At 42.6% G+C, this 144179-nt stretch overlaps 3 protein-coding genes across 4 annotated transcripts; 1 reads left to right on the top strand and 2 right to left on the bottom strand.

Moving 5' to 3' along the window:
• Window positions 1–25235: 25235 nt before the first annotated feature.
• On the bottom strand, window positions 25236–64595 carry ABCB7 (ATP binding cassette subfamily B member 7). Its single transcript, XM_065643300.1, has 16 exons — window positions 64428–64595; window positions 57815–57892; window positions 56093–56179; window positions 48934–49053; window positions 41127–41259; window positions 40418–40686; window positions 39113–39201; window positions 38942–39029; window positions 37798–37972; window positions 36207–36364; window positions 35502–35665; window positions 35201–35330; window positions 34533–34704; window positions 30882–30985; window positions 29206–29313; window positions 25236–26285 (listed from the first exon to the last, which is right to left on the bottom strand). Exons 1-16 carry the CDS (start codon window positions 64593–64595, stop codon window positions 26067–26069), a joined length of 2262 nt encoding a protein of 753 aa, XP_065499372.1. The 3' UTR covers window positions 25236–26066.
• Window positions 64596–69486: 4891 nt separating this feature from the next.
• Window positions 69487–83348, top strand: UPRT (uracil phosphoribosyltransferase homolog). The gene is made up of 7 exons (XM_065643418.1): window positions 69487–69785; window positions 74919–74961; window positions 77961–78030; window positions 80235–80297; window positions 81044–81205; window positions 81971–82069; window positions 82935–83348. Exons 1-7 carry the CDS (start codon window positions 69508–69510, stop codon window positions 83039–83041), a joined length of 822 nt encoding a protein of 273 aa, XP_065499490.1. The 5' UTR covers window positions 69487–69507; the 3' UTR covers window positions 83042–83348.
• Window positions 83349–88322: 4974 nt separating this feature from the next.
• On the bottom strand, window positions 88323–113429 carry ZDHHC15 (zinc finger DHHC-type palmitoyltransferase 15). Of its 2 annotated transcripts, none has more exons than XM_065643119.1 (12): window positions 113301–113429; window positions 109632–109658; window positions 107200–107216; window positions 105567–105687; window positions 104697–104766; window positions 104057–104089; window positions 102875–102995; window positions 101426–101558; window positions 100148–100274; window positions 98561–98670; window positions 92556–92638; window positions 88323–91430 (listed from the first exon to the last, which is right to left on the bottom strand). In XM_065643119.1, the coding sequence occupies exons 1-11, from the start codon at window positions 113416–113418 to the stop codon at window positions 92595–92597; spliced, it is 921 nt and encodes a 306-aa protein (XP_065499191.1). In that variant the 5' UTR covers window positions 113419–113429; the 3' UTR covers window positions 88323–91430; window positions 92556–92594. The 2 variants fall into 2 exon arrangements, with proteins under 2 accessions (XP_065499191.1, XP_065499190.1); XM_065643118.1 differs by having other exon boundaries at window positions 107200–107294.
• Window positions 113430–144179: the final 30750 nt, after the last annotated feature.

Genomic DNA, 144179 nt, shown 5'->3' on the forward strand with positions numbered 1-144179 from the left:
GTGCGAGGAAAGGAATTTGATTTTTTCCTAAGTATAGAGCTCCAAAGGCAACTCCCGAGCACGGCATAGACCTTACCTAGAATGGGACTGAGGAAGAGCTGGGAGTTTGTGCACTAGCCCTCCAGATCTCATGTCGGCAATGAAACCATCAGGCAGCTTCTCAGCAGTGCTCCATGCCGAGCCGGACCCTACAGTCCACCGAGCCATGTCCTGCCACTCCTGAAAGCCTGACCACGTCCTGCAAGATTCGCAAGAGCTGATTTTTCCTCACAACCTCCACCTGGGAATCTGAACGCCCTCAAAAACGCAACAGTTTCATAGCACCTTCCCACCCGTTCGGAATGCCAGGAAAAGCACAGTGACGACGGTTGGGTTTTAGTGCATGGGAAGCTCCTTACCCCAGGAATGGGGGGCTGTAGAAATTGCCTCAACTATTATGCTTTTTTTTTAGAAATCCTAACACTCGCCATTCAAACTGACACGGTGGAGAAGCACGTAATGGCTTCAGCCAACAGCAGAGAGCACCACGAAGCCGTAACGATGACCTTCGCAACATGAGCCGGCACCTGTGCACGAGGAGCCATTCTGCGTAACAGAGGCTCTGCATAAGCAAGGCGAGAAAGCTGATAGACTGGCAAAAGAACCTGATCAGCGTCCAGAGCAAGCACGCAGCCGCTGCTGTTCCTGCCGGCGTCAGCGACACACTGAAGACTGACATTGCAACGCCACGCGAGGTGACATCCAGAAGTCTGAGCTCAGCTCTCCCAGACTCTTAAGACAGAGACACTCTAGGTCTCGCGCCTAGAGTTTAACAGCAGCTATTTGCAGAGACAATGATCACAGCGATGATAACGGCAATTCAGAAAGGTGTTAAAACTGATTTGGTAAATGAATCGTGGGGGGGTCTAAGCAGAAGCAATGCCAGCCCTTTTGGTCCAGCATCCCATGGTCCTACCCTCCCAAGGGGTAACAGCGGTAAATCTGGACAAGAAGATCCATCAGAAACTTCTAGTGGCACTTCCACCCATATTCCAAAGGTACAGCACAAACAAATCAAAACAAAGCAAAAGAAACATGGGACTGGCAAAAGGAAACAACTAGGCAGCAGAATTTTCTATCACAGGAAACTATCGAGACGAGAGCTTGGATAAATGAAGCAAATCAGGCATTTTGTAGTAAACCATTAATGTTTATCAATATGGAAAGGGTGAGCGTCAGGAGGATGGAGCCAGGCTCTTCTCGGTGACAACCAATGATAGGACAAGGGGAAATGGGTGCAAACTGGAACACAGGAGGTTCCACTGAAATATGAGAAGAAACTTCTTTATGGTGAGGGTGCCAGAGCCTGGCCCAGGCTGCCCAGGGAGGCTGTGGAGTCTCCTTCTCTGCAGACATTCCAACCCGCCTGGACACCTTCCTGTGTAACCTCATCTGGGGGTTCCTGCTCCGGCGGGGGGATTGCACTGGGTGAGCTTTCGAGGTCCCTTCCAATCCCTGACATTCTGGGATTCTGTGAAAGTGTTTCCAGAGCTTTGTTTTAAAACCAAACAAGGCTGCAAATATGAGCTCGCATCACTGGGCATAAATCACCTTCTGAATACTTCGGGGTCAGAAGGAAACTTTGCCCAGGGACAACGCCCCCTCGCCACCCGCTGCCAGCTCTCCCCACCGCCACCACCCTGCGACACAGGGCTCCGGGTCATTCGCAGGGCTGACGTGGCAATGCAGACACAGATCCAGCTCATACACATCACTGGGGGGAGACGACATAATCATTCAGTTCAGCCCATGCAAAAGCAATAGGAGAACACCTTCTGCACACAAGAAATTCTTGAGATTTAAAGTTTTAACACAAGCTAACAAACGCCAAGGATGAAAGAAATCCCGGGATGAAAGATCTCCATGACACCTGCTTTGAATAAAAAGACATTGCTACAAAAATATCAGAGACCTGCTGGTCTAGAGCCTTTGCTACATGTCATTCCCCAGACATCAATTTGCAATAGAAGCACACAAAAGCAGTATTACACAGATTACATGCTACTCCCCTGCACTGCAAACAAAATCCACCCAGCACCACCGCCTCACCGTCCCAAGCCCTACTGAACTAAAGCCACCTTCTCTTCATGTTCCTAAGATGACTTTGCTGAGGATAAGGCACACAGCCGGGTTCAACGCTGATTTGCAGAACTGACAGCTCCTCCCGCAAACTTTGCTCCCGCTCAGCTTTACCAAACGCTCCCAATTTTTTCTCATGTCCACGGGTACCCGGTGGTACCAACACTCTAGCAGACAGCAGGACAGTTTATCCTGAATTCCTGTGTCCTTCAAGCAAAATCCACACCCAGACGCTTCAACACAACCACCCACCTCCAGCACTTACGACTTCACCCCTTTCTACGCAACAACATAACACGTGGGAGTTATTTAATATTTCCTTGTAATGGCATCCAGGAGCCCTCAAATTAAAGGGCTGAGATCCCCCCCAAGCTTCTCACACCACATACAGGTTAGAAATCAGGCAGGTCCCTGTGCTAGAGCAGCCCGGAGCCCTGCACGGGTGACACCACGGGCACGTACGACCAACTCGAAGGAAGGAGAGAAGAAATAGGAACCAACAAAACATGGTTCACTCGGTTTTATGCCACATGGCTCATTTACTCACTGCTGGCAGCTTCCACAAAATCAGGCTCGTCAAGCACCTGACTGTATACCAAGGTAATGATTATAAAGCCAACTCAAGCAAGGCGAAAAGTACACAAAAATCTAGCATAAAAATAAAAAAGTGCAATCCTCTCCCAGGTGAAAATACAGGACTTTGAATGTAACAGGTGGACTATATAAAAATTATTTTGTGCCCAATTATCAAAATATTGATTTTTAAATTCCCTCACAGGCCAAAAATTGTCATTACGGAGAAGCAGCAGCAATGTTACTGTGTTTAACACGCAAGGCTACCCACCTCTCTCAGGGCCCCACACAAACCCAACCATGGCAGCATCTGCACAGCCCCTGTGCAAGGACCAGGGCGAGCTCTGGAGCACCCAGAACTCTCCTCCCCGCATTCTGTCCAAGGAAAAGATTATTTCCTAACGTTGCTTTTTGTTTGCGACAGGACATAAACTTTAAGGGCACGGTTCGCTCTTGTGCTCGGGGAAATCAGCACAGTTGGTTTGTTATTACTCTATGATGGAAAAGCTGCGTTATGTAAGAAGTGCTGCTGCACCTTGTATCAATGGTTGCATCCTACACCCGGGACGCCAACCGGTGTTGGGCCCGTTTGTTTGGGAACACCTTCGCCCCAAGCCTCACCTGCGTCCTTCTCGGCCCTGCAAGCACAATTAAGTCTTTTTGTATGCTTCTTTTCCATAGACAGGAAAAAGATACACACCTCATCAATCATAAAAACATCCACGAGGCATCACCATCTCAAAAGAGAAGGACACCAAAGCACTGCCCTACACAGATATGCTCCCTGTACCAGCCACGGAAGTTAAAACCCACTGGCCACAATTTTTTTTTTTTTTTTTTTTTTTTTTTTAATGCAAAAGAGATTCCTCATCGTTCAGAACTCAATGTTTAAGCAGGCTGCTGGAGCCTCGCCTCCAAAAGGTGACAGTAAACACAAAAAAGGAAAAACAAAGCCACAAAAATGCCCCCTCCCCGCTCCCCAAAGCAAAGCGCCAGGCAAGGTGCAGAGGGAAAGGGGGACGAGGCGCATGGCGAAGCCGGCCAGTTGCTCCCCCTCTCCTGCCTCCCTTTTATTTCTGCTGAGCGTAGTAACACTTGAACTGGCTCTCTTTATTTGCAGCCGGATACGCGCTTTCAAAGATACTGTACTACTGTGTAGGCCAAGCAGGGACTCTCTTTCTTCCCTCAGTTAGGGCTTTTGGGAAAATAATTATTCACCAGAACTGCCATCATGAACAGAGAGAGCTAAATCAATGTAGCTTTGTATGGGCCATTGCCACTGCAAAGCAAATACTCCATCAAGACATGGATCAGTGAGAATTTTATCACTCGGAATCCTTATGCACATCTTTGCGTATTTTTAATATCCATCTCATGATTTGGCGTGCCCCCTCCCTCCCCGTGCTCCTGCACCCCGTCCTCCCCACGGATTTCTCTGTGTCTCTGGCAGCTACGGGGCTCGGCGGTAAGATTCACATGCTCAGTAGAAACAGCTGAAATATCCAGCCAGGTTCATTCTCTCTAAAAAAAAAATAAATAAAGCATTGGTGCATGGCAGACTTATTCACTGAACAGGTTGATTTATTTAACAGACTTGACATACATCAAAAGCTACTATGGGCTTACATAATTGTTATCCATTTAGTAGGTCTGGCTCTTTTGTCAAGTATTTGTTTTCTAAAAGTGATTCACTAAAGACTGCTGCCTTATGGGCAGTTCACATACCTTAAAAAAATGTAGCCTTGCATGGGGTATTAGCTGAAGTGACTTTAAATTGCATCCTACCTGCCTGAGCAGTGCCATTATTATTTTAGTTCCTGTATTCTTCCCTTACCTAAACTGAAAAAAACCCAAACCGACAAGCAGGAGCGTGTGTACAGGCTCACAGACGATGCACTTTCCCGCAGACTCTTTGCTGTGGGCACAGCGGTTACCGCATTACCATGCTGCTCCAGCGATAACAGCAGGTACCTCCAACCCCGAGAACACATGTCGCAAGACCAGGATGTTGACGGTTGCACGGAGGTGTCGGAGGGGCTGGCGCGGGGCAGAGGGGAACGAGCAAACTGCCCAGCAGAACCAAGGGGGAAACCTCAGGGAAGGCTTAAGAAACAAAACCTGTTTTGTTTTCACGCAAGAGGCTCATTCAGGCCCTGGCTCGCACAGGCGCATCGCTCCCCTCCGGCCACACGCATCCACCCACAACACCCGGCCATGAATTCCCCAAATATGCACCCATCCTGCCCTCGCTCCGAGTGGGAGGCGAAACGCCGGAGAGCATCGCCCAGAGAAAACGCACAACCTCTGCCTTCATGGCCGGTCCCGTTACAGCTTGTTTGGGTTAATACATCATAAACCGTATCGCTTGCGAGCAGCACAGTTCATTTCGGAGATGAAGATTTCATTATCCCCCCCCCCAATTTGAGCATCATCCACGCACACACACAGGTCACATCTTACACTTAGTAAGCAAAACACATTAGCGCTGCCACCGCCGCACGGACGCACAAGCGGCTCAGAAATTAAAGAGACCGGAATAAAAACCGCACGAACCCAATTCTCCGCCGCTCGCTAGACAGATGGTTAATTATATTCACAGCCGCATTTTTCGCCGGGATAGAGTTTCAGACAATGAGCCAGTTTTATTTGATTAGCCAGTTTTCTAGTTTAATATGCGGAATGACAGTTACTTCCAGGGTTCGGGCTTTTTTTTTTTTTTTAAATAAAAAAATCCCATCCCCCTCTCCTTTATTATTTTTTTTGTTCTGGCCGAGGCTGAACTAAGTGCAGCCCCCCCCCCGGCCGCCGCCGCTGTAAATAACCCCCGGCGGGGCGTGGGGGGCGGCGGGACCGGCCGGGGGGGACACGCTCCCCCCGGGGCCCTGCGGGGCGGCGCCCCCGCCCAGCGCGGCACCTGCCCGGGGGGGCGCGGATCCCCCCGCCCCGCGCACACACACACACACACACACCGGCCGCCCCGCTCCTTCCGCCGCCACCGCGCAACTTCCCCGCAGGCCTCCGCGCTCCGCACCGCCGCGCAGGCCGGCGCTGCCATCAGCATCAGCATCCCCCCCCCACCCGCTCCGCCCCGGCCTCCTCCGCTCGCCTCACGCCGCCTCCCCTGCGGGGTGTGTGTGGGGGGGGGGGGCCGGGGTGGGGGAAGCGCCGCGGCGGCGGGACTCACCTCAGCGGCGGGACTCACCTCAGCGCCGGGCCCGCGGAGGAGGCGGCGGCGCGGGGCCAGCGGGTCCCCCCGCCCGCCAGGCGGTGTCGGTGTCTGCGGCGCTCAGCGCTGCTCCATGCGCCCGGGGCCCCGGCGCGCGCAGGTGGACGCGCCCGCCCCGCGCGCGCCGGCCCCCGCCCCTCCTCCTGCGCGCCGGCCCCCGCCCCTCCCCCGCCGCCGCCGCAGGGCCCGCGGCGGGTCCAGCGGCCCCGGACCCCGCGCCCGCCGCCGCCCGGCCGGGCCCCCCGCCGCGCGCAGCCCGCCCGCGCCGGGCCCGCTGAGGGAGGCAGGGGGGGCGGCTCCCGCCTCGCCCCGCCGCCGCCGCCGCCGCCGCCTCCTCCGCCGCGGCCGCTCCCTCCTCGCCGCCTCCCCCGCCCCGGCCGCCCGTGCCCATTCAGGAGGTGCCGGGGAGCGCCGCCGCTGCCATTGTTCCCTCAGCCGCGGGACCGGCGCCCGTTTCCACACACACCCCCCCCCCCCAACCCGCCCCGGCGCTCGGCGGGAGCGCGCGCCGCCACCGGGCATAAAGGGCGCGCGGCCGCGGCCCCCGAGCCCGCGAGGCGGAGCGGGGCGGGGCGGGGCGGCCTCACCTGCCGCTGGGCCCGGGGCAGGTGCCGCCCGGCGCGGCCCGGCCCGGCGAGCGCAGCCCCCGGCCGCGGGATGCCGGCAGCGCGGCCCGGCCCGCAGGGGCAGCATCCCCGGGGTGCGGGCAGCGCGCCGGCCGTGCGGGGATCGCGGCGCTTCTGGGCAGGGCTGCGGCGGGAGGATGGGCGGCAAGGAAGGCAAGGCCGCGGGGTCCCCGCGCCCCGCTCGGGGCCGGGAGGGAAGGGACGGCCAGGCCGTAGCGGCGGGGCTCCAATGCAGCGGACGGCAGGGCCGGGGCCGCGCTGCTGCCGGGCTGTCAGCGCTCCCTGCCCGAAACCCGGCCCAGAAGGGACACCCGCTCCCGAGCCAAGTCTCAGTGCAACAGAGGCCGCAAGTGAAAACATTTCTTCCCCAAAGGGCTGTGGGGCATTGGAACAGGCTGCCCAGGGCAGTGCTGGAGGCACCATCCATGAGGGGTTGGACAGACGGAGATGAGGCTCTTAGGGACATGGGGCAGTGCCAGAGTTCGGGTATGGTTGGACTCGATGGTGCTGAGGGTCTCTTCCAACCAAAATGATTCTGGGGGAAATCAGATCAGAGGTTGCAACAGCGCTTCCGATTTATTTTCATTATCACATTATTAATAAGTAACAGCTTCAAAAACTATGCTTTACATTCAGATATTCGTTCAACAGGAAGAGCGCGCCTGCTGTCAAGAGCGCTCAGGACTTGCTGCGATGCCAGGCACCTGGCAGCGACACACCAGACGCTGCCTCTGCAGAACGGGAGGGCGAGAGAAGGCAGCAAGACAGGGGCCTGCATCTACAGAGCCTGCGAGCTTACAAAATACATCCGTTCTCACAGGACCCCCACAATAGCTTTTAGTATTACAGCCCTATTTCTCCATGACAGCTGCAGCACTGCAAGCCCCACACATGCACCATGTCCAGAGTGATTACACAGGGGACTGGAGGGAAGTTTTGTTATTGTGTCTTCTGAATCAACAGAAGTGCTTCGAAAATAGAAAGCAAACCAGACACAAGTATTTTAACTGCAATTGAAGAAATGCAAGAGGAGTATTAGCTTTTTGGTTTAATTAAATGCAGTGTGATATTTAACAGAGGTTCCTATGCTTAAGTTACCACTTGGTTGTACATGAAATTCTGCTCCCTTTTCATCCTAGACAACACATACAGTCTAAAAAGTTGATAACACTGTGACTAAAATTTTAAAATACCAAGCACTTCAGTCCTTGTTCTCACAGCATCAGAGAGCCTCATGTGTATATGCAGTAATAAACCAGGATAGCATACAGCAACATATGCAATGCTCTCTGAATTTGGAACACTTTACTCATCAACTTTCAGTACTGCAACATAAGCAACTAATCTCATTTGTTCTTCGTTAGCTGTGGTACCCAGGATATGCTATACACCACACGCAAATAAATGATTCATTCCCACTGCGGCAGGGCACATACTTGAAGTGTTACACCCTGATGTAGACACCAAGGCAAGGAATAAGTGATTTGACTGAGGCCATAGAGCGAGTCATCGGCATCGCGGTAGCACCTCCCAGTTCTATCCTCAGTTATGATTTTCCTCTCCAGCATCAACATGTTGCTGTGGAAATCGCACCGTTCCCTCCCTATAGCTTTGCACACAAAGCTACCACAAGGCTGCATTTTATTTCACCCTCCCCATTATTTTCTTGACAGGAAGAATCAAGTAATATAAATGAGTAATTAAGCAGGGTCAGGTTAGACAGCAACAGTGCACCTGGCAGCGCTCAGTAAAATAAACATACATTTGGATGGCATTCATTAACTGCTCTCAAAATTTCGGAAGTGTGTGAGTAGGAGCACCGGGACACCAAGTTTGTCAGACCTGCCCAGCTCCGCTGACGCGTGCGGGGAGATGGGCACCTGCAGCATCAGCAGAATGGAATCGGGGACTTGAGATGTAAGCGTGGGGAGAGCCGTCGTGGAGATGCAAAGATCATTCAATTAAATAAGCACGGCACCTGGGCCTAGTTTAGAAGACAACAACCCAGGTATTTATTTAAATGCTGTCTTTTAGAGAGAACGCAAACATAAAGCTCAAAGATTATCCTTGTAGCTGTGATACAATATAATGCCTTTACTTTCACTTACCCACACTCTACTCATTTAAGGTACTTCAGTTACAGAACTACCACAATACTAATCGATCAGCAGCATAAAATTCTGCACAGCATCTCGGGCAATCTTAAAAACTAACAGCCTGTGCACTGTGATCTTTTTATGTACTGCCACAAACAGATGTAAAAAGTGCGCTGACACGATGGAAGTGCACTATGCACCTTGGCTGGGTATTAATTTTCCACACTGTCAAATAAAGAGACTCACAGGTGCGAGAACGAGGTGCTAAGAAAACTCCCTTTGGCAGGAAGAGATCAACAAAGCCCCGCACGAGGAGCGAAAGCCACGGCAGCTCTGCCCTGCCGCACGCCCTCGCTGCTCTCCCGACCTCCCCAACACCGTGCAGCTGCAACGCACATCCTCATCATTCGCTACAACCTGTAAGACGGAGCAGATCAGACATTTACATGTGTCCCATCCTCCCAGCTATCTTCACACCGCATCCGTGTGCCCAGATACAAATCTATGCTGGGAGCCTACGCTTGTTTGTCTGTCTAGGAAGCAGGAGTCAAGAGTCTAAAACAGCAGAACCTGGAGGATGGCAATGCCATGGTGGTTTCCAGTTCTCCAGCCGCCTGTTTTCTAATTACTCCTTTTCCTGATGCCTCGGAACCTCACTGAGGCAGACCCAGCAAGGGTTAAATCCTTCGTTCAGCATGTCCCTATTCATTTCTGCCATACACAGCCCCTCCACTGAGCAATACTGGAGAGAAAGGTTCACAGGAGGATTCTGGTTTGCCTGTGGCACAACTACAACACAAATGTGATTTTTCAAAGACCTCAAATCCTCCACTCTTGGGTAAGCATGGAAAACCACAGTTCAAGCAGAAAGCCAAACCTTAAAAACCCAGAGCAAAAGGCAGAAGGATAACAGGAGACATCACCCTGCTATGCCACCCTGCCACAAAGAGCTGGAGAGGATTTCTTCTCCCACTGTGTCGGGCTTTCAGGACCAACTTCTGAACAAGAGGGTGGCAGAAGAGGAGGCACTCCGTCTGGGTGGGTCTTTGATTCAGGTGGGTGAGGGACTCACCCCATCTCCTCCTCCTTTCCTTCCTTCCTAGGTCCTGATCTGTGACTCAAAACTGCCTGTGTGCTGTGGGAAATAATCCTGAGCCTGCAAACAGTGACTCATTCTTACTGAGGCTGAAGCAATTCCTATAGAAGGAACAAAGCTGGGATCGGGAACTGCCACATACTGAATTTCTCCTTTCCTGTCTGTCACACCTGGCAAGGCTTAGAGCTTTGTCAAAAAACCATCAAAACCCCACCCAAAACAGCTGTTCATTACGAACCCCACTGGCTGCAGAAAGACTCCTCTCTACACGCGTGTCTTTGTGCATCCCCATTCCCAGTGTGCTGTGTAAGAGGAGCTGGAGAAACAGTGCCGCTATTTCATCCATTCCTTCTCATTGCCCTGACGGGTGATGTTTCAGAAACACTCAGAAGAAGCTCAAGGCTCTTGGTGACCTTTCTGGGCAAGACAAATTTCCTATGTGCCTGACAGAGCTACAGAAGGAAAGAAGGTGAGGAGGGTCCCAGATTATTTTTCCAGGCTTCTGCGTTCCTTGATGTGCTACTTGTTCCGCTGATCAACTCCCTCTACCCAAAACAAAAAACAAAGAAAAACCCCAAAAATCGACCCTCCCTTGCAACTCCTTCACAAGGCAAAAAAACCTCCTTATTCAAGTCAGAAAGTTCCCGCAGGTTATTGCCTCTCCTGCTCCCATGGCCCAATACAACATTAAAACTGTGCTAATAGGCTCCGATCCCCCAAATTAGTTCATATATATTTCTCCCCACCTTCCTCCCAACATTTCAAATTGTAAATCCTTATTTAAATTGTGCATTTGTCTTACCATGTTTCCATGGCCAAACACCTCATTATTGGTGGCTTCTGAGCAGGAGGAAATAAAAGCTTACATTTGTGCTTTGGCCAAGATGAATGCTCTGCGGACAGAAGGCTCTGTGTTCTCTCATTTCCTTGGCAGGACTAACAACCTTGGCCACTTTAGGGGAGGCTACTGTATTAATGGCAGGGCGGGAAGAAAAAAAAAAAAAGAGAGAGAAAAACATAAAAACAACCAGCAACAACACAAAAGGCTCCAGAATGCTCTGGTGTTATTTGCAGTGAGCCAGAGGACAGGTTGGAACAAAACCTGGAGAAGGCAAAAGGATCAGGGTATGTCAAAGTAGAAAGCTGAGAAGTAGGAAAGAGGGACCGATATGCTGAACGACAGCTTCTGAGACACGTAACTGCTCCTACATTTATACAGTCCTGAAATTACATTCGGCCCGTTGAAGGCAACTGTGAGGCTGATGTGGCCCCTGGTGAAAATGAGTTGCATAGATGGTGACAACTCCCTCCGTTGAAGGCTCCTCTCTTCCTGCCAGGCATTTTGGGGTGCGCAGCGAGCCCCACGCAGCCTGGGCACACCTCACCTACTGCTCAGGTCTCGGTCCTTGATCCTTTTCCAGCACATGCCTGGAAAAAAAAAACGAGACCTGTTGTGGATCATAGATTGGATCTGCTCACAGGCAGTACGTGCAGTGACCCAGCCGAGGTGGGACGCCCCTGCTATGTGCACTACTGAACCATAGAGACGCAGTACAAGTTTCTGGAAACCCTGTAGTCCAATTCTAGCTGCTGCTTTGGCCAAGCTGGCTGCCACCTACAACTCCTGGATGAAGATGGCAGGGTCAAAAGAGCTGGTGAGGATTCTCTGTTAACAGCTGTGAACGGAAATTTTCTTTAGCACTGCCATCTTTCATGTTATGCTGTTGTCTCTGTTTGGGCCGGGTTACATGAAAACAGAAGAAAGTCAAGTCCTATTTATTGCTGAGAGAGTTGTTACTTGTAGTGTTCTAATAAATTATTTCTTTAAGAAACATTAAGCTTCTTGTGCCTGGAGGCACCTTGTGCTTTGTGCTCTTGCTTCCAAGTATAGAATCATAGAATCATTTTGGTTGGAAACGACCTTTAAGGTCATCAAGTCCAACCACTAACCTGGCCCTGCCAAAGCCACCGCTAAACCACGTTCCTAAGAACCTCGTCTCCGTGTCTTTTAAACCCCTCCAGGGATGGTGACTCCAGCACTGCCCTGGGCAGCCTGTTCCAATGGCCAATCTTCAAAAATAAATCCAACCTCTGAGAAATACATAAAGGTAAATTCATCTTTCCAGCAAAAGCGTTCTCTAAAATGAACGTTCATGAAAATGCTTGCTTTCTTTGAACCTAAACATCTTCAAACTGTTTTCCTGGAGCACTGAAAGCTTGGTAAATCCTGTGAGGTACCTTGCAATTCACCTCTGCATCAGCCTACAGAATCACTGAAGTTTAGCTCTCACCTCATCTAAGCCCCATCTAATTATGCAACTTAACTACAGCGGGAACAACAGTTTTGCTGAATATGCAATGGTCTTGATGTGGAGAGACCAAGGGAAAAAGCTATTTTGTTTAGCTCAAATGTTTCTACGGACCTTGACTGATGTGAAAAAGACAGAGCCCTCTCCGGTATATCTGGAGCCAAATACCTTTTTCTTGTGTGTCTTGGATGTGCCACAGCTACCTGAACACAAAGGTATAAATCTTGGAGATTTTCCTACCCATTGTCCTTCAGGACTGTAGTTCATTAAATACAAGAAATGCAGTTTCATTAACATGCATTAACCAATGACTTTCCTGTTCCCACTGCTGTCTCCAATCAAAGACTCATATATGGAAAACAAGGGCAGAGGGAACAACAGGCTTTGGCAGCTTTAAGATTATACACTCAAAGCTTTATACCCTCTGTCTTATATTTTTACGTTAAAGCATCACAAGATATTACCATATTTTTCATTATTATTTGTGGCACTAAATACTGCAGCATACAGTGCCAGATGGCTAATATTCAGAATAAAAATAATGCAAGGCCAATCGTAGAAAGACTCAATGGGAATGTAACAGCATGTATTCATCCTACTTTCCCAATGCACATAGTTAAATTATTAGCAGACTTAAAATCTGATTTTCTAATTTAGAAGAACGGCATATTATAGAATTATATGCATGTGTATATACATATATTTAAAGATGTATGTATATTAAAAAAAACCCTTTCAATTTTATTTGCATGTTTCAAGGGTCTTAACATAATACACGGGCACATTGTCTTTCACTCTTTAGAAGGTTATTTTCACCAGTAAAGAAAAATCAAATAGTTTCAAAATGCATTAGGAACATAAGCAAAAACCTTTTTCCAGAAACTGGTATTGGTACAAAATACTTTTTTTTTTTTTTTTTTAAATTTATAAACAGCTTGAGTCCTAAACTTAACCAGATGGAAACGTGCCTACAAAGAGCTGGATCTAATTCAGAAGAGACTGACAGCCAACAGATGAGCCAATTTAGACCATGCTATGCCAAAAATGGTCAATCATGTTATCTTATGTGTGACTCGACTCTGGCAGATGCCAACTCCATCCGAACAATTTCAAGCATCTTTTTGGAAGACAGGATTATTTTACACACGCCTAAAAAAAAAAAATCATAATAATGCTTGATTTTTCTGGAAACATTCCACTTAATTTCAGCATTTTCACAGGAGACTTTTATTAATTTATTTTAAGGATAAATCTTTTTTTTTATAGCCTCCTAACAAAATAAATGTTTTCCAGTCCAATAAAGACTGATTAAAAAAATATTTAATTGCAGTTTAGCGACAGTCCCCTATTTATTTAAATATTAATAAAAGGAAAGCTTTACACCTGTGCAAACCAATTTAGCTTTTTTCTTAAGGCAAGATGTTTACTTTCAAAAAACACAATGAAACACGACAGTAAGTACAGATTAAATGTACTTCCTGCCCTTCAACGTCTTCTCCGAAATTAAGACTAAAGTTAAAAATTAAAGGACATGTTTATGGTGGTTACAACCAAGGCTTTAAAATTCATAATCTCACAGTGATTTTTTTAATAATTTTTACCTTTCAGAAGACATATTGACAGATACGCTGTTAATCTGCCTCAGACTGCCACTGTAACCTATACACATCTCCACTGTAACCTATACACTCCCCACCCAGGGAATATAGCACTGGTAATGCTTACTTTTTTTTCCTCTCGCCCCTAATTTGAGTAAGAATTGTCAAAAAGGAGGAAAGTTCTTAGTCCATCCTAACAGCACATCCAGTTCGTTCTCCAATGCACCACATCACCTGGATTTAAGCCCCGTATCTGCTGGCAGCTTGGTCTCTGTTAAAACTCGGTCTGAATTTAAGCTTCACACGAAAGCCCCGGGAGGTCTCAGGTGAGGAGATTTCTCTGTTAAACTGAAAGCTGCAGTAAACACTTCGATCATCATCTTTCACAGGACACCTTGAAAGGCCACACTCAAAAAACTTAACATCTTCAGATCCGTTGTTTCCAGGGAGAACAATGCAAGCTTTGCTTCCAAAGACGAGGGCAGCAGTTCTGCTATCGCCTGTAGTTTGGGTGTCTTCTTGACAACCGCCCACAAAGCTGCAATTTCATTTTCCATTTGTATGGAAGTTAATTGTCGCGCAGGGCATGAGGGAGCCAGGCAATTATCGACAGGACTCATGGCAAGGTCTCAGTTTCCAACTTTTTTATAGTGTCTGTTGTGATGACAGTCCTAAGATTCCGAGATCCACAGACATGAAGCTAGACTGAAATCTAAATTTGGAAGGTTTTACAGATGATCTCTATAAGATAAACATATATTTTCAGTTGTGTGATCATTTTCTTACAGTGTTCCTGCTTCTCTTGAAGCACATCTCGAGATGCGTATGACTGGAGAGCCTGACTGCAGATGCTGATGTCGGCTCTAGGGAACTCTCACAGAAAGGTTCAGTGACATCGAAATGATTCACGTACACACTTCTCAGTCATACAATGCGGTTTTCGGCTGATGAAAACACCAGGGTTTAGGTAACCACACCCTGTTCACATCACACTTCTCCCTAACTAGTCCTAGCTAGTTTGTAGATGATAGTGTTGTACCTTGGCAGCACATCGGGCTTCACTCTAGAACCACTCTAAGAAGTTTCAGCTTATCCTCACAGAGCCATAGGATTTTTGACACTTTCATAAACAGATCACCCCATCGAATGGTGCAGTATCCTGCAGACTGGTCCCCAAAGATCACCGCCCAGTCTGCACTGGGGAGCAGCTTCCAGGTGACTCATTGGTAGGACCAGAGATGCTCTGTCCCAGTCTGCCCCAAGGCTGGAGAGAAGGTGTGGAGCCCTTAGGAAGACCCACAAATCGCTGGAAAAGCTCTTGCAAAGAATGGAAAGTCAAATTTTATCACCTAGGTGATCTGAGGTTTGTAAATAATTAGTTTGTTTCTTCCGCTTGTGGATAGCTAGGCAATGGGTGAAGAAACAGTGGTCAGCCCCAACCAGGCCGATTGCAGCTGTTCTGCGGTTCTAGGTAAACATCTGGCTGAACAGCAAGAGGCGGCTTAGTGCCAAGGGCTTCCCTTCACATATTTGTTACCGCACTCAGCTGTTGTCCACCTTTGTCATACCATCTGTGATTCAAAAACCGTGTTGGCAACGGTTGGGTGATTCGGCAAATACAGTTTTTTTCTTTTCTATCGTCATGTTCTTTTTCACGCCTATTTTGAAGAGCGGCACTGGCAGAATTTAGTCGGCTACGTCGCACTACCTGGTAAACCAACGTTTCCTTCATGTTCTGTACAGCCACTAATCTAGCAAGGAACTTTTTCCTGTAGACAGACAGAGCTCTGAGCTCTTCTGCTTGATTGGTCACACTTACACATCTGGCACGTCCAAGGCCTTCTACACTGAGATGACGTAGGTGCATCTGTGAATTTACATCTCTTCTAACACTGCCCATTTTGTTTTAAATTGTCACTGAGTTGCTTTGAACCATAAAGCCATTAGTCTGTGTTCACTCCCCAAGTAGACAGCACCGGTCATGTCAAAGCACTCAACAGCAAGGACTTCATGAGCTTCCTCTCACCTACTCCTCTGTTCTTGCAAAGTTCATAGGCTAACTATTTTCGCTTCATTATCCCCTGCAGTCAGAGAGGAATAATCTGTTGAGAAACTTCTTTTTAATCTGGCTCAAGCGTTAAGAATGTGTCATAGTCATTTATATAGCAATTCACCGAATGACAACATGGGTCCTTGAAGAGGACTTTTGGCTCCCACTTTGGAACACAACCACTCCATCTCCATGAAATACCACCCGCGTCTCGCTAGTCAATAGGAATAAAAACAAGTGTGTTTAACAGATGTCACAAACAGTTTCCAGATTGTCACAGCTTTCCAGCATTTTCTAGTTGGTTGTTATTACAAGATTCCTGTAAGTCCCCAGCAAGCGACGCAGCCTCTTACTCTGCCCATCGTGTTCCGACTGATGACGTGAGCTGTCAGACTGTAAACTCGAAGTTGTCAAATAGCTATAATTTGCAGATTTAGTAAAAGAGCTTAAAATTCCTCTGAGCAAAGTACTTAAGAGATGCATTCGGTGGAATTTAAGGCCTGTGAAAGTCTGGACAGTTTTCTAGTTAGGACAGGATCTCCCTAGGACAGCTCAAATGTCACAAAAGCAGCTTTGGTCGCCGCTAGACATGAGCTTATATTCCCACTCAACGCATTTCCACAGAGACTTTAATATCTGTGTCTAAAACCAGCCATTTGGAGAATTTGCTTTTCTAGACACTTATTAGAATCACTTGCACATTTATTTGCTAGAACTTGACTACTTTCCGGTAGACTAAATAACAGCTAGAAAGTTTTGGGCCTTAAATTAAAAACAAAAAACTAACAAACAAAAAACCCCACAAAATAATAAATAGAAAATACTTTTTGTGAGCTTCTGGAGCTAATCATACACTGAAAAGCAGGGGTTTTTTATTTCTGTTTTGTTGTCACAGGTGTTATTTGCATTTGACTTGCTGTCAATTACTCCTATGCTATTTATACTAGGTAATCTTTTCAATATTGCAGCTCACCTTCAGTTGTTCCTCATTTTAGTAACTGTGGGCTCTGTGTTTGTACTTAGTACATATATATGTGTAGTATACAGGGCTCCATGGTGTGGCATGATGGCTTCATCCATATCAATTAGGAGCTGAGAGTGTTACTCACTTGCGAATTACATGCACATCTCCTACAAGAAGAGCAAACAGCAAATGCTTTAACAAAAACCCATCCTCATGTTCCGCTAGCTCGTAGAGGAAACCTCTTGTTTAGCGACGGTTAAATCTTGCCCACAGTGAGATTCAGGAGGTAAAATTTTCGCCCTGGAGTTCTACATTTGGTGAAGGAAGGTTTCTGTGGCCAGCTGGAGATTTCTAACATCAAATCTTCCAGGGGACTGATAAGAAAGCATGAGGCTAACGGGGACTGGATTCAATTGCCTTCACGTGTGACAGCAACGCAGCACCCAAACACGCGTTTCCACAGCCGGGCACGCTCTCTGCACCACTATGCAGAAATAAAGGATTCTGGTAAACGCTAATTTTTGGTGGATGTGACATTCAAAGTCATTCTTTCCACGCTACAAGAACAGTGTGCAAAGCTCTCTCTGGCCATTTTGGAAGTGCCAATACGTAACATGATCACGCTCAGAGATGCTACAGAAAATCAGATGCCTGTGCAACCTGAATGATACATAAGCCACAGCGGACGAAAGACAGCACCGGGGGCAGGCTGCTGCTATCAGCTTCCTCATATTTCAGGCTACTTGCCTGGCCAAACCGAGAAAAGCAGATGCTGTGGCAGAGCTCTCCGGGCAGCATTTCATAAAGCAAACCTCTCCCCACACGACAGCTGCTACATGAGAGATGCAAAGGCAGCAGCACAAGGGCCCTCGGTGTGCAGTGTCCCATCCTGCTGGTGATGTCCCCCGAAGGCAGCGCTCGCTCCTCCACAGCATGCAAGGGGAAAACGCCCAGACCTAAGACAGCAGCTGTTAATTTTTCCTCTACTTTATACAGAGAAATATTTTAGGGAGAATTACAGGAGGATTACAGCCCAGATACGGGAAGGGAGGAGGAAGAAGAGGCGACAGAGCAAAGTAAGGTAATGGTTAAGAAGTGATCAGCTTGCATGCAAAGCTGCAGGGAAAACTCCCGCAAGCAACTGCTGTTACGGGAGGCCAAGATCAGCATGCAAGGTTTGCAGTTAAGGGATTGAGCTTAGAAAATCTTCCTTCCCCACTAACCCAAATTCACCTCTCTGAATTTCTCCTCCTCTGACATTTCTATTTAGATACTGTAAGATAACGTTTAAAAAAAAGTCACTGCATTGTACAACTTAAGGTCATCAATTTATTTTTACCCTAGAAACTTAGGAAACACTGCTTACTCAAGCAAATGACATTTTCAGTAACATCCATTATATTAATAGTCACTCTATGGTCTACAAACATCACACACCACTAAACATTAACCAATTCCCTCCACACCCTCAAAGATAAACTCCAGTTATTCCATGATACAATTTTTCAGGTTACTAATCTTCTAAAATTCTGGTCTCTGCTTTAAACAACTCCATGACGTGTACATGCACTTTATATGTGCATAGAAGTCTGGATTCAACCATTAAAAAGTCTAAAGTCTGACAAAAATCTTTCTCTTGCTAATGCTACAGGTATTTGTGACACCTGCCACGCAACCTGCGGGAGATCCGGCCAAATATACCAGACGTCCATCTACTGCATATATCAGCTCCCCGCACTAGTGGCAGTATTATTACTCCTTGGCATTTTAGTTGTTTTGCTTAACTTGCTAACGTTTAATAAGCTGTTTGTTAGAGCTTCTAGAAACTATAAGACTGTCATAAGACTTGACCTGCTGCTTGTTTTTTCGGTGAGGTCTTGCAATCCCAGATCCAAACACACAAACCCCATTCCCAGCACAATCCTTGTACGGGCTTTGAAACGAACCAACACGAAGACTGTGCAAGGCAGAAGTAACAACTCCAGCCTCAAATACTTTTGCCTTATGCTCCTTCCTCCCCTTTGTATCCTGCCAAATGTCCTCGATTGCGTGAATTACACAATAAGTAACAGTATCAACAAGCCATGTCACTCACCACCTTTTCCAAATTCCGCAAACACTGTTTTTCCCAAAAATCTGTCCCTGGTTTTACTAGTAAATAAGCTCAATCTTCTATATGTGTTCTTCAAAAGCCAGGAAGTTTTTCAAATCATTGAAGAAATAAAGATTCGTACACCCCTGGGTGAAAGTCCATGAACCCGTATTTCTGTTTTTTCAAAGCTGCATAGCCCATTTCATAATTCATGCACCAACAGTACTTGAAACGTTCATTCAAAATTACAGACTGACCTTCACATTCCATTTTCTCTAACTAGCGTAAAATAGAAACTTTTCATCTCTTCAGCCTCCACTTTTCTCAATATTTGTTGGTGTATGCACAAGGCCAGTAAAATCTTCAGATGATGCTTGCAGAGCACTTCACAATGCATTCAAAGGACACACCACCAGCTCATATATCATGTTGCAGCCTGTTTCTTCCTCTCCATAATGGAAGGGAAAAACTTCTTTCCTTTTCCTTCTCTCCTCTCCACGATAAGGTTCACAGCTTTACAAGACGCATTTTAAGTTAATGTGACATAAATGCTTTACTTGACAATTTTATAAAGGGCTACAGAGCACTGAAAACTGGAAATGAAACGTGGGGAAGCAGAGATGTTACATTAGTCTTCCAAATTCAGAGATGCCCTAAGACACTAGTCAAAATGCATTTTCCTTTTTTTTTTTTTTTCTTCAAATTAATAAATCCACTGCACAACAATCGACACTTCTCAGCTGAGAGAGATCTCGCACTGAAACACTAAAGCGACTACGCTCACGACATTGCGGCGGCAGGAACGTCGCACAGCAGCTCTGTGAATTCATAGGTTTAACCATGCGCACAAGCCATATTCCAGCAGCCCGACTTCCACAAGTGCCCAGCGACTCCTAAGAAAAATAATCATAATTTGCTCTCACGGGACTCACCTTAATTTGGAAGCTACCCTTAGCCTAGGAGGCGGCTTGCTGCTGTAACGAGCAATATTCATGTAAAGACGATCGTAACGGGGCTGGCCAAATGTTCACCTACATGAGTGCCCTGTGATGGATATTGTACACCTGGTTTTCAGGCTCTTTTCTTCAGCATCCCCAGGACCATACACAGCAATATTTCCCTTGTATATATCCAACATATAGCAGTGCTCCCAGCATTTGGTCAGGGCTTTAGCCAGGCCTGGACAGAAAAGCGTTTCTTACTTTAAGGCTGTGGCAGCGTCCTGGTGGGCGAGAAGAGGGAGCTGGGGACTGGAACCACCTGCAGACCTTCCTCTGGAGGCCTCAGCTCTCAAGGGTCCCGTTGGGTTTCCAGGCTGCATAAAGCTCACGTCTTTTCCCTGAGTTTAGTCACAACATCTGCAGAAAACTGATCAAAAGCCACATAAATAGGAATTTAAGAGAGATTTTTCAGGGACTAGCCATTTAAGGATTTTCTTAAAAAGAACTCAGATTTATACACTAAGGTCAAGAAGTAGCTGAATTCTAGAATATCCGCTCTACAGGATGCTCAGATATCTACAATTTACCTTCCTCACCATGTCAGCAATGACATCGCCATTTCATTAATAAGACAACTATCACAGTAATGCCACATCACTTTACCACACCTTTTAAGAAATAGAATTATTTTAGGAAAATGCCCTGGCTTCTTCCAAATAACACGACCAACTCTTCGGCATGCACTTCAGAAAGCATCCAGCTGCCATCAAATCTCCCGCCCTGCGCACAGGTCGAAACTAAATTTCCAGCAGATGTCAGGACTAAAGGTCAGGAAGACTGTTTAGATGTTCAACTAACCAAAATAAACATAATTGGAAATTTTTCACTGGGAAATAGCAGATAATCGATAGAATACTAGATTGTCACTTCTGCAACCATTGTTGGAACGCAGATGGGATGTTAAGTGAGCGCGGTAACCTCAAAATGGTTCCTAATTTATGTGAAGATTATAAACCGCTGGATTTGTAATTACTGGTTTCCTTGATGCACGCATGCAACTCAAATTAGCACTAATAGAAGTTATATGTATACATGAAGAAAAAACCCAACATACTCCCATTATAGCTCTTTCCTCTCAAATATTAATGCCTTCTTTTTTTGTCAGTATCATTACAAGATTCAAAGATATAGCAAATGAACCTTTAGAAACGACAGCTGGAAGTTCATCCAGCCGTACTTGAAATAATCCAGCCTGCCCCAGGATCTCCTGTTCACATGTTCACACGTGACAATCGCTTTGAGACACCGACAGCAGGACCCCTGGCTATTGTCGCTCACATCAACATGGTGCGAGTGCATTCAAAGACCTATCAAAATTACGCGTAAATTAAAAAAAAAAAACAAAACATTTCCTGCTTTTTTGTTTGATAATAAGAAATCAGTTACACCTGCGCAAAAAAAAAGAAATCCAGTCAGTAATTAGACACTGTGTCATGTCAAGGGCTCAAGCAAATTCTTAAAACACATCTACTTCTATGGTTCACAAGTTAACAGTTTACTTTTATAAAAATACAGTATTTTAAATAAGAAACAATCAGGCTTTTAACAAGAATTTGCAGTCTCATCAGCATGATGCATCTAACGTGAGTGGTCTTCACGTGTTTGCAGCTCCATACACTGAAATAAAGGGGATATAAAAGCTGCGTGGGACCAAATACAGATGCACTATATGAACTTACCTTTCTGATGGACCATCTGGGATTTGGTTGCCTTACGCTAACACACACCCCCAGAATTCGTTACCATCTTCACCATCATCATTAAGCACCGCAAACAATTGTTTTAACTGAAAAAGCTGATTCAAACTTCCCTTTGAGGGAAAGAGCCACAGTCCCATAGCTGTTACAAAAATCACTGCTATTCACATTCCATACCAGTGACTTGACTGTTTCCTCTGGAAATCGCGGCAAAGCTGGAAGAGCCATTTTGACAAGACACCCATTTCTATTCACAAAGATAAATCCTTTATTTAGTAATAATTATCTACACACAGATGAACAATGGGAATCAGGGTAAGAAGCCTTCCAGCAGAAAGTTTACACAACTATTTTGTTGTTGTTCCTCTTGAACAACTATCATCTCACTGTACAATGTATATTTTACATTTCCATTCTGAAAAGAAAACTTGAATATCATTTAAAGTCTCAGTGTTAAGAGATGTAGGTAACTACTAATCCGTGTAACTGCTGAGAGTAAACTGACGGATCATCTGCCAGTAGCAAGTTACTAATTCCGTTTGTAAAAAGCAAAACAACCTCCCCACCAACCACTAATTAAGTTTTCTAACTTGTAGGTTAGAATAGCTAAAATTTTGTGTGTTGTGTCTTCAAATCCTGTGTCTGGTAAGCTTTTACATTGGAATTAAATTCTGTAAGTTCACAGTTAAGAGATGACTATACACTGTAAGATGGGGCCCATTTTTAATGTCCATTTTTCACAAGCCCATTTCGTTTAAAAACAGAGAATGAAAGAGGAAAAAAAAATAAATAGCTTTTTCCACTCTAAAACTGCAGAAAAAGATTTTGTAATGGTAGATAACTTGAATTTTGAAAAAAGCACCAGCTAAAAGGCCAGACTATGAATACCTCTAGAAAAGTGATGTTCAAGATTGCAGAAGAGTAGAATTATCAAGATTCACAGAGACTGTGAAAGAGCTCCGAAAGAAATCTGTTTTCTGTAAGAAACTGTAGGGCTTTTTAAAGAGATGCCATATATATTGTCTCAAGAGCCAGCGCACGACAGTCTCTCCAGAGCCACGACTCCCATTCAGCATTTTAAACGTCTGCTTCAAATGGTGACACTTTGGAGTCATAGTATATAAATAAAAAAGAAAATAATAAAAAACAAACAAGAGAGCACTGGTTTTAATTTCTAGCAGACAAGAGAATCACCAAGCATTGCTCCTGCTTCTCTGCGACACCTGCTCATGTGCAAAACCCAACACTCGGCGTTTTCTTCTTGCAGTCGTTCACTCGAGCTGCGGGAGCCTGCGGCAGCAGAGGATCCTGCTCCTTCGCAGCCCTGCAGCTCTGCAATGACTTGTTCTGCTTTGGTAGCAAGTTCTTCCCATTTAACTTGGGATAGCAATGGGGGGAGAAAAACCTTTTTCGCTCTCATTAGTACAGAAGCCTAGTTAAAAAAAAAAAAAAAATTTCTCCATTTCATGTGTGTAGCTGTTAAATTTCCAATAGCAAAGCAAATTTTTGTAACCTGTGTCTAAGAAGTATGGACAGCGTTCCTTCAAGTAAAGCCACGAACAAGTCCAGAATGCTTATCCAGCAACTCCATGACACAGGAAGTTTTCAGTCATCTCCAGAAGCTCACTGCAGTTCTTTAAAACAAATATTCTACTATACAACTGGCCTCTTCTTTAGGAAACGCCTTTGAAAAGAGTTACCTCCCGTCATTCAATTTGCTTAAAATGGGACAAAGCTGCAGCACGATAATTTGCATTAAAAATGATGGCCTTATAGCTATATCAAACCCTTCCCAAATTAAAACAAACATTGATCATTTCTGGTATTTCCAATCTGAAAACAGTCCTCATTCCAAACAGACTCTTAAGAGTACTTGCAAAGTCCATCCCCAGCGATAAAATGCACCAGCTTTGTATAACTACTTGTTCTGAAAACTTCCTTTCACAAACACAACAAAACTGGCATTAGAATGGTTTCTGGTTTCAGACATTTAAAAGACAATGCTAGCTTCTGTGTGCTCCGTAGACAATTTCCAGCACGTCTAGGCTCTGCAATATGGAAAAATGTTCACGGAGAAAAAAAACTTTTCCTCCAACTTTCAGACCAGTGATATTTTAAACACTTGTGCCAAAGAAAATAAAATCTTCAGGACTGAAATGTTCCCGTTTACAGCCTTTGCACACTACCTGCTGCATGCAACAGTAGATAAATTATTTAATTCCAAAGACCAGCTCGTGTGGGGTGGGGAGGGACAACGCATTGTTTGGGTTTTTTATTAGCCACGACACTGGAAATGGAGATGCCTCACAAGACGACTTTTTAATTAACCTTTGCTAACTGTTTCTGGCAGTTCAAATATAACTGCACCTCTTTAGTCAACCCTACTGCTGTCAGTAAATGGAGACAATTAGTGAAAATAAAAGGAAGACTAAGCTAGAAGAATTCTGAACTGCCACTACATTAACAAGGCTTCACTTTGCTTCTGCACTCCAAGGATGAAAATGAAAGTGCTTGCATTTGCTACACTTTAAAAATTATTTTTAACTGGAGATTGATGCCAGGTTGGTTTTTTTCATCTATCATTTTAATAGAGAGAAAATGAGTAACTAGCAGAAAAGATAGCAAGTTACTGTTCCTATGTGTAGTTGCAGGGCAGGGTATAACACAAAAAAATAAGAACTCTTGGCAACTAAATCTCCAGAAGAACCAAATTCAGTGCTTTGCTAGTGCCCACCCTGAGAAATCTTGCATCTGATTTACAAATGTAATTATATCAGTGTAATTATACCGGTATAATTCCCCAGGAAAAAGATGTTATTTTTCACCATCCAAAAGAAATTTTTTTCCTTTTTAAATTCAACATGAAGAATTATGCCAGAATAACTAGTGATAAATAGATCCAGTAAATCTCCCTGAAGAGATAAGGCCTGAAATACAATCCTGCTGTGGTGGGTTGACCACAGCTGGTCATCGGGTGCCCAGCAAAGCTGCTCGATCACTCCCCGCCTCAGCTGGACGGGGAGAAAACACAACAAGACGCTCACGAGTTGAGATGAGGACAGGGAGATCCCTCAGCAATTACCATCATGGGCAAAACAGACTTGACTTGGGGAAATTAATTTATTGCCAGTCAAATCAGAGTAGGGTAATAAGAAATACAACCAAATTTTAAACCACCTTTCTCCCCACCCCTCCTTTCTCCCCTGGCTCAACTTCACTCTCGATTTCTCTATCGCCTCCTCCTGAGCAGTGCAGGGGGTTGGGGAATGGAGGTTGTGGTCGGTTCATCACGTCGTCTCTGCTGCTCCTTCCTCCTCACACGCTTCCCCTGCTCCAGTGTGGGTCCCCTATGGGGTCACAAGTCTCCTGCCCTCCTTCTGCACTGACCTTGGTGTCTGCAGAGTTGTTCCTCTCACACATTCTCACTCCTCTCTCAGCAATTGCTGTTGTGCAGGATTTTTCCCCCCTTCTTAACTCTGTTGCCCCAGAGGCATTGCCACTGTCGCTGATGGGCTCAGCCTTGGCCAGCGGTGGGTCCACCTTGGAGCCAGCTGCTGCTGGCTCTGTTGGACATGGGGGAAGCTTCTGGCAGCTTCTCAGAAGCCACCTCTGTACCACCCCCTGCTATCAGAGCCTGGCCACACAAACCCAATGCACCTACAGTGTCCTGCAAATCACACGCACTGAGGTTTCTTGACACTGAAGAAGTTTTGACTACTGAAATGAGGTTATTACAGCCATGCTTTCAATGTTATCCAGGTCATTTTCTCATATGCTAATGACATAATAGAAATTTATGGAAGTCTTTATTGAATCTTAATTGTTCCCTAAGACCATGACTGAAAAAGTGTCGGCGTTCTGCTTTGACTGCTACAGCAAATGCTGACAATACAGAATCCTGAACTCAGATTTTTTTCATTTATATGAAACTTCCGGTTCTTTATATTGGCATACAAAATGTTGTATGTTTTCTGTAAAGTCACACAATATTTGTTCAACTACAGACTTCTGACAGCTCTTAAAAATACTGATAGTTTTGTTTTAGAATAATACCAGTACATTTCCTGATACTCCAGTATGAAAGGTGTTTTTGAAGGGCGAGATGGCTAATTCTAATATTTTGTTGAGGCTTTTCTTATTCTTTACAAGGAAGAACATTTTAAGCCAGAACACCACTGAATAATTTAAATTGCATCTTCCTCGCGAATGAGTTCAAATTAGCCCAATTACAATTAAAACATGACATATTTATCAACCATTAATGATGAGAAATAATGTAAGCCAGGGACAAATCTGTCTACAATTTAATAATCCCCCTCAAGCAACTACCAGGAGAATTTACCAGTGCCTAAAAATTGCCCCATAAATTACACTCTTACTTGAGAAGTTTAAAGTTTTTGAAAAAGCTCAGCTCTTGCAGATGCCACTGAATATTAGAGATTTCTAAAGATGTAAAAATAGAACTCCTTTGGTTGAAATTAAGTCCCTCTGAGAAACTGTAAACCCCAAAAACTGCAAAACCCAGGAAGTTTTTGAACACTGACTTAGAAAGAAGGGCTGGGCTTCATTGTAATATTGTGCATTTTTAACCTGTTATAGAAGATTAATCCAGGCTCATACTTAGCATGAACAGTTTCCACAGCCTTTCACACTATTGCTAATTTCTTCTTCAAGTTTCTTCCTTTCCTCCTCTTTGGACATCCGATTATTTCTCTCTTCCCAGTTCTGATTGTTATGACTATTTAGTACTTTGCTGCTCTGTGTGTGCCACATTTCATAATAGAGATTGTTCGGGTTCGCAAGGAGGTCTGCATGCCTACCACGTTCCACCACTTTACCCTGTAAAAGAAGAGGAGTAAATCAGTAATCGATATTACCAGATCTCTAGGAGTGTTTATTTAGGAATATATATTCTGCCAAGATATGGGCCACAGTTTTGCAGTATAGACTACAGCAATTATTGAGAAGGAGCTCGACAAAGCAATGAAAGACAGGCTATGTGGTGCACTGAATCGTGTGTTACACTGCAAGCCAAAAACTAGGAGCTTCTCAAACTTACATCAATAGGAATGCAGATGCCTTTTGTCCATCCGGACAAAATTTCAAGTCTACCAACATGGAAAGTTTTATAATCCAAACTACAAGAACTATTTAAAGTAAATGTAGACCTCTGTATGAGGAGCAGGGTGTTAAACCACTAGTGCAAAAGTCACACGAATGTTTGTTTTCAAACCTGTATTTGTCTTTGCTTGATAACAAACACACACTAAGAAGCTAAAAGAAAAGGGCATATAGGGAGAGATTTGTACCAGAGAAGCAAAACACATTTAAAAAAAATCAAATCCCAAAAACAATTAGTCTAAATCGTGCTTTTCAGATGGGTGCTCAGTAACTTGTGTCGTTGCAATTGATGCCATGGGATCAGGAGGGATAAATTTAACATCTATTATCAGATTGGAGCACTATATTTTCAGCATTATCAGTTACAAGAGTAACTATGAAGTTCTAATAAGAACAGTTGTTTATTTTAAATCTACAGCCAGGTATGGGTATTCGAGAAGAAAACCAAGTCAGCAGTTCAGTTCATCTGTGCTGTTCTCAAGAGCAAAGATGATTTATTAACCATTGCTGTGGAAATGGGAAGGAAGAGTTGGAGAGAACTCAAATCCTACGGACAGTGAAACAACACATCTCTTCAAAAAAACCAGACTCATCTTATTACTTTTACACATTTACACTCACTGACTTCAAATTAAAATAATGTATTCATTCTCCAGCTATCGTTTCTTTTGGGAAGAGACGGCATTATATGGACAACTACATGGATTTTATATTAGTTCTAAATTCTGATCTACAATTAAATCTACCTCCTTGTGACAGCTGCTGATGAACATGCTGGGAAAAAAATTGGGTCTTGTCACTTCTATTACTAGTCATGCTGGTGGAATCTGAACAAATATACACTTGACTGACATAACTGCGGAATTTATTTAAAAATTTCAAGTGGTTAATTTAGAGAGTTAATTGTAGTAGAGATGAGGCTTTTGAATTACGGCCTTTCTCTTCCTAACTCTTGAACAACCATCAGAAATATAACTCCTCCGTTCAGCTTCACAGCATTAAGATCAACATCATTAATATAATGTTTGTTTACTCCCTCAAGAACGATTGTGATTTTACCTAGGCAAAGGTGCTGAAATTGTGCTGCCAGATTTCCACAGCTAAGCAAACCCAGTCACAGTCCCCTCGTCTCGTCTCCCCTACCGAGCCGTGTTTATCGGGCTGCAAACGCGGCGCTCGTCAGTCAAGCTGGGACGAAAAGAGGCAACTTTCTGCTGAGCAAACGTCGGTGATGCCTCATGAAGCAGTCGGGCACTAGAAGTGATGCACCATGCTGCCTCGCTCATTCGCAATCTTTGTTACACTAACAACATTCAGGAAAGCGAGCACCCTAGCTGTTTTACAGCTTTAGGTTGTGCTTTTATTTTCAATTTAACAGTTACACTCTAACACAAAACACACTCTTAGTAAGCTGTGAAAACTTGCATTGAAAACAAAAAGTCGCAGATTGCCTCAGAACATGCTAAAAAACATTTGCAAAATGTTTTAACATGCACTTACATAAAGGATACACCTTAGGAAATGATTTTTCAGCAGAAGCTGAAAAAACAAGCAGATCAAAACCAAATAAAAACTCCAGAGAGCAGGAGTGATTCATTTTGGGATTCACATGGAGCTGTGATTTGTACAGCAAAGATAGTCATGAATGTCACCATTTCGTAAGGTTTTGTTTTAATTCCCCATGAAACCATTTAATGTACTGTAGAAATAATTTATTTTATTTTAGATACGCTTATTTTAGTCACTAAATACATCCATGATCACAAGCATATAAATAGCAACTGAAAAAAATGAATGCAGGGATAAATTTAACATCTATTACCAGATTAGAGCACTATATTTTCAGCATTATCAGTTACAAGAGTAACTATGAAGTTCTAATAAGAACAGTTGTTTATTTTAAATCTACAGCCAGGTACGGGTATTCGAGAAGAAAATGGATTTAGAACAGACTGAATATCAGGTAACAGATGAACAGAGATATTAGTAAATCAAATGTTGAAACTTTTTTTTTTTCTCCTTACAGGAGAAGCACACGGAAAGGGAATGATCACTTTTCTACAGGTACAATAGATGATTGTTCAGATTTATAACATAATTAGATTGAACAATCCTACAACAATTTTATCTGCATGGAAAAAGAACATGCTGTCCTCTCTCTTTCTGCTGTAAGAAAAAAAAAAAACCAAACTATGGATGTGTGTGAAAAACAGACACTCAGTAAAGAGAATGAAGCATAAATTGGGGGAACATATTACATATTTCTGTCAGATTAGGTTTCCTAATAAGTTAGATTAAAAACATGCAACATTAACCCAGTCCCAGAGCATCACGTGAAATTTGTCATAATCCATATAAAGAACATGTAAATAAATGAACTATGCAAATGAAGTAAAAATACAGCATGTAAGAGTCACACATGCAAGTTTCTGCAACTGATAAACTCTTAGTTGCAAAGAAGAGAAAAATATAAAAAGCAAAGCTTGGGCTAGAATTTTCTAACATTGTTCATTTCCAAAAAAACCCAAACTTTCCGTAGCTTGGTGGGAGTATAATATTTCAAAATTGATACACAGATTCCCTAAAAACAAACACTGACATTATGTGAAAATTACACACCACAGGGTGATCACCTCACCTGATCCAGCACAAGGATTTCATCCGCATCAACTACTGTTGACAACCTGTGAGCAATGAAAACCGATGTTCGGTGTTTCACCATGTCCCTCATGGCACTGAGAATATTCTGCAAGATTAAAATACAGACAAACTCTCGCACACTCGTAGGTGGTATGAAGAGGAATAAAATGCTGCCTGGAAATATGCAAATTACTGTAAATGAGCTTTGAAAAACATCTCCAGTAGGGCTATAGCTTCCTAGTAAGAACCAGCTATGAGCATCCACAGAAGAAACAGAAGAATCTCAAGCATTAAGTATTTGTGGCTCTGATGAAGTCCTCAAACCGCAAAAAAAGCTTGTATTCACAGAAAAATGCAGATACCCCAAGGGACAAAGGAAGAGAAGCGTCACTTGATTTCAGGAAAAAAGTTCCTTGTGTAGCCATGCTACAAAATCAACACAAACTGCAGTAAAGGCACATGAAAATACTAGATCATCATCATCATCATACTTTCCAATCAGTGACAGTTCAAGAAAAGCATCCCTCCCTCTATCACGCCAATGCGGAACATAAAGCAGTCCTGGGAATTAGCCATCTATCTGCTGCTTCCTTTGTGGGCAGTCTTCCACCTTCCCAAACTGCATTCAAATGCAAGCAGCACTAATTGGGAATTTGTGCCTTCACTACTGTACCTGAAGCATCCACCTTATCTTCCTGTAAAACACTTGCCTTTGACAGAAAACATTTCTATTACCAGACATACAGTCTTTAAAGTGCAGTTCTGCTGTGAAACCTTCAGCTTTGCTTATGATTCTTCCAATAAATACAGCAAAAGAGAGAAGGAAACCAAGTAGTGTTCTGTAGAACTGTGCGTTATGAACATTCCTGTACTATATTTGAATGCTGTACTATACAGAGATACAGTTTGTACTCTGATTTCTTTGTATCTGGAAAATGAAAGTAATTTAGTGATTACAGGTCAATAAATTCACTCAATAATCTGCATAAGTGAACACAAACCTAGCTCTAGACGACACTCGTTTCTGAAATGACGGCTGGTGCTGAGAGTTTTGTGTTTAAGCAAAGATGTAGTGATGAAGCCTGACGCAGTTACTGTGGTAGTGTCACGACATCTATGTCACAACGCTCTGATGTTTCCCAGCCCTTCCTGAGAAACGAATGCAAATGAATACCAACGCTGCAGGTTACACCTACGCGGTTTGCGTCTCAGAAAGACGCTGCACCACAAACAGGAGGTTTTCTGTTCTGCATTATGTCACAATTCCTTATGAGACATTTTTAGTGAATGCTAGACGTCATCTAAACACCTTTTAAAGTGGATGGGAAAGCTTCACACTTCATGGCTACATGAGGTGTTTGCAACAACTTCAAGAGACGAATGTTTAACAGTGAATGGGAGCTCAAGAGTGTAAAACAGAAAATACACCCAGAGCTGATATTCTTCACTCTGTCTCAAGTGAGACAGAGACTCAGTATCACTGCTCTGGCCTTTAGGAAAAGGGCTTAGCCATCTCTTAATAATAATAATAATAATAATACCCGGAAAACACATGACAGCAATCTGGCAAAAAGAACAGAATCCTTTCTGAGAGGACAAGAACAAGGAAAAAGCATCAGAATCAGACACCATTACACCCCTTAAGATTTATATTTTTTTTAAATCCCAATTTACCTCTTCCGTAATTGAATCTAAAGATGATGTGGCTTCATCATAGAGAAAAATATGTGGCTCCTTTAACATTGCTCTAGCAATTGCAACTCTTTGCTTTTCTCCTCCTGAAGGCAGGGCAGGGGGTGGAGGGTAGGAGAGGGAAGAAAAAAAAAAAAAGAAAAAAAAGATAAAGTTACAATTGACATATTCTAAATTCAACAGCAGACATGACTGTTTTGGGCAGTGTTTATTTCCACCCCTCCTTTTTTTTTTTTTCCCCCCTTCTTTTTGCTGTTTGTTTTTCTTTTAATATACATCATAGTTGTAGGTCCATGCATGTTGTATAACATATCACACAAGTTCCTGCTCCTTGATAAATCCAAAGCAATTCAAGATTACTTATTGTTTTAGAAAAGGACAGAGAACTATTTTGCACATGCTACAAGGCAAGAGCAGGTAACTAACAGCAATACACAGTAACCCACTCCATACACCAAGGAGTATGAGCTCATTTACTTGGTCTAAGCTCTGCCCCGTCCGCCAACTTTGCAGACAAACATGTGTTTTCTCCCGCGAATAAACAATGCTCTGTCCATACCTAACAGCTTTAACCAGCAAATTTAATTTGTGAACACAATTAGTATGGTACTGAAAACCACCTTCGTTATGCAATCTACTGCCTGTTGGTTTCTGATATTACCAAGCTTCAGACTAGTTTCCTTTCTTCACAATCCTTACTGCTAACATCTACCCAAGAATAACCTAGGGCAACCTTTACAGACAGTAAAACAGGTACATTTGAGAGCTTAAAATCTGTTAAACATTTGGTATGCAATGCAAACATTTCACATTTGTGCTCCTGTCCCTCCTTTGTTTTACTCAAGGCTTCAAAACATTCCATTTATTATCATTTTATTCTTGTTAATGTTTCATTCCTATCAGGAGAGAACACGCTTTAATAAACCATTTAAAAGGCTGATAATAATGCTGCAGTTCAAATTTTAACTGTCTTTGGCAGAACTCCGTAGCAATTAGAACTGTAGAATTTACTTAGTCTATTTTAATATACTGTCTCTATCCTCTAAAGCATGTTCAAAAACTCACAGCTTGACAATATCCATGTTTGAAAGACATACTACAATAACAAAATCCAAGGTCTTTCATTACATTTGTAGCATATCGACTTGTTTCATGTTCTTCTCCATTCACATTCAGGACAGGAGCACGGTGACTGTTTTGTTCACAAAGCCAGGGGTTGAGGCTGTTACAGCTCTGTCTATCACACACATCTATTAGAAAACACTGAAATGGATTCTACTTGAAAAAGCCAAAACAGCTTGGTTTTCATTATTTACTCTTGATGAATCAATCATTGAGACCAGTAAGAACCGCATTAAATGCTTATTTCACCATTCCAGTTGATAAAGTTCTCATTGTAATTAAGATTTCCTTATGCCTATTTTGACAGCACACAAGCAAGGAAAAAAAAAAAAAAAAAAAATCACACTAGGGGAGAGAAGCTCATCATACCCAGGCTACTGCCCAGCCATCAGGGACTCTCCTTTGTACTAAGGTTCTTGCCAAATATTAAAAAAATCCACCAGTTTTGAAGTATCAAGACAGCGCTTCTGACACACAGTTTTCTAACGTCAGTCCTCAAGGAAGTAAACTGGTCGTTTACTTGAAGAAAGGAATCCATAAAATATTAAATTTTTGCATACAGGGAGAATTTAATTAGTCATTATTTTTTAAACTAATCATTTGCTGCACTGAATAGATTTAACTGTTCACAGAACCAGGGTCCCAAATTAAGATCGCGGCCTTTGCTGGCCCCACATGCTGCTGACACCGTTCACAGCTCGGCGATCCCCGTTAATGGCCATTGTGCCTCTCACTGAGACACCCACCATGCCAGGGCTCCTCAAAACCTTTGGTTTTCATCTCACATATAAAATGGCTGGATTTCAAAGAAGACCATTTAAATTCACAGAGCTTTCACTCATCCAATTTCTCTCACAAAACATTTTTTTAAAAAGACAAAACAAGTCAGGACTTAGCGTTTTTCTTAGACTAGAAGGAAACTTCAACATGCTTGCACATGCTTCTCCAGGTTTGGAATGGGACATCAAAACATTTGTGTTTGAAAAGAACTCTATGATCACCAAGTCCGACCGCTATCCTGGCACTGCCAAGTCCACCACTACCCCATGTCCCTAAGAGCCTCATCTCTGCATCTTTCAAACCCCTCCAGGGATGACGACTCCACCGCTGCCCTGGGCAGCCTGTTCCAATGCCGGACAACACTCTTGGTGAAGACATTTTTCCTAGTATCCAATCTAAACCTCAACATAAGACTAAGGCTTTGAGCAACCTGATCTAGTGAAAGATCTCCCTGCTCACAGCAGGAGTGCTGGTCCAGATGATCTTTAGAAGGTCCCTTCCAACCCAAACCATTCTATGCTTCTATAAATGCCAAAGACTTCTTTGAAATATAATAAAAGAACCTAAAAATAATATATCCTTCAACCAAAAAAGTAATTTCATTTCTGTCTTATTCAAGGCACATTTAGCAACTGCCACAGTTATGTGATGGACATATTAAATTTGTCTCAATGCAACTTCAACCTATGAGATTTGAGACTGAAAGCATTTTAGTGGAATCTAGCTACTACTAAAAAAGTCATACTGAAACTCTGTATTTCAAAAATCCTATGTCTCCACAATAAAAAAAACAGAAAAAGGACAACAGAAATGATTTAGACATTTCCCAGTTTCCACGTGACCCCTCATCTTACATTATCATTCCCTTAACTCTGCCACAGGAGGAACGTTTGTTTTCAAGCATCATCTTTCCTACAAGCGTGTGTCATTTTAATATTACAGCCAGCTGTCAAGAAGAAGTAGTAAGGTGAATTCTGTGTAAGAGTGGCTCCGAAAGGCTAGCATGCCTAGCAAAGCCTGGCTAATGCCATGATATGATCTTTCTGGTCTAGAACAGTTACGCTGTTGTGTAGAGTGCATATCCAAATACAGAGGGACCTTGAGAACCCAAACTCATGTTTTGTTTCACTACCAAGGCTGTGTAATATAAGCCCATAGCTTGCAAGTACGCGGACACCATTTTCATGTTGTTTCTTACACAATTCACAGGTAAGAAACACATAAGACACGAAGGCCCTTTCATTATGAACAGAGTCCGAAATGACTACGCTGCAGCAACATATCCCGTTGCCTTACTTACTATCAACAGCAAAACCAAAACACCACCTAACTTGCAGCTGTTAACAAGCTTAGATTTAAGAATTCGAATTTGGAAGGTCTATGCATATATATAAGCCTATCACATCCTACATGCAAAGCACACACATAAAGTTCCCAATTCTATTCACACACATTCCACTATCCAAACAGATTATGAGAAAGATCATTTTTACTTAGATGCATTACATGCTTCTGTATCAACTCATTTAACACTATCCCCTGAAAATACATTCCTTTAAATACCTTGTAGACTACAGGTTTCTTAGACTAAAGATCTCCATATTAATATTTGCCTTACGGTTATGTTATAATGTAAATAAGCTAAAAGCAAATCTGACCGAGGAATAAACTACATGTTGAACTTGGTGGTAGCAATAGGGATACAAAGAACTTGTGCACTTAAGAACCTACCTGAGAGTTTGAGTCCTCGTTCACCAACCTGAGTGTTGTAACCATTTGGCATTCGAAGAATAGCATCGTGGATTCCTGCCAGCTTTGCTACCGCGTACACCTCTTCTGGTGTGGCATCGATATTGCCATAAAGCAGATTGTAGTAGATAGTATTATGGAAGAGAACAGCATCCTACATTTACAGAAAGAATATTTTAAACAAGAAATCACGAACAGTAGTTTAAAAACTGTCCGTAATGCATGGGAAAAAAAAAAAAAAAAAAAATCAATCTAGAATAACTTCTATTTTTCTACAAAGCCTGAAGTATTTGGGAAAACTTCTGTTCCCAAAAATAGGATTAATACATTTTGTGTCCTAAATATATGTATGTCATGCATACTTCTACTACTTTACTGAATTGTTATGGGTGGTAATCAACTGTAAAGCTAAATCACTTTAAGCTGGAGGCAGTTTCTCATGAAGAGGCTTAAACACATTTCAGAAATTGGATCTATACGATGATGCACATAAAAACATAATATTTCCCAGAGGAAAAAAATATAGAAGCAGCATGGTGACTTTCAACAGAACTAGACATGCGTTAGGATTGGCCTTCACCGAACCAGTGTCAGAATACCCAGAATTACTACTATAGTGGACTATCTGGGGAGAATGAAACACTGTATACCTGAGGTACAACTCCTATTGCCTTTCTCAGACTTTCCAAACTGATATCTTGTATGTTCTGTCCAGCAACATAAATATTTCCTTTCTGAGGTTCATAGAAACGAAATAATAATCTCACAATTGTGCTTTTCCTGAAATTGAAAAGAATTGAAGCTAATGTTACATTTCTGGTTTGCCATTTACAGTCTCCCAACAGAACTGATGTCACAAACACAAACAATAAAAAGCAAAACACAAGAACAAACACATTGAAGAAACAAAATTCTGCATCATTGATTGGCGTATTTAGTCCATTTACCCACCCTGACCCACTACCTCCTACAATGGCCACTTTCTTTCCTGCAGGGACTTCAAAAGACACTCCAGCAAGGACTTTCTGCCCCTCAAGGTATTCAAAATGCACATTATCAAAGGCGATGGAAGCAGTCTGTGGTGTGATCTGCAGGGGTGGAGCCAGCTCTTTGTCCTATTAAAAGAAGAGTGCCATTTTATACGCTGCCCAGAAAGTATCTCAAGCAGTTCAACAAGCTGAACAGTCCATTTCCTAGCTCAGAAAAAGGCAAATAGACACTCCAGCTTGGACATGTTGAAAGTAATTATAATCCACCACACGAGTGAAATTGCTTTGTTCCTCTTTTTACCCAAAGAAAGTTAAAACTTCTGCTGTAAACACTCTGCTTCACAACTTCTTTTGGAGTAATAAATTCTGCATCATTAATTACAAATAAAAATTCAAGCATAAGGCATGAATACTTCAATAAAAAAATTCAGTACAAACATAGCTTCCATGAAACAACTTTTGCTGTCATTAAAAGATTCTGCAAGAAAAAAACAGCTGCTATTGCACTAACTGCACTTAAATGAGGCAGAATAATATCCTTAGACAAAATCTCTTTCTTGAACAGAAATTAAACCTGGAAGGTAACAAACACGGTGAAATGATGGCACTGCCAGAAAGCAGCCCTATTAAATACACAAATACTTTAGGAAAATAAGCTACTACTTACTTTAATTTTGGTATCTACACTGAGAAGTGTAAACAAGGTATTCATATCTATAAGTGCTTGTCTTGTCTCTCTGTACACTGTTCCCAGGAAGTTTAGGGGAAGAGAAAGCTGGAACAACAATCCATTCACCATTACTAGATCTCCAACAGAAAGGCTGCCTTAAGACAAAATGCATGTGAGAGAATAAGGAGACTTGAAGGGTTGTCTTGTTAGGAAGCACCAAAAGATTTAAAAAAAAAATAATAAAGTCAATCAAGTCTAGTTTCTTTTATCCCATTTCTAAAACAAGATGTTTAAATAGTAAACAAAACGCATTCCCAGAAGATCAGATTTTATATAGGAAGGTGCCTGAAATGAATGGCAATGTTGGTGTGGATTTCACTGAAGGAAAAAACCAACCACGGTATAACAGCACTTGGAAAATAAAAGAAGCAGCATATCAGGAAATTCACAGAAAACATCCGGTTGTAAATTCCACAGCGAGAAACATAAAGGGGCCTAAATAAGTTAGAAGGGGAGGAACTAATATCTGAAAGTAAGAATCAGGATAGTACATTACAGATAAATCCAAATGGTAGAATTTGTCGTGATCAGGAGAGAGGACTTTCATACAATATCCAACAGAGCTGCTAAAACATATAGTGAGAACCTCTGGGCAGCTTAATATCAAATGTCGATCAAGGAAAAACTCAGGATGACACACTAGCTAAACGTAAGTGCCAGGTCAGTTCAGCTGAAACAGGTCAAGAAAGATGATTTAAATTAGTATTTCTACCATCCTGCTTAAAGGCTATTCTGAATTTTCTTAAGGACAGCCATAAACTGCACCTACTGACTTATTCATTCACACTGTAACTCTTCCCTGTCCTGGCATTTCTGAAAAAGAGCAAAGCAGAGGCAAGACAGACAGCACGATAGAAAGGCCTACCCTTCAAACACATCTGGAGACTAACTGTGTTTAAAACATCATTATTTTTACTCTAAAACCACCTTGCTTTAGCTGAGCCTCATCTACCACATTTGAAGCCTGTACCACGTCTTCCTAGACAAGCAGGCTTTACTTTGTGTAGTACATTAGACAAATATAGATGAAAAGCTCTAACATATGGAAACAATTATTTTAATAATGTGCCCTTACTAATGTAAGGAAAGTGACAACACTGGTAATAAAACTACTTGACACAAAGCACATGGGTATATACACACTGGGGAAAAGTTTAGAATCTTGCCAAAGTGGAGAGGGAGGAGGGCAAGAAGAAAGGCCCTTTGTAGAAGGTCCACAGAAGTATTTGTATTTACATAAGTGTCTTTCACAATTCTTCAACAGAAACTTCCAAAGTTACATTTTCTTAGGATCTTTCACTAGCTGCTAAACTTTTAAAATGCTTCTAATAAAATCATACTAGTTACTGATAAATATATACATATAAAAATTGAATTAATAATACTCCAAGAAGCAAAAATGCTCAAAACTCTAAAGCAAAAACTCTCAAAATGAACCATGACATCAACCGTAAGTTAATTAACACCTCTGTTATGGGTGAATTAAGGTTAAAGAGGGTCATTTTTAGCTTATAGACAGATCAGTTACCTGCAACAATGCCCTGGCTAGCAAGCACCATGATGGCCGTTAAGCCAATGCTAAATATAGCGCTCTGTCCGAAGTTGAGGAGAGCTAATGTAGAGGTAGTCTTCAGGGAGGCATTTTCATATGTCTTCAAGAATCCATCATACCGCTGGGCTTCATATTTCTCATTATTGAAATACTGCGACATACACAGAAATAAGAAATGTCACATTCCCAAACATACCAGACTAGACATTTAACTGAAGTTCGGTGTAAACGTACTACGTGCACGGATGGACACACAACCCCTCTTCAGCACTCCTAACGACTACAGAGAAAAGATCATAAAAGATCAGTGTGTGAAGACAAAACCCAGGAGCAAACCCCAGCATGTCCTGCACTGGGAAAGGAGACGTTATGGAGATCCCTTCCACACTCAGTTCTAGTAACACTGGATGCCTATCTTGCAGAACTTCTACCCAATTAACATCAGCTGCCACTAGATACTAATGAGAAGAAAAAGTTACTGTCCTCTATGTACTAGAACATCCTTGTCACTGTGATGATGGCAAATTCTCCAGAGCAGCACCTCTCACACAACGTCTGCTCCTGGGTCCTGCTTCACAGCTCACTCCACTGCTTATCTTTCCAGTTCTAGCTCTCCCGTTAAAAGAAGCATAAAATAAGCCTGAGTCTGGACAATCTCCAAGCTGCCCACAGGGTATTTTAACAGTAGCAATAGAAGAAACAAAAGAGACATGCTCTTTCATGGAAACATTGCAATGGAGTGCTACAAACTGCAACAGATAGAGAAAACACTACACATGGTCACTTGAGAATACAGTGTGTCACATTCAGAAGACCATTTTGCAAACAAGTGAAGAGAAGCTTCTTCCACGCTCTAAGTTCACATTTTGGAGAAACTGATGGTCAAGGCAATTCAGTCATAAAAGAAACTTCTCGCTCTTTGTCAGCAAATAGATTTTTTCCAAGCCCCACTAACAACTTTCATGCTGTTCTGTCAATATCATGTAGGACTCTTCAAATTAATAACGTTTTAAAATACGCTGTTGCTCCAAATACGTAGCCCTGTAAAAGATTAATCTCGTGACTCACTTTGCTTAGGCTGACAGAAGACAAAGAGCCAAGTAGTAAAGACTGGTCTTACCTTCACAGTCTCGTAATTTAGGAGTGAGTCAATGGCAGCGTTACCCGCATCGTTATCTGCTTTGTTCATTTCTATTCGAAACTTGGTTCTGTCAAACGGAAGGCTTAATGCAGTCAAGAGCTCAGGCTTAGCAACACCAGGTCCCCGGATCAACCTGAGGGCACGTCTTACCTCCACTGGGTAATTCCTATCGTGAATGCTGCGTAGGCTCCCAGCGTCCCCAGGGTTACTAAAGCAAACTCTGCACCACATTTGTAATACTAGAATATTTAAAATAAAAGAAAAAAAAAAACATAATCATTGTCAAAATGTCATTGTTGTCTCAAAACGATGATAGTTTAGCCTGAGAGAAGAACTCTCAAGGTCTCTCCCACCACACTCTGTGCTCTGAAAAGCGTAAGACTAAATACAGGCACAAACTCAAAAGGAGCAAAGAGAAGGGTACGGATAACAAGGCAAAAAGGAGACAACCAAGAGCCAGGGTATGGCGTAATACTGGGAAGGTTTTTTGCCATTATAAGCCATAAATATTGCTGTTAGCACAAGTAAGTATGTGTTTACATGGGTTTGGGTGGATTTTGAAAAAAGCTGAACACTGCAGAAGAAATAAATGGCCTTGCAAACCAATTTATGACGTGATTTCTCTACTTCAGGGTATATCGGGAGAGAAAAGCCATAAGAAGATAAATGAAAGCATCATGGCGGGTTGGCTGACAGCCAGCTTGATTTGCAACTTCCAAAGATTATAAAATTTAACCCCAGAATCAACAGCGTTTTGAAATCATATTATTACATTCAAATTTGATTAAGTGCTTTGAAGAAGAAGGAGAATAAACAAAACAAGATTCTTCATATGAATTTTGTCTAAGCAACACAATTGATAACTTAGATTTTAGCATATAAATATCCAAAGATCCTGATTTCAGAGATAGTAAGCGTAGTTTATAAAAGTGAAGTTTAAACTGGAGTTTATTAAGCTTAAAACCTGCAAGAAGGAGAAGTCTTTTTCCAAAAAGATAATTTTCATTTCCAAGTTCACTTCTTAGTAAAGCCCAGTATTGAGAACAGAGCCAGTAATCACTCCCTCCTCTATCCTCAACACACTAAGACACAACATTCCTGCACATTTATATTCTGCTTCCTCAGTCTTTACCCAGATATATTTGATGCTTGTGTGCACAGTTTACTTTTCTGATTTCGTTTTTAAAACAATTCTGAAGAAAAACATTAAAAACTATCCACATAAATACTAATTGCTGAAGACAGGAGTTGAATGTGAAAATAATTTCAAATAAGCCAATTTAAAGTAACTAATACTTGAAAATTATGGATTGCTCTCCTCTACAGTAGCTGCTTTCAAAATTACCTTGTAAATTCAATTAGTATTATTATTAATACTCAGTAGACTTTGGTAAAAGAAAACTAATGTATCATTCCTAATGAGACAATTCCAAGTCAGGAATAAACACCACTTACCAGAATCCCACTGACTAGTGCCACTTCAAACATGGTAGGTCCCAGATTAAATACTAAAGCGCTAAGAACAAAACTGATGCCTCTTGTTCCTCTGTCGATGGTTTTCGACAGAGCTCCGGTTTGCCTACTCAGATGGAACGCCAAGTCCAGATTATGCAGGTGCAGAAAAACATTCTTTGCTATCCTTCTGATTGAATTTTGAGCTACTTTCCCAAATACTGCATTTCTAGCTTCATTAAATAATGCTGCCCCGGCTCTTGAGATACCATCTAAAAAAAGATTTAAAAGTTTACAAAATGAAAATGATTATATTTTGAACTTCCTTTCATGCATGAAATTACATTAGACTCATTCTTCATATATATTCAATATTTTTAGTTCAAAGGTAATTGATACTTAATTGGTCCAAAACTTTATGCTATTTTTCATTTATAAACCATTGTGCGCACATTTTAAACCTGTTTCTTTTGCAGTTGCTTATAAGAAAGGGTAGGATTTCAAATCAAGAATCATTTCTATAAGCATTATTTCATTTCTTAATTGGAATACCAGAAGCAAGGTCCCAGATCATTGCAAACAGACATAACACACAAGTGAGTATGAAATAACCATCCCAGATGCTCAGCAGCACAACGGGCAGCAGCTCCGCTACCCCTCGCCTTACCGAGCAACATTCACACTTGCCAAGAGATTTGGGAACGTCACTTACAGCCAATGAGAACAGCGGTTGCCACAGTTGCCACTGTATTTGGTGCATCACTGAGGTTCAGTATGTTTCCGGAGAGTTGGTTGAGGCTGTCTACTGCATATTTGAACATGAAGGGAACCAATATATTCATGGCCTAAAAGCATAAGAACACCAATTAGTCCATATGCATTAAAATATCTATGTAGCATGACTGTTTTGCCTGAAATCCCTCTACTGTTACATTTTGTTCTTAACCACCCAGTGTGGGTGAGATGGCTCTCTTGATTCCAAGCACAGGATTCTCCATACCATCAAGTCTTTACTCCGGGTTCCTTTTAAATATCAATTGCTATCCTAAACAAACTGTACACTGCAAAGGCACTGAAACTGAGGCTGAGCACTCAACACAGCAAGACTTGGAAATGAACGGAGTAGCAGACACCGCAGATGCGTGCTCACAATGCTGCTAAACGACGTCGTCATTACAGGTGGTTTGCTCTTTGTGATACTGGGAACAGTCAGTATGAAGAACGGCTGCTGCAAAAGAAACAACTCACCCACGTATTGCTAACACTGGGTCAGTCGAGGTGTATCAAACCAAAGCTCTAGTGAAGTCAAAGAAAAGAAGTTAACCTATGCTATGTCTCTTCTGTTAACACTACCTTAATATTTAAATAACGCTTTCCATTTGGAACATGACCATACACACTGACTTCACCTCTGCATTAGCCCTAGAGTCTGGCACGACAGCACGAAAGATTTTCCATAAAAATTCCTTTAATAATATGAGCTTTCCAACAAAATACTGGAGCCATATCCACAACCAAACACTTATTTTTTAAGAGCACCCAGACCCAAAGGCATCTCCTCTAACAGTGGTGTCTCCTCAACATCTGAGAAGCAAGACAGCTAGATATGTAAACAGACCAACTTTAGCATGTTTTATTTGCACAACTGTAGCATGAGAAAAATACTGAAAATCTTAAAGGAAACATAAAACTTTTAAGTCTCGTTAATGTCCCATTGTTACATCACTCATTCGTACCAACCAGAAAAAAAATACTGTCAACCTTCAACTGAGCTCATAAATTCAAACTGCTTCTAACTGAAGATTTGAAAATATGGTATACAAGTTTTTTAGCAGTGGAACAACTATGTTAAGATCTACAACCTTGTAATCACGGCAGAGGTTAAAATGCTTTACAGTGACCTGGCTTTGCTTAAAGTTGGAGGGTTTTTTTCCAGTATTTGGGAAAAAATTGTGGGTAGATGACAAGTTATTTCACATGAGAAGGAACAAAAACCAAAACAGATTGACAAAGATATTTCGGCTCTCTCCACCAAATGTTTTGTGTACCCACTTAGATCTAAATTGTATTTAGGGACGTCTGTCAGCTGAAAGCCCAGCGAAAAAACTGGAAATTAAATGGATAAAACTGGGTTTTGAGCGAAAAGAGTGGTAAAGTCTTTCATAACTCCAGTCCAAATTGAAGCTGGAAGACAGGCTTTTAGTAATTATAACTATCCCAGTATCAAATATTCCCAGTGTTACGAATTACTGTAAGTAGCGGAAGACAGGTACTTCACCAAGATGGGAAACTGGGGTTTTGAAAAGACTTCTTTTAACTATAGGATTAAAGAACCATTCCTAAGTTATTTTTTTTTTAATCTGTTCTGTTTAATTTTTTTAAACACTCTTTCAGGCAAAAGTTTTAAATGCAAACGAGGAAGGAATCCATTTTCTCCTCTTCCCTCCTGTGTTTCCCCATGAAATACACTAAGCAGAAAAAAAAGAAAGGCTACCAAATTCTCAATACAGTATCATCTAGATAACTCCTGAGAGGAAACAGGTGGGATCTGAGAGCACCTGGGTGAGATTATTTCTGGTTAGTTTGTGGCTGAAAAAAGAAAATGGCTGGAAAGATCAGGTCCTACTTCAAATACAGCCTTCTGAAATGTATCCAGTGCAAGCCCGAGAGCTGTTCAGCAACAGCTCTTACTTAAATAGATTGGAATTGGGGAAATCTCCATTAAAAAAAAAAAAAAAAAAAGACCAGAGGTTAGCATTATCTGCAGAAAGGCACCAAACACTATCAAAGCAGCAGTATACAATAACGTCTGGGAACTTCAGTTATATGCCGCAGACAAACAAGTTACTGCCATGACACGCTTAAACCTTAAGCATAAAGTCCCAGAAAGAACTGAGGATGCATTAACAGAGACATTGAATCTTTACAACACTGAAATTCAAATCCCCCCCTGCCTTCTCCAGTATAATCAAAAAACCCTGCTATTCCCTTCAGAGTTACTGAAACTCAATTTTTGGGTGGCATTTTGTTCTTAATAAAGATGAATATACTACCATCTGTGTTACAGTAATGACCAACATGACAAAGTGTAGGTTTTCCTGGGAGAGACCGCTCAGTAGAAAATAAGACTATTGTAATGCAGATTGTCTTGCTTTGTGCAGATTCTCACAAATTCCTCTGCAGGGATTTTACTCTTCTTCGAGACCATGCTGCACTACAGGTAGTTTAGAAATAGAACTATAGATATTTCTTGAAGTCCACTTAAAGAGAAAATATGTATTCTTTGAACTGCAGCTCTCAACTCGCAATTAATTTAACTGGTAACAGCCTACAATTTTGCAGAAATGTCTTCTTTTACACCAACATAATTCTGCCCAATAGTGTTTAAACGAAATTTAAAGCCTGGTCTCAGGTTATAGTTGTTCTAACTCCTGGAGGGTAAAGCTTAAACAAGAACAAGGCAGCGTGGTATCGCCCTCCATTAGCAATCAAGACAGTCTGCTTTCCAGTAATTAAAAAAAAAGTTAATCTTACAGAGTTCATAGCAAGATAGATGAGAGGCCATTATTAGAAACAGGCCTTTCCTGCTTGATTTGTTAGAACAACAAGATCACGTTCACGTTAATGAAAACAAAATTTCCGCGTCCCACATAAACTCACAGCTATCTCTTTGCCAGCCAAAATTTGCTGGCACAGAACAAAAAGCTTTAAGCACACTTAGGTGCGCCATGAAAAGCCACCTTGCAAAACAACTGTTTTAGGCAACAGACCTAGATAGGTTTCCCTCCTCTTCCTAATGCCTGAAAGCTTAATAACAATTCCCATTAAAAAGACCCTTTTAATCTAGATTTGTATATTTTCTATTCATAATTTTGAATTAATAGTTTAGCCCTGCCTGAATTTATTGGAAAGCAAATACGGCACCCATGAAGTCACCCCAACTCAATTGCCCGCATTTAATAGCACATTATACTGCAATGCATCATGCTTAAATGAGTTTAAGCATTTTTTTAAATGACTGCACTGTTTTAAGCTGACAATGCATCATCATCTTTATTCCCTTGTGGGATTACAGTACTTTTAAGGCAAACAGTCTTATCTCTCATTTTGCTCTTCCCAGTATTTCTTGTTTAATAAAGATGATGAATTAGTGACAGGCTGAGCCCCAACACGATAAAACTGCTCTACAGTGAACTCTTCTCTTGCCAATAATTCAATGAGAAACGTTGACATGAAGATGACTGAATTTATCTCTGGACCAAGATAAACATACATATCCAACAACTCCATTTGTGGAAATAAAGCCAGAAAACTCCATCCCTTACAGAGGAAAGGCAGCTAAAGCAGCTCCAAAATGTGGTCCAAAAGAGGGAAGAAGCAGCTGGTTTCATGCCTTCCTCGAATTTGATGATGACCTAAAACGTACTTTTGCAAGTAAGAGGAAAAAAATAACTAAAAAATTTAAAAATATGTGTCACCTGAAACTTCTCATAAAGCTAACAGTTTCTAAAGGTTTACTGTAACTATCTAACTCCATCTGAGCAAACACCAAGATCATACATACATACTTAACTGCGTGAATAGATATCATTATCTCTGCACGCAGACAAAATTTACAGTACAACGCTTGTGTCCTGCCTCCTTAGCCAAACAACTTCTTCTGCGGAAGCTCAGGGAATTAGCAGTCAGGAGAAATGCAGATAGTCTGAAAGATTCCTCTGGCTCGTGAAGAACATGTGTTTGGCCTGTGACCAACAGGCCAAAAACCGCTACAGGCTGACAGAGGTGACAAGTGATTTTGTCATATTCATGTGTTTAACTCAGCTGCTCAGAAGCCAAAGCACTACTTCTTGTGTCACAGAAGAAGGGAAGAAACAGGAAAGTAAAGAAGCATTTATGATACACACCCCACTAAATGAGACAAGAAACGGTCTAGGGAATGTGGAAAAAAACTCCCAGATATATAGAACCTGAGCAGGCTAATCTATGTGTCTGAAGACATAGATAATGCCTGTGTGCTCCTCTCACCTGTCTTCCTGTTGCATCTTTCAGATTGCACATGTCTAGATAGGCTATAAATATTTAAGATAAAAATGTAAAGTGTGTCATAATACAACAAATCTTCCAAGGAAGACAAGACCTTACTAGCCCTAGAGGAGACTTCATCCTGTCAGCTCCCAGTCATAAAAAGCCATACAAACAGCTCACTTTGAAGGCTAACAACACTACTAGCAGTTATGTGTAGACAAAAAGGAACCAAAAATCACAATAATTTGTTCAATGACAGGCAGCTGGGCCCCACAGAAGGAGTCAAGACAGATTGTAACTGTGGGCTTTTCTGTAGCTGCACACAAACTGGTATTTCTTTTGAAATTAAACTTTACTGAGCTGGAAGATTTAAACAACCAAAACATTTCTCAAACAGCAGGACAAGTAGGTATGATCTCTAGCTGTTTTATGGGTAAGTTAAATCAAGCTGGGTATGAACTCCTAATTTTGTTTCTGTGCCTGAAGATTTCACAACCTACCTCTCCTTTGTGATTTCTCTGGAGTTTTCTTAGAATAAAACCAAAGCCACCCTACAGCCTCTGTCTCAGCGTCACCATTTTGATCTGTTCTTCTAATCCGAAATTTAACTTTAGAAATAGAGATGAATAAAACCTCAAAGCCTTTTGTCAAAATCAGAAAAAATTGGCCAAAAGGCTTACCAACTATTTCTTGGGGGGGAAGGTGACCAGCAGCAGGCACCATGAGCACATAATTCTCTATGCAAAACCCCTGAGAACAAGCAGCCTTTAGACAAAACCCATAATAAGGCTGTAACATCCTTCAGATGCAGACAGGTTCACAGTGAACAAAGAAACCGGGCCAGACTGCAGCAAAGAGAAAGATACACTGACATTCCTGGTCTGATACAACTGTACAGCAGAGAACCTTTAACAAACTGCTTGTGTGGTCTGTCCAGTACATTGTAATTAACCTCACATGCAATCAGAACAAAGGGCTCCCAAACGGAATAATGAAGAAACTGCACAGGATTATACAAGGTCCAGGCAAGCTACAGGTAAACTGATTTGTATTTCATTTTCTTTAGGACAAAGTGACCCTTAGTTTGCTCTGGAAGAAAAGCAGATGTTCAGGGCTCAAAGATACATCAGACTTACTATAGCTCTGTAATGCGCTGTTTCAAGTCAGTTATGCCACAATAACTACACACATACTTAGCATGTGTAACGTAAGAAGCAATTCAAGAAAATTTATTTTGCAAAGGAGGAGCAGACGTAGCTCAGGTGGTGAGGGGTAACGTGTTAAATTGCAGTTATTTGAAAATGTCCAAGTTCTAATACAGCTTTGTTATGACATAATATATATTCTGTAGAGAGCTTGTTGTGTGTTTTCCCCAGGAAATCCTTGGTTGCCAAAACAAACATTCTCACAAAAACTTCTGCTTTAACAGGCATCTCCTAAAACCTGGGCAAAGCTCAACAGGTTTTCTGCTCTGTCCTTCTGGGAATCTGCTCTGGACACCAGGGCTTCGAGGCAGCCTTGTACATAGAGAACACTTAAGAGAGATACAAACATCAGTTACTTCCCGAAAGAGCCACTAAGTGTCTGATTTTTCTGACGGGGGGGAAACATCTCTCTCTCCCAGTAGAAGTGTAATAGCTCTGTTATTATACCAAATACTGAGCTATTTGCAAGAGTCAGGCATCCTGGCCACCAATTTTGTTTCCATTACACCCCAGAAAGCTGCTTGAAACATTAACAGATTTCCTAAAAGCGAGGTACGATGCTGCCACATGCCAGATTAGATTCTGGATTCACATTCTCCATCATATTCATATAACCCTACAAATTAGAAAGTGTGGGGAAGAGAAGAGAAAAAGGAAAATACATCAAACTTCTTTCAAAACTTCCTTCAGATTATTATCCACATTACAAATAAGAGGCTTTTAAAAGAAACTGAGTTAGATATGAGAATTTTCATATCCACCTGGTAAATGGGGTATTCTTAAATATAAATCACAAACCCACAAAGAACCAAGCATATGATAAGTTAGATATTATTGTGAGGACAACTGCACAGTATACAAGGTAAAAATGCTCCTAGCATCTGCATTTCGAGCAGCTTCCCAGATAGTTTTCAAGTGTAATCGAAAGCATTGCTGCATATTTTGCCCAGGCATACAAAAAGGGTGGAAGTTTACTTGTACAGACTTGAACAGACTTGCTGTATTGTACATGTTGTCACCTGTGTTATCAGCAACTTCCTGACCAGCAGCACAACGCAAAATATCTGTTGCAGACAGGACCAGCAAGCACCTGATAGACTGCCTATGGGAGCGAGCTGAGATCAAATAATCGGCCTTTCCTCTTCAGCTCAAATAAATGAGCACATTTCTCTCTCAAGTACTCTTCTTTTATCACCTACATAGCTGAAACTTGTTTCTTCTCTCTTTTCATGACATGGCAATGTTGCTGAATGGTAAGAAATTGCTACTGCAACTAGCTTAAGTGCTAAAACTCATTACGAAGTAGTACCTACTTTAGCATATCTCAGCAAGATACTAATATTAGCATTATGTTTGGTTAAAATTGCCATACTCAGAAGCAACCCAGTTGAGCCACATCTCAATGATCCTTACACGATTTACTCCCAATATTTTGCAGTCAAATATTTTTTTTTCAAAAGCAAAAGATTATTCGCACAAAGTTAACATTTGATCTTCTAAACTATTTCTACAAGGTTTGCACAACATTTGAATTATATCCTACATTAATCTGTGGAAAGCTTTTGTATGCCTAGTTCTTTCTAAGAATGAATAAACACTAATTTTATTGAAGACAAGAGTGTAAGAGATCCTTTCACACAATGAAGTAAAGGTAAGAGCAACCCTCCACTTCCTAATGAAAAGACTACAAGAAAAGTGATTTGAATGAAAGCATGGTTCAACATAAAAAATGTTAGACGGCTTCTTTCACATTAGGGCACCAGAGGAGTCCCTGAAACCACAGAAATACCATTCTCATCTCACAGAGAAATATCAAGAAGAGACTGGAGGTCAAATCCTTTTTCCCACAGCACAGCAAGAGTTGTGAGTAGACACCACCACACTGCTCAAGTTCAGAGCTGAAAACAGGCACAGAGCCTTGAAGAAATCCTGTTTGACAGACACAGCAGCACACGACAAGAGAACATCCATCAGCAACCTTTAACTCGCACTTCCCATAACTTATCCTGTAAATGATTAACTGGCAATGGAAAATCCTGGAATAAACTAATGTGAGCAACAGATATAAAAATTCTGGTCATCATCATCATGATTTCCCCAACCACACACATGCAGATCACATGCATACCCCGTTAAAAAATCCAAGATAATATTTCTAATACTGTATGCTCCTCATACAGGAAGACTGACTGTAAAAGCTCTTAAATGATAAAAAAGAAAATTACTCCTTGTACGAACTCCAGGAGAATAGTAGCTATCCCAGCACGACGAAGGATCTGTACTTACCTTTGCACTTGCTAAAAACCCCAGAGATATGGCTACTCTGGCTCGCAGGTCTGGTCTGTCTTTAGGCCACACGTATGACAACATTGCTCTAATAATCTTCTTGGCATCTATCTCTTTCAGCTGTTGGCAAGAACAAACAAAGGTATCACATTATAAAGAGACTCCCAGATGCAAAATAACAGAATAAATAGGAATGAATTTTATACATTTGGATCGCTTCTGTATTTTATTTGATACGCAACCGATACTTCCCAATGTTTGACACTAAAATTTCAAGCTGTAAATTTTTAGGTTTATATCCATGACATGCTGTTAAAACAGATAAATTGTTCTTAATTCACACGTCCTCAAGAGTGCAAGTATAGCAAAGTGGAAATGGAATACAGAGAAGGCCACGATTCACCACAGCTAAAAGACTTCACAGAATAATAAACTGACCCTTCTGTTTTATCTTCTCAAGATTTCTGTACAAAATGCAAGGGCTTGGTATTTCTTCTTTGGAAGATGTTTTAAAACAGCACAAAATCAACCCGAGGGAAAAGTAAAAAACCAAACCAAAACAAACAAAAAGCCAAAACAATTACAATGAAGTAATAAAAACTAAGGCAAGAAGGAAGCCTGAAAGGTTGACAATAAACGTAAGTAGTTTGGAGAACATTCAGCAAGTCACAATAAAATGCAGTATATTTTTAAAAAGTCACTAGCATTATAGCAACTCAAACCTCTGAAGCTGAACATTTATGCTGATATATTAACTGAACTGTATACACATTTCAGCTCCAATTATTTGATTGCATTACAACAAATTTAAGCATTTCCAACAACCACTTTCACAGGTTTTTTTTGGACATCTTATCACCTTTGCAGAGAAGTGAGAAATACTCTTATTCTGCCCATGTGTTTTTAGGGCATGTTTTCAGGAACACAAAGGACAGACCTTCAATGGGTGCCCCATGAAGTTATGGCTACCAGCAAGAAAACTATTCCAGTGGCCTTAACTCAGCTTCCGATGTCACCACTTTGTTCCACAGAATGACCCTGGATGTTGGGTCATCAGGTTTCATGAGACTGCTGAGATGTACACGGCCACACATTAGCTTAACTGATTACATCCATTTTTAATGAGTCCTTCAAATAGGTTCTCCTTCTCCAAACCTCAAATTTTGCTCTAAACAAGACCATAATTGAGTTAACAAGCCTTCTTGAGAAATATCAGGTTTTTCTGGTTTAGGGTTTTGGAGGTTTGGGGGTCAGGTTGTTTTGGTTTGAGGGGTATTTTGGTGTTTTTTTTACAGAACCATAGGTTATTTTCTAGGTGGATAGATGTCTGTATCACTAACACTTGAAATATATTTAGCTTTGGAGTTCAGTAGAATATATTAGCTGAAGCCTCAACCCCACTACCGAACTGAGAGTAACAGCACATGCAATAACACACAGCCCAAGTATCAACAACTCTTCTGTCTCAGCTACCCTGGGGTTAACTTGAAAGACACGCAGGTTATCTAAAGCTGAAGGGAGGGCACCAAGTAGCAGCTAATCTCGCCATTTCAGGCAATATTTTGTAATCAGGGAGGAGGAGGGAAAGAAAAAAAAAGTCTAGACCTTTTAAAGATAACTTTTCATTACAGAGGTCAGTAAAAAGGGGGAGTTTTACAATATCTTTTATTGCTTCCCTCACTGGTTTATATTTTTTAAATGCTCCCTCCTTGACTTTCTCTGTTAAGGTCCAGTGCGAATGAGCAAGAAAGGAGAGTTCTGCTAAGAGTTAAGATTGCTGAGGCAACCAGGGAAGCCAATTCTATAAATATAAGCTTTTAAAAGCACCGGAAAATTCATCTCCGTGTTCCTAGTCATAGCTTCAAAGAAAACCAAGGGGAAGAGAGATCGTGTTTTGTCAACAATTGCAAATGTACTGGAGCATTACACAGTATAAGCACATTTCAAAGGACTTCTAAAAAATGGATATATGGAAGGTTTGTAAGTGAAGAGAGGATGCAAAGCTCTTTCTGTTGTGTCCTAACCATTCATGAGACGGAGGTATCTGCTGCAGTATATACACGAATCTATCCATTTGAGCCAAGGATGTGCATAAATAGCAGGTCGAACATTTGGAAAATATCTTTGATCATCACTTACAGGTTAAAAGGAAGTTAAAAAAATGGTATCACATTAACACAAAAGTGCAACCAGAGCAGTTCTAATTATATGTTGCTATTGGCTAGTCAGACTTTGCACAGAAAAGCTATTAAAAAGAACAAAATACACTGGCTGCAAACAAGGAATCTATTTCCATTTCTTCGTGGCTGTGAATGGTAACAGAAGTAAATCCGTTCAGGAGAAAAGTCAGAAGGCAGACAGTCATTTGCCAAAGGCCTTGCAAAGGAACAAGAAGAAATATCAAAGGAGATGCAAAATGCACATACATTACATCAAAGTTTACCATGAAAGAAATGTTACTGTTGTACAAAAACATGAGTTGAAAACGGTTTAAATGTGCAAGTGGCAACATTAAGAATTAAAATGAGCAATCTGTTCAATGGACTCAGGCCCTTTTTTGATTTACTGTGATCCATAAAAAAGTTTAGAGAAGCATTTACTTTACCTCCTTTTAAGTGGTAGTAATGTTTTATATTTTCTTCCAGGGCCTATTTCTACAGAAACGAAAGGGATGGAAGGAAAAGTATGATAAATCAGGGAGCAAAGGAGAAAAGCCTTTTCTTCTTTTTGAATGTGGTATGTTTTTAAAACACACTACCAAATACTGAAGACTATTTGCAAAGGAAAGAATATTGACCATCTTCCTGCCCCCCTCACCCACCCATCCAGGTTCTGAACCTTTTAAAATACCTAAAGACGGAAAAAAGAAAGTCATCTTCCCACCTCTTCACAATCTCCAAGATTACTCAATCTTTCAAAGCATTCACTGGGCTGACCCTGTGACTTTGTGGATACAGCCTGTGCCAGGATGACGAGCTATCAGAGGCATGATGGAAGAAAATGGTAGTTTAACTTGCATTTAAGCTGTCACTGCCGACAAAGAAAAGAAGACCCATTCTGGCTCCCTGTGTACTCACTCACGAAGCCGTATCATCCTCGTTATTGTACTAGCACAAGCTGTCTTGCACCTGCATGAGGTTATTCCGCAAACGCCTTTCTTCCTCCCCTGCTTCCTCCTCTTTTTCCAGCACTCAAGTGCACAGTCCCAGCCCTTTCTCACAACCTCTGGAGCTCATGAAATACCCCGCTGAACCAATCCAGCTTATGCAGCCGTCAGAAAACTCTTCAGTGTTTGCTGCAGAGTTTTGTCCCAGAGTCAAATAAACCTACACATTCAGTAGCATGATAACAAGCACGGCTGAGAACACAACTTTTTCTTATTTTTTTTAAATAGCAAGAGGCATTTAGGTTGTTTCAGGCTTGCTGCGAGTGAAGCAGCAGAGGTAGTTTGGGGAGGGAGCGGGTATTACCACCATTTGAACATGGAATTTTTCAGCTAGATCACTTCACACTAGCTCACCATCCGACCATACAGTGACTTATGTAGCAAAACACCAAGGTGAGGAAGGAGGCAGGATTCTTTTTTTCAGTTGTTTTATCAGCTTAAATAAATGTAAACTAGGGCCTGAATTTTCCTTATAAACTTTGGGAAAAAAGTACTTACCCTTTTTCCCCAAAAAATAAGACCTACTCCAAAAATAAGCCCTAGCATGATTTTTCAGGATTTTTGAGGATGCTCAAAATGTAAGCCCTACTCCAAAAATCAGCTCTAGTTACAGTTCATTTAAAAAGTCAATTTAAATTGTGTCCAGGCAGCTATGCATGTAAAAAAGTAGAATTAATTGGCAATAGAATGCAGCAGGACAGATAGACCCTACACCAAGAAAAGCAGACACCCCCAAAAGAATCACACTCAAAAGACCCCACGAGACCCAAAACAATAGATGATGACATGACTGTATTTGAATAAATGTTGATTTTTTCATGAATATCAGTAAATATAGATTGTTGTACATGGAAAAAGGAAATAGAGTCACAAGAAATTCATGACGGAATTCAGGGTTTGGAGAGTTATGATGATGTACCAGAACGTGATGACATGACTATATTTGAATAAATGTTGATTTTTTTGTTCGAGAATAAATATAGACTGTTGTTCATGGAAAAATAACACATCCCCTGAAAACAAACCCTAACGCATCTTTTGGAGCAAAAATTAATATAAGACTCTGTCTTATTTTTGGGGAAACAGGGTAGTCCTCTGTTTTTACACTATCCATCTCTCCAAAGAAGTCAAGCAATGATGAGCAAACTAAACAGCAACTGAGTGAAACAGTGGTAGGGAAGGCTAATTATCAGGCCTCCATCGTGACCATTGGTCTTTCCACAAGTAATATATGCCTGCTTAGCAACAAGTCAGGAGCTACAGAATTTATTCCTGTCTGTTCTGTGTACAAAAGATCGGCGCACACAAGAAAAAACCCAAAGGTGGTAAAGAACAATACTGTTCACAGTTTTAGCATTCAGCATATCGGCCACTGCAGCAAGTAAAAGTCATTTTGTAAAAAAACAGATGTGTAAGCTTCTCTCTCAGTTACTTGTGAGATGAAGGTAACAATGCCCTTCACACTTTGTGTTTATCCTTAGTATTCAGTTTTGTATCCCCTGGAGCTGCTACAAAAGGGGCAATTTAAAGCATCAGTTCCAAAGTCAGTTTCCAGAATGAACAGGCTGGTTTGTCAAAAACTTTTGCAAGAGAGAAAGGTATAATAGAGCTGACAGGTATATCACCTACAGTTTTCCTAAAAGCATAATCCTAGGGGAAAAAATACTCATGTGGTAAATTGGGTGCCAGTACTTTTATGCACTGAACACAAGTGCAGGAACTGCACTTGTAACATCAGATTTCCTGCTCTACATTTTTGCTAAGAACCTCTTGGCTTTTGCACCCAATGTTACTCTGTTTTTTCCACTCTTCACATGTTTCACCTCATCTAGAGCCAGCTCTTGCTGCTTTCTCCTGGGCAATGCTTAACAGCTGATAGTTGCTTATTTAGACAACAGCCTTAACTGACAATGTCCTAGATTAACTACATTACAGCTCCATTTCTTGGAATAAAAAAAATCAGGGGATTGGCTTATACAGGAGCGACTGCAAGTAATGGGTGAACGGACAATGCCACTGGAATATTTACACGGCCTAGCAGAGTAAAAAAATATCGGCTGCCAGCAAAATTTCTGGCTAACTTATTCGTAGTGAGTTTTAATTTTAAGGAACATCCACTGTTCCTTAGTGTTGCTGGTGTTCTGGTAAATAGAAGCTTCCACTTCCTTTCTGACCAGAGAAAACCCTGACATTTGAATTGCTGAATGATGCCAAACTGTAGACCTTTGAAAAGTAGTAATTCCAAAGAAAATACACTATGATTACACATGCAATAGCTATAATGATTAAATAGATTTGTCCTGGAAGTTGCCCATCACATGCAAAGGGCGTTCAGTTGAAAGAGGTCTGTATTTCAGGAAATAGCTTCTTAAAGAAAGAATAAAGAGCCCCTTGTGGTATTTTTGAAGGTAGGTCGGTTGTGAAGCTGAGTCTGTGAAATGGATTTGCAACTGAATCATATGAGGGTGACTTTGTTCTAAACTCTTTTCCATGGAGTTGTGAAAAATGAAGTTATATGACAGCAAACAGGAAACATTCAGCTAATCAATATACCCAGGCAAACAGATAGTCTAGTAGGAAAAAAATCCCAAGAACAAATAATTAAGCCCAACAGATGTGTGATCACCAAAGTGACAACACAGGGGATAACATCCTCCTCCCATTTACAGGAGAAATGCTATCTATAGCCATTATATTCCATAACATATATAATTAGACTAAACACTGAGAAGGACAATCTGCTAGCTTTAAAGTCTGTTTGGCCAGGAAATCTTTGAAAGGGCCTATAGCTGTTGCAAAGAGGGTCTTAAAATCAATCTAAAGTTTATGTAACATGCAGAGACACTGACTGAAGATGTCCGATTATTCTATTTCCCCCTGTGCCTTATGCAGAAAAGATCACAGACGTTCGCTAAAACAAGCTGGCTATACTTTAGGTTATGAAATTCCCTCCTATTACCACAGCATAAATTTTGGTAGCATCTCTCCTGACCTCTGCCTGTAACACAAATCAGGTTTGGATTCGATGAAGGGACAACACTAGATCAAAATTGAAGAGGAAATCCTCAGCTGAACTCTTCATTTTCTTTACAAATGAGGCTGTGGAAAATACACTGACAGAACAGTTCAGCATGAGCCAACCAGCCCTGAGAGACCTGGATTCTGCCCTGAAATTTCAGTTTGTCATCAACATGGTCTTTGCTAGTCATCCCACCCAAATTTAAACAAGTTCTAATCATCACACAGAGTTGTTTGGCAATTACACAAAGCAGCAGAAATAAGCTTGCACCTAAAGTAAGAAAACCGAAGTTACATAAACTGGAGAGCTTGGATTCTGCAATTTTAATCATGTGAAGTTTTCACCAAAAGCTTGCCTTGTTTTCTGACTGTAATCATTTGGTCTAATAAAAGATACTGCTTCTCTTTGCATACCTATCATAATTATTTTAACATGTGCTTCCTGAATATAAATACAGTCAAAATAGATTTAATGTTAATGCATCTGATATAAGTATAAATACATGCAGTTTAATTACCTCTCTCTCTACCCCGCTTCAAGTGCAATTTTACCAACTGATGCACTAACTTGTATCCACAAGCTGATTTCTACTATCCTGAATGTCAAGTCACAGGGAAATATCAGTCACAAACAAGAATAACAAACCACGATAAATTACAATGGAACACACTTTCTGTGAAACAAACAAACAAACAAACCAACAACATAACACGGGACAATTTCAAAGGAGTGTGTGACAGTAAAATCACATTTTTAATAAAATAACTGAAGCACTTCAACACAGTTATTACAAACATTTGATGATTTATGACCTAGAAAGCCTACATCAGCAATTAAACAGTATCTACTCTGCTACAGTACTCAACAAACTGTTGTTTGGGGTTTTCGGCTTTTTTTGTGTGGGGGGGAGGAGGGAAGGCAAGCTGATCACATTTTTTATTTAAAAAGCAATACTAATTAAGCCATTTTTTTACCCCTTCCTTTGGATCTGTGTGAAGTCCTCCACCTGCATGACCATGCCAACACATTCTCTTTTCTATCAGTCGCCACCTCGGTAGGATCTGTGTAAAGATGAGAATTCAATTTGCAAGAGCCTCAGGAAACATGCATGTAAAAGCCAAGAGAAAGAACTACTGGTTTGGTTTCCCCTCCCTCATCCTCCAACTGTATCAGCTTGCTTTAATAAAAGATATCGCCTCTCTCTAAAAATCTTGCCTTGCTTAAGGAAACAATACTAAGAAGGGGATTATAAATCTAGCAGTAAAGTAAAAAGCAGTCAGGAAATAAAGATAATAGAGCCTAAAATATTTCAGTTAAAAGGACACTTAAAAACTGAAAAGTGGACTAAAAAACATAGAAAAGAAATCAAAGTTTTGGAGGATAACTGTGCTCAGGCACATTAATATATAAAATGGAACACACGTAAACAATAATTCCCCTTCCATGTACATAAAGAGTAACTTGGGTGCAAAATAAATAGATAAATCCACTTTACACTTTTCTTTCCTATCAGGATGAGAACAGCCCTATGAAGGGTCCAAGTGAACCCAGTGCCGAAGCCCTGCTGCAATCCATGTACAGCATGTGCAGGTGCAGTGAGGAAAACAACCTGCTTTTAAAAACAAATGCTCACTCCTCTTAGCATGCGGCCAAGATTCCCTGCTAAATAAATACAGAAAAAAATTCTGAATTTATGAATGCATATAGATGTACTAAAACATAATAACTCGATACCGCTAGGCATTTCTCCAAGTTCAATGTCAAAGTGCCTGCCACAAACACTTGAAGTGTTAAAGCTTTTCAAAAAGAGTCTGCATTTTGTTTAAAAGATTTGCTACATGTTGACAATTTCTGGGTCCAAGTTACACAAAAGCTCTTTAGTAATCTTATTTTATGCATATGGTTCGAGAGCAGACCTCAGGGTTTTCCAAAACGAAATTTCACTTTTCATATTTTAAAGAAAAACATTATAATAACAATCTAAGCAGATTTAATGTTGTCAAGTCCCAATGACCCTCAAAAGATTTTAGGTGCTTAAGTCAGTTCTATGAATGGTTATTTTTTTAATATTTAAAAAACAACAATCAAAAAGCACCAAACACAAAAACCCAAGACAAATACATCACCTAGCTTCATTCAAGCAAAGCGTGTTACTTAAAACTGTGTCGTAACTATTCCATGAACAGTAAAAAAAAAAAATCGCATCTTCCTTATGTTTAAATGAGTGTAAAGGCAAGCCTGACATCCTGGAACTCAGAATGATGACAATCAACTTCCACCATTTCTTGATATTCCATAACCTAAGCAGAATTTTGAAGTAATAAAGCCCAACATACTCAAGGAAAACTCACAGCTTTCTATGCATTGATATTTTCTATACCTAACACAACGAATCTAAGCATCACCACCCAAAACTTACATTTTTAAGAACTCTTCTTTATAAATTACTGTATTAACATTAGTCTGTAGAGACTCAAAAAGACTTCCTGAGGAGAGTGCAAAAGTCTGAAGCTTCTAAGCGGTTACCTCATTTTCTAGAGGCAAAAACATAAGTTGCTGTTTAACTTGCTCCACGTCAAAACTGTAAATAGTGGAATTAAAACAAAACAAAACACCAGACTAAACTGAAAGGTGCTCCAAGGGCTTGAGTTTCCTCTGACTTACAAGTAAGTAGGAAATAAACAATTTATACCTACCTCTGAAGCCTCTAATAATGGCCTTGAAAATTCTCCCCCCAGACCTTGCCATGATCTTTGTTTGCAGATTGGTGGAATCTACAAAATAAAGAGGAGGGTAAGGGGGGAAGTAAAAATGGAGTCATGCAGAACATGCACTTCACATTCAGAGAATATTAATCTGGTTTATGTAAACAAGCGTAACACGAAAACAAGGCAGATGGCTTTGTTTGTTAACAACTGACCACAGAAAAAGAAAACTGGTGGGGAGCAGCTGTAAAATAAATTACATTCAACCATTAAAAATGCTAAGTGACAATGAACCTTTCCCTTCCCTGAATCTCCTCTCCCATCAGACTTCATTTCTTTTGTACTATGAAAGCCCAAAGTTTTCCCTTTCCTCTCATTTTAATTTTCTCCCAGGTTGTCTTCTGTCTCCTTTCAAATATTCTTTTGTTCTGTTTTTCATTACAAGCTGTTATTCTTATGCTTATAGGTTCTGCCATTTCCAACTCGCCTCAGCTCAGCTCATGCCATGTTTGTCTCACAGACCATAAGGCAAATCAAAGCTACAGCTCTGGACTGGGAAGCACCGGGACTACGAGAAATTAGAGCACGGCTGACTACAAGTTTTAGGTAGGCAGGACACAAAATACCCAATATTCACATATCCATCAATGCATGTTTACTAGATGTACTGCTCAGCACTAACTGTAGCACGCTTTACATGTTACACTGAAATCCGTTCATTTTCCATAAGAGTTTCAAAGGATCATTTATTTTCCTTAGATCAACTGGCTGGCAGCGCTTCCCCAGTGGCAAAACAGGGACCTCTGTTTGGTGGGCAACGATGCTGCCACATCATCTTTGACACATTCAATATTAAATCTTCTACTGCTCTGTCACAATATTAACCATACACCTCACACTATATAAAAATCACTACCACAGAGCAAAACAGCAAAAAACCTGCTCATCAGCCCAAGGCAAAGGGCAAATGTCAAAAACAAAAATAATTTGATCATAAAAAAGGGTATTTTTAACCTTGACGAAAAGCAGCAACATCATATTATTTTATACCTTGCCTTAAACATTCCTTTGCTCCTGTCCTAAGACACATACCATAAGTTATCATTTAGGTTTTTTTAAGAAAATTAAGATCATTCTTCAAGTCACTACATTGGACCTACTTACTTCAAACATTTCCATTACGCGACATCACGTACAAAGACTAAATATTATAACTATACATTTTGCCCTTAGTAGAACTAAGCGACCTGGGTAAACAGCCCTGATGCTTCCAAGACCTGGCTTAAATGAAGGAGCTTTATTTACAAGGCACTCCATTGTAAATAGAGCCCTAACTTTACAGATTCATGAGACCACAGAGGACTCCATCTAAACTAACAGGGTCTGCATATGAACAGTGACCGTTTCATAAACAGAAAATATAATGGAAAAAGAGAAGGACTTCGAGATGCCTCAGCACATACCAAATTAATGTAATCATTACAAAGGCATGGTTATTTTGGATAAAAGGTCCCACCAACACACAAGAGGAGGAGTAAGCACTCCTAGCAGTAACCTCTACCCGACATACCAAGAATCCAGCACCAAACGAAGTTGTACAACCAATACAGAAGGCAGCAGCGCTCTCTAATTCAGCAAAGGCAGTTACATCAATACAACTCCACCTGCTCCACCAGAGGCCATTCGGAAGGACAGATTAAACCATGACAATTCACAACTTAGAGCGGAGACATGATCCACGGTGCGAGCCTTAGTACCAACGAGTCCTACATTCACAGCAATGAGATTGAGTTCTTGTCCCCTACAGCTGGAACCTCTCCTGAGCAGAACCATTCTGTTCTGCTCGGAAAAAAAAAAAAATTCTTGAGTATTGCAAGAATTGAAATTCAGGTATTTAACTCTGACTGCATTTTATTGTTGTTGTTTATTCCTAGTACATGGGAGTAGACAACTGATGCTCCAACAGGTATTGGGAAGAAGCTAATTACTGTTCTTTTAGAGTGTACTCATAGGACATCATAAAAATATATTACTAATAATTCATATACTTTGACCCCAAAGTTCACAAAGTTCTTTTCTGAGTGACGTATGAGACACACAATGTCACAGAAACAACTCCTACTGAGACCGGTCTGGTCCCAGCTACAGCACTGGATAGCCTACTTACTTGACTGAAGCTGTTAACTCTCATGAGGTTAAGAGACTAATACAGCAAAAAGATGAAAAGATTTGCACAAGATACAAGGAAAAAACTCGTTCTGATTTTGAGTTTTGAGCCTGGAAGACTGGAGGTTTCAACTTTCTCCCAAGCTCCTGCTAAACCCCAAGTTTCAGCAAAGAAATAAAGAATTAAACAAGGTGAACAACTGCTAAGTCCTCCGGCCATCACAGTATTATCAGAAAACCGCCCAAGCGAGTGGGACGGCAGCTCACTCCATCAGTCTTGCACATCCCACGGGCAGGCCTGGGACTCCGCTTGCCCTCACAACAACTCTTTCCCGACAGATTTAAGACTACAAAGGAAAGGCACGCTTGAATCTTATTGCAACGCATCAAAGTAACAGTTATTGCTTTAAAGGAGCAGGTGCAAGTCCTGCTTATTTCTGAATTTAAGAAATTATGCAGGGAACATTAATTCTGGCATTTCCTAACTTTTGAATGCCTGACTCTGCACCATTATGTTCTTTTAATGTGTTTTTGGATATGATTCTATAAACTCTAAAGGATGAAACAGATGTCTAGTACTGATTGCACATAAAAGTCATATTGCTAAAGTGTCATGACTGCTGGTAGTCATTTAAATACTATAAATACAAACAAACAACAGGGATTAAACACACTTGCACAAGGTCAAATCCACACTTAGAAGCTTCTCTCTGGTGTATGTTACGTGCTGTTCTCAATGTAATGGGAATGGCTTTTTTTAAACTAACTGTAACAGAAAGGATAGCTGAAGGTAGGATTCAAGTACCTGGGCAATATTCAAGTCCCACTGTTAATGTTGCAGAGTTTGCAAACCAAGAAAAGATGAATAGCAAAGAGCAGAGGAAGATGAGATAAAAGGTGAAAATATTCTGGTATAAATATAGACTAAACTGTCACCAATATGAACAATATAAACTTGAGTTAACATTTAACAACAGCCAACATGCAATTGCTCTGTACACACACCCAGAGCAGATGAAACCACGAAGATTAACAAAAAGACACCTTGAGGAGATTTCCCTGTAACATCTCGCTAATACAACTTCACATTTGGCTTGTTTTGGTAAAACACAACCCAACGGCAGAACGGAAAATCCACACAGCATCAACAGCAGGTACCCCAATGTACACCACAGCACCCCTGCTCCAGGGACTGCTGTTCACCCTGCACCCCCCTGTATTCCCCAAATGACTTTCAGAGCAAGTTCTAATATTTCCATCTGTTCTACTTCATTATATACCCTTCCTCACAAAAATTTTCAGTATTATTAGATGTCCATTTTTATAGACATATGGGACTGCTGCTCTGCTCAGCAGCAATACTTTCTCTCTAAAGGGATTTTGAAAATTCAAGGAATTTCATATACTCCATTACAAAGCACATATCTGTCAATAAGGACTGTTGACTAATGGAAACTGTTGATTTATAGTTCCCATGCATCAAGATGTTCAACCACACCATCAAAGTCTAGAGAAGGGAATTTAGCAATGCACAGTGACTTGTGAAATGATGTCTGGACAATAAACATAAGTATAATTTTACAGAACAGACCAGGCTTCAGGACAAAAAAAAAGGCAAAACATAAATACATTTAATGAAAATACCTGAAACTTCTCTTACAACCACTTCCAGAGCCAGGGGTATTACTAAATTATGCAGAAGAATGCGCTCTTTATCATGTCAAGTGGCAGCTGGAAGGGCAAGATAATACGAGGGAAAAATAAGTCTATTTTTCACTGTTACACTTACACTATTTTACAAAGCCCTGCTTTCTACAACTGCCAAAGCCATCTCTGAAACAAACCCCTCAGTGTATTTCTTGACTTATATAGGCACCCAGTAAAATAATTATCCTTAAGTTAAAGGCTGTTGGACTTTTTCAGTCAAATGCTATTTTCCTTCCGTTTCAGTTTTGGATCGAATAGAATTTCTCACTGTTTCTATGTTGGATGCAGGCAATCTGTTCCACAAAAAAATCCTAAGCTTTCTAGAAAAAAACTACAGTCTCTGGTTACTTTTCCAAGTTCACCAAGCAGGCCACATCCAACATGCCCATTCTCTCTGTTACTCCTCAGCAGAGATCCTCACTTCAAAGCACGAGTTTTGACACGTTGAGCTACAGTTATAGAAATAAAAAAATCATTTTAATATCAAGAAACGGAGTTTGATCACAGTTCCACAATACTGATGCCACCTGTTTTTCCCCTCCAGAAATTTAGCTATTTTCCTCTCCAGGATACAAATGTTACATTATTCACAAAAGCAAAACTCTAATCAAAACCACTGAAAAATGTAAGCGTGAGGGAAGAATAACATGGGCCTGTAATGCAACAGCACCCAAATAACTCTACTTTATTTGAATCCCACTGTACTAAGTGCCATTGAACATATATAGATTGTACTATTGTAATACAATTACGCTTACAGTTAATTGTAAGCTTAAAAAAAAAAGCTTAGAACCAGCATGAAACAACGAAGACAGGCGGATCAAGTGGTGCACAGATGCAAAGTAGAGTAGAAGGGTGACAGACGAGTGCTTGAACTCATCTTTTTCAAAAAGAATGGTTCGCTTTGCCTTTATGGTCACACTTCAGAGCTTTTTCCTTCCTTTGATCGTATTTTTTCTCACGAGTTAAGCTATGGCTATACTGTTTACCAGTCTGAGCTGTAAAAGGCATGACTCTTGACTGACACAGCTCTGCTGTCACAAACCTCTGCTATTTGTGTAGTCACATCAACAGAAGCAGAACTGTGCTTGTACAGTTGATTTTACTCACAAAAGCCATTTTATTACAGCAGTGAGAAGCACCGTGTCGCTGGGATAACCATGTCACACCAGGTGCGCCCTCCTGGGAAGGCCCTTGCTATTTCGGAATGCTTTGGGGACGACACGCCGTCAAAGCCAGCTGGCTGGATTTCACACGTGGTTGGGTCCTGCCAGCTGAAGAGGCTGGATCATGAGCATTTATTTCACATTTATTGCCCTTGGTTATGTTCAACAAGCTACTGCAAAATCTAACCCACGTCTGACACCTTGAATACAGCAATACAGGTAACAGAAGAGCTTCCCCACATGCTACTGTCTCATCACACAGTAGCCCAGAGGCTTCCACGAGAACACATGCTATAAAACATTATTTTCATTAAACCTTATTCCTAGTCTACTGTGAAGCGTGCAGCTTAGGACCATGGCAAACAAGTTTAGGTTGTTTCAAATGCAAAACTAGGTGTGTTTCTGCATTTTTTAACATATAAAAAAGCTTTCAGAAGAAGCACATTAAAAAGATTTAAAGTTTTCATTAGTGTATAAACATAGCAAAATAATTAAATAACTGAAACTAAAAGAGGATGTGTATACTTGATCCCAGGTTATTTTTAAAATGCTGAATTACCTAATTCATAAAAATCAATAACTAACCACTCCGAAATACAACCTGCTGAAGTGCCCAGCCAGCTTTTGACAGCCACTTCTGTCAGTGCAAATACAATGTTTCTTGAACTAGCTGAAAAATGGGAAGAAGAAAAGGAGACAGAAATCACAGGACACTGCATTTTCTTCTGTCAGCAGATTCAATTAAACATTGAAAAAATCATGTGAACTAGTCCCAGCATTTTAAAGGACATTAAACCAAAAAATTCCAGAACACTAAGTTGGAGCCTCCTCCTAAATAACAATCACAAAATTGCACAATACACTGGGGGGAAGGAAGGAGGAGGAAAGAAAAAGGTTATTATCACACAGAAATAATGGCCGAGAGTTTACAGAAAATTCATTCACTCAATCTTTGGAATACGCTTCCTTCCTTCACTTTGAAAAATGCGTATGAATTACTGAAAGCTGGACTCCTTCACTTTGAGATATGTACTTGACTCTTTACTCGTAAAAAAAAAAAATAAAAAAAAAATCACCAGAACGTGTTACGGCCTTCCACTGCTGACAGAAACAATTCCAATTTCCTTTCCCTGCATAACGGCAAAATTGGCTGCCAGCATAAGTTATCCTCTACGCAGAAGTTTAGCACCAGTTCAAAGGCATTGCTTTTATAATGCTTGTCCACAAAAAAAAGATGGTTTTGTCCACAAAAAGACGATCGGACGCACCGCAAGCAGACAGGCCGGTACCCGAGCACCACAGCGCAGGGAGGTCCCGCCTGGAGCCGGCCGGGCCCAGACGCGCCCAACGCTTCATCGCTCACGACCAAACCGCCCTCCCCGCCGGCCGCACAGCGAGAACCGCCGCGGCCCCCCGGCCCTTCCCGTCCCATGGGCGGCCCCCTCCGGCCCCGCCGGGTGCCAAGCGCTGACCACCGGGCAAGGCAAGGAGGGAACAGGCCGCCCTCGCAGAGCCCGCCGCCTCTCCTCAGCCCCTCACCGCCCGCCCCCGGCGCCCCCACGCACCTGGCCGCTCCTCGCGGCCGCGCGGGCGCGGGGCCGCCCGCTCCCCGCCAGCCAGCCGTGCGCGCAGGCGGCGGCGGCCGCCGGAGGCCGCAGCAGAGCGAGGGCGAGCAGCCGCCGCTTGCGGGACGCGGCTGCCGCCAGGCTCCGCGGAGCCCCCAGCAGCGCCATGTCGGGAGGGCCGCGGAGCAGAGGATTGTGGGACGCCGGCGGACTCGCCGGGCGGAGCGGCGGGGCGGAGCGCGGCTCCCGGCCCGGGCGCCGTGAGGAGGAGGCGGGGCAGGTCGCTATGGCAGCGCCCGGACCGCGCTCCCGCCCTGAGGAGCCCTCGCCCGGCCGCCGCTGCCTGCGGTTTGTCCGCCCGGTGGCTCTGCTGAGAGGCGGGAGGGCGCGCAGGCTGCCCTCAGCCCCGCCATGGCGCCCTGAGGGGGATTGGACCCTTCCTTGCCAAGCTGGGGAGCGGCCAAGCCCTTCCCGAGCTGTAACCTCCTCAGGAAGATTTTTATTCTGACTGTACGGCCTGCCTGTGAAACTGTACTGTTGGAATACGAGGGTCCTCAAGCCCAAACCACACACCATCGAGCACCGCTCATACTGGCCAGCGGCTCCGTTAGCATGGCAGTGCTCTGCAAAGTCCCTCCTGTTCCATGGCGTGCTTCTTCCAAACTGCCCGTCAGCGCTCTCATACTGTCCCCGCACGCAGCCGAACACTGCTGTCATGGTCACAGAAGAGGGGCCCAAGCTGGCACACGTCCCTCTCGGCACATTTCGGGGACCCCGCGAGCAGCTGCCCCAGCGGTTTCCTGGGCTCGGGCCTGCAAGCCGCGAGGGGAACGCGGCCTGCGGGGACGGGGCCACCCAGCTGCATCCAACACCTTCCCCGGGGTTAAGCCGTGAGCTACCTCAGACAATTCCTTCGGCTAATGCAGCTCGCAGCTCAGCCTTTGAGAGCAGAATAACGCAGCAATAGCGCGGTTCCTAATTAAACACCGATTTAGGAAGATAAAGCCATGCCGTGGATTAAATTCACAATGGCTGGTACACTCTCATCTGATTGGCATGCAGAGCCGTGAGGAAGCTGTAACTCTGTGTGGCATTTTTAATCACATAAAGATTTCTTCAAAGCTACCAGAGCTTGACTACTGATCCTCTTGCCTTGAGGGAGGGTTGTAAGCTCATTTGCAGAGCAGAAAGACAGACAGACGGAAGGGAAGAGGACAATTGGCTTAAAGCTGATTTTTAATGAGGCAGGCTTTCTCTAGTCTGTGCTTTGATACGCAACTTTGCTTCTGACCGGGATGCGCTTTAAATGACAGAGGCGACATTTCTCTGTCACTATTTTAATTCTTCATCATAATTGCATTTGACAGAGCTTGGTCTGAACAGTGCCGCCCAGTGGCATCATCATTCAGGAAGAGAAACAAATTCTAGCCTTATGGCTTCCATACGTCCGCTTCCTTCCATGTGCCCTTTTCAACACGGAAGTTTGACCAGGCAAAATGGGAAAATTGTGACTCTGTCTGAGATAGCCCAGACTGACAGGTCAACCAATATTGCAAGATCTTTTGAGGGATCTCAACTGCTTCTGCAATGTTTCCACGTGCATTGCCAAGACAGCCTTCATACACAAAGTGCACATATGCAGATACAGCACATTCGGGATCCACCCAACCCGCAGCACAGGCTCCCAGCCATATGAGACATGTACAGTATTTCCACCATATCAAGCTCTTCGGACATGTGCCACACAGAATACCCTGTGTGTGCACAAAAGAACCCTGAACTGTGGTATCACAGTATTTGACATAGCTTTAATGCTTTTCTAATGGAGATTTACAAAATCCCTCAACAAATGGATTGTTAAACCTCACCATACCACTCTGGGACAACTGTATCATGGCAGTCTCGTCTTCATTAAATACAGAGAGAAGAGCATGTTCACTGTGCCTGCACACTGTGTCATACTTACTCGTGCTAACAGCAGAAACATCAGCAACATTTATGGTTTATAATGGCAAAAATAAATTGCTAGTATTACGCTATACACTAGCTATTGGGTATCTCCTCCTATGTTTTTATCTGTACCGTTCTCCTTGCTCCTTTGAGTTTATGCCTGTATTTAGTCTTAAGCTGGGTCCTGCATCTTTCCCTCTCCAGGCTTTCTTTACCAAGGCCCTTCCAGAGGGGCTGAGGTTTCCCTGAACTCTTGTGTGCTCTTTGCCACCAGAAATCCATTCTGTGGATGGGCTACCTGGACAGTGAGGATGCAAAGGAGATCTGGCTCTTGGTGGACCACTTGTTCAAGCATGCCTGCCAGCAGGTGAGGCAGCTCTGGAGAGCGTGGTGACCTGGTTCGGTATTTTTAGGGCAGAGCTGTGCTTGAGGCGCTGGCTGGGAGTACCAGCTTACACTCCGCTGTCACTATGTGCCTCAGGCTTTGTGAGGAAGGTAACTTTGTCCATCCCTGTGCTGTCTTTGGCAGGAGGAACTGTTCCAGGCCCCAGGAAGATGTGTGTTGTTACTTTGTAAACCTCTTTACTAACTGCCTAGTGAAGTCTTTTTTCCCAGCTCCGATCTTATTCTCTTTTTGATACCAGTTTCTTTACCTGATACCAGATTATTTATACTTCCCCATGGCAGTGCTTAACACCATCAAAGTAATTTTCCTTTGAAAATGCCTACTTGTGTGTTCAGGAAATATTACAGCTGTCTTTTTAGTTTTCCAGATTACTTCCATTTGGAATATAACTGAGCCTTCTTTTCGAATCAAATCTGTAATGAAACCCCCACCCCATTAGCCACACGGGTGGGGGTGGGTTCCAAAGCTCCAGGGCTCATTAGAGTATTCTCTGTGCTCCAGCCCAGCAGAAGTGAAGAAGACAGCGGAGAAAGTGAGGAGCTGAACCAAGCGGTGTGCAAGGACAATTACCAGTCCCTAGATAACCTCTTGTCCCAAGCACCCTGTTGTGCCTGGCCACCACCAAGGGCAATGTCAGGAGCATGGAGGTCCTCCTGGCCCACGGGACAGAGGTGGACAACCTGGATGTGAAGGCTCAAACCCCACTCTTCATGGCAGTCAGGAATGGCCACTGGGAATTCATGAATGTCTTGGACGTGTGAGCCGGTCCTGTCAGCAGCATCTGCAAAAAACTGCTTGTCACTGCTCATCACTGCGAGAGATGGAGACGTGGACATCCTGCGGCAACACCTGGACCATGGCGTGGAAACCAACGATCAAGTGAGGCTGCCCGAGCGGGCTGCCAACTCAGTGGCCTATTCCTGTCCAATCTACCTCGTATTTACATGATACCAGGTTATTGATACCTGTACAAGGCACTGCACAAACCCCAAGAGAGACACAGGAAGAAAAAGAGGCCATATACATATAGTGGCCAGAAAGATGACAACCGCTTCTCTCAAAGTCACCTAACCAAGAGAACAAAGCTCATTGTATAGATATAGAAAGCTACCAGGAGAGTTTTACAAACTTACATTGCCTAAAGTAGCTTGCCACAAAAAAAAGAAAAAAAACCCCACCTGTTTCTCTGCAAATTTAGCATAGAAGCAGAGGGTCTGCTTGGAGACAGACAGAAATCAGTGTATACCAAACTCATTGTTCTCAACAGCCTGAGGAAAATGGTCAGTCTGACAGATCTTGAGCATCCACTGTGACTTGGAACACATTCCTCAATCTTTAGCCTCATCAATCTGCAGGAGACAGACCTGAAGGGCAATAACCTAAAGATTATTGAGGAAATCATCAGCTTCCAGCACTTACATCGTCCCACTTGCCTGAAGCTGTGGTACAACCACATTGCAAACAGGCAACCTAGACAATTTAGAGCACCTTTACCTGCTGTCAGAGGTGAGTGAGAAGAAACTGTGGCAGCTGAACCTCAACAACGAGTGCACTTTGAAGAAGCTGCGTCAAGAGGATGACCAAAAACTTCCAGGCTAAGCTGGAGCTCCATCTGTTCATGTTGAGTGGCATTCCTCACACAGTCTTTGACCTCATTGAGCTGGAGGTCTTGAAGCTGAAGCTTCTGTGCAGATGTATGCTTATGAGGATCTCTGGCAAGTGTTGTCTACTGCACAAGGAAAAAAAGCGTTTCTTCTGCTTGTAAGATCCCCCTTGGCTTTTAAAGTTTTCCAAACCGTCTGTGCCCAGTTCTGATGCTGCCCGATTGCTACCGGTATGCAGGCCAGGTTTTCTTGGCATGCCTTACACTGACAGAGGTGCAGAATTCTAACATGCGCAGAGGAAGCTCAGCAGAACGCAAACAGGGCTTCAAGAGCTGGCGCCGCCTCACGGCCCTGTGGGCACAGGGCACGTTTGTGTGCCCGGGTGGGAAGCTGTGACTGTGCTGGCTGTTACACACCAACAGTTACCTGCAAACCTTGTGCCTTGGTTACAGCAGGGGAAACGAACCTGATCATCTCTTTGTCTTTTCTTCCTTTTTATATTATAGTAAGGTGTGACTTTTGTGTAGAGGAGTTTCGAGAACTCCAAATAGGGGTTTTAGATTCTATCTTTCTTCTCTCTAGGCACAAAGAATTCCCAGCTTTTATTTGTTCGTATCACTTGCTCCGTGTTGCTTTTCTTTCCGGTGCGAACGGACTAATGGACGGCCCGAACTCCACGTTCTTTCCCTTCTCTTTGTGGCCGTCCTGTTCTCTGCAACACGGCGGCCGGGGGTGCGGGGCGGCGTGCAGCCCCTCGCCGCGGGCGCCCTGCGGCTGACAGGGGATCCCCGGGGATAACCTGCCGGAAAGCGGGAGGAGGCAAAGAGCGAGGCTCCCGCCGCGGACCGCGGGCTGGCGGCGGACCCCGACAGGCCGCTGTCGCCCACCGGCTCCGAGGCGGCGGGGCGGGGCCGCGAGCCGCGCTGACGGGAGCCCCGCCCCGCCCCGCCCCGCCCCCGGGGCCTGCGCTCCCGCCGCGCCCTTGAGCGGCAGCGCCGGCAGCCAATGGAGCGCGGGCGGCCCGGCGCGCTGCCTCCCGCCCCCCGCGCGCCGGCGCACGCGGGGTCGGCGCGGCGCGTGGCGGCCGGGGCCGGCGCGGGGGGCGGGGCCGCCCCGGCGCATGGAGGCGATGCCCTGCCAGAACCAGCGGCTCGGGCCGCCGCAGGACGAGCCGCCGGGCACGGCGGGCGGCGCCTCCCGGCTGATCCGCTTCGCGGAGCCCGGCCAGGACAGCGGCTGCCCCAGCCCGGACAGCAGCAGCAGCAGCAACGGGGGCGCGGCGGCGGATGCACCGCCGATCCCCGCCGGGGAGGGCGGCGCGGCGGCGATCGGGCCGCAGCTGAAGCTGCTGCCCATGAACGACCAGCTCCGGGAGCTCCAGACCATCATCAGGGACAAGTGAGCGCCCGGCGGGCCGGGGCGGGCGGGGAGGCCGCGCGGCGGCGGGAAGCGCGACCTGAGGAGGAGCCGGGGCGGGGCGGCTGAGGGGCGATCGCCGCCCGCCGGCCCTTCCCTCAGGGAGCCGCGGCCCCGCCGAGCCCGCCCTCGGCGGCCGCCAGCGCCGGCTCCCGCGCAGCCTCCCGGGGGATGCGGCTGTCAGGCGGCCCCGCCGCGGCCGGTGGCGGAGCCCGGGCCCCCGTGCGAGCCGCGCTGCGGTGCCGGCTCAGCGCGCTGCCCGGCGGCGCGGCCATGTCTGCTGACGTGCGGCCCGAGGGAGGGGAAGGGCCGAGCCCGCCCGCCCCTCGGACAGCGCTCCCGGGGCTGCGGTCGCCAGCTCCGCCTCGGGGCCGCCGGCGGCAAAGAGATTGATTCGGCGGCTTTTACAGCCCCTTACAGGTTTTTCTGTCCCTCATGGGAGGGGTTTGCCGACCTCCACAGCGCGGGCGGCTCGGAGCTTGCTCGCCACAGCATCATCGCCCTACAAAGGAGCGTAAAGCCCTTGAGAAGGGAAACTGTGGCTTATTGTCGCAGCGTGGGGTTCCGGCAGGAGCTGGGGCTCGTTACTGCCGTCTGCATGTCGTGTCAGGCGCTTCTCGGTGACAACCAGTGATAGGACAAGGGGCAATGGGTACAAACAAACACAGGAGGTTCCACTGAAATATGAGAAGAAACTTCTTCCCGGTGAGGGTGCCAGAGCCTGGACCAGGCTGCCCAGGGAGGTTGTGGAGTCTCCTTCTCTGCAGACATTCCAACCCGCCTGGACACCTTCCTGTGTAACCTCATCTGGGTGTTCCTGCTCCGGCGGGGGGATTGCGCTGGATGAGCTTTCGAGGTCCCTTTCAACCCCTGACGTTCTGGGATTCTGCACACAGGATGGGGTGGACTAAGACAAGGCGGGTACAGGAGCACAGACTGGACTTAAAGGTTGGCGAAGGACACGTGCTAGGTTTGCGAATAAATGGCAGGGAAATGACATGAGTTTGCTGAAGATTTGGGCTGCCATGTTAAGGAAAATGTAAGGGTGAAGTCTTTGCAGCCTGTAGTAGCAGGGGGGCAGTGTTAAGGATTTTGGAACAAGGATGGCCAGAAAAAAAGGGATCACAAGAGCAGCCTGAGAGAGCTAGAAATAAGAAAAAGATTGGAGAAAAGTGGGACTAGCTGAAATGAATGTGAACTGGGATCAGATGTTTGAGGAGCAGGGACTGGAACAAATTAGACAAAAAGTTTTGGAACAAAAAGTAGGGGATAGCATAGAGACTAGATGATGGTGGGCCGGGGGCATGGGAGAGAGACAGTATTAAAGAGGCAGACAAAGAGAGAACAGTTCGTTTACTTAGGACACGTTACTTGAAAAGAGCCGTTTTTGAAGACATTCTTTTCCATTGTTGTCATTTTGTGTTCACCAAGAACCCTTGCTGCCACCGTGCCTTGTGAGACAGGAAAGTGTTATTCCAGCTTTGCAAACCTTAAGCTGAAGTGCTGAAATCCATGCAAATTTGTGCCCCACTACTGAACATCCAATGTGAAGTACTTAACACTTAATGTTTTATTATGCCTTATATAGCATCTCAGATGTTGAAAACATACCCCTCACTGATCACATTTGTAGCTTTGATTGTTCAGCACTTGGAAGGTGATGTTATAAGGTATTAAGGTATTTAGCATGCAACATATGACAAACATAAGTAGCAGCCCTCTATTAAAAGCACAATTTGCCTATTGTGATGCAAGAACCACCAGCAGACATGGAGGTGTGAAATCAAGTTTATCGATGGAGTGATAAGGTTCTGAATAAAACCTTCTCCTCTGGCACATTGGCTTTCTAACATCTTCAATAACTAACACATGGCACAGACACAGTTCTGCCCCTTCTTTCATATCTGTCCATCTGCATATGCACATTTTGGTATTTCCGAGTTCTTGATTGCTTAATTTTGTACCTAATAATACTAATACATTTTTGTGCAAAACTAACCATAATTTCTCACAGACAATACCTACGTTAATTTTATCAGCTTACATGAGCCTTGTTACCTTAAACTTTTTTTTTTTTTTTAATCTTCAAAGCATTGTGGAAAAACATAATATCATTGCAGGCAGCAGTACACAGAGGAGGTGCAGTCTCGATGTAAGGAGGGCAGTTGCAGCGAGACCACACAAAAGGTCTCTGCCCGGCAGCTTCCCTGCAGAGCAGAAAGGGAAGTTGTAAGTGCACTAAGCTGAGAGAGAGGAAATCCAAACTAGACTTGGTGATGACCTGTGAGAGGCTTTGAGGTTAGTGAAAAGGAAATAGCATATAGTTTTGATACCTAGGCAAACAGTGACAATGTGGTTGCTGTACCCAGCTAGGTTTTTCTATTATTATTTTGTTGTAAGTAGGTTTTGGACTCTTGCAAATACATTTAATAAGTTTCTGGTTATAGTGAGCTTATCTAGAAACCAGCAGCTGATATTTTAACTTCAAAGAAATATTTTTTTCAGAGTTGCATCAACTTAATCGTGCAAGACTTTGGTAAGGGGAGGTATAGAATGTGTAAATAATGCATTACTCTTATAGCTGCAGCGGTAGCAAAGTGGGCTTTATTCTGAGCGTGAGGCTGCCCTGGCAGTGGAGGTATGACTGTCACTTCAAGCTTCCTTCCCAACCGATGAGGAAAGCTGGACAACAGCCTGCTCAGAAAGGCAGGTGTAGGCTTTGTATGTAAGGACAGTAGAGAAACAGTATTTTTACATTCTGTCCCAGAAAGTGAGCTGCATCTCTGTAAATGGGAGACCTCAGAGTGGCCTATTTCAGTGTCTGCGATTCAAAAAGATGCTAAAATGTGCTCAGCAGGTTGGAGTCGGGCATGCTTACGTGGAGCTAAGGGTGGTCCGGCCAGATGCAGAAGACTTCAGGGACTCTGTGTTGTCCGTAGCGTGAGCTGCTCAGACAAGTGGAAAGCTCTTTCCTTATTCCTGAGAGAATTCAGAGAAAGAAATCACAGCCTTTCCATTGAAATAACTGTGTCCAGTTTATAAAAGAAAAACCCACCTTCATGTGGGTGATCATCACGTCCTGTGGTGGGTTCAGAGACCGCTGAGCCCGTAATGGTCGTCTGATAGACTAAAATGACCGTGTATTTCTTTTGTTTCATTAAATTAACAAGAAGTAGGTCTGGGTGCCAGAGTCGGGGAGATGGATAGATCACCTCACCTGGAGCATGCGTGGGTTTGCTCATCATCCTCAGCCTTGTTCACTTTTCCATCTAGTGAATGCTTAATGGGTGGGCAGATGCTTTTTACACTGTGAATTTTGAGTCCACTAATGGGATGTGAACCAATGTGTTTAAGTATTGGACATTTGGGAACAAACAGTTACAGCCTCTTTCTAAGGAGGGTATGATCTCAAAGTCATTTCTAGCCCGCACAGACTAGAACCAGGGATCTGGAGGCTGAAGTTAGTAGTGCAGCAATTTGTAATGTAGAGCTCTGGTTTTTGTTAGAAGCTAATTCTTTAGCTCAGACTGGTAGTATCATTTTAACTCCTGATTTAACAATAAACATGATTCAAATGTAGGTATATAAAGGTTATTGTGTCTGTTATGTGAGATGATTCTGTCATGTTCTGCTAAGGCTTCTAATTCCTTAGGGAACTGTGAACAATATAGAAATGGAGATAGAAGCAGGAAGAAACCCTGCAGTTAGCTTGTATTAGGGTACATTCCCCAAAAACTTTTCTTCCCACCTCTTAAGACACACATGTGACTTTAACTGTACATCAGCGGTGCTGCCATACCTTCAGGAACAAAATGAGACTAACTTATATTGTTTAACACAATGGTGGTGGGGTTAGCCATGTGTTCTTATACAACAGTGAGGTGGTAATGCCTCACTTTTTTAGGTGTTGTCTTGTTGCTTGATTAAGAAGCTGAAAAGGTCTGGAAGAACCTACACACTTTACCACTTCCTTTAAAAAAAATATACACACCACAAATAAAAATATGAATACCTTCAAAAATCTTAATAAAATCACTTTGTATGATTGTAGGGTTTTGGGGGGTGTGCTTTGCCAATTTGGGATTGAGGGGATTGAGTATTGCCTTTCTGGTTAATGTCAAAGGACCAGAACGTTATGAATATCCTGTTATTACCAGAAAGAGGGGAAAAAAAACCCAAAATAAACAGCATTTTTACTAATGTGTTATTAGCACAAGGGAAGAAGTAAGATTAGGCTGACACTTTTTAAAATGCATCCAGAGTATCATGGTTTGAAAATAACAGACAGGAATGCCTGCTGTGATAAACAGAAAATTTTGCTAAAAAGTACCTGCTTGTGGTGTTGATGCTTTGCCTGAGTGTTTTTAAGGCCGGTATACTGTAAATGTTGGCCCCTTAATAGTGAGAGTTGTTGGTCTGGACTTGGGAAGCAAGGTGTTAAAATCTGCTTTTAAAATTCAGGCTTTTAACAGGGTGTACTTACACAGTACGTAGGAGGAGGAACTGAGCTTATTCTGTGTCCTGAATGGGCCCAAAGCCATCCCAGCACATGTACAAACAGTTGCAGCCAAGCTAATAAAATGGCAGAGAGGTGTTTTCATGGGAATATTCCTTAATCCCTGCTCATTTTAGTCTCAAGTTCACTAAGCTAGTCACACTGAATGAATTTCAGATAAGATACGATATGTATCCTGCTTATCAGGTATGTTAACTTGGTCTCAGGATCTGCATTATCGTTGTCCTGTGGTTTATGATCGACTTAAGAATGGGTGAGCTCAGCTTTCGCTCCGAGCTGGAGGGAACAGCCCAGGCTGGTGCACATCTGAGCGTGTGAGGTGTTTTGGAACCGAGTTTGGACAGCAGCACAGTGGATAACCTAGACAATAGGTTATTGCATTGCCAGCAGTAAGAGGCAAACCCTGCGTTACCTCACTGCAGCTCGGTCTTCGCCAGGAAACCCGTGAAGCAGAGTCTCTGTGGGATAGATTTAATACATGGTAGGAGACTTTTCTCTGAACTGCCTTTAGAATACATTGTCCTTGAGCTAGTGTTATATTTAAGCAACGTTCTTAAAATTATTCCACGATTTAAAATACAAGTTATTACCTTTTTCAGGAAATCCAGTAGAGGAGACTTCGTATTTTCTGCTGATCGTCTGGTAGGTGAAGAATTTCTTCTTCCTGGTATTGTACTCTTATGTAAAATGGGTCTTTCAGGACAGAAAAATGCTGGTGTGAGAGCAACTTTTCTACACAAAGGAAATTGCTGTTTGACAGCAACTTTCTGTACAGGGACTTCTGTTTTCTGTTATGGACTGCTTTCATCTCAAAGGGTTCCAGAAACCATGTTATTTTCAAACACAACTACTTCAGGACAGGGAGCAGTAGTAATAAGAGAATACTGTTTAAAAACAGATGCACAGAGGCTAGAGATAATTCGGTTTTACTTTGAAACAGTACTTCTGATCTTGTGAACAGAGCTGTACAATTTCTGTACCGGCTAGATGTTAGCAATTGCTTGCATGCAGAAGCGCCTCCTGGCACTTGTTGTGTATTAGATTAGTAGCTCTGGGTGCATCCAGACTGGGAATTTGTTTTTAGCCATATGGTAGTTATGAGCAGGGACAAAGCAATTTGAAGTTTTCACACATTTTAGCAAGTCAGAACAAAGACTGTTGGGAATGCAACATTTATCTCATTTAAATTACTTAAAGAAAACCGCAATACTCACGCCCACACATATACTCCCTTGTATTCATGAGGGTGTTTGCTGTTGGCAAATCCACATTCGTTAACAAGGAAAGTGTGTCTTTCCTCCCTTGGCAAAGATGAGTCCAGAGACCATTCGGTTACCAGCAGGCAGGCTTCCTGTGATGACCCCAGTCTTAATCTGTGTCTGATCTAGGCTTGCTCAGAGCTTAGATATGACCACAACCTAAGATTGTGACTGCAGTGCTTTTTACCTTTGCAGCTTTTCCACTTTCTCCCTGCTTTTCCCTTCTTGAGGATATTTCTTGCATTCCCATTCACCAAGAAACCATAAAGGCCCAAGCCAACAAATCCCACCACTTGTAACTCATAGATCAAGTGACTGACTACTAATAGACTTTATTTTTGTTATTGATAACTTTAATGGTTTTAATTTGTGGTCAAGCTCTTCTACCTTGGACCACAGCTTTACTTGCCTGCTTCATGTGGGGCCGTAATAATCCTTGTTCTTTCTTCCAAGCAATGGCAACCACCTCTCTGGGGGAGGAGCGGCGCTGCTGTTTCTCAGGTCCAGAGAGAAAAGAGGTGGAAATTATAATCTCTGAGCATGGGGGCAGCAGAAAGTATAGTGCAAAAATAAATGTTTTATCAACACTGACAAGTTTACAAAAGAATCCTTCCCAGCCTCTGTGTAAAGCATTGATACGTGTAGTAAAACCAATGATATTATTTGTCTATAGACCTCAATTGGTTTACTCTAAACTTTCGGCAAATAACGTGGAGCAACGCTAACCCTGTCAACATGACAGCAGTACGAAAAGAAGCATTTTTTACAAACCTGGCTCATAAATTGGCTTTCTTTGGTGAAATAACTTTTGAAAAATAAAACAAAATTTTATACAGATGTCCCAGAAACCTAAAATTAAATAAAGGATTTCTCGGCTTTTGTATGTTAGAAGATGTGTCTTTTTGTAGAAGAACACTGGTGCCATCAGTCTCAGGCTTAAAGTGACTGAGTCAAAAACCCTACTTGCAGAGAAACAGGAGGAGGAAGAAGGGGAGGAAGGCAGTAGAGCTGGCTTCTCTACAGATGCTTCCTGGAGCCACCAAACATGCCATGAGTCAAACTCAAAGAGGACTGACAATTCAGAAGGACCCGTTTCCCATACGCAGTTTTGCTATGGTGAAAATACCGCCCCGTGAATTACTTTTTCAATTTTTGCTCCCTTTCTATGTGGATTGCACCCTTTGACCCCTTCACTGATTTAGTCTGGCTGCCACCTCTGAATACGGCTGTCACAAACCCGAATCTAGGAAAAGATTCTTGTACCAGAATGCCTAAAAATATCTTCAAAGAGGGACTGTAAATTTAAGGGACTGTTTCTGATTCCTACTAGAGGCAGCCTCTGTGCAAGAAAGTAGGGCAGAATGGAAGAACAGAAAAAAATCTTCTGGTCTGCCCTGTTTTTGGAATAAGACATGTCTGAAGTGGGCAGTATACTTGCTCAGTCCCAGGAGGTCACCTCATTTCTGCCGTCACACGGTGCCTTTTGCTTAACAGTTTCATCTTTGCGTTGGCAGTAGCTTTGCTTGAGCAGTTCTGGCCCATGAATCTTTGGCTCACAAGCAGAGAGAATTGTTACATCTCTAATACCCAGAGCATCTCTCACGGGCAATCATTCTGGGTGCAGATGAAGACGTTTCAGTAACTTAGCCGGAGGTACAGCTGCAGGTCCAGCACCAGGGGAGGGCTGGAGGTTTTCTGGCCACTGGAGGGGTGTGTGTGGCTTGTAAGCTGCACCTTCGGTGGTGTCCCTGCTGAGCTGGGCCATCTGCACCCTGTGACAGCGCAGGTGCTCGGCAGAGCATCCCACAGTAACCACAGCTGGCAGGTGCCAGAAGAAGGAGGCGACAAAGAGATTTCTAGATCTACTGACTCATCTCTGGGCACTTGCGAGTGCGTTTCCATTGCTGCAGCTCCCGCGGATGTTCTGGCAGCCACAGCTGCAGTTTAGTCACAGAAGTACGGATGTGACAACAGACCTCAGAACCCCACTGATGGGCACTGAGAGAGGGTAGATTTTCCCTTTCACTAGTCTTTTCTGCCAGCAAAATGAAGTTGCATTCATGCTTCACTCATTTGTTGACAGAAATTTGTCTGTGATGCCTCTGCCTGCCACATATAAATAAAGTCAGTTTTATGCTTGCTGACAAAGCCCCTTCCACTCGGTTTTCTTTTGTAATGCTTTCATTTGATTTGTGGACAAAACATAGGCATCAGCCCCAGAAGGTCTCTAAAGTCAGTCCCTAACTAGTATTAAAGAGACCCTTTTAGACCCTTCAGGCTGTTAGGTGTTCACCTAGGCCTTGTGAAAACTACTCAGATTTAGCATCTTATCTCCACAGATAACAAATCCCTTTAGGCTGACTGATCTCTTTGGCTCTACAGATCAGACTTGTGGTTGAAGAAGGACTGAATCAACTGCCGTACACAGAATGTACCGTGACCACTCCAACAGGTACATGGGAAATTAGCCCTCCCCAAGTAGGGATGGAAGCGGAAGCTTAACTAATATAAAAAAAATATGGAACTGTTACATGAATCATAGAATATATTGAGTTGGAAGGGACCCATAAGGATCATCGAGTCCCACTCCCTGCTCCTTGCAGGACTGCCTAAAACTGAACCATGCAACCAAGAGCATTGTCCAGATGCTCCTTGACTTCCGACAGGCCCTGACCACTTCCCAGGGGAGCCTGAGGCTGGAATAGTTTGACATTCAGAGTAGAGCACAGAGTTAAGGTCCTTTCTGGCATTTAAAAAGCTGAAAGGTGTGTAACAACACAACTGAGCAAAACTTAGAGTTGTCATTTTACTAAGGTTTTAAATTGGTCTTGCGAAACCATGATGAAAATTTACCAGTTTATGTGCAAGATCAGTTTACTTGCCCACACTGCAATGCTGAATTAAAACCGATGACAAGTCACAAAAAGTACTTTGCACAAGCAGTTTTGCCACGCCAGCCTAAATCACTCACTGTTTGCAACTGGGGCCCAGCTGGGAGCAATGAGAAGCAGGAAATAAAAAGTGACTGTGTTGACACTAGAGGAAACCCATTGCAGTAATTTTGGTTTGCTCCTTTTAGCTATAAAGATAGGTAAAACTGCACGTACTAGCCAGAGGTACCTGCTTAGTGCATCAGGAACTTCTTGGGAAGTACTCAGGTACCACTGCGAGCCCACAGCACACCTGTGAGACACACACCAGGGGAGTCCTCTCCTCCCTGAGAATGGCATTTGTATTTCTGCAGGATGAGAGCAGCTCTGCACATTCACACATTCTTATCTGCAGTAAATCATTTGTATGTCTTCACTTTTAGTTAGAGAGAAGATGGACTGAAAACACTTAATTCTGAAACTAGACAGATTTTAGGGAGGCACAATCACTTACCTTTGCACCTTTTTAAATAAAACGGCAGCTGCTTTACTTCTTGAGCATTGGCATCGCGTCTGTTCCCGGTCAGTTGGTGATGGATTGATGACCATCTTCTCTCTGCATTATGGAGTCTGGCTGACAGGTCCCTGCAAGTAACGTCACTGGGAAGCTCTGCAGGTCTTTTTGAGTGGGCCACTGCCCTGGCCATGGGCACAGAGTCTCAGACCTTGCCTTCTGAGCACACGTCACCTTGGCCAAAAGACCTCGTGTCCTGCCCTTCCTCGCAGCCCCACAGCAGAGTTTTACTGCCTGAAACTCCCTTAGCTCTGCAGTCAGCCTTTGCCCTTTCACTGCAACAGCTGCTCCCAGTGAGGGAGCTAAACTGGCCTCAGCTGAGCTCTTCTGGTAGGAACTGTCCCTTGAGAACTCAGATGCTCCTGCATGAATTCCTGCCTGTCTCCACTGAGCTTGTTCCCTCCAAGCATTTCAAAGATGCCATAACCTCAGGTAATTTCTGCTCTTCTGGGCTCAGAAGCACAACCCCCACCAAGGACACCACTGAAACACCCCATTCTTTCTCCTTCAAGGGAGCCTTTGGGTTTTTTTCAGGCAGGCAGGGGACTATGCAACACCAGTAGGAACATCACACGTTCTTCCTCACAGTGGTGCTGGGCAGGCTCGTCACCAGCTTCTGGGGTTAGATCTGAAGAACGATGACTGGGACAATCTCGCTCTTTGAATTAACAAGAGACCTGAGCTCACAGTACTGACGATCGTACCTCTCCTATGCACACTGCCAGCTTTTTTCTGTCAGTGATCAAGAACACAATGACAGTAGCACTATAGCATTATGTCAGCTCTAACTCTTCCACCTGCGGCTCTGGGCTGCACTTCCCTGCCTTCTTAAGGGACGTACTGTTCACCTTTATTTTGCATAGTGCTCTTCACTTAAAATAATCACAGAATACCTGAGTTATAAAGCATATATTTGGAAAGGGTCATTTCTGTGACACTTTTCTAACATGACTTTTAAAGTAAGAAAAAAAAAAAATTTACCACTTCTGGTTTTGGCCCTGTTCCCACCACTTGTTTGAGGGCTGCAGGGTACGGTGTGCAGATTGGTTCATGGCACCTGGTGACAGACGTGGAGCTCGCTGCTGTCCCCTGGGAATTTGTGGGATCTTGGTTCCAGTCACACTGTGGTCACTTAAAACAGCGTCCCCAAAGTGGCACTAAGGTGGGGCAGAAGGAGCCACCGCTGCCACTGACGTCTGCTTTCTTTCACAGGACACAAGTATGAAGGAGTCAGATTTGAAAAGGGAAACTGTGGCGTCAGCATCATGAGAAGTGGTAGGCAGTTTCTGGTTGTTGATTGAGCACAAATGAAATGTTTTTTAAACCTGTGAGCAACTTCCTTTCAAAAATGGGCAACAACACTTCCCTACAGCAAAGTTCTACCCAAACCTGCCAGTTATTATTCTTTCTTAGGTATCCTTGCTAACAAAATGTCAAGTAATACATTTCATTAACTTTTTAGGAGACAAACAGCTGCACCAGCTTTCACCTGGCCTCTTCTGCAGCAACTGTTAATGGTGAGAGGCCAGGACAACTGTCCTTGTTTGCCACAGACTCCTCCTGCTCAGAGACAGGTCTCCAAATAAACCACGCTCAGTGGTGGTAGAGTCTTTGTTCATTTTGCCCAATTTTGTGGAAACCTTTGTGTCTGTGATGTAAAATCAGTGGCTCCACAGCTTCCCGCACTGTGTTTTGCACCGGGGTGTCTCTGGGCAGAGCTCAGAGATGTTCCCCAAACCCCACACGTTTGGTTTTTTGTCTCCAGTTCTCGCCTTTGAGAGCTCAGCACTGGTGTGTAGCAACAATAAGCTGAGTTATACCAGGCAGACTCATTTTTCTGTCTAAACAGAGGAAAAAGGAAAATAGCTTCAAGTGTTTTTAACACTTAGAACTGAGGAAAAAAAAAAAATCTCCTTTTTAGAACTCCTCAACAATACAGTGACTGGGGACTGTCTGTTTAATTGTGCCATTTCTTAGCACGTAACCATTTGTTGTTGGGTTTTTTTGCTGCTCATTTTGAGGAGAGGCAATGGAACAAGGTTTACGAGACTGCTGCCGGTCAATCCGCATAGGAAAAATCCTGATCCAGAGCGACGAGGAGACGCAAAGAGCGAAAGTCTACTATGCCAAGTTTCCTCCAGACATTTACAGGAGAAAAGTTCTTCTTATGTACCCAATACTGAGTAAGAGTCTCTCATTTTATGTACCATTCGACCCATCTGAACAGGGAGTGCACTGAATTTAAAGGAAAATTTCCAAATTTCAGGGCCTTGGATTAGGTTTTTTTCCTTGATTTAGGTGACATAGGGAATTTATCAGGCTGCGCCAGAATACGTATTAGTCAGCCTGCACCAGCACGAATGCAGAGCAAATCATTTGGGCACGCCTGGGGCTGTGAGAAAGGTTGAAGCATTAAGACTTGATATAAATTTAATTTTTAAAATTTTGCCATGAGAAAAGACTCAAACAGTATTTTTCGCATGCTCTTAAAAGACATTTTTGGATATCATAATTCTAGAAGTCAATTATTTTAAAATTAAATACCACTAAAAAAGTAATCTGTTAGGTGTGGTAAGGAGGTTGTCAGGATGAAGTAACTTTTCCAGTGTAAGGTTTAATTCTGGTTCTACATATGCAGCTCTTAATTGCCATTTTACTATTTGAGATGAGCTTTCTTGCCTCAGGGCTTTAATAAAATCCACCGACTTCAGTGCTTTACAACCTGGCAGCATTGGCTGTTTCAGGATAGAGATGAAATTCCTTCATTGGGAGGCCAAAGTTTTCTACAATTAATACCCACAGAGGTGATCATTTCCCAGTGGGAAAGGACCGGACCATCATTCAGTCACACACCAACGTTAACATGGGTATTCTCGGGTGGTCCAGGACAAGTTCTTCAACCAAAGGAGTGAAAAAAACATTTAAAATCTCACATTTACCCCTTCTAGGTACTGGTAACACTGTCATTGAGGCTGTCAAAGTTCTTGTAGAACACGGCGTCCAACCCAGCGTCATCATCCTGCTGAGCCTGTTCTCCACACCTCATGGTGAGTCGAGGGGCTGCCAAGGGACACAAGAGCCAGCACGGGTGCGTTTAGTGGGGAAGAGTGACATGAGTCATGCGCTTCGGACAGCGCAAGGGAGCTGTTCCTTTGCTAATAATGATAATAACCTCAGGAGAGAGGAGTTTTTTTGTTTCTGAATTGTAAAACTGAGAGTGAACAGCGAGGGGTTTGGTGTGGGCCAGCAGGAAGGAGAAGGCCTCTTAACACCTAATGGCAAAACTGCAAATGGTCAAGTGTAGCTAAAAGCAGGAATTTGCAGCGCTGCCAGGTACACAAAACGCTTCATGCAGTGGCGCGCAAATGGACACTGGTGCTGCCGTTGCTCTGGACTGTCACAGCCCACGGCTGGTGGGGAGTTGCTCCGCCACCAAAAGATCACCGGTTCTGTAGGGAGCGTGAGGTCAATGAAGCTCCAGAACTGCCCTGTCTGCATGTTACAGCAGATCTGAACTTGTACAGGGCGATCCAAAAAACGAACCTCTGTTTCTGTGAAGTAGGAAAACGGATCTTGCGCATTGTTTTTAAAAACTGGCCGTGGCAGAAATCAGTATCAAAAAAGTCAGCTGAACTGCAGAGAGTTATTCCTGGCTGTCTGTAACCACTTCGGTGGTTAGATCAGGAGTATATGTGTATGGTAACGAAAAGAAAAATCCAGATAAGGAAACCCAGAAAAGCAACCCCCTAAACTCAGGAAGTTTCTCCTCATAGACAGTCAGCTAAGGCAGAAGCATGGAGATGGAAGAACAGAGCCTGACTTACCTGTGGAGTGCTGCTGATTGTGATTTAACATGTGCTGAGACACAGCCACGGGGCTGTAGTGATTATTGCCTTTGCCCTCTCTCCAAAGGTGCCAAATCGATCATCCAGGAGTTCCCCGAAATCACCATTTTAACCACAGAAGTTCATCCTGTTGCACCAACACACTTTGGACAGAAGTATTTTGGAACAGACTGACACACTCAGAACAAACTGATATGACTATATGACATTACATGGGGGTTTTTTTCTACGTTTTATTACTGTTGAGTTGATTGAGGGCATGTTTAAAAATCTTATTGGCCAAAGGGGGAAATACTTGACTTAGATTAGTTCTGGTTCGTTACTGCCTGACCACTGAACCGGGTATGGTGACAAAGCTGTCAGCTCACAGTCAAGCATCTCAGCGTTGGGGTGGTGTAAATTGCTACACTCTCTGCTTTAATTTATTTATTCTTCTATAGCCTGTCTTGTGGCTGCTTGCAAGAGCAAAATAAAACAACTGAATCAGAAAGGTGTGTATTTAATTTGTAGTCATGATGTTACATCACTGCAGGTCAGCAGGTACAGCCACTACTAATGCTTCCAAAATGACAGGTGCACTTGGAACTCGGTGAAATTCTTACCAGCCACACTGAATTTTTGGCAGAATTTGCAGTCTTTGGGTGGTGGCCAAGAACTAAAGACACAACTCTTCGAATTTTGTTCTGTAGAGATTATTTGCAAATAGTGCAATATCCACAGTTGTCCTGCTCAGTGGTACTGAGTGAAGCAGGTTCCTGCTGCAGTGCACGTGCCCTGCAAACTGGGTGAGAACCGAACTGTCTACAGGAATCCTACACGTACTGTACCTCAGGTTTGTTTCTTCAGCTTTTGTGGTTGAAGTGGTGTCATTAACCCTTTTAAGGAAAGGAAAGCCGTGGCAAAAAGTTGAACCCAATTTCTAGCTCTGCCCAAATGACGACTGCAGCCCTCATGGCTCAGCACCCTTTCAAAATACTCAGTGCAGTAATTCGATCCATCGGATTAAACGTAAATATACAGCCAAATACTTTCTTTAGCTTTCAATACCCTGGCACCAAGTACCCAATATCCAACGCTCAAACTAGCCTGTATCTTACCTTATTAAGACTTTGGGAAAATTTGTATATAGAGTCCATTCTTATTTTTAAAATATATCCGTATTCTAAAGCGTGCAGGATTAGAGAGTGCCGTCAGCAGGAGGTGCTTCACGCCTCTCCTCAGCCAAGGGGAAGGCAAAGGCCTGGGCTGCCCGTGAATCCTTTTTCTGACACAGATAAAGAACCTTCCCCACTCCAAGCAGTAATTTCAATCAATTAAAAATTCTGTAAAGCTTCCAGAGAGAGAATGTTTAGCCTGAACATGGGCTAAGTCATAGGAAATAACCATTCACAAGTATAATAAATGAGCCCAAAACGGTTTTAATGCAGTCCTGGCCTGCAGTGCAGTATAAACTGTGCAGGCTTTCTAGTATAAACCATAATACAAAACAACAAAGCAGAACCTTCAGGATATTCAGCTGTAGAAACCATACAAACACTTGGAAAACGCTAGCAGAACATACACAAAGCATTCATCGGAAAAGTCAGAATGTTTGGCGGACAGTAAAAATGAGTATCCAAAGCTTTTGTAAAAACCCATTTGATATCAAAAGTTGCAATGCCGGCAGCAGCATTAAACTCCTGAACCTGACCAAACATCCCACATGTTGTCAGCAGACGGTGACATTCATGGGAAAACATTTGCTTCCTATTAAATTAAGGGGTGAGAAATTGGTATTAAACAACACGGCTCCGAGCAGCAGGTCCTCAGCTGAAGAGAACAGTGGTGATTTTACACAAGATACTTATAAATACCACCACCAGCCCATGCTGGTGATCTAGAAAGCAGCTGAATGTAAAAAATCAAATCCATACAATGACATTTATGTTACTAATGCCAACAATTCAGCAGTTTTTGGCAGAGTTCCCTACGCCGGTCTCCCTGGGTACGACAAGGGCGTCGCACTATGGTCGCTGACAGCGAAGGGGGCTCTGGCCCAGGCAAAGAGGTAGTAAATAGAACATCCATCGGTTCCCAAACGGAGCCTTCTGACCCCAGAACGGCTCCTGCAGTTCTTGTTCTGCTCAGCGCAAGGTTTCCTGCTGAAGGGTGACAGCAGCGAGTGAAACCCACTCGCTTTACTTGGAAATAGGCAAAAACCACTGAATTCTAATACACAGACAGGTCTGCGCTTACCCGCTCCTGAAACTGAATTTTTATTTTCACAACAAACATAAAGGAGTCGCTTTCAGATGAAAAACAGATAATTGATAACAGAATGTGAGCTTTTCTATTAGATATGTGGCTGGCAAAAGCACCAGCCCCAGTGGTTCATTGTGCCATCAGGACACCAGATGCTGATCCCTTTGTCCTTTTTGGTTTGTTTTTTTTTTTGGTCAGGGTTTTTTTTTCTCCTTAACAAAACTCTTTTTTTTTTTTTTTTTTTTAAACAGTGGTTATTATGCACTAAAGTTTTACAAATGCTGCTGTAAATCTTAAAACCTCATAAAGAAGACAAAAATATTTTAAGCACCATGAAAGCATAACCAACTTACAGGCTGACATCTGAAATGTAAACTTACAGTTTATTTCAGAAGGTTGACATTCCAAATTGAAGCTAGAAAATGAAGAAATATGATTTTTAGGAAAGAGAGAAAAGCAACGCGGGAAGTTGGATCCCACTGCTCCGAGCAAAGCAGGCTCAGCCTGAATAATAAGAACCACAGACCAATACCTGACAAACATTAAGATTAGTCACAAACAAAATACGTGGCACAACAGCTTAAAATGACACCTGCCCACCTCCATAGTACCCAAAAAAGCCGGCACAAACAGCTGAAAGCTGGTAATATTGTAACGGGCTACTCAGGAGGAAGAGGAAAGACTCTCTCAAAGGGAGATGGAAAAAAGAAGAAGAAAACTGCATGACGGTGGGTATAATCTCAATGTTAATCACCAGGGAAGGAAATAAGTGTCAAGCACAAGGTACTGGTGCTGCCAAGGGGTTCGACAGCCCGTTCTGTGAGCGAGCAAATGCCTTAACCCATGATTTCAGGGCAAGTTTATTTGTGCGAGTGTTCTGTAACAAGACAGAAGCCAACAGAATTGGAAAAATATCAATAAAATGAAGGTATTTTCAAGTACCATGGATCAATTTCAAAAATTTGTACCGCAGGAGGCACCAAAACGAAAACGTGACCCTTTGAGTTAATTATTTCTGGCTTAATAAACAAGGTCAGCAGCACCTCCTTAGCCTAATTCAGCACATTCGTGGGTGAGCCAGCCAGGCAAACAGCAAATCTGCTCCGCTGGCGAAGCGACTGCACGTCCCTGAATGCACCTGAGCACGTCGCTCTTTGTGTCCAACTTTGGGGAAGGTAATTTTTTTTTTCCCCCAGACACTTTACATTCATATTATGTTACAGACTTTATGCATCAGATTTGGTAGCCAATACCAAGTTGTGCTTTCAGTCCACGCCAGCATACACAACTAAAAAACTACCGCTAGTCCAGATTCTGCTGAACACATTGCGGGTTTGTTCCAGGAAGGAAACATTCATTGCTCTGAGGAAGCTTCCCCGCTCTTGTCAGTGACAGGTCACTACCTGCACTAGGTACAGCTATTAAAAACATACACTATTGCTTCCTGTTTAAAGGAAAACAATCTTATTCTACTCCAAAAACATCCTGTACCAATTCAGCAAGAGACGAAATTGCAGTGCAGTGAGGCTTGCAGAAGTCCTAATTCCTTGGACAGGACTCAGGGGCCAAGGAGGGGACTTACCACAAATACTACCCATAGAAACATCAATATGATGTTTTATCTTTTTTTTTTTTTTTTAAAGAGTACAGTGTACCTGAATGTAAATGGGAGAGAATGGGGAGAGGTGAGGAGGTGGTTGGTTGTGATCGGTTATTTTGGAGCATTAATCTAGGAGTACAGGGATGAGACAGAGTAGCAGGTGCCACAGTAAAACCCAGCAAGAACATTTGTTCTTTCACACAACGACACTCACTTGGAAAAGTTGCTTATAGCAGAAAAAGTCCTCGCTCACGTGAAGGACGTGAAAACCATTTGTAAAACGCTGAAATAGAAAGAAAGAAGGGGCCAAGGCAAGGTAGGACACTCTGTACCTGGGCTGAACTCTCACATTTCTGCGCCTCAAGTCCAGGTGACAAAGCCAGGGTTGTGTTGAACACTTGCAGAGCCGCTCCCAGCCAGTCTGACTCACGTCACATCCACTACTACCTGGGGACTCTTGGTAGAATTACAGACGGCGGCTGGTGCTCTCAATTCCTGCTTCCATAGTCTCATCAAAATGACCTTGGCAGTCACATCCACCTCCTTGGATACGTTACGTTAAGGGAGCAAAGTCATTATTCTCTAAATACAGGTGCTTCTACACCTCCGGCTCCACTGGCAGTATGAGATCCACCAAGAGCTGTTTCTGACCCTGAGCTGAAAACCACTTTTCTGCTTTATTCTGCAGGGTAGATCTGACGCTAACGCAGAGTAAACAGCCCCTGGACGGGGCTGAGCGAGGTGTCTGGCTGCTCCCACAGCGCGCCAGGCTGCCTGGAGCACTACAGTCCCACGGCTGACATCAGCATCAGAACTGACATTCAAACCTCAGGAGTTGAATGATTTTTTTTTTTGGGTGCGACTGGATTTACAGCACCTAACTAGGTAGAGGCTGGCAGTAAACATCATGAGAGAAATCCTTTGGGCCTTTTCCACAATGCACCATACAGATCCATCCTGCACCAGTGAAGTGGAAATGGATTTTACCCCTTAAAGGACTATTTGCACGTTAAAACAACGACCCCGCACTCGGCTGAAAACTTTCTCTCTTTTGTTACCTGCAGCAGTGACTACAGCCAGCCTGAGGAATTGCTGTTTTCCAGTGCATTTCCCCAGCATGTTCGACAGAGCTATACGCATCCTGCATTTATCACATTCCTTGTATGCAACTTTCTTTCAGAAGCTAAGGAAAAAAAAGTCAATATAAATAGTACATAGCAGCCCAGGTTTAAACCAACAAGTTTTAAAGTTAAATTACTGCTTTTACACTGCCTAGATCTCTAGTTTTTGCCTTTTTAAAGGCCAAAAATACTAATTGGGAAAAGCGTATTCTCCTCAGTAGCCCATCTGCAGTTGTGTTTGCAGCACCAGCTGCAATAATGCACCGATTAAAAAGCTCTCAGCAGTTGTATTTTGGGAACCACCAAGTTTCCCCACAGGGATCTGACCATTCATTTAGGTGCTGCTGAGAAGAACGTGGAGGCTCCACATACTCAGGCCAGACACCCCCTGCACCGTGGCTCCTGCGGCCCCTGCGCCCCCTGCACCCCCTGCACCCCCTGCACCGCGGCTCCTGCACCCCCTGCACCGCGGCTCCTGCGCCCCCTGCACCCCCTGCACCGCGGCTCCTGCAGCCCCTGCACCGCGGCTCCTGCACCCGCATCGGTCACAGGGTGCAGAGGACCCTCCCGACTGCCCTGAACACCAACGGGACAAGTGCCGGTGCAGCGCAGGGAAATCTCTTTCAAGTAACCAGACAGGAACAAAATGGAGCTCGTTCAGGCATCAGACACACATTTTGTCCACCTTTTGTTCTGCCTCGTTTTTACACAACTTTTGTATTTGTTTCATTCCGAAACTCTCAAAAACCTGACGTGTGAACATTGATTTGAAGTGGTTCGGAAGCTCTCAAACTATTTATTGCTTCTACCTGGGCAAGAGTTTGGTGGAACCAAGTGAGGCTGAGCTGCTTCAAAAGGGAAAAATCGGCCATAATTAATCACACAAAAAGTTACCGAGTAAGTTACTTGGAAACCTTTAAAGCTATTTCTAAATCTGGAGAGCTGAGTTATCATACAAACATGTTTTAACAATAATTAGAAGACAAAACCTGATTTTCTGTGCCACCTAACGAGCGGTGCTGCAGCCGGCAGGGACGCCGCCTGCAGATCTTCTCGGCAGCTCTTCTGCTGCTGCCGCTCGGCAGAGAAACGGCACCGAGAGAACTGGGCTGGAAACAACCAAATCCAGAACGGAGCCAAGAGCCTGCTCAGAAAACTCCTGTAAATCCGCACGGCTGCAGACACAGCTCTGCCACTCCTGGCTTAAACACACACCTCAGCTGACAGGGAGACACGGAAAGTCACCGAATCAGCTCCCTGGTGTCATGAACAAGGAACTCAGAGTTTTCAAAGGCACCAATAGCACCTCTGTTGGTGCTGAATTCCTGTACATCTCCTGCTGGGTTTTCCTGCCGCCTTCCTCTCCAGATCCGCCTCTGGAGCACATTTTGCCAGAAATGAGGTGATTCGTTCTAGTGCCACCTGTCATCAAACACGGCTTAAGGGCCACCACGAGATTTACAGCAGAAATGCAGGTTTCCATTGACAGGAAAAATAGTTTCAGCACTCAAGAGCTGTTTGCTGCCAGAACCACCCAGAGATGTGATTAAAGTGGCCGAAGCAGGAACATCCAGAGCGTTCAGAACTGCTCTGAAGGGAGAGCCACCGATGCTGAGACTGGCAGAGCCCAGCCCAGCTCCTACCAACTCCGCTCCAGCAATAAGACACGCTACAAAGGTCGCTGCCTGCCCTGCGCCGGCTACAGAGCCGATGTATACGATATACGTCCGCAGGGCACGGTTATACCAGGTGGTTAAACATCTACTCGTACGGACAGAAAGTCTCCGCCAGAATCTCTTCTGTCTCACCAACACATTTCTACTGGTAGCAACCGCAGAGTAAACAGAGGAAAAAAGGATTTAGTCTGTAGGCCAGGCCTTTGTCACCAAACAGATCCTTATCGGGTAGTTTCTCACCACACACACCTGCTTCTGTGGTCACTGTCAACACAAATAAGCTGATGAACACAAAAACAGGATAGAAAATGATTACAAATGATCCTAAAGGCAGTAAACCAATACTTTAAGCATGCACCTAATTCAAACATGAGTGATGGAGTTGCCAGGTCTGAATCATGCAGATAAAAAAAGACTCGAGTCTAGAAAAATGCCTATAATCCTGCCAGCAAATTCTCAGTTCCATTTCACAGAATAAAAACAGTGATACATTCCTTTGACTGCAAATGGAGCAAAACGAAGAAAAAAATCTCATCACCGCTTAGTGCTGAAAAACCTTTGAACCACCATTCGATACATTTACTTAGGAAAAAGTTAGAAAAACATAAATAAATCAGTTGTTTCTTCAGCATTATGGGAGTAAGCCCATCTTTCTTGGTACCTCATTCATGGGGATCAATATGGAAAGGGGGAGTGTCATGAGGATGGAGCCAGGCTCTTCTGGGTGACAACCAGTGATAGGACAAGGGGCAATGGGTACAAACTGGAACACAGGAGGTTCCATTTAAATATGAGAAGAAACTTCTTCACGGTGAGGGTGCCAGAGCCTGGAGCAGGCTGCCCAGGGAGGTTGTGGAGTCTCCTTCTCTGCAGACATTCCAACCCGCCTGGACACCTTCCTGTGTAACCTCATCTGGGGGTTCCTGCTCCGGGGGGGATTGCACTGGGTGAGCTTTCGAGGTCCCTTCCAACCCCTGGCATCCCTGTGATTCTGTGATTTGTGGAGCGTAAACTCCAAACACCACTGTTGGAGCTAAATTTTCAGTGCACATTTCCAACACGTGTGTTTTGAATTTACGTCTTCCTCTCTGACTCCATAAACACACAAATTTCCATCAAACACTGACCCAGGAACGAGTTGATATTTTAGCCCTAGGAATTAATGCAAACTGTACAGTCCTAAGTTCCTGTTTGCATTTGAGGTGCCTGCAAGCAGCATTGGGCTTAAAGGGCACTATAACTCTCAAACAATTTACACCCTCCTAGAAAAAAATGTAAAAAAAAAAATATCTATGGCCACAATATTCTTGAATCTTGATACTGGCAATGTGAATATTCTATTTTCCTACACAGCTGCACATGCATTTATGCATGTTCAGCACTTTCTCTTTCAACACACTTACATCCAACTATCAATTTAGTGCCAAATTTAAGTGGGTCTGTCTCTCATCAGTTGAACTGACTCAGACGGAACTTGAAGCACGTTAGAAAATGCCACTTGTCAGAGAAGGTTGAAGAATCAGTCTCAAAATAAATACCATCCCCAAGAATACTATGGCTTGGAAGAATTTCAAGAACTTGAGTCCCTGATGTTTGCAAAATGAAAAGGCCTTTGGAAATGACCTCGCATCAATACTTTTTACCTATTTTGAATAAAAAATATATATTATTTATAAAATAAAGAGAGCAGGCCAAAGAACATTGGCCAGAATCACTCTATAAAACTGTTCTGTTCACTCTGTAACTTAAACTTATAAAGCCTTGGAACATCTGGACAGCAGGATTTCTGGAGAAGCACTCTAGAATGCAGATTCCAATCAGACGATACTTCATGATGTTTTCTCATCTTGAAGATCCACTTGTTTTCTGCCCCTCAAAACTGAAGTCCATGCCAAGAGAAGGGATGTTGACTCCTGAGAGGGAAGCTGAAATTTAAATGAAGAAAAACGTGCAACAATAAGCACCGATCTGATGAGCACCAGAGGGCTGTCTAATCGTGACTTGGAGCACTGTTTTAAAGTCATGCAGAACAACAGGAAAAACATGGTTTTTTCACTCCCTCAGCAGAATAGCAGTAGGCAGTCCTCGCTGACTTATTGACAGAAAAATAATTTGAGGTTTTTCTTCTCAGTGGAAAAAAATGGAATTGTATCTGCAATATGCAAGAAGCCCATTTGTAAAAATCCCAAGTTGCTCTATTTGTGTGCAGAACTGGGCAGTGCATTGCAGTGCTTTGCTGTACAATACAGTTATTCAACACCCACAGAAAACGGAGGGGTGAATTCCATCTGACTATTCTGGCTCCGGCAAGCGGGACAGCAGAGGATACTCCTGGAATCTTCCTCCGTTACGCTCCGCTGTGAAAACGTTCCACGGAGCCTGAAGAGGGCACAGCCTGCAGCTCACTGCCACGGTACGTTTGGGGGGATCTCCCCACTGATAGGAAAGTCAGAACAGATTACAGGGCAGTGAGCATCCTGGTAGCAGCATCCTCCCCAAACTGTGTCATCTGTTGTTGTAACCAAGTTTCTCCAGGGTGAAACAAAAATAAAAATAGTAGCTGATGTGGGCATTACTTCCATTTATTCCTAACTGCAACTCAGCTGTTCTCCACTTTCTTTTAAGACTGCAGCAGCACCTTCCCACACCTTTCATGAATCACTGAACAGAGTCCCAATCTTGTCATCGCACAAGTTAGTGGCAAGAGTTGTTCCTGCCACATTTACCAAAGGAGCTGCAGGGTTTGTATCCTCCTCTACACCCAGTGCTCTCGGCTCCTGTGTTAATTGTGGCAACATCCAGCCCACGGCTACTGGAGAGCCACTGTTTCCTTCTAGGTTCTCTTAAACAATATTAAACAATATTTCTGGAGAAATATTGGTGAAATACTACCAGGCTTAGATGCGGCACCGCACCACTCTGGCGAGGGGCTCAGAGGACGACCCGCAGCCCCAGCTGCGCCCAGCGCTGCGGGGTCTGCCAGCGTTACACTCAGACCCAGCTCCCCGCAGAGCGGCTGTCTGGAAGGCAATGAAGAAAGAAATACTGACCTTTCTGCACAAGCTTTATGCTGCTGCATTTTCAAACTGCTACGTCTCCTTCTCTATGGCAAGGGATGAAGCTTCACCAGAATCTGTACAATGAAAAACAAAGTAGTTAGAGGTAAGTAAATCCGGTTTTCTCACTGAAAATATATTTTTGACTAAGTATGGGAGTGTGTCATTCCAAATAAAAATAGACAACCACTTGTCAGAGATAAGTGAACAGCAGTTTTAAAACTGAGATTATTATTGGCTTTATCTATTTCATAACTCTGTCACAAGCTTTTAAGCCACAAAGGCAAATAAAAATCTTTCAGTTTTAACGGAACATGTCAGGCTTTTCTGGTTAGAAAATTATATGCAATAGAAGTAATATTGTGTCAGATGGAATCTGAAAACTCTAAGTTTAGAGCACTTCATTTGCTGATGCCTTACAAAAAAAGATAAGCAGTGGTGAGAAAACAAGGAAGAGTAAAACATCATTTGTGGCTACAACAGTTTCCTAAAACCCTTCTGTCAGATGGGAGCGAGGGAACCAAAGCTTAATGCACCAGGAATTCATGTTCCCTGACTGGTGTTGGCTTAATACAGCTGTGGTAGAAATACATGGTAATACTCTTCATGCACTCACGGCAAGTTTATTCCTGCACATTTTCACTTGCAAAATAAAACCCGTCATTTTTCTATGCAGACACACAGTTTCAGCCCAAATCTTGGAAAACTGAAAGCTGCGCAGGTCAGACTTAAGCCATATATAAGTAGCACAGAAATTTCTACTTTAAATCTCTGCAGAGAAGTTGAGGCAGTTGGGCTTGTTCCGTGTGATGAAGAGGAAGCTCAGGGCGACTCTACCAGAGCCTACAGCCACGTGGAGACTGTTGAAAATGACAACCAGCCTGAAAGCAGCTCACACCTCATATTCAATGGAAACAGCATCCTGCTGGTTGTAGGCAACAACGGCATTTTGCTGTACCATAGAACCGTATCAGTACGGTAACTAACAGCCAAGAAACTCAATGCGTAAATCTATCTTCACAGCCTGCGTAAGAGCTAGGAGGGTTATCATGCCGTATTTCTCCCCACCTGCAAAACATGGTTAAGTGAAACGCACTGTCCTATTAAAAAAACCAAACAAACAAACTGTGGCAGCTACAGGAATAAGATCCAGTTCCCAAATTCAGACTTCTAAAGTTGTTCCCATGCCTGCCAAAACCAGATTTCCAAACTGTGTTGCTCCGATCTTGTGCTGCTCCTTTTTAAAATCCAGAGCTCACTGCAATGCACGATGGTCAAAATGCAAGAATGGCATCGAGCAGTGTCAAATACCAATTTGCCACAGAACTTTCTTTTATTTTCTCTAAATGAATTTTCTCTGTGAAGGTAAAGAAAGAAAAACAAAAAGCAAACACTTCCTCCCCCTTACTACTCAACGATACATACCCAATAAATAAATTTGCCTAGACCTCTTGTTTCCTTATTATATACAAAAAGAATCAGCGCTATTTCCATTATCAGGTTATTCTCATATTTATGAGCATAGGCATCTATTTTACCACACAAAATCTAATACATTTATTCAGAGGGGAAGTTCCAGAGAACAGCCCTTTATTCTGCACACCTTTAGGAAAGCAAACGATCTGCATGTCAAAGGGAATTGATAAAAGGACATGTAAGACCTGCTGCCTCTGGGACATTAGTCTCACTGAAATTTCACTACCAACTTTTCATGGAATAGCTTTATTCATCTAACTGATTTAGCAGCTGCAAGTCTGGTCCATATTGGCTTTACTAAATATGTTCACTAATTGATGGAGTCAGGCTGACGCAGATTCCTGCACAGGTACCACTCCATCGTTTCAAAACTGATTATAAGGCAGTAATTGATGCAGGGTTTAGCGCTGCTGTAACTTCATCTTTTTCTGTCAGACACAATTTAACCATTTAAATCATGCCTAAAATCCAGCGATGCGAACCTAGTCTTTTGTCTCCAGTAACTGACTTGACCGTTCGTTGCACTGTCTGAGCAATCACCGCTCACTTCTGACATCAAAGGTGCTTTTTTAATTTCTCGATGGATAGAAATCCAATCCCTACACTCACAACAAACGACTTCTGTACTCGAAGGCCTGCTATACCAAATTAGCTGGTATCACACGACATGAAGCTCCTTTAATTAGACTCCTAGCGATTTGAATTTAAATTCAAATCACGTGCCTTCAGACACCAGAAGCTTCATCACGCCAACAGAGACATCAACTTCCACCTATTACTCAGGATACTCTGGTTTCTGCTGGAAAGATGTTTCTTAGTACAGATGACAAATTTTTGAGGATGAGGACAGTTTGGGAAACATTTGATTCATACTGAAGCCTTCTGGACAAGTTTAAATGAAACACATGATTAAATTAATAAATCAAAGAGAGGAGATGTTGCTATAAATGTACAGGAATGGCTGTCCTGTCCTGTCCTGCACGAGACAGTGGCAGCGTTCACAGCGCTGACACACCATGACCAACACGTCAAACACGTTCTAGATGAGTTCTTTGAAAAAACTGATAACCTTCTAAGGTGCCAGCATGTGATTCGGGGTAGCCCTTTAGCCAGACAAATGAAAAAGATGCCCGTGAATAAGGGATGAGCATTAATAAATCTGGAAAAAAAAAAAAAAAAAAATCAAATTACCATGAATTTGGAAGCAAGTGTTTTTAGTCTCTGGCTAAGAAATGAAACAAAAGGTTCCCCACAATATTTTCCTCCCTACATGAAACAATAAAAGCCTTAGCAAGGCCAGGATTAAGGGGGGAAAAATCCAACTAGGGAGGGCACATTTAAACATCCATATCACAGAAAAAAAGGACAACCCTGTGGATAAGATGATTTGGTCTGTACGCTCCTGGGACCTAGAGGAAGCTTTCTCATCTCATGCTTTCAGCTGGGCTTGTCCTCACCTCATAAATCTCCCCGTCCCCTTAATGCTCATCTCCCCCACACGTGAGCTGTTTTGCAGCTGTGGGGGCTTCCAAATGCCCTGCTTTGTGCCAGCATGATATTATCGGGGGGAGCAACACAGGGGTCTGGAGCACCTTCCTTATGAGGAAAGGCTGAGAGAGCTGGGGCTGTCCAGCCTGGAAAAGAGAAGCTGAGAGGGGACCTCATTTATGCTGGTAAGTATCTACAGGGCAGGTGACCCCACTCAAATACAAGAGGGCAGCTGTTATTCTGATCTTGGTGCAGCTGGCAGTGACACCTCCTAAAACTGCAGGCTTGAAAAACCTGAGCTTTTCATGTTTCCTCAACTTCTGCTTTGCTTAATGTCCAGGCAGTAGGAAAAAGAGCACATCTGGTACCTTTTTTTATAGAACGTCCTCTTCCCCAACATCTTTTATACTAATCAAAACGATACAGACATTTGTTATCCGTGCTAGCAGAATGATACAGTCAAGAGCTTAGAGAAAAATACTCCACAAGGTGGATTTATGCTGTATCACAAAACTACTCACTCAAAAATATCGTACATGTGCCATACGGTTGGACTCGATGATCTTAAAGGTCTTTTCCAATCTAAATGATTCTGCGATTACTGAATCAACCACGACCCTACCTGCTGGGCACGGAGAACCACAGAACTTGTAGAGCACAAGGTGCAGGCAACCCTGCCTGTTGTGGAGCTGTTTGGTGGACGTTCCGTGCGTCACTGCTCCAAACGGGATCAGAGCAGGGCCAGAAGCTGCGTTACACGTGTCAGCACCGGCCACAGAGGCTGCCGGCTGCCTCCCGTCCCAGCCACGTGCCCACGGGGGATTTCGTCTTGCAAAATTCACGTGTTCAGACTAAGAGCAGAGCGGGGGATTTGCCTGTTTGTAAGAAAAATAAAGGGGATTTTCCCCAACGTTTGCTCTACCAGCTGAATTCCAGCTCCACATCACTGATTTGCAGACACACGAAGGACACAGTCCGGGGCATTCTTTTATTTGTAGCTCCCACCTCTACCTCTCAGCCACTGCAAAAAAATTGAACTTTGCCAATCACGGACCAAGATCCACACACTAACAGCTGACTGTACTCACAGTGCTCGTTTTTTCACTTTTGTTTGTAACTTTGTATAGGCTCAGTTTGGCCTTTACATTACACTAAGAGGTTCTAATTTTACCTATATGACAGTTCTACAGCTTCTTGGAACAAGATTGCAAACTGTTTTTAAACTGAGCAAGACTAGCGTCTCAGCTGGAAAGGAACCTACAAAGATTATCTAGCCCAACTGCCTGTAAATGTCATTTACTGTATAAACATTATAAATTGTGGAACTTTATATAAGCTCCAGACTCAGATTCTGGGGTCTGCTCTGGCCCCAAACCATCCCACTGTCAGATGCTTTCATAATTAAGAATTTATTTTTTATTGAGAGAATTTATTACTTTGGAAAAGTTGGAAGAAGCTCTGACTCATTCCTAAAGGAGTTATTTTAAGCATCATAAACAATACACAGAGATGCCATATTTTGTTATTTTTAAAGCCAATTTGTTTTACCTTGTAACGGCCAAAATGTATAGTACAAAACGGGACAAACGGGTAGTTTTCTAACACACAAATATGAACTAATTAAAGCAGTTAATCTGGAGGAAAGCCGAAATGAGCCTCTTCAGTCCTATTGACAAAATCCTGGAGAGTATTTTTTCCCAGCAGTACGCGACGTGTGCCTTGGAAAAAACACAGACTGTTTATTTTGCAGTGGAATAATGTGAACAAACAGCCGCAGATGAGACCTAAGCAGAGTGAACAGCAACCACTGTGCTGCGCGGATTGAGGAGCTCATTGCACGGTACACTGCACGCGTATTAAAATGTTTGCTAGAAAAGTTTCTGTTAGCGCCTTTAACCAAGACCATAGTCTTCCTCACAGGTTCCCAAACATACGTTTGAGCACGTATGACTAAAATGTATATTCTGAAAGGGAACATTACCAGCAAAGTTTCTGAAAACTATTCTGAGGCAATAAAGAGCGCGACTATGGAAATCATGTCTCTGAACAATACGGCAGTGATATTAATATTTGGTTGTCCAAATATACTTGCTTGATCCACTAACTATAGTAACCTGAGAATCAATCAACACTTTGACCTTCCTTAAAGGGAAAAAAAAAGAGTGAGATTATCATATTTCTTTTAAAGGGAACCTGTGGACGGCATCCTTGCTCCATGGGAGTAAATATGAGCCCATGTTAACTTACTGACAGAATTTCTGAACCCTCAAACATGGTAACTGGGGTCTCTGACATGAACCCTGATATTCAGATATTCTCCAAAGACCAAAGCTTGGAGGTAAATACGCAAGGAAAGAAAATCAAGTTCAAACAGAGAAAGGCAACAGTAAAGAATCATTAAACTAATTTTGGATTCATCTAACAAAAATCATCAAAGAATATATAAAGTCATTTTTATAATAGGACATCCATAGCATAAAAGGTATTTTTACATTTCAGAAACAGATCACGTCTGTTGTACAAGCACCTTCACCTAGAATTGCTCTCGACACCCATATTTATTCTATGGAGGTTCACGCACAGCAAGGCAAGCACCAAAACAAATCAACAAACCCGAACAAACAATGTATATTCCTAAAAGTATCACTGCATTCAGGTGTTTGCACGCACTTTCACAAACTCTTAGAAGATAAATGCACTTAAAAAAAATAGTCTTTTCGTTTTTACAGGCACAACTTTATGTCTCCAATAACTGCTGCATGCAGCAGCATTTACATATAAATGCACTCGGTGGAAATTTCAATTTCTCTCTGCAACTTGTAAAAACCTCTCAGTTCATTTACTTGCAAGTAGAAAGCTATTAAAAAAAAAGAGGTGACTCCAAAGTAGGGCTTATTTTCAGTCTGTGTTCATCTGTCAAGTCAGAGCTGCCCCGTGACTCAGCCAACACCGTTTTTTATTTGATTGGCTCTTATAATTCATCTTGTAGTCACTGTAGGTCAAGACACAACTAATTTCCTTTCGCGTTACCTTACCATGAGGCTCTTCGTCTATTCCATCATCTTCCCACTGCTCCTCATTTGCCAGGAGAGGATTCTGAGCTTCACACAGAGCTCTCATTGGGAAAAAATGTCCATTGCCCTGGCTGCATGGAAGGAGGCAGAGAAAGACACTGTAAAAAGCAGCAAGTGATTCCGAAGGATGACAATTTCTACACATTTTATTTGCAAAGTTTTATGTTGCCTGTATTTCTAAAATTTACTTGAAATTATTTTTAAGTTTCAAAAAAATCCTGTGTTTATTTTCTGCGGCAGCTCAGATACCAAGTTTTACTGGCGGGTAGTTTTGGTCCTCAATTCCTTCAAGCTCTCTGGAGAATAAAAGTTCAAACCTATAGCCTGGAATTAAATAATCTTTAGCAGAACTTAAATGTGCCTAACTTGATCAAGTCATTTGGATACAGGAAAAAAGACAAACAAACAAAAAAAAGAAAAAAACCCACCTTATGGACAGCTAGAACTGAGGGGCAACTAAGACAAACATTTATGTAGAAGGAGCAATTTATACCACAGGTATCAATTTTATCCATTTATACCATAGATGCTTCGGGGCAGAAATTACACTTCCGTCTTTGAATGACACTCAATAGGAAACGGCCCAAATCTTAATTAGATGTTACTGAAAGACAAATAAAAGACCCGCTTTCCTGTGACCTAAACCTGAACACAGAATGGAAAAAACAAAATAAATACATTCTGCAAAGATCTGAAGTTGCAAAAGCTTTTTTTGCTTTACTACTGCTCAAAAAGAAATGTGAATCTGGATATCAAACAAGAGTTCGAGAGTCCGTTCAAACTCATGTGATGTAAACTAACAAAGTTCAAAGCTGGATGTTGCAGCTTGGTCTGCAGCAGCACAGGCAGGAGCTGTAAACTGGCTGAAGTGCCTTTTTCCTCCGATGATTTTGCTTCATGCAAGGAAAATGACCTGAGCGTGCTCCCTGCGATGACCACACACACTGGTGACGCCTCCGATTGGCACTTCAGCGCTGCCTTTCCTTACCAAGATGATTTTCTGTGCTCACCTTTCCCCTTTAGCTAAACTGGAGGGTGGGAAACAGATGGCGGTGGGGATGCAACTGGGCCTTAGACTTAGATGTTGCTACCTGAAAAAGCTGTGAACTGCTGTGCCAGGAAGTTATTTGCAGCTGTGCCCGATTACTAAAGGAATTAAATTCCAGTATACTTTACTACTGGTCTACTAAGTGCCAAAACAACCTTTTCCCCTACGTTGAGGAACAAACCATGGCAGGCAGAGGAGTCTGACAGATGAAGAAAACGGCACCTCTGAAGTGCACACCCATGGGCACACGAGCCACAGGAGCCCAGGAAGCGTCCGACACCCCGTGCAACACACTGAGTCCCCAAACCCTTTCCTTTCCAGCCTCCTGGTGAACAGGATTAACGCAAATCATGTTCGTTGGCGCTTTTATAATGATGAACAATAGCAGCCGGCCAAGCCACACAATAACAGGGGTAACACGTGTGGCTGTGCCAGACATTTAAAGTCAGTCTCTTCAGTTAATTGCATCAGCTTTTAGCTCTGACTTGATTATTACTTACCTAGAGGCAATAGGTAGTAACCACAGCTTCTTTTCTTCTCCAAACACTTGCTGAAGATTCTTTACAAAGCCAAGATTGAATCCATTTTTATCTGGGCCGTTTTGAAACACTGGAGCTGAGAAAGCCTCTACACACAGATGTGATTTCAGTGAAAAAAATGAAAATTAATGGCAAATACATGCACAGTCCCGTTGCAGAGTTGTAGCCATCTAAAGACAACATGATTTAACTAGCATTACAAAGTTTGAAATTTTTTTTTTTCTCATTTTGCAAGCCTGTAAAGACTTTCAAAGTGAAAGTAAAAATCTAGTCTTGCAAATGAGCCACACGGAATGGTCAAGTCTTAGTACAAATGGTTTGTTTAATCGAGAGAAGAGAGTTAAAAGATCTTTGCGTGAGACTTGTTGAAATTCAGTGGGTAGAAATTTCTAAGTAAAAGATCTGCAGAATTAAGTAAGTCGGTCTTCAATGCATATTTCAGAAGTGGCACTGGAGATTTAAATTGCTTCATTCATTAAAGACATAATGAACAAACATTAGGAACAAACACATGCAAATAGACCCTCTGTTATGGTGAGATGTAAAACTAAGAAAAGAAAGGGGAGGGAATCTAGAGTGCACTAGAAACAAATTTATCGACCTTCTAAGCTGCTGCAGAGGTCTAAGGTTTTGGGACAGATGAGCTTCAGTGCCCCTCAGAATTAGTTCTGAAGTTAATAAGTATACAAAATCTGAATATTTTCACAAACTCTTGATAGTGTATATTTTGTTATGAAACTTTATCCAAAAAGCTTTAAAGATTGAGCAGAACTTATCTGAGGACAGACAAAAAAAATCACTTGACAAAATCATTCTATTTCAGATTTTCATTTCATTGGTTTTACAGCCACAACTTCTTTGCCTTTGTCAATGACGATGGACACTTTGTCCCAACCTTACTAAGCTGGTTTAGGGTGCACTCCAGCATATGAGCATAAAGAACCACTATTCCTGAAAAGCTGCACTCATTTCACAACAAATGTAGTTATACAGATGCATAACATTTGTATAATTGGACTTTTACAGTTTAAGGCTCTGATTTCCCTAACAAAACTTTTGTCATACCAGCTAATAAATGCAGCTCATTTGAAGTGACAAATTTCTGCAGCATTGTGCCAAGATCTTAAATCTTCTCTCATAAGCCAGCAGGAATGTATAGAAGCAGAACACAAAAGCCTTTTTTTTTCTTGTTACAGAACTTTTGGTGTGTCTTACTTAAAGAAGACACAAGAGCCTTACCTAAAGTAGATCTGTTTCTACTAACGAGCCAACAATGGTAGCCAAACAGAAAGAGAAGGCTTACAAAGAACATGACGGAGATGAAGAGAAGGAAAAGGACATGAAATTTGGACCGTCCATTAGTCAGTTCACCCTGGAAAGAAAAGAAATACAGAACAAGTGGTAAGAACAAATAAAAGCTGGGAATTCTTTGTGCCTAGAGAGAAGAAAGATAGAATCTAAAACCCCTATTTGGAGTTCTCAAAACTCATCTACACAAAAGTCACACCTTACTATAATATAAAAAGGAAGAAAAGACAAAGAGATGATCTGGTTCGTTTCCCCTGCTGTAACCAAGGCACAAGGTTTGCAGGTAACTGTTGGGGTGTAACAGCCAGCACAGTCACAGCTTCCCACCCGGGCACACAAACGTGCCCTGTGCCCACAGGGCCGTGAGGCGGCGCCAGCTCTTGAAGCCCTGTTTGCGTTCTGCTGAGCTTCCTCTGCACATGTTAGAATTCTGCACCTCTGTCAGTGTAAGGCATGCCAAGAAGACCTGGCCTGCATACCGGTAGCAATCAGGTAGCATCGGAACGGGGTATAGAAGGTTTGGAAAAGTTTAAAAGCCAAGTGGGATCTTACAAGCAGAAGAAAGGCTTTTTCCTTCTGCTGTAGAAGAGCCAAGTGCCAGAGATCCTCATACACATACATCTGCACAGAGGCTGTGGGGACCTCAAAGTAAAAAAATGAGTTCCCAGCTTTTGCACATCCCACGTATGCAGCCACACAGCTCAAGTGTCTGCCCTTCTTACCATTAGAAACAATTCCTGCTAGTGTCCCAAGAGCATCTCAGAAGGCATTTTGTGTAAGTGATTAGTCATTAAAACGACAAAAATTCAATACATTAATGCGCAGCAAAGTTAAGTTACTTAAACAAGTCACACAGAGTTATTAGCAGAGGGGAGATTAAAAAACTAGAAACAAAAGGCCAGTCTCTTACTGGAACTGCCAGCTGGCATTGCTTGCAAGCAAATGATAACTGATAACTGAATAACAAGCACACTTTATTTCAGTCAACTTTTAAATTGAGAAAGGTGTCATACAGGGATTAGAAAATGAACAAGATTTTTTTATATTGTTCAATAACTACGTACAGATCAATGCCAGGATGTTTTACTTTGATACTAGCGCTTCTGAGATATGCACACATGCAAACAGAAGAACAGGAAAAGGATGTAACTTTTTTTGCCAGAAGCTAACTCTACAGGTTGAAATTCCTGAAGTCTGTTTGCTTCTCGTCTTGTGCATTTCAGGCATATAATGGGAGTTATACTGGAAAGACAGGCTCAGGAAAATACTTTATGGAAGAAATGCAGACCCTCCATTGACTGAAAGCAAAAAAGCAACAAGAGTGACTAAACCCCACCAGACTCATGCGGTATGAAAAAGTAACCAGATTTCATTACTTACTGTCCAATACTTAATGAAATACTTGAAGACTGTTGCAGCGATATACAAGCAATATAACAAAGAATACGCTAAGAAGAGCAGAAAGAATTTGTAGTTAGAAAATCCAACGCAGTTATTCACCCTAGAGAACAAAAGCAAAGTTGAAATCAGGATGTGTACAGCACACAGTTGTAACACAACAAATACTACATCTTTGTTTTATTAAGTCTCTTGATCATACACCATTTCCTCAATAAATAGCTCCCCTTAGTGGTCAAAATGAAATAGAACTAAAGTCTTTTTGCTTTTCACTTGAAGACTTCTTGCTATGCCAAGAACAGTTCATATTTTTGGAATCTGTTCTGAAGTCGGTACCACTGGTAAATGTGTCACAGAGGCAGGCTGGAATTACTTGTGTCTGTTCCTTGTCTGCAAAGGTAATCAGATTTGGGATTTCTGTGTTGTGTTAGTCATTTGCAAATCTCAGGAACCAGATTAAGCACTGCTTGTTTGTTGACACACAAAACAAATAAACCCAAATTTGATTATAATTCTCCATGCACAGGACAACTCTAAAAAGGAACAGAGGAACGCAGAAAAAAATAGTATGTGTTTGTCTCAAAACTCGGGTTTGAAAAATCCTCCAGAATTTAGGATTACCAGGGAGGTTCAGGTGGGGAAATGTAAGTGTTGCTTCTGAGTTCTGAAATATTCCTTTTAAAAATAGGAGGAGTTTAAGAAATCTCATGGCAAAAGCTTAATTCATCCACGCACCATTCTACACAAAGGGTCTCTGAGCATGCACAGGTGGCAGGCATCATTTCAGAAACAATCTGCATGCAAATACTACGAGTGAAGCAAGCACCAACTGCTTGCTGAAACCATTATATACCCAAAATTAAAGGCTAAGTCGAAGTCTCCTTAAAATGTGAATAACAGTCAAAGAGTGAATTAGCAGTTGGGGTTTAAACTATATTGATACAACAGCTTTTTTACACATAGTTTGTGGAACAAACATGAATGATCTGTCTTTCAAAATATCAAACATTTCAGGCAATTTCAAAGTGTAATTATTTTATAAATTTCCCAACATAAAGATTCATGGGCTAAAACGAAAGAGGCATAAGGATGCTATTCTGTGGAAGAAATGTATTTAAACAGGCTCTCTTTTCACAAAATTGCAAACCTATATCTAGGACGTACCACGGACAGTGATGATCCATCTTTAGCACACATCTGCAAAAGGACAAAAAAGAAAAATGGAAGATCTTTATTTGGTACTTAATTACCAACTGCAGAGAAACAGCAAAAGCCTCTGATTTTTTATGAGATTTCTACACAACAATCTCAAAATTGTACTGTCTCTATGAAATTTTTTAAGGTAGTTATAATTCTAAGATGGAACATTTACTAGCTTTTCAAGATCAACCCATGTCCTTGGTACTGCGCAAGACAAAAAGAAATGAAAATGATTTCTGCCCTAAAGGGCTTAAAACTTTTGCAAAACACCACAGGTAAAGGCCTGGAATATTTTAAAAAATAATTTTAAAAGTCAAAAGAATACGTTATTTTCACCTGCTTAGGTTAATCCGTTCGTTTTCACTAGATGACGTGTTTTCTAGCTACTTAACGCTGATATGCTGGCAGGTGTGGGAACTGCAAACACTTCAGGGCCACAAAGAGCAGAAAGGCAAATGCTAACGCTGCCACACTTGCTGGTGACTGCGGCTGGACAGACGGACTCGGTACCTTTATGTGTAAAAGGCCACGTGAAGGACCAGCCCGTTCACATAACTTAGCGGTGACAATATTCACTTCCGTGAAAAACGATCCAGTAACTTACATGGCACAAACGGAGCAATGGTGACAACGATCAGGTTTTATTAGCCGGCATCTGTCACAGAATCGAATACCTGAAATTAGAGACACATTAATAGAAAAGTGTTATTTTTTTCACATGGTAGTTAATAATTCGCGCATTTCCTAACTGTTCATATTCTTTCTTCTAGCATCACAAAAGAGGAGTGCATTTGCAGCTGATTTTTGCTTCCAGGTCACAATCAGATAAGAAATGCCCGTAATTCTTCTGGAGACTTGCAAATGCAGTGAACAATCCTCACTGCAAAGCTTACAACCAGCTTAAAAGCGATAAAACAAAATTGTACATTTCCCTCTGGCTTCCACATTTACTCAGACTTTACAAATGTTCCATTTTGATAATTGCCTATATAGCTGTTCTTCAGAATTTTTTGGCTCGTCTGACAGGAACAGGTCAGAGTCTCCAATACGAACAGTGATTTCTTTTATGCTTTGCAAGGAGCACAGTATGCATTTAATCACAGAACAAGGTCCAAAAATTACAGAATTATGTTCTGCGTGTCTACCCAGTCTCTGTTTTAAGTTAAAACGACCAGAGATTTTGTCATTATATTACTATTATTAAATGCAGATGACGTAAGCAGGCTTTTGAACTGTAAATACAAAGGGTAACATATCGCTTCTCAAAGGCAGCACCTGGTACTCCACTGAAGATGCACAGAAGTGCTCAAAGCTTTTTTTCTTTTCCCAAACATAAAAGCTGGGAGAAAAGGCATTACGATTATTCACAGGAGAGCTCCGTGGTGCGTGCAGCGGCATTTAGACCGCCCTGCCGGCTGGCGGGATCAGCTGCATTGCTCAGGTTTAGAGAAACAAAGCACCGTGCTGGGCTGACCTCCGTTCCCCGTTCTGGTGTACACTGGCAGCTTCTTTGCTATTTCGGCGAGGATTTGCCTCTGCACCTCTGGTCTTTCTTCGTTTTCATAACGCTCTTGGTCAGCAAGGGACATATGGTACTAGAAGCAGAAATCATGAGAGGAGCAGTTACCCGTGGGCAGCGGAGATAATACTTCAAATACAGGCAAGTTTGGAAACGTTTTTACCCCCCGCTCCTTCTAATGAGATTAATCTAACGTGAAAACGTGTTTGTTAAGAAGACAAAGAGAGTAAGTGCTGGACAGCCAGAATAATACACATCAATAAGAAATGCAAAAGTGACATTAAGATCACAAACCAACATATTAGAATTGCTACTACTGCTGCCTTAGATTACTATTTTTCATGAATACCATTACTAACCATGGTAAGGACACTGTAAGCACTTCCCTGTGAGCAAGAATCTGTCCCCAGCCACAGTTTTATATTCTAAAACTGGGATTAGTTGTTATTTATAAATTTACATTCTTGTAATTAGGATCCAATTATGGTCATGTATATTTGGAGTGCCAAACAAACATCGCCCTCATTATGTTGCTCCAAACGTAGTGTTTCATTAGTATTTCATAAAGAGGTAAAACAAATGCAAAAAAAGAAATAAATCCACCAATCTGAGCAACATTAAAAGTAAGTATTTAGTCTAGAGAGAACTGAAACCAATGTCTGCCTCTGACTGTCCTGTGCTCAAACCACTTAACCATACTCTTATCCTAAAATAAGCCACCTAGGTTAAAAAACCAATACCAAACCCTTAACTAAAAGTATCATTCCTGAAACAATCTGCTTCTGTCACAGTGAATCCCAGTTTCTCTTTACCATAGCATAATGTTACATTTGTTCCTCTTACATTTTTGATGCCTCTGACCGTGTAAGTACAAGGACCGGAGCTACGGGAATACCTGGCACTAAATTAAAAGCCATGTGCAAAGCACAGAGCCACAGTCCTCACTGCACGAATCCCAGCGCGTTTTACAGGAAAATGATCCTCCTGCCCCTCGCTATCACAAGAAAGAGTCTGACAAGCGAACTTAAGCACTACAGGCTGCTCTGGCCAGCAAAGGGCTCCCGGCAGAGCTGGCAGTGCTGGGCTTTGGTGGGACACTGAATGTTCACGTAGGCAGCACGACAGTCTGGCTCACGAGATCAGAAATCCACTGCCATCACACACACCCGCTCCCACCGGCCTCCGACACCTTCCACGAGGAGAGAAAAACCAAAACCGAAGGTCCTTACTCAGGCTCGGCTAAGGAAGGTCCTCAGGATTTGGCTTGAAACTTGTTAGATGCTTAGAGATCAACGACACTATAAATTTGGAAGTTAATAATCATCAATCCAATTATTCTCAACACAAAAAAATCCTATCAGCTCCTGGAGCACCTGAAAAAGCAGCTTTAAAAGCTAACACCGTCTCCGATTTAAATCATGCTCTTTGGGGAGTTAAAGGATTCTCAGATCACTCACTTTTTAGGGACAACTCTAGGTCATTTTCCATCCAATCAGTCGCCCAGATCGACTAGACTGAAGGATTTTTGAGTTCTCTTTAGCATCCCTGCTTTTGTTCTGCAATGAATGAAAAGTGCTTGGACTCTTACCTTTTTGCCTGGCTGCTCTGGGAGAGTAAAAATAGACTTCCAATATGTCCACACAAAGAGCACAAAGAGAATATGGAATATTATAAGATAGGCCACTAAAAAAAAAAAAGAAACAAACAAAACAAAAAACAGAAGCAGAACAAAGACTTCTTAGGTAAAAGTTTCATTCATGAGGGGCATAATTCCAATGTTTCACAACAATGATCAAAAAAAACAAAAGGAAAAAAGTAAGATTTACATATTACAATACAGCGAAACCTTATGGTCTAAGGGTCAGTAAAATGTCAGAGATCTGTGGCTGCAGTTCGGGATTACCTGTCTCACAAGCCACCGCTTCTGCAACCGCTCCGACTCCGTGTCAGATGTAAGAGACGTCACCCACAGGGCTGGTGACAACCCTGCACCCCCGGGAACAACAGGAATCCTGTCCCCACGTCCCAGGCACAGGCAAAGCAGAACTGGCTGGTGCTGAGCAGCATCAAGGTCAACACCGCAACACTCCAGCGTCTCCAAATTTGGGGCTCAGCTGCGACTAAGCGCAGTTACAATCACAGTACCGTACCATCAGTGTACTGTGTCCACTGGGGCAATGCATTTTCCACCACTTGCGAGAGCTGAGAGAAATAACATGCTCTAGCAGGGATTTACATCGCCAAAAATAAATCAAATCTCCTGTTAAACGTTTTAGATTTGCCACAGTTGATACAATAAAACACCCCTCAAATTGAGCAAAACAGGTCTTGTGATTACTGAGAAAGAATTGTAATCCACTAGACACAACATGACACTCAGCATGCATCAGTGATCTTATTTCAATACTCAAACTTTATTTTGAAGCTTTTGGGCATACACAGGCATACTGAGGTTCAGAAAGCCAAAGGACAGCTACTCTTCAAACTATTTGATTGTTATTTCTTTAACACTCGACTCACTAAGACATTGTCAAACAGTTACAAGATAGTTTTATTTAAACACGGCATTTAATCACCACAATAACCTCATTTCCCCTGATCCATTTAAGTTTCAAATTCTAGAAACTAAGATTTAAAGTAACTACTGCTAGTAGAAAGAGGAGTCTAAAATCCAAACGCTTCCTAACTTCTCAGGCAAGACTGTGTGAAAACGTAATTGGTAAAAAGGCCAAACACAGCGCTGAGACTTTCTAATGAGATGGGAAATGATCTGATACGTCTCACAGAAATGTGCTGGATTGTGTGACTGGTCTGTGAATCAACGATAATTCATTATTATGCTCTCAAGTTTGTTTGAGATGCTATCCTTATACTGCATGCAGGTGGAGCTCAGTCATTTTTAAATTAATATGTAAGGAGATAAATCTTGCAACAGGTTTAATTTTGTTGATAAAGCAATACAGCAGCATGTTAGAGGAAGCTGACCTGGAGATGCACTAGTAGATTAGGCACCTAATAACCTTCTCCTGCTGAATCATCATTAACATCATGCTTCCTATAGTTTCTCTAACAGTTTCAAATATCAGGACAGCTCTCTAGTGGAAAGAGAATGTACTCGATGCAGCAATCTGGTGGATCTTTCAAGTATCAGCTGGCATCGCTCCTCACAGAACTATTAGCCAGCTGAAAATCACTACACCCACTACCCTCCATAACCCTGGCAGAAGAAATGAAGCTAAGACGCCGTCTGGATTAGCCAAATGCCTCCAAAGCGCCTCCAGGAAAGGAGGAACACTAAAATGGCCACTAAGCACTTAATCTTCGAACTCCCCTGTGGAAAGTCTCAGCAAGCGACGCCGCTGCTCTGCCCGGCTGGCCCAGCCACCTCGGGACGCGGCGTGTGCAGCTCAGGATGACGCCGGGAGCCCGGGCGCCGCGGGACCCTGCGAGGGGCTCGAGCCACAAACCTCTGCTCTAACTCATCTGCGGTAGCAACTGAAAGCTACTGTGTATATGGCTACATACCTGTTGCTGTATATATATGATTAGTGGTCAACAGAACCTAGCAAAAAATCTTTTGCAAAAGCCTCCCGACAAAAACCACTGAAGATGGCTTTCACTGAAAGATCAAATAAAACAGTGGGGAAAAAAAATAGGCGGGCCACAGAACAAAACCAGTCTTTTCTGTTTAGCTTGTAAAATCAGGTCTGAAAATGTAAAATACAAAGGCAAAAGGTATGGGGGTGTATATACATTAATCATTTTTTCTGAAAGAATAAAAGGGATCAAAGCCTTTTCATGTTCTTCTGCTTATACTGGGACTAAACAGGGGTATTTCCCAATACATCCAAAAGTTACAGCGTGTCTAACAACGCATGCTGTGTACTTCATGAATGTGTAATTACAGAAAGGAAACACTGCAAGAGCATGCAAGTTAAAACAAATGCACGGAAAGTATTTTTGATATTTTAAGTAGCACATTTGTGACCAAATGTCAAATACTAAATTGAATGCACATACCTTTTTCCACAGGGTTGCTCAGAGTCACTGAAAAAGAAAAAAAAAAGTCTACAAATAGGATTCCCAGAAAAAGTTTGTGACAAATAATGTTTCTATTTGAAAGACGGCTAGTTCAGGGAAAAATGTTCAAATTCAACAGACAAAAAGAGAGCCCACAGTTTGGCATCAAATCAAAAGCATCCTTAACAACTCCTTGTTTACTCACGCAAATGACACCCACAACAAGATGTTCGATAACTGTTACTTATGCTGTATTTTCCCTTGTTATAAAATATATTTTGTATATTTGTACACTAGAAATATGGAATAAATAATCCACTAGTGACTCGTATCCTGCTTTGTGCCAGTCTCTCACTGGTCTGGATCCTCCACAGTAAGTCATGCCCCGATGCATTTCTGCATCAGCATAAATAAAATATTACAAATTGTCTGAGCTTTGGCCTAGTCAGCAATAAAGGATACACTGGAATGACTCTATTTTTACACTTCCTATTAGCAGAGTTTTTACAACCGCTCCTTACTTGACCATAATCATAGATCAGTCCCTAATGACAGAACCACTTAGAGCAATGAGCAAAGGGGACATCGCTCAATGTCTGCTTCTCCTGATTATTTCAAAATCTGCCCATTATTTTAAAAGCCATCATCCAAGTTTAACAGAAAAGATAAAGACATCTTTCTTTAACTGAAAATGGTGCAGTTCTGTGATAACTTGCCAGAATACTGCTTGGAAGACAAAGATCGTTCATGGGATGGGAGCCCCTCATTTTGAGTCCACAGTCTTCCATCTAATGGCTGCAACTGAAATACGTTGCTCCTTGCAGGAACAGAGGAACCAAAGGACACTAGTGGCTACAGATTATCTCCCAGAGGCACAGCAATCTTACAAAAATAAGATCACACTGTTGGAAAACTCAAAAGATTTGAGAGACTGCACATAGCAGTGATGACCCCTTCAGTAACTCTGTCGGACTGCACAGAAAAGGCAGCGATTGAGGGATCGGAGCCTTTCAGGTCCAGCCCAGAGCCAGCGCCTGGAAGGAGACTCTGTTCTTCAGACTCACTTTATCATCAAACTTGGAAAATGTAAATCAGAGCAGCAACCAAGAGCTCCTGCCTTTAGTAATGAACACAGGTTTTCTTAAACCCAAGCCAACAAAGAATTTTGACCTGCAAGCTCTATGATACAGAACAATGTAGATGGAAAAAAAGAGACTGAATATTTGCTGTGTCTCTGCACACTCAATTTCAGATGAACAAGACTCTAGTTTTTCCTTTGCTTGCCACAAATCAAGCTATGAAGAGTACATCACCTTTTCACAAACACTGCTTGGTTCCCTCCTGGAGCACGTGCTGCACTCGCAGCATGGCCCTTCTAGGGATTTTACTTGAGAAAAGAGCAAACTCCTAAATAAAAATGACATAAAAGGTTTTATCGCAGGACACTGGGTCATTGTTCTCACTGTGGCAACAACCACTAACCAGAAATGAAACCACGGCCTCCCCCGGAGTATGACTTGTTGGCCATACCAGTCACTGAAAGTTCAAAACCCAGTATCAGGAGATACGTCCAGGACGTCACCCCATGTTACTATCAATCCTCAGCAGTCTACACAACTAAAGATGAAAATCAAGAATCCAAACAGAGCCTCTACTATTTACACGTTTGCAACAGCTGAAATAGCAGGACACAGCGGAAACGTGAAAATAAAAGCCTTGCTGTGTCAGAAATCTGGAAAACAGAGCATGTCCTGAGAGCTGGTTCTCAAGCAACTGCATGTGCCAACAGCTGATGTTCAAATCCTAAAATAATTAACTTTGTCATTTCAACTTCTGTAGAGATAGCCTCCTCCACACATAAATAAAATGCATAAGAGAGAAAGATGGGGCAAAAAAATAGGCGGGTGTGGGCAAAGGAGTGATTTCAAGCAGTGATTGCGGGCAGTGAGATGAGCTCCTGCCAGCTTCACCAGCATTTGCAGAACAACACAGGCCCAATCAAAACCTCACTTAAACCAGCAGAGTCTTTTCTAATATCTGCACTGAAACTTGGAATTAACCAGCGTATAAATATCACTGAATTTGCACAGAACTGCAAACAAAGCATATTTCAAAAGACTGACAGTATTTCTGAAAAATCTTCTAATTTTTTTGTCACATTCTCTAACTGACAGTTGCATACACCTCGGAGATATCGTTCCATGTGAATTTTTGGAAGAAACAGCCCGCAATCTGAAGAGATGGAATAAAATGTCATGAAGTATTTGGGGCTTTTGCCTAGCTGCCAATTAAAACAGATCAAAGCAGCTGCATTTCATTTTAGTCTCCACCGAGGAAAAAACAATAGGTCTTGCTGCATTAGGAACCCTAACAAAAATCTGATTTAAATTTGCTGTTCAGTACCAGCAGGCAGATCTTTTCACAGAAATGTCTCGAACTTCTGTTCTGAGAACTTTGGCTTCATTTACCTGGCTTTCCCCGTCCTGAAGAGAAAGAGCCCCACGCTCCTCCTCACCATTTCCAAAGCCCAGGCTACCAGCTCTTCCCTCCACCAGACCCAGCAATCCTTTCTTCTAGTAACAGGTTTTTGCACACACACTAAACCAGAATAAAACGAACACGAGAAAGCTTGCAACTTATTCCGTGGTTAAACTGCCACATGAAGCTACACAAGCACTAAAAATTTTCCTTCTAAAATGCACTGTTTGCCATGCTGCTGGAACAAGTTGAGTCATGAGCGTGATTTCACGTAACTGACGTTTTTCCTTATCAGAATATTAAAAAAAAAAAAAAAAAAAAAAAAATCACAGAATCCCAGAATGTCAGGGGTCGGAAGGGACCTCGAAAGCTCACCCAGTGCAATCCCCCCGCCGGAGCAGGAACACCCAGATGAGGTTACACAGGAAGGTGTCCAGGCGGGTTGGAATGTCTGCAGAGAAGGAGACTCCACAACCTCCCTGGGCAGCCTGGGCCAGGCTCTGGCACCCTCACCATGAAGAAGTTTCTTCTCAAATTTCAGTGGAACCTCCTGTGTTCCAGTTTGCACCCATTGCCCCTTGTCCTGTCACTGGTTGTCACCCAGAAGAGCCTGGCTCCATCCTCCTGACACTCCCCCTTTCCAAATTGATAAACACGGCTACAGCGCAGGGCGTATACTGATTTTTGTCACTCTTTAAACCAGAAACCACGTCTGAACATTATCTTACAGCAACAACAGGGACTTTCACCGTGGGTATAAATCTCCCAGCCTCCAGCGTCACACAACAGACTCCCGACTAAATAAAAGAGCCCACAACACCCACCTAGCCCAGCCAGGGTACAGGTCTTACAGAAAAACAGGGCAACACACCATAAACCCCGCACTAATTAACCCCAGAACGGCCCAGACCAGCGACCCGCTGTTTCCCGGTCACCGCGGCTCCGGCCGCGACCGGAGCAGGTGCAACCACTGACCCGCCCGGCGGCACCTCCCGCTCACACACGGCGGAGAAGGGAAACTAAAGCCGCTCCCGCATCCCGGAGCTGCGCGCCGTGCCCCGCGGGTACCGCCCGCACCGGCCGCCACCCCGGCCCGGGCCGCACAGGCCGAGCCGGGGGCAGCGCCCGGCGCGTCCCCGCGGGGCGGGACAGGACAGGGCCCCGCCGCCCTCCCGCCCGCCGGGCGCTCACCCAGGCACAGCTCGCAGACGTAGGCGTAGTAGGACCAGAGCACCACGAGGGCGATGATGAGGACGGGCAGCCAGGCGAACGCCCGCTGGCAGCGCCGCAGCCCCCGCGACAGAGCCATCTTCCGCCCGGGCCGGCCGCACCGCCCAGCGGCTGCGCGCCGGGGAGGGCGGACGCGCTCGGCGCTCGGCTGAGCGGCCTGGGCGGGGCTGGGCGCGGCGCCCCCTGGCGGGGCGGGAAAGGGCCCGGTCCGCCACACGTGGGTCCCGCCCGCGGTTCGTCCCCCCGCGGGTCCCCGTCCCCGCACGGACGCACGGTCTGTACAGTGTTCTCTTCTTCTTCAGGCCACTGAACTAGCACAAAACCGGAACGTTTTGGCACTTGTTTTAATTGTCTCCATGCGGTCCAGCTTAACCAAGTCCCTGCTGTAGCAAAAGTGCTTTGCAGGTACCATAACACACATTGGCCTGAGCTGCATGTAACCCTAAACATGGAATCGCAGACACCTGACCTAGACTGTGAAATCCACAGCCTATTTGGGGGGTTTTACGTCCATCCATCCATCCATCCATCCATCTATCTATCTATATCTCTGTCTCTCTCTCTACATATGTATGTCTGATGGAAAGAGAAATGTCAGCACATCCATGATACATTTTTCCTACACGTGAGTATATAAAGCAGGAAGGCAACCTCTGTATCTATCTCTCTTTATATATATATATGTCTGATGGAAAGAGAAATGTCAGCACATCCATGATACGTTTTTCCTGCACGTGTGTATATAAAGCAGGAAGGCAACCTCTCCGGCAGCCGGATGCATGTCCCCGCACGGCCGGCCCTGGCTCTGCAGAGCTGCCCCGCCGACAGCCCACACCAGCCTCTTCCAACACCGCAGCATCCCTGCGCCAGTTCACGTGTCTCACGTACTCACATGTCCTCCCTCTGCATCGTCTTTGACTGATAAATCTTTGCCCTAAAAGCTCTTTTTATCATTAATCATGCGGTTTTGCGCCTTGTTCTATTAAGCTTATCTTGGTTTTCTTTGTGTTGCTCTCAAATTTCCTCAGCACAAACCTGGGTCACTGGTGAACGTACAGGGGAAAATCAGAATCAAGACAACCTGTGGGACAGAACGAGTGTCCCCTCCGACAGCCTGGGAATGGGGCATTTAACGTAAAAAAGGAAGAAAAAAACCCAACAAACAAAATTTAAAAAACAAACAATCCACAAATGACAATGACAAAAACAGGAAAAAAAACCCCAACAAAACACAACACAAATTTAAGCAAACAAACAATCAAACACAACACCTTAACCAACCAACCAAAACCAACAACAAAAAGCCCCACCACCACTCCAGTCTGCTCCACAACCCCCTCTGAATTCCCACAGGAATCCCCTTCACTCCCACATGCACTAATGCGTTTTCAGTTAAGGCTGCAGTTAATTAAATCTACTATATTGGCCCCATTAAGGAAATTAGTTTTCTCATCAAGAGAACGATTTATCTAACAGAATGTACTTCTGATAAAACCCTGCTGTAATTTACCACACTTTGCAGTCCACTCTTTGTTCTTCATTTTTTCTTCCCCTCAGAATTTGTTCTAAAGCTTTCCCAGCTGTTGGTGTCAAACCTGCAGGTCTGCATTGCTTCTATCAGCTTTTCTCTCTTTTTGAGTGTAGGTACCACATTTGCCATTCTCCTGCCCAAACCCCTGAAAATTCAGACAGCAGCTACAAATCCTTAGACTACACTTGTAATTCCGTATTTAGTTCTTTCAGTATTGTAGGATGGGGAAGATGACATAACAACCTCTGATTTTCTTAAATAATTTGTTCAGTAACGAGGCGACAGCTGTCTTAACCTCTTTACCCGCTCACAGTCTATACAGTCAGTGTTCTCTTCTGCTTCAGGCTACTGAACTAATACAAAACCTGAACTTTTTGGCACTTGTTTTCTTTTTCTCCATGCGGTCCAGCTTAACCAGGTCCCTGCTGTAGCAAAAGCGCTTTGCAGGTACCATAACACACATTGGCCTGAGCTGCATGTAACCCTAAACATGGAATCGCAGACATCTGACTTAGGTTGTGAAATCCACGTCTATTTGGGGGTTTTCTCTCTCTCTGTCTCTCTCTCTCTCTCTTTATATATATCTGATGTAAAGAGAAACAGGGACTGAGGACACGTCCACTTGATGTTTTGAGGATCTAGAAGAGGAAGATGTGAACGCCCGCTTCCTTTTTGCTCCTTCCCCACATCACGTAGAGCTGAGAAGCCAACATCTTGCCAGCAATACACTTTTACAAACAGTAAGGTTTTAAAATCATTCTTGTGAACTAAATCACCACCTGAAGCAACTTGGAGAATCTTCTCTCCCAAAACCCTCAAAACTCCTCATCATATAGATGGGAGGCACAGCACATCCGTGATACATTTTTCCTGCACGTGTGTATATAAAGCAGGAAGGCAACCTCTCTGACACACAGCAACGCAACGCTGTAAAAGTGAGCAGACATTTTCAGATAATGCCTCTGTAAATAAAGTTAGGACTATTTTTCTTGTTCAACAGCCAGTTTTTCTATGTGTTCTAAGATCCACATGGATTATCTTCAAAATTCTTTTGTTTCATGGGCTTCCAGGGGAGACTTAGTCATATAAACATGAGCTCATCTGAGGTAAGAGATTCCCAAATACAGCTCTTTACAACAAAAATAATCATGCGACCTTGAAATCTTGTGATCCCTACAATGTACTTTTTGCACTTGTGGTTTAAATGGTGGCTCCCCATTTGAAATCACCAGCCGGAGTTAGATATAACTGGTATGAGGTACCTTGTGTCCTTTTCAGAAATCAACACTCCAGACGTTGTTCAAAGTAAATGTTGAATCTAAAGTTGAGCTTCAGTCAATTTTGCAAAGAAAAGAAAAGCCCTCTCTGGACGCGCAGCCTCACTGGACTCCACAGCAACTACAACACTTGCAAGAAGCCTGACTTAAGGGAGTGGCTTAGGAAGATGTGGGGTTATCCTAAGGAATACCTGTCTTTAAGTTTCCTTCTGACCGCAAACAGTTTCCTGCTAATAAATATCACACACAACTCTTGAAACAAAGCAGCAAACCTCTGCAGAGTTCAGAAAGCTGTGATTTCATCCACACATGTAACTAGACTTGTTAAAACTACCGTTAAAGACCGCAGCACTAAGGAAGAAAAACCAAGTCCTAGTAGCTTTAGGCTCATTGTCATCATCGGCTTTTTCTCCAAAATCATTATTTGGTGCTCAAAGGAAGGAAGGTGGTGACTCGCCAGTGCCACAGAGACTCTGGGCACCGGGAAACATGTCGTTATAAAGAGCTGTAGTCTGAAGACTAGAGTTAAGACTGACACCAGCTAAGATGGCACTGGTTTTGTCATTAGTCCAAAAAACATCAGGAAACAATATAAACTCAGGAAACAAATGCCAGTGTTTACAATAGCTTACCTATTGCAGAAAAACTCAAAGCACCACATGTACCATTTTCACTGAAATGCTGTCTTTCATATGAGAAAAAGCTCTTGAAAATTACACACGGTAGAAAATGCTTAATACTATTGTCCCGTAAAAAAAAACATGACTGAGAAATGCAGTTTGTATTTCCAGTGCTGACTGTGAAACTGTGCACAGATTACAGTATGCATTTCAGAATTGTATTCTAACCCAGAAAATCAAAGTTGCACAAGTTCGTTTCCCCACTGTTCATTTCCAAATCTTGCTTAAGCTTGTAATACATGCAAGCCCTGAAGGTATCCAGAAAGATAGCTACAAAGCACTCACAGACAGTAGTGAGACAAACCCTGTGCACATCTAACTTTTCCAACTACTTTTAACCTAGTGTGTGTAAAATAAAAGTGTAACTTTTTTTTTTTTTTTTTAATTATCAGACATTTTTATGTCTGGGTAGGTTACACATGGTTTTGGTTATCAGTGCCAGAGAGATCCAGGAAGATGTGATAATCCATGGCCTAAAAAGGGAACCAAAACCAACCCCAAGAGGCAGCCTTGGCTTCTGACCTCCCTGCTGCTCTGAAAAAGGCTTGTGGGCATCAAGGCTGGCCCATTTTGTCATTTTTTGGAGGAAAACACAGCACCTCTCCCTACCTTGAGCATATCTTGGACTATTATATCCTGTACTTGTAGGTAAGCAGATAAATCTGACAACACGTGCTAAATCTAATCGTATCAGATTTGGGCTCTGTATCAAAAATGCTGCACCCCAGCTCACACAGAGTAGTGAGACCGAGCTGGTTCAGAGAAATGGAAATTAAATAGCTGATTGCAGAGGGAAAAAAGAGAGCTGGTCCAAAGACTGGCCATGCAGAGCTCCGTAATTACTGATTAGTATCTTGGCTGTCATCCAGATTGCTATGTGTAGTTATTGCAGCATCAACCACAGCTTTCAACGCAGCGGCAGTTTTTGCTGTAGCTGGAGTTTTTCAGCACCCTTCACGGTTCGTTTCAAACAGGCCAGAATTCAGCAATTTTTTTTTTTTTGATTGCTGTTGTATCAGAAAGTTCAAAGGACTAATGGGCCAAAGAATCAGGATTAGAGAATACTTTTAAAAAGTAGATGCAACTGGTCATCTTCAGACTTCACGAGAGATGCTATTACATTTACTGGTAACTTCTCAGAGTTATCTTTTATAAAAGTTTTCCTTCTTCTTCCTCATTTTTCCAGGCAAGCACTGGGAAATGGTGGAAGTGTAATGAGGATTGGCTGGTACTAACCTATGAGTAAGCTGTATTTTTGTTATATTCAGCCAGAACTCTCCACTACATGTGATAAGCTTCCAAATTGACACATTAATGCCTTCCCCGAAACCCCAGACAAACCTATTATTGTTACTTTTGGCACAACTTCGCATCTCTGTACTGGGACTCCTGCATTTTACATGAACTTGTGCACATATATAATGGTCCTATCACACATTTATCCACATCATCTGTATACAACATCATGATATTATTTTGCAGTGAATAGAGTAAGTTAAGGAAACCGCTGGAACAGACTCACTTGATGTAAATCAGCAGAGCTTTAACAAAGCAATTAGAGCTGTGTTTGTACATTCTAGTTTTAAGATCTCTCTACGCAGCTCTGGGACAAAAGTTAGATTTAGACAATTATCCTACCACTAGTATTGAAACTGAAGTGGATTGACTTTTCCCCCCACAGGTTTCTCAGCTTTCTTTGTCCTAGAGAGCAGAACCTGCCTTACCTGTGACCGTAAGATGCATCCGCTGTCCTTGCTCTTAGTCATCATCTGCCTCCTGCTTGCTCAGATTTCTCTGTTGTCCCATCCTCAACTTTTAAATTTTAATCACAATTTAATGTGGAAATGCGGGCAGGGTATATGAAGTATGTAGCAAGGTCTGTCAGCACAGATGGCAAGTAAAGCTGTTTAAAATATTACAAAACTTTTAACTGCCACCAAGCGAAAAAGTGGCCAAAATTTGTCAGCAAAATTTGTCTCGTTATTACAAATGCAGTCAACTTGTTTGCAAGTATTGTGTAGAGGAACAGATGGTGAGCAAGCGCTTGCACCATTAGAGGGTGCTGGAGCCCGCACAATGCTCCGCTGCATCCCCGTCCGTCCAGCGCCAGGGCTGCTCCTTCTCCATGGGGACGGACACTGACCTGTACGAGCCTCAGTGCTGGCAGCTACACCAAGGTAAATCACTGGGGATGAAAAATCGTAATCTGGTTTTGTCACATTTGTAGCCTTTTCAAATATTGGTTGAAATACTTCCCCACAACTATTGTCCTCGTACACTCCAGAGAGACTGGAAGGCTGATCAAATGCACCTACAGCACGGATTTAGGTAAAAAGTCACATGAAATACCATAAATGTGACATTTTCTATTTACTGAGTTGTTTACTTTGCACCCTAAATAACATCCTTTTAATTACACAGTTGGTATACATCTCCCCATATCTTTTAAAGGAAAAACACTAAAAAAATGTCATTCTGTATACCTACAGCAAGTCTGTCATCCCGTCCCTCCTCTCCCGCAATTACCAAGTGAACCCTGAACTTTTGTCACAGACATTTGCTATTTGACACTGGGCTAACCACCCCAGTTGGCAGTAACTAACTCTACTAACCCAACGGATGGGCCTTTTTCTCTTGCCTCTGCAAAGCAGAGCGGGGCCTTCCTCATACAGCGCCCTTATTGAAGAACAGAGAGGGAGAAAAACACGCTACATCCAGGGAGACGCTTCCGTGATGCCTTAAATCTCTGTACCTTGTTCATAAATGGAGTCCCTGTCCCACGGGGCACCCTCAGAGAGCGGATGGGATGCTGGGGACAAGTGCTGGGCAAGAACCTGTTGCTACAGTGGTTAAAGCAATCGCATGTGGAGCGTGTGCTGCTGCACAAACCTCCGGCTTCCAAATGTGCAGGCATGTGATAGTTGCAGCACAGAAAGCTTCATGAGGGGAATACAAATAAGAGAAGACGCCGCTTTTCAGTGGTTTAAGTCCGCTAAGCGTCAGTGCAGTTCTCTAAAACAAAACAGAAGCGTTTCCCAAGCCAAAAGGCCTCACCAGCCCAGAGCCCGCTGCAAACAGTGAACGTGCTCAGGAGGTTTCCAAAGAGCGTCCCACGGCCTGTCCTGGCTCCCTGCACATCCCAGCCCACTTCTGTCCCCCAGCGTCCAGAGAGAAGCGGGAACAACGTCAGATCTCTGACGGGAGTACGGCCTTTTCCATCCCTGGTCCTGATGTGGATCCGGTTCTCACGCTTATCAGAGCACTGTAGCAGGATACGCAGTTTCTGGTTTCTGAAATAGCTGAGTTCTGTGATAACTATTTAAAAATCTATGTCTTTTTCAATCAATCTCCAGTGTCATTTTCCCCTCACGCTACTGACCTTTGAAATCAGATAAACACACTTCTAGCCAATTCATTCTTCCCTTATCTTTTAAAACAACATATTGTAGAGCTCTGAGTCCTCTGACCATGGTGAAGCTTCATCAAAACTCAGCTTTTTAAAATTTAAATCTATGCCATCTTTCAAGAATGAGATGTACACAATTACGTGATTCTTTAGAGTTCTGTTTTGAACCATAAAAATGGGTATGTAGTCTGAGACATGCACAGAAGAGAATGACATTTTTGTAATCTCACCAGATTTTGCAAATTGATTCTTTGCAATTCAACTTACTTGATTTTCTTCGTACCTGGTGGACATGATTTCAGAGCCGAGCAGCAGTGCCGAGCGTAGGCAGGCAGCATACGCCATGTGTAATTTTTTAATTTCCTGGTAGCAGCAATTCTTACAGGCACAATAGCAAGTTTGTTTATTTTTTGTTCTTCATCAGACCTTTTATTAACATTCTGTTAGATCTCTTGACTGCACCTGGCTTCTTAGTGACTGAGTATAATGGCATCTTTGCCCTGGGCTCTTGGAGAGGGTGCATATGGATGGGGAAGGCAACAGATAATATGGATGCAAATTTCAAATTACTGGTTTCATCCCCGAGGCACTTAAAGAGAATAAATCTCAAGGAAATGGGGAGAACAGCATGACTGTGCTGTTAGTTCCTACTGAAGGTATAGACTTGAAAACACTGTTCATGGTCCTTGCAGTGTTTTCTTCTGCACAATAATGGGACATCCATGTATTTCAGTCAGGAGGACCTGTACTCTCTTGATGAAAGCTCAGTCCAGCGGCAGATTGTCAGGAGCACTCTATTTACCAGCCAGTGCTTGAAGAAGAGCCTGTCACTTGCACAGGATCAAGAGACCAGAAATCCGGCCTTTCTGATGAGCACCCGTTAACGATCACTGGGGCAGAATACACACTGATTTGGGCTAATCAGTGCAAGAAGCTGGCTTGGATGAACTGAGAGGGAGGCGTTTCCAACATCCAAGCCTACAAAACCACTCATATAGAAAAAGCAACTGTCTTTTTCTATTTATGTAATTTTGTCTGTCTTACTGGACTGGAGTTCGTTTGTTTTCTCTTTTTTTTTTTTCTTTAAATGGTTTCATACTGATAAAACCCCTACATATCCCATAGACCAGATCTGGTGTGACCCCAGCAGTGCACTGGTATTCAACCTCTGAAAGTAAAACACAAACTGAACCTTCTGAGCTGGAAAGATTTATCAGGTTCTGCACTTCCTAAGCCAGAGAGCCTTCTTAAGCAGTGATGTCCATACTTGTGCAGCTAACTGCCTCAATCTTCCACTGCATTCAAATCCATGGTAAATACCAGTGCTGGAGAAGTCTCTCAAACGTACTGCTGCCTCCTCCACAAACTACCAAGAGAGGCTTTGTAAGAAAAATGAGCTTCATTTTTAGGTATTTTTTTAAAAAAAATCAGTGCCATAATTACTGGCTTGATGCATTTTCTTTTTTCTCCATGGATGCCATACCCATCTCCTGGAGGATGCTCCACTCTCATTTATATCTGATGTTTCTTCCAAACTTCAGAACCTGTGTCAGACTGGTAATTAGTTTGAAGGCAGAATTAATTAAATTGGATTGCTAGAATGAATTCCATAATACCCTGGGAAGTTTGATATCTGTAATCAGCTATGTAACTGTTGCTAGGATACTGGAAGAGTTTATTTTTTTTGAAAAAATATCTACTAAAATATTTGCCTTTCTAAAGCTACAAATCCAAGATATACAAAAGTTTAGTGGGTCCTATGAACAATTTTTTGCTGCTTTCATATGTAAGTGATACATTAACTCCTGACTCAGAAAATGTATGGAAAACCCCACAAGAATCTACTAATATGTCTATCGGATATATTCCTAAAAAGAAGCATGTTGGTAGCTGACGAATGGTTACTTCCATGATATTTTTCCTCTATTAGCCTGAGCTGCATATACACAGACAGTATTATGCACACAGAAAACAAAAAACATCTACTAAGTATCTTAGATTTAGTTTGTACACCTGACAGTAACAGATCATCCTCTACAGCATAAAATATATATAACCTTGAAATAGAAAGGACTCAGTGATGAAGCCTGTACCACCTTAACTAGAACGACCAGACCAAATTTCCATTTTTACCCTCAAGATCTTTTTCTCAGTTTCCCACCTGTGGCCCCATAGAAAATATTGATTAGTTCTACTCCTCCTCCCGAGCTCAACTTCAATCACTTTTAGAAGGTTTTCTCATCCTTAATTGCCATTTACCCGAGTTATAATTATTTAATTCTTTAATCTCTTTTCAAAAGTCGGTCATGAGCTCTTCCCTACTGTTTCACTTTTCCCAATGTTCAGCCACCTCAGCAGTGACAGGCTCCCAGCACAACTGTGATACATGCCGGGAATCATTTTCTAGTGGGAATCATCTAGAGATGGGGCTTCTCAACTGTCCTCAACAGACTCCTTCAGTTCGCCGCATTGCTCTTCTCTACAAGGTATTCTAATGGATAAAATTGTCGATTTTACTATGTTTTAGAGAAAACGTCCATTTTCTTCATTATGATTTTGCCTTCAGGTGCAGTGTACATTTCTGTTCCTTTCATTATCTGATAGAGACTTTTGGGGAGAGAAGCTGGGGGTATAGAGAAGTCTGTAACTGATGGGACCTAATTAAAGCAATCAGAAGAAAAGACTGTTATCCACATGGCTTTATTCCTAAACTTATTTTCAACTGCCAAAATGTTGCTGAAATTCTGGTTGCACTGAAATTGATTTCCAGAATTGTGATTTAATTCTTCACCTCTGTTTCTCCATCAATATTTTTTTCCCGTTGATATTCCATTAATCAAATAGTAAAGAAGACTTGGTGGGTACTGTGTAATTCAAATTGTTCTCTATTCCTAGCAGAGACTGTTTCTCTCTTCTAATCTTGCCTTATGCAAGCTCCAGCTAGTCTAGATTCTAACTGCTGAGGATGTAATGGTGTTTGTGAATTACAGCTGATGACCCTGAGAAAAATGCAATTTATTGTCAATTGTCCATTATGATCTGTGGGAAAAACAAAATACTTTTCTTGAAATGCTGTGTGAAAAACAAGTTTTGGCCCAAAATTTTCAGAACATAATATAACCACTCGATTCACTCTTCTCTTGTAATGCCGATGAGCCCCAAGAGTACTCATAAATATTGGCAGACCGAAGTAGGTAGTATTTTGCCAGTTTTTTTCCTGCTAAATTGTAGTTAGTGTTTTTAACATACTGATACATAACAACGCCCTTAATGCTATTCTCCTTGGAACTTCATCCTGAAATTCTGTTTCAACTCACTTAGGTCCTAGGACATGTAGATCAGCTAGCGATACTGCTGCCAAAAAATAGTTAATGAATTTGCTGATAGACCCCAAGAAGGGGAGGGTCTGCATTTGAACCAGCTGCACTTCAACTGTAGCAGGAGGAAGAAAACTGATTTTTGCACTTCCAAATTTTATTCACTTTTGTTCCACGTACGTCAGCGAGACTTTCATTTGAATGTAACATTCAAGGTATCTTATTTCTAAAATTCTTATTAAATCAGTTTTTGTGTCTGTACCGAGCTCTATTCCCATGGCAGGAGACAGCTGAAATACGCTACAGACATGTCCTCCCAAGACTTCACATGAGGCCAGGAGCCTGTTGCTTTTCCTTCAATAATTAGTTCATAGCCAGTTCATTATTATGTTGAGATGTAAAATGTCATTTCGACTCGGTTGGTAATTGCTTCTTTATCTGGACACTCTCTAGATTAACACTGTCATGTTATTTCAACAGAAGTCTTGTGAAGGAAGAAATGAAAGTGGAGATATACAGCTCATTTATCACCATGACTATGTTAGTCACAACTTCTGCTCTGCTGCTTTCCCAGTAATGCTGTTTTATTCAAGGCTGTTCCTGATGTTCGTATCAGTGGACGGTTTGCTTCTTCGCAGTTTCTGTGAGGATACCACCATATTTTGGCATACCTGTGGAGAAGCGCATACAGAGCCAGTGGCTGCATTGCATCAGGGATGACAGATACATTATTAGTGCACTGAGCACAACGAAGTTGGTGAGCTGCGGCACAATATCACAGCTGAGCCCTGGGCACCAAACGCTGACCTGCCTGGATCCTCGGCACGTTGAATCACCGGTTGTATGTTTAAAGCATGGGACTTCTCCTGGTTGCTGTTTTATCAGGGCAACAGCCCACACATGGAATGTTATCCTGTTTTTCAACCTTCTCGTTTGGTTGAAGTTCTTTCTCCTAACAAAACCTTTTCATCCCAAATTGAAACCACGGCTAGCACGGCCTTCTGAACCGCTAATGAGATGTGGCTGTGGGAATCCTGAAGACCAGTAAGTTTGAATCTTAAAAGATATTTGTGTTTATTTAGTGGAAATATGAGAAAGCATGTTTTGACTAATGGTATCACCCTAGAGAGAAACATACTTGTTATAAATATGTTCCATTGCAATTGCTGGAAATCTAACAAAATTGCCATAAACAGGACTTACATCAATGTTTCTGTTTGACCTTTCTGGGAGAATAAAAGTACCTTCTGGGAATGCAAAGCAAATGAATTTTTTGGAAACGAAATGAGTAACACAGCCCTTCCTCTTTATAAAATGGAGCCCCGATATAGCTGCTGCTGCTTAGTAACAGCTCTGCAAAACGATTCAGAGACGCACCAGATGTAAAGATGCGCACGTGTGTTCCTGAACTCCGGGCTCTGATGCAAAACTCAGAAACGCTCATGCTGTGGGTATAAGAATTTGAGATCTTAGATGAATCGCATTTTCAAAATGAAAACCATACCCTTCTAGACATGGATGAGCTACGCAATCCACTCCCCTGACGTTCTTGTTTCTGCCAGTCAACGTGTTGTTGGAGCCGCGATAGCTGTTGCACACCGTGTCCTGGCGCTTCCTGACAGCAGTGAGCTCTCCGCTACATTTTCCCCTCAGGAGAAAGACATGCTGTCTAGCACAGAAAACCTGCTAGAAATAGTGTGATAAAACCCACAATTTTGTTAACCTACAAAAATACTATCAGCCCCATTCTGGTGGAGTACGTTTAATAGGACCAGAAGGGTACCGAGACACTTAACGCAAATAATAGTTAGTGTTTCTGCCTATAATTAAATATTGTGGATAAAACGTAAATGCAGAATGGAACTAGCACTAAAAAAATTGCACTTTTCCCCTTCAGACATTATTTCAAATGACCTGTTAATTTGGATTAATTATCACAATCCAAATTAAAACAGGCTGTGGTGGAGTCACCATCCCTGGAGGTGTTTAAAAGGTGTTTAGACGAGGTTCTCAGGGACATGCTTTAGTGCTAGAGTTAGGTTAGGTTATGGTTGGACTTGATGATCCTGAGGGTCTCTTCCAACTGAAATGATTCTATGATTCTATAATATCTTATACAAATAGCTAAAAAGACTATTTTGTACTGCTACTAAACCCCATTTCTTTATACATTCCTAGTAGCAGAGGCAGAATGTTCACATGAGGAACACTATTAGCCTAAAAGTGAAGTGTAACAAAGCTCCTGGAAACATCCACATCTCTTGCAGCCAGTGACTGCTGAAGCAGTTTGATCCCTTACCCAGCTCCTCGCATCGGTGAAGTAAGAAACATGAATCCCTCACTGCAACGTACAGTTCCTTCATACAGTTTCTTTTAAAGAGAATAAATAATTTAAAGCCAACTAGAATTTCTGATGCATTTATTACCCACAATCACAAGGAAAAAAAAAATCACCGCGTTTATCTTGCAGGGGCTGATGAAGCAAAGTAAGTGACTCCCCCGCCCACTTGCAAACCACCCTGAGCTTTGGCAAGGCAGGTTTAAAGCCAGCCAGGAGCCTTGCCAGCACAAGAACAGAACCAGTGCATTTCTCGACTGGCTCTTCTCCCGTGGCCTCTGCCAACTGGCCCCCAGCAGCACGGCAGAGCCCGAGCTCCTTTGCCTAACGCTGCACTACAAGCAAACAGAGTCGAAAGGCCGACTCTCACCGTCTTGATACGAAAATCTCATCTTTCATAAAAAGCTGTGGACTGGAGAGTGTGGGTTGCACAGCGGCATTTGTACGTTCGCTAGCAAATATTAATACATGCTGTTGAGATTTTCAAAAGGCATCAGTAGATAGAGCTATTCCTGCTCACCCTGTCCTACAACTCTCTTCTTCTTCTTCTCCCTCCGCACATCCACATGTTAAAATTAAGTGGGTCTTAACAAATCCATAAGTGGGATGTACCCAAGTGTTTCCAATTTACCCTCAGTGAACTTGAATGAAAAACATTTGAAAATGAAATTTTGGGTGAAATCTTACAGCATTGCTACAGCATATGGAGCTAATTTCAAATAGCACTTTGATAATGTCATGATCTGTTAGAAAATGTTCACCTTATACCAAACATATTATAAACTCAGTTGCCTCACTCAGTATATGTTCATCTTACAATTCATAAGAAAGCTATTTAGCGAGTTGTGAAATACGAACTTTGGCCAGAGCTAATTTAGAAAGATTGTTATACTGTGGATGGTGCAGCTCGTTTCTTCTGTGAGTTTCATATTATTCGACTGTTCACAGCTAGTAAATTCACATCTAAGAAGCTGCAAAAGTTGTCAGATGAAACACAGACCATTGTAATCCCCACGTGAAGTAAATAACTGACGAAAAATTTGTTCCAGCCTCTGTAACAAATATTTTTGCAAACAGATTCTGATAAAGGAATTGGCTCTATTATCGACTAACTTATTTACACAATGGAGAAAATGCAAAAATCTGTTCTATCTCTATAGGCCACAGCATTTTTCAAGTGCTTACCAGGAAAGAGAAAGATGTAACTGGAAACAAAAGCACATATAGACCACATCTCCTGGCAAGATGTAACTTGGCACTGGGAACGCAGTGGTGGAAATATGTTGAAGGGATTTGCAGGATGGGAAACACGGGCGAAAAGGCACTTGTGGTAATGAAAACCTTGTTGTGGGGCTGCTGTGAGATGCACTGACAACACCGAGGAGGCCATATTCCCAACTTCAGACAAATTATTCATTGCTCTGCATTGAAAGTCAAAGAAAGTAAATTTACACCCCACTTCTTGGGACAAAACACGGGCCAGTGACTCCTATTGCAAGTCCAACTAACTCCTGGTTCTTCCAAACCCAAACGGGCAATTGTGTCAACCAAAGGTCCAGTCCTATACCAGGGCAGATGTAAATAAAAAGACGAATTTGTGCTCATGCCTTTCTCCTTGTGCCAAGGCCTTCCCTTTGGCCATGGGCAGGAGGGCGGGTGGTCTGACGCTGGCTACGACTGATTCACGCTGCTCAGAACCACCTCAGTTTGCAGGCAGTTGTTAAGGGCTTCTTGACCCCATATGCAATACAGAGCAAAAAAGTCTGAAAGTCCTTGGGTTCTCCCTAGCACAGTAAGTTTTCAGGCACTACAATTTGTGTTTTCAGAAGAGCTGCTTCAAATCTAGAGTGCTCTCAGAAATCTCCTTCTTTTCAACGCATGGAAATGTGGCTAAATTTGTTTTAGAAGTCTGTTTGCCGTGTAATAGTTGAGACATCACCCGAGGTCCCCAAAGTAACAGCAAGCCTACTGTGGTTTCCCTTCAGCAAGTTTCCAATAAACAATACACGAGCAAAGAGTAACAACCAGGACCTTACACAATGGTTCTCCTATGATGCACCAGAAAGGATGCTCAACAGCAGATCTGATAAAAATCAAACTATTGAGAAGAGCAGGAAGCTCAAGCAGTTATTTAGGGTTAAAGGTGTTACAGAAACACCCACCATACATAGTAATTGCTTCAAGCACTGAGGAGTCCACTGAGTGGTTTAAGTGAAAGGCACCAGGTACGTGCAGAACCAGGTAAATGTGCTGCCATGAAAATGAGCACTAAACTAAACAGAAATCTCATTTCACCAGGTGCTGAGTCCTGGGAATATCACTCATTTTTTCTCTTGCTTTCACAAACTTCCACTATTGTTAGAGTCAGCTGGAGTAAGAATGAAGAAAGGTCTTTCAAGATTTGACACTCGGAAAATCAGTGTTAAGCCTTGTACTAGGGACAACCTTATACACCAGAGATGGTAGAAATGTTGTTCATTTGTGACAGATTTTCTTCTTTAAGTCAGTCCCTCAGCCTGCAGCAACCAGGCCGGAGGGTTCTCAGGTACCAGCAGGAACAGCCTTTTCCTTTGCCTCATTTCTCCTTTACTCCAGCAGCAATTCCTCTGCCTCTGAAGTCTGTCATCTTTCCTTGCCAAAGAGAAAGGAATGACAAAAGCATTCAAAGAAAAAACAGAGAAATCCCAAGCTTCATGTGTGACATAAAGAAAACAATTCACATGATCTTTATTTTTGTAACCCTCGTCCTCCTCTCACCCTCATGCCTGTTGTTATCACTCAGCATGTTATTGTTATTACTTGGAATTTGTTTTTAAAAGTGCCTATCCAGTGCTGGAGGTGCTTGAATACACATTGAAAATATACAAAACATATGTCTAACTTAGACCCTGTGTTCCCTGAGGAAGGGCTGGTATCCTCTGTAGCGTACTCAGCACACTTATGGCATGAACAAATTATAAACAATAATAATAAAGAATAACTTGTGCCTATTTATCTATTTGGTCTATGAAACCGATCTGTCAATGACCCTGAAAACTCTCAGTGACACACACCGCGGTTGAGTTAAAACCAAGCTGCTCTTTCCATTATTTTTTTTCCCGAATAGCTTGAGTCAAAATCCCAGGGTAGGTGACACAGAGCGACCCTCCTGCTTTTGATGTGAATGGGAAAGGATTTGTCTTTTTATATCAAAGCTAGCTGGGAAGAGGAGGTGGGTGGTCATGAAAGGGAAAAGCCGTGAAATTATCTCCACTAGTTTATAAGAAACAGCCATTCGATTGGGATTTTGGGAGGGGGAAACCTTCTGAAAAATGTGCTCGTGTGATTCCTCTGGAGGCCAGCACATCTGAGCCAAGTGCTTGGATCGAGCGAGGGGGGGCAGGAGAAGTTCTTCACTTAATTGAGAACACACTTGTTTGCAGAGTTCAATGTCGGGAACTCCAACATTGTTTTTAAAAGACAGGCTATTGTGTAGGTGTCGGAATTCAGAAGAGGCAAAACAAAAACGGATGGAAAAAGGCAGCTGCGATGATTTAACTCTCCGAACACCTTTCGCCGTTTCCCTTCCCGTGCCCCACCAACTGGATCTCGCTCTCCTCTCTTGGCTGCTGCTAAGAGGAGCCGGCCCGTCTCCTCAGGCCCTCTCCCTGCTCGCCGTCCTTCCTCCAGCAGCCTCCTCCTGGGGGACATACCCACACACCCACACCCCGTGTGCCAGGCCTGGCCCGAGAGAGGAGGCCGGGACCCGTGGCACCAAAAGGCCTCGTGCAGAACTGACGCTCGGAAAGGGAGACGCGTTTCTGGCGGGTGACGCTCAGGACGATGGTGGCACGCTGCACCTCAGCGGGCTGGAGCCGGCCTTCCCCGGACAGCCACCTTTGGCACCGCGAGATACTTAAAATTTATGTAGTTCTCATTAGTCAGCTTCACTCAGTCAAACCCAAATGGTGTCTTCTTGCTGCACAGAGCCTATAGCCTACATGTCTGATGTTCCACCTCAGGGGTCTTGTACAGAAGTAAAAGGACACACTTCCATTGACTATCTCACCATCCAATTCGAATAGAATACAAGATCGAAAGAGACATCACTAAAAAACAAAAAATCCTTTACAAATCCTGGTCATTTTTGATTACAGGGGCAAAGTTTCTGTATATTAGCGGGAGTCCTATCAAAATACAATCCATAGAAAGAGGCTGAAGTTAATTAGCATCCTCACATCTCGGAATTCGATTGCTCCTGGTTTAATGCAAGGACAGTTTTGTATTCCTGCTTTTGAGATTGACAAATGAAGACGAGGTAGTTCTGCATAACTCAAATCAGGTTAAATTTACCTAACTATCACTCTTATCTGCTAGCTGATGCCTTGGTCCTTTCAAATGCATTGCAAAACTGGAACAGAGTAAAAGCATTGCAGGGTATGAGTCTTTTTCTCAAAGATTATAATGTGCCTAGTCCTAACCAATAAACTAATTGACCCACATCAAGGTGATAAACTAGGATTCATTTTAACCAGAAATAATTAATTGTTACTGAAAGCCACTTACGATGGTTTGGTATGGCCACTAGAATGCCTAGGTATGGCCAGTTGTATCAACTAGGTATGGTTGAAGCAACTGAACTAGTATAGCAACCACCATATATTTCTGATCAAAATATTCTATATAATATTTATTTTTCTAAAAGATGTAACTTTGCCTGTTCAACAGCTACTTTCTCTTTGCACAAAGCAAGCTGTCTTTCATCACAGTTGACCTGGCAGCAAAACAACGATATGGTACTTAGAAAAGATAAGGAGAGACAAGCAGGTACCAATGTGGTAAAGGAGAATAAACGACGCAAGGCAGAAAGCCAGATTCAGGTAGACGTAATGTATTATTCTGCGTGAGTCTTTTTATCTCACCCTTTATATCTTGGTTGCCTTTATGGTAACAAATGTGGCTCCTGCTTCCCATCACCATGTACAGGGTGTTTCGAAAAGCTGGACCCAATTTGAAATCACTATATCTGCGCAACCACAAACTATCAACTATCGTCTCGATGTTGTCCATATGGCAGGTGGAGGGAACATAGAGCATTTATAAAAAGGTTACTAAAACTTGATAACTTATTAAACTGTTCGTAAATTTTTGTGTAATTGTTACATATTGGGTCCATTTTTTTTTAAACAACTCGTAGTTTAAATTGATGAACCACTTCTATTATATCAGAGGAATTTTGCCAGCAGAGAGAAAAGAGGAAGGAGAACATTCTGAATTTGAAGGTAATTAGCACAGTTTGACATAATAAATTAAATTACTAACACGTTTGAAAGTCTCAGTTAAAAGGTGACCCAGCAGAATAGTAAGTGCTCATAGCAGGCAATTTTGCTACAGTAATACTGAAGGACAAGAATGTGTAAATCTCGCTGTGTTTTAATCATACTACATAAGCAACAACAGGTAACTGGAGTTGTATCATCAGCAAACACCTCTGGCATAAACACTTTTTCATATATAATGCATATACTTCCTGCCAACTCCAGACAGGTGGGATACATTGCCACTGAAAACCAGCTTCATTTAATTATTATAGCAATACTAACATGGATCTTACAATTCGTGGGAAGAATTTCTCTTAAGTGTTGATACACATCGAGTGGAAATACTGTGGTACTCCAAAGGGATATGTTACAACTTGCTCTCACCTACTGTCATTGTGACATGCAGAAATAAAAAGCAGTATCACAAGTTTCTGACATAAATATTAATTGTTATGGGAATCCAAACAGTGTGGATAAAGGGTTGGATTAAACGCAGCTTCTGGTATTATCTTGTGGCTGGCTTGGTTTGGAATCAAATTAGTTTTTCAGACTAAAAACCCTCTATGTTTCAGTCCAAAAGTTGATGTGTTTGCCCATCTCTTGCAACCAGTAATTTATTTTTTATCAGTTTAAGGGCCAGAGTGGAAGCAAGTTCTCTGATTTTCTTAGATTTCATTTAAAAACAGGAAACATCTCACAATGTTTTTGTAGGCAGCTCAGCGGTGTTGAACAGAACTGCCAGTTTCAACCAATGCATTAAAATAATGAAAAAAAATAGGAAGAAATTGCATTTATGTGCAGTCTGATTGCAGATACTATTGTTATGCTCAGGTGTAACCATCAGGTATAGGTATCGCTCATATTGACATTTATTAAGAGATTAGCAATATAACCGGGCTATGGAGAGATGGGTTGAAATAAAAAACTTAATCCAAACTTGTGGTATTTCAGTTCTGAATTTTTCATCCCCTTAGGGGTGAGGCTGAAGGATATGGGATCTGGATCCAGTTCTTAATTTTGCGGCTTGGTCTCTTTTCCAGTTCCCGCAGAAACATGTTCATCAGGATCTCCTGACATTTCTCTGCATTTTTTTATTTATTTCAAAGATAATTTGAAGCAAGCCCTGCCCTTTCCCCTATAACATTAAGCTTTTTACATGACTGCAGCGTGTAAACACTAAAAAATGCAAGCATAGCAACTCTGTGAAATACACAGAAACAAATGTTAACAGAACAGCCTTTTCCACATTTTTATAGGAGTTCCACAGACCTGGGATTGCACAGGCAAACCAAAGCAGTTACACATAAACCAGAGCGTTCCTGTCCTGGGTGAACAAACAGGCTGTGACTCTAAGGACCAAGATTAAGGAATATGAGATTTCAGTCCTGGCCTGTCAAGGAATAATTTTGTAACAGTGGGTCAGTGTAATACTAAATACTGTGATTATAGAAGTCAATGCCTTGGGAATGCAGGTAAAAGCTTCACAGAAATGGGTAGTTTGACTCTCTTAAAAGATTACCAGTGCTCTAAAAATTGTTCCAATAAATGGAAAATATGGACTAAAAAACAGGCTCACTTCCAAAAGATGAAATCAAAGCCCTGATACCTTTTATCATTGTTTCATCGTAGCTAATAAAATTTCTGTAATTATCTGAGGACACTGAAGCCTTTTATCTGTGATGAGTGACAGAGCATTGTGTGTCTTGAGTTAGTAAGGTAAATACAATACGTGTCTGTGGCAGCATCTCAAGAAGCAAAAATAAACAGAGATCCAATTACAGATGAATACTAGCATAATCCCAAAATTGTTATTATCTCTTCCACACTATGCACCTTCCCAACCTCCACAATGACTACCAAGCTGCTTTTTTCGTGTGCTTTAATAGCTGTCTACTTTAGCTCCAGCTTCCACAGAAAGCAGCCCCCCAAATACCTTTTTTTTGTTTCATCACTGGAAGAAGCCTCATCATTCAATCAAAAGCCTCTGCTTTAATCAGTGATCACCCTCCAGTCCAGGAACAGAGAGCATTCTTCTGTTACAAGCCTCTGCTCCTGAAAAATGAGGGATTGTGTAGACACTGAAGGCTGAAACTCTCCCAGTTTGCCCCAAGGGATGCCAAGTGTAGCTCAGAGAAGTACAAAGGGAACCTGTTCTCACTGCTTTTCAACTGTGGCCCTACTTAACTTGCCACGGGGGTTTCACATTTCATTCTCCTAAGGTTACTGTCTCAGGCTTTTCTGTAGAAAACATTAAGGATGCAGGCCTTGCTTTAAACCAGCTTCCCTGGGAATAAGACTGGGCTCGTAATCTTATAGTAACTAAAGACTCACGTGTTTGGTATTGTCTGTTTTTCATGCGTGAATCTACCAGCCAGATACCTAGAAAGAGCTCCTAATTTAATCTGTTGAGATATATATACACAAAACCACACATGCACGTGGAATGGAAGGAAGGTAAAATCAAATAAAACCAGCACTTTATACTTCACAAAGGCTTATCATCTGAAAATGTCACATTCTTTTTAGACTTTAGATTAAAATTCTCACTACAATCTTAGAAGGCACAAGCCAGTAATAGATATTATGCAGGAGGATCACTTGATCTACGGTTGAAATGCTGCCACTTCAGAGTGGAACAGAGCATCTGTTTTACACATTATAACAACTTGGGACGTGAAATGAAGGGTCTTAGAACCACCTGAAGCTGTAAAAGAAAATGTAGGTAAAAGGAATTTTAATTAGATGAATCACCACAGCAAGAGCCCTGGGAATGCCAATGCATAAAGCAGGTAAGATTCTACTAATGTTTTGACTCTTCTGACAAGCCCCGAAATAATGTCATATTGCCTCTAAAAGATGTTCTTACTCACCTCAGCTTAAATTAAGACCAAGTCTACTAAAGCTGTAGGATCATGCCAGATTTAAACAGAGGCAAATGACATCAGCGCCCTATCTGGCGACGGCGGCATTTACTACAGCCTGTCGTTGCATCCCAGCCGTGGTTACGGGATGTCGTGGCTGCACCGTGCTCTGACGGCACTGAGTCCAAGCAGAAAGACCAGGGGAGCAGCAGGAATGGTCGAGTACATCTACACAGAGAGACAGACAGACACAGAGAGACAGTCTTCCCCTTCCTCCCTCCTCCGCTTTTGACAGACCTGATCTTTCTCCGCCTGAACACAATGATCCCATAATGAATCCCATAACTCCAACTGGAAAAGGCTGTCTCCAGCATGTGAGAAGATGAAGAAAAAATCATGCCCCAGCCTGCTCTGTCCCAGTGCGACCACAATAAATTGTGGATGGGATGATCCGAGATATGTGATACGGTCTCCAACAAATTCAGCTAGATCCCCGGGTTCTCACTGGCACTAGCAATGTGCAATAGCCAAATAAACAGAACACTGCCAACACGGCCTCTCGCCCAACAGATATGCGGTTCTTGTTCTTGTTGCTAGTGAAGACACAATATAATACATATGCAGAAGATTACTACAATTTAATTTACACCAGTTGTAGTATAGAAATCTAAGCCACCACACAGAGCTGAAATCATGGGGATGGTGCCGTCTGTATGCAATTGTCAGGGTTATATTTTCCATTACATTTTCTTCTTGAGGAAGACAAGGATATACAACTGGGTAGCAATCATAACAACCAGGCCTTACAAAATATCAGTCAGAAATCACACTTTTGTTTGCTAAAGGAGTGATGTGCATTTCATTCTGACACAAAAGAATGGTCTATTTCTAAACAATGTCACCGAAAAGTCTATGAAATTAAATTTTTATTCCAAATATTGTAAAGCAATAGGCCAAGCAGATGGACAGGTATGGCATTACTTCATCTGTGGCATGCTAAGCTTGGCTAAGAGCCTACAGAGTACAAATGTTTCAGCAGTCCTTAGGGGTTAACAGGCATTACATTCAATGAGGCCCAGAAATTAAAAGATCTGGCAATTGTTGCTTTTTGGTTTAACCCTGGAAGAGGCTGCTGGACTGGGAAAATAGCTAGCTAGACTAATCAGCTTGTCATTTTAAAAGGAAAACTTAAGAAAATTTAATTGCAACAACTGAAAATACAACCCAAAACACGCTAAGCTTGAATTTATTTGTTCTGTTGTATATATTTTCTTGGAAAGCAAATACTTAAAAAGAGCCTGAATACTCCTTATAGATCTCTGAATGTTATGTAAGACTCTATACAAGACTCTGCCAAGTCTTTAACCTGTTTGGATCTTCCTAAAGAATTCACTAGTGGCTTACAACTAGAAACTGAGAGTGCAGCTTCATGAATATTTTCTGTAGCAGCAAAGCCACTCAAAAAAGCTCCTGATGCCCTTCACAGCATCTTCCCCTCTACACCCCATGTGTGCCCTTGTTCCGCAGCTCCCCCATCTCAGCGCCATGGACATAATTGTCTGCAGGACTGATCCGTAAACTCAAGCAGCGATCTGAGGGGACAGAGAATCCTGGCACTGAAAGGCGGTTTGAGTGGAGATCACATTTGCGGAATGATACTCCGAAGCACCAGGTTCCCTGGGTCTCTGCTAAAGACTAACGTGGAACAGAGTATTTTCCTTCCCGAACCCCTGGTGGCATCAGCTCCTACAAGGGAGTCCTACACAGGGCAATAGAGCAGGAGAGAGAAATAATTTTTATTTTAAATATACTTTTGCTGTGTATATTTATCTAACAGTTGAGTTATGCCAGTGGAGCCAACCCTTTTCCAGTTCCCTCTAGAGTTTGCCCAGATTTTGCAAGGACAATTTCTTCCTGTGAGTACTTTTCTGTAAAACCTCGGGTTTGCATACGCTACTTGCTTTTGCAGCCAGAAAAGGGGGAAAAGGGATAACTACCCAACTGCACAAACTGCGAGCTACAAAATGTCTGTGCTGTTTCATATAAAGGCTCTTGGATAACCCCAAGCACGGATTAATTTCTTTGAAACTCTGACCTCTGGCAATACCCTATAGGTTTGGAAACACAAACGCTCAAGGAAAGTTCTGCAAGGCATTCACACCTTCAAAACGACAATATACCTGTTGGCATATGGCCGCTCTCTGACATCTGTCAAGGTGAGCGTTGCAGCCAACATGCTCTTTTACTTAGAAAAATCTACATTAAACACTTTTACCAATGTCTGCCCATCTGTCATTCTTGGGAACAAAATCTCTGGCAAAACTGTCGCAGACCAAGACTTTGATGGATAGAGACTGGATGCCCTTCCAGTGAAATCCAAGAACTTCAGCTTAATTGTTTTAACTGTTAAAAGTGGCTTTTTTTTAGCAAGTGATGCTTGTGAGATACTATAGTAAAATAATTTTTGTATGTTTAGGTTTAAAAAAAAAAAAAAATCTTAAAAAGCCTTTTCGACCTGTATATACACGTTAAAAGCAATTCAGGCCTGTGCAACGTAAGGGTTAAGCTTCTGTCCCCTTCAAGTGTTCAATGTTTCCAGAGAGCCTGGAACTCAGCTGGGCAGTGCACTCTTCAGGCTAACTGGCACAGAAGTGTTGCTTTAGGCTTAGAAATGCTCTCTTCGCTTCTGGGGTCTGGGTTGATTCCAGCTTAATCCAACTACAAATTGTTGTCTTGGAAAACCTGCAGCCTCTCTTAAAGGCTTCCCCTCCTCCTTGTAGTGTGTAATTACCCAGCAATTAACATTCTTGTTTACCAGTGGTGATTTCTGAGTTGTGTCACTACGTGTGTGTTTATGTAAGAGATGGAGTCTTTATTAAAAGCTACATAAACTGACCCAATGCTCTTGGGAAGGATAAGACAAATTGGTGTGGAAAACTGAAAGATCTTAATGATCCAAAAGGGAGTTGAGTATTAAGACAAAGCACAAAAATAAAGTATCTATTTTGGTTTTGCTTCATTTCTTTGAAAGACCCACCACAGAGTTGTTTCCCCTACCTGATGTAAATAATTGCTTCTGCCTCGTTCAGAGACTGTTGCGTTAGAATGGTTACAGGATGATGAAGTACTTTGGAGATAAGTTTATATAAAGAGAAATTAGACCTATCCTGCCAGAATAGTGACTCAGCCTAATGTGTTAGTTTATAGACTGCCCTGGTCTTGAAAATCATGGTTCAAGTCTTGGCAACAAGGACCAGGTGAACATTGTGTTCTTTGTACGGAGCATCAAGTTTCTGGGGCTTTGGCTGACACGTGCTGGAGCGAGGTGCTACCGCACGCTCAATTCAATGGCCTCGCTGCCTTAAGAACCAAAGCGCATCTGCTGAGTTTCTGTGCAATTAGGTGCCTTCAGCAGCAGAAAAGATCCTTCAGAAATAACCACAGACTTGAACAAGATGCAGTATTTTCTAGGAACATTATGCTCTAGTCTAGAAGAGGGCCTGAGAGCTCACAGGCCCGCCGCGGGATGGGGTGCAGTGCAGAATGAGGCCGTCTCTAACACATACCCAGCAAGATGAAAAGAGGGGGCCAGCTGCATGAGTCACAGCTCCGAGAGAACGAAGGAGAACGTGATGAGGGTGCTGGTGTGAACCCGAGAGGAACTGCCGGGGAGCTGATTCATGTCAGAGCGCTGGGGAAGCCTGCTCAGAACCTCTCGCTGTGACCCACGGGAACATCAGCAGGGGATGGTGCAAGACCAGATGCTGCAGCACGTAAAGTGGTTCTGTTGGTGCTTGTGACACACTCACAAACCTCTTTTCTTAGTCTGGGTGCTGGTTCATACATTTTCTGTTGTCTAAGATATTAAAATGTGCCCTCTGCTCATACCTCAGCATCCACCGCATGCTGATAGGGTGACTTTTATGTCAAGAAGGAAAACAGGCAGCGACAGAAGGAAATTCTCAAACGAATCAGTAGAAGAAAATTAAGAGGAACATACATTCTTTTCTGCATTGTGACTTTTTATCTGCCACATGTATAAACTCCTGATAATACGTTGTTTGTCTTTCAGATAACAAACCAGAGACCAATTAAACTATTTTAGGAGCATGGCAATAAATTGCTTTCTCTAACAGTTTTTATGTTGAGTTTTTGCTTTTCTGTAGAATCTCAGTACCTGAGACCCCAGAACTCTGTTGTGATGAGGAAAAGAGGGAATAAGCCCAGTAACATGTAACTAAAGAGGATAAATAGTACACGAAATCAGTGCCCAAACAGCTCCCCACTGTCCACTACTGGCGCAGGTACCTGGGAAAGCATTCTGGAGTGGTGTCACCCCTGTTGCATTTTCAATACCAGTGTAACAGTAAGCATGTGTAGCAGTCTAAAAGAAATGTTGATGTTTGACAACAGCCCACTCGTGCAAGAAAAAGGTATCCCTGGTAAGAATAAAGTAGAAAGAGCAATGATGGAGGAACTATTACAGCTTGTTAGGCAGTCAGAAGGATTTGTTTCCCTTTGCTGACTGCTAGCTGCCTGCAGCCAAACACAAGCAACCCGATACCAACCTGTGTTCTTCCTGCTCTGTTCCTCCCTTTTGTGCAGTTGACTTCACAAGTGTTGTTGCAAATGAAATGTATGAGAGAATTTATCAGAATAATATTTTCTTTGCTTAACTCCTGCTAGATGCGTTGGCTCACTGACATTCACTCCTATCTTCCTGTGCCTGTATCTAGCAGCTATTCTGACTCTTTCTTCTAAAAACAGACGCAGTGGGTCGATAAAACATAGCCAGTGGAGTCTCACTTGTGCTTCACAACCAGCCACTGACAACCGCAGAACACCACCATTACGTTGCAATGCTAGAAGGACATGAAAGTTATTTTCACTCTTTTATTTGAAAATCAATACAGGTGCCGTATTATGGGAAGCCACATTTAACTTCTATCTGTTCCTGGGAGTGTTTGGAGACTGGCCCAGCAGAGGTGATGTGAGAACTCTGCTTCATCCGTCTCTCCATCCCCACCAGCCACTGCCACCCCCTGCCTTGCTCTGTGCCCCCAGCCACGTTCTTCCCCACCTCCCGAATTGTTGGTGGCAGCACTGTGATGCTCAGACCCATCTGCACCTCTCTGGCCTCAATCTATTTTTTTTTTTTTTTTTCTTCATTTCCCTTCCTCCTTAAGGCCTAAGAAGCCACATCCAGTGCTGCTCTGCCCTTACTTCTCCTGGAAAATAAAATAATAAATTGGACTTCAGTGAACTGAAGAAATACTTTCCCTTAGAAACTCAATGAGAAACTTGTAATTTCTCGAACATACTCATTCATGTTGTTTTTCCTATTTTTCTTCCCTTTCTCCTCGCCTGTCAGCTACACATAGGGCTGCCAGTACTGGTTATTTCAACTCATCTGAGCAAACTTCCCTGAGCTGCAGAAAGGCAGCAGCAGTCCAGTGACCGCTGCAATGAGTCTCTTTCAGCTGGAAAAGCACAAGTCAAATGAGCGAGTGCTAAACCTCCCCTTCCATGATGATTAATGTCCTCACTGAGGACTGGTGAGCTATTTTACGATCTTAGTGAACGTTATCAATAACAACATTTTAAATTTGCAGTACTCCAGAAAAAAAAAAAAGGGCAAAACAAACCCTCACATCACTTTAAAGTGCGTGACAAAATAGAAACACACAAAATGAGAGAGAGAAAACTAGTATTTTAGAGCCTACTTCAACACCCTTTGCTCACATTAGATTCTTGCTCATTTGCAAGAATAGTTTACATGTTTAAAAAGTTCAGTTGCAAAGCCTTTTAAAAAGTTTAAATCTTTAGAACAGGGGTTTTTTTTTGTTTGCTACAAATTTTGAATTAAGCTTGTGCATTATGCCTACACCAAAGACTTCCCATGGATTTACAAGTCCACGAGAATTCTTTTGTCCCTTTTTATTTCTACTTGTATTCATCACTTTCTACTCAGCACTATCAAAGCTGAGTTCTAGATGATGATAAAATGTTTATCTAAAGCTTGGTTTGGGATTTGAGCCATAAGAGTATTTGTTTTCAGGCATGGAGGTATAAAGAAGGCTCTGAAGAAAATACTTCGCTCAAGTCATAAGCTGAGATAATGTAACGGGCTTACCAATTCCATGCTGCAATTTAAAGCTTAGAAGAATTTAGCTACAAGGCATTCAGTGAAATAATAACAACAATAATAGATAATAATAATAACAACAAAGACCTGCATTTCTACAAATTTGAATGCAAGTTTGCACGTAGGAAAATATTACCAAGCCAGGCAGCAGCAAACAAAAATTTGAAACAGAAGAAGAAAAAAAGCTTTAGATCTGTAGCAGTATCTGGCAAGTAGAACTTGGCATTTTGGAATCAACATGCTTTTCTAGTTAAGAGTGTAACGATACTATTTGTACCAGAGAAGGATGAATCTTCTGCATGCAGCTGGAAGAAGTAAGAATCTCTTGAACAGCCGTATGGGTTTTCAAGTCTGCCTTGAACCAAACTTTTTCCTGTAATTTAAATCAGCTCACCTCCCTCTCTCCTGCCCCTGGTTAATGAATCTTCCCTGCTCTTTTCTCTTGACTAAAGGAAAAGTGTTGGCGGACGTTAGAGATAACAGCTTGTCCCGGTTGTCGTCACTGAGTGGCAGTGCCTTTCAGACACTCCTGATGGAAAAGCACTGGTTGCTCCTACCTTACCTAATGCACAAACAGTATTTGTGGTGTAGCACTTTTCTCATTCAGACTTCATCAGCTCCTGTCCATCTCCCACAGGACAGTATTAGGTACATCCACAAAGTCATTCCACGTTCCAGTTCTTAAGTAGCCCAGAACTGCATTTTTGTTTTTGTAAGCTTAAGTACATTAAATGTTGTAAAGAGCTTTTTCAGCTGAGGGTGGAAGATGCAATAGAATGTAAAATCCTTTTATTTTTCAAGTGTGAGGTGCAGGTGAATCCAATTACAAAGCAGAAAATTCAGCTGTGACTTAGTCATTCTGAAACTCTATTGCAAATGCAGATGAGGAGACTCATCAGCCTTGTGGTGAAAACAGGAAACACCCCAAGAAACAAACTGGGGAACCGCTCCAATCATACAAAGGAAAAACCTAACAAGAATTTAATAAAATAACATAACCTCAGCAGCAAAATGACTGAAGTGTTTCATAGGCGAATGTAATGCTAAAACCACCCTTCTACAGCCTCAAGAAAACTGCACTGCAGCAATGATGAGAGCTCGATGCAGTGTATTTTCCAAAGTGCAAAGAGCCAAGAATAATATAACATCACCAAGCAAACTTCAAAGGCCAGTTCCTCCGCTCAGTCCTTGCTCCTGTGCATCCCGCCGATGCCAAAGCACACACGGATCGGAGGGCTCTGCTCAGCAGCTGCTCGGGATGTTTGACAGATTTCCAAAACTCTTACAGCACTTGTAAAAGAAGTTTCCAATAGAGGCAGCGCTTTGACTGCAGCATTTACAAGAACTAAAGATAAAAACAAAAAAAGAGGTTTGTTTATTGATCAACTGAGAATTTGCACTTATTTCCTGGAAAAATGCATCCTTGTAATTGTGCAGAATATTTTCCTGTGGGACTGCAGATGTTTACAGAAGTACATGGAAAGACTTATTGCTCTAGAAGGGAATAAAGTCATTTTGGGAACCATGTACAGATAATGACAACAAAGACTTGTTAATTCAGTGCATTAATTACCTTACTCTATAAACTACAATAAGCTGGCAAAACTGAAAGCATCCCATTTTAAGAGCTACTGTATTTTCAATGCCAATGAATTCATACCCCATGGACAAAGACTTTTTAAGAAGGGAGAACACTTGGTATCGGACTCTCTAAGAAGCACATTGTCAGAATAAAGATTTACAAACAAAAGAGAAGAACAAAACTTTTAGGAGTGTTAGCTGAAATCCTCACAACGACTGTGCCAGTCACGTAAATAACAAATTTTCCTGAGGTTTCATGGTGCATTTCTGCTCTTGCCCAGTGTGGGATGCAGAGGGCTGGAGGAAGGGTGGCCAGCAGCTCTGCAGACACCCAAGTGCACAGGTTTTAATTTGCAAGTTTTTAACGAAGCCTGAAACCTAACGCAGATATGAGTCAAGATCATAAATTTCCATCTGGGTTGTTATTATTATTATTGTTATTTATAATTTATTGACTTTTAGAAGTGCGTCTGAAACTGTATGGAAAAGAAAAGGACCCCTGACCTAAAATATGTACTGTGAGCACTACTGGAGCCAACTGGTTCCTTTGCTATAGAAGCTCCTGTGGCTGCCTAGGGAATTAGGGCTGAATTCACAACTGGCAACAAATCTCAAAACCAGGTGACTGCCATAGAGTTTGGATGCCCAAAACATTTACCCTCATCATCCCCAATGCCCACCCCAAATATCCCATTTCACTGCCCACTCAGGTAATTGGATGGGAAGTGGTTTCCATTAGTCTCAAGCTAATTTTTTCCCCAGTTTAATACAAGGTAGCATCAAAAACTCATTCTCACCCGCAAATGCCGTGCATAGCCAGTAGCATGACCTGGCAAGGATACTGGAGATTAGTTGTGCTCCCTGCAAGGCAACATTTCCAAATATTCCATTAAGACCAGTAAGGTCAGATCAGCCCCTATGTTCACCGACAACAAAACTGGGGCAAGACGACTGAACTTGGGTATTGTTTTGCTTGTTTTGTTCATTTTCACAGGGCTTTATAACTTGGCCATAATCTTGTGAGCCCGGGGTTCCATGCAAAGGATTGGAGGCAGAAAGCACATTTGCTAAACAGAAGTTCACAAAAAAATTTGTTTTAATATTAAAGCCACTGATAAAAAAGTGAAATGTTAGAAATAATAGAAGCCATATGAGCTGAGGGAAAGAACAGGGGACTTCAAGATACCCTGATGTTCTACTCTCCCAAGTTTTCCTATCAGCTCTGCCACTGGCGTGCTTTAATCATCAGTTTCCCTCAGCTGTGAAACAGAGAAAGTGGGACTCATGCTATGAAAGTGTTCTGTACTTAATAGGTTACTGTTTTTAAAATGCTGTAAACCTATAAGCCATATATATATACACACACCATGGAGGCAGTTTGAGTTTTAAACAGACAATAACTGACATTAGTTTAACGTGGGACCATTTATATTAAGACTTTAGAAAACCCAAACCACCGAAGGCATCAATCTTTGGAAAATAACTAAAGGTTATAGCATGAGCCAGTGTTACTAGGAATAAGCATCTGGCCTCTGCTACACTGCTAAAATATTTTTTTTTCTTTTTTTGAGAACAAATAGTTTTATCAAGCACAAGACAACATAGTAGCATGTCTAAAATGCATATAGATCCCTCAGCTTGCTCAGATAAATGACATATCCTGTTTGCAGCTCCTGCTTCTGAAAGACCTTTGAAGGATGTGCTCAAGTGCTAAAATATTTTCCATTCACATCAAGAGGGCAACAGAAGAGGATCGGCTCCAGAGAAGCGGCTTTTGAACTTTAGAACACATGTAGCTGTGATCATCCTTTCCTGTGGCCGGGACCACAAGACCACACCACTGGGATGTCCTCACGCAGTGACCCGGTTCTTTCCGCACTGTCTGTAACCTCCTTCTCCGCCTCCTCATCTCAAAACTGCCGCAGCCTTGCTCTCAGCCTAACAAATAACTCCAAGGGATCCCAGGACACATCTGGCCCTTGTCCTTTGTGATCTTTTTTCCTTTTCCTTAGGCGCTTTGGAGTTGATCACTTGTAGATTTCTGTTAAACACCCCATGGGTGTTCAACTTCGCTGGTTTTTAAAACTAACTTCTTCTGCAGCGTGTTTTTGATCAGATTCCTTCAACAACTACACATTAGTGCCTTGTGTTCAGATAAATAATGACTTGTCTTCAAACAGAAAATTCAGGTTCAAACCCTGTATACTTGAGATACAACTTGCCCTAAAATTAATTATCTACACATGTACAGCTGGAATTTTACTTTTTTTTTTTCCTCACACAGTGTGTTAAGCATAATAGACACTATAACAATTATTTATACCACAGACTGGAATGGCTTGGGTAGAACAATGGGAATCTTTTAAAAAACACGTTTTTAAAGATAAAGCCAACAAGCTTTTGG

This window comes from Caloenas nicobarica, chromosome 12 (genome assembly GCF_036013445.1).
Source record: "Caloenas nicobarica isolate bCalNic1 chromosome 12, bCalNic1.hap1, whole genome shotgun sequence".
NCBI lineage: Eukaryota > Metazoa > Chordata > Aves > Columbiformes > Columbidae > Caloenas > Caloenas nicobarica.

Bases quoted from the DNA above. Each gene is read 5' to 3' on its own strand.
- ABCB7 (XM_065643300.1), bottom strand. From the start codon at position 64,595: ATGGCGCTGCTGGGGGCTCCGCGGAGCCTGGCGGCAGCCGCGTCCCGC. The intron at 35,331-35,501 runs GTGGGTAAATGG...TTTCAATTTCAG, and splicing joins GTAGGAGGTAGTGGGTCAGG to GAAAAGCACAATTGTGAGAT. The intron at 34,705-35,200 runs GTATACAGTGTT...CTGTAAATGTAG, and splicing joins CAATAGGAGTTGTACCTCAG to GATGCTGTTCTCTTCCATAA.
- UPRT (XM_065643418.1), top strand. From the start codon at position 69,508: ATGGAGGCGATGCCCTGCCAGAACCAGCGGCTCGGGCCGCCGCAGGAC. The intron at 69,786-74,918 runs GTGAGCGCCCGG...TACCTTTTTCAG, and splicing joins CAGACCATCATCAGGGACAA to GAAATCCAGTAGAGGAGACT. The intron at 81,206-81,970 runs GTAAGAGTCTCT...TACCCCTTCTAG, and splicing joins TCTTATGTACCCAATACTGA to GTACTGGTAACACTGTCATT.
- ZDHHC15 (XM_065643118.1), bottom strand. From the start codon at position 113,418: ATGGCTCTGTCGCGGGGGCTGCGGCGCTGCCAGCGGGCGTTCGCCTGG. The intron at 102,996-104,056 runs GTACGTCCTAGA...TTTGTTCTCTAG, and splicing joins ATGGATCATCACTGTCCGTG to GGTGAATAACTGCGTTGGAT. The intron at 101,559-102,874 runs GTAAGTAATGAA...TTTTCTTTCCAG, and splicing joins ATTTCATTAAGTATTGGACA to GGTGAACTGACTAATGGACG.